Genomic DNA, 144,179 nt, shown 5'->3' with positions numbered 1-144,179 from the left:
CGAAAATTATTTAATATACTCTTTTCAGGTGACACTGACATCTTTTAAACCAGAGGATGGATATTATACAGATTTATGTGATGGAAATTTGCAGAACAAGGGAGCAGTAATATTATACAGCAAAGAATATAATCTTCTTAGAAAAGAAGACAGAAGACAGTTGGTACAAACATTCTTAGACATGGGCAAATTACTAGAATATTTCTAGGTAAAATAATTGAATTGATTGCTTTTGACCACATTTAGTTGTTAAAAAAAACTTGATACTAAAATAAGAAGAAAGGATACAGTAGGTCATTTTCATCAAATCCAGTCTGAAAACAAAAAAGTTTTATGCCACATTTACTCATAAAAAAAAACCTTGATTCTCAATTGATAAACAATCATACATTTCTCTGTTTACCAACTCAGAACTGAGCTTACAGTAAGAACAAAAATATGATTCATGCTTTCCATCTTTTGTTGAAGTGATCAATTAGGATCTAATTTTAAGTAATATAAACATAGGGAGACTTATAGATCTATAGACATGAAATTAATAGATTTATGGCATCTTGTTATCTGGTTCATGACAAATTGATTGAGATTTAAATCCAGCATTTTAATCTGCATCTACACCCTATTTAAAAATGTCCAGATGAGACAGTAAATGAGATACAAGTTAAATTGAACAATTGGAGTTATCTCGCTTTGTACTGATTTTTTCCTTTAATGTAACAAGTCCTTTGTTTTTTGGAGGGAAAAGGGGGGGGTGAGTTCCAATGTTTTTTCTTTATTTATGTCATTCATAACCAGACTTGCTTAAAAAATGCTTTAGATGCAGCAAAATTTGATCATTGTATTTTTTTTTCTTTCAATTCATTCAGACCACAAGGCAAAGTAATAAACATTTTAAGATTTGAAAATACTAAAAGACTAACCATCCCCAAATGATTAATGATTCAGACAATGCATATACTGTTAAAAAGTCAAAATGACCATTTAGTCTAAGATTCACTATCTTGTGATGTTACAGAATCTTTATGCTGCAATAATATCCGTAACATATTGTGTCATAATTGTGAAAATTTTATTTGATGAAATAATCAAATAGATATATTATATATTTGGTTTTTAAGTGTGCATGTACATATATGAAGCTTACTGAAGATTCATTAGGCAAAAACTGTAATGCACTTCTTGATAGGGGCATATAAAAGTTGATAACACAGTTATATTATTTTCTGTACTAACACAGTTACAGCATGAAGAGGTAAATAATTTATATAATTAGAAATAAAACATTGAACCAAGTTTTTATAAACGATTGGATAATACAAAATTGTAAAATATCAATGTGATGACCTGAGAATAATAATAAATTCTTGCTGTTTTATTGCAGAAAAATAATCCTGTCAATCATTGAACATTCAACATGTTTACTGGCAAATATCTAGCAGTTTTATTTGTGGATTTCTTCAATGGAAAGCTTGAACCATTTGCTGGAGTAGCTTTTGTAAGAAAAGGAAAAAAATGGTCTTCAATAAATGCATCAACTATGATGGGGTAGAAGAGAACCCTGATTCAAGCATTGGACAAATCATCCAGTAGATACAGATAATATAGCAGTTTAAGATCCAGAATCAGGCAACAGTGGCAATGACAATATAAATGAGACTAATAGCAGCAAAGAAATGTCAGGAAGATGCTTCTGTTGCAAGAGAACAACATGATTAGGAAAATTCCTCCCAACCTTTAGATTTTATCAACTCTGAAAATCATCTTTATGATGATACACAACTATTAACTACATGATCAATATTTTTTTTACTAAGAACACCTATGCTAATACTGTATTGTAAAACCATATTGCAGATAAAATTTAAAATTTAGCAAATATGTGGTTTTGGAAAAATATATTTTGTTTTTGAGAAAAATTGAAAAAAATAATTTGTTCAGAGAAAACAAATGTTCAAAGCAGAAGATAAGTGATTTGTTGTTAAATGAGTCAAAATGTTGGTTTTCATTTAAAGATAGTTCTTTGTATTTATATATTTACATTATTTCCTTTTTAGTTTCTATTTAGTAATTTAGAATTATATTTAAGGCAATAACGGGCTAAAAAGTTATAAAGATTTTTTTTATTGTTGAAAATAGTAAATAAAAGCTTTAAGGGCATACGATACAGTAGAGATCCCTCGTTGATTTTTTCTTAAAATTTTGATAGAAGGTAAATTTCAATGTGTACTTTGCAAATATGCCAAGAAAAAAGTACCTTCATGACTTACTTTTTGAGATAATTTGGTTCGAAATTTGCATATTTGGAGAAAATCCCTGTAATGTCATAAATTATGACTTTTAAAGAAAGTAACAATACTTTTGAACGAAAAGTCATAACCTAACCGGGTTTTCTGTAAAATATTCCCTTGATCCATGGCATCAACATACTGAAACAAGTTTAAGGTTATATCAAATCATCATGTTCCGGATTTAGATGCTATATCCGAAATAAAGAAATTTACCATATTTTTGCGTCTTTTCGGAAGTGCATAAAAAATTTGATCGTTGATTTTTTCCTGAAATTTTGGCGGAGTGTTCTTGAAACAGTACTTAATTGATTGCAAAAGAAAAAAATTGGGGTCCATGTGCTTGTTTTTTAAATAAAAGCCATTTACCTTATTTTTTTATGACCTCTGTCAGTATGGCGCTAAATTACGTTAAATTAAGTTTTAATCGCAATAACGTCGTTAAATCATTCCCGCCATACACGAGTTCGCTGTCAAGTATATATGCAGGTGTTTTTCAAAGCGTTGATACTTATCATAAAAATTTATAAGATGGTTACTCATAAAATGGAAAAATATTTGTGCTAAACATTTACGAAACGAAATTTGAACAGGAACCTTTTCATAATAAAAAAAAAAAAGATTATAAAAAAGGATTCTAGCAGATTGCTTTGTCAGATGTACTGCAAAAAAGAAAATCTGATAGAAGTATAAAGATGCATCTCCGTCCGACATTAGTTCTGAATTGCTTCATGTACTGTAAGAGGATAGACAACATTATTGACATGACAAAATGTGAACCAACTATAAATTAAGTGAGGCGATACCATAAATTGACAACAGTATAACCTTCAACAATGACAAAACCGATACCGTATCGTCAACTTTAAAAGTCCCAACGTACTTTGATTTTTTTTTTACATTCAAAAGATAATCATCTTTCAAATTTAAAATATAAACAGTAATTCTTGTTTTATAATTAGAGCTGTTTTGTGCAATTTAACTCATGCCATTATTGCCTCAATCGACCGAAATTGAAGTTATAATATAATATTTCAGAGGAAGTACAGCAGCTGGTATAAGAGAATAATATTGAACGATGTCTTTATCAATAGATAAGTTACATAACCTTTTTTACGGCGTAGACGTATGAATATTGACGTACTTGTTTGTCTGGAAGTACAGCTATATTTAAAACACTTTGTTCGTCTATCCGATCGTCTAACTATACGACGAGTTTAAACGTGTGTACACTTTCTGATCTGTCTGTATGCAATTGGTGTACATTTGCCGATACTTCAATTTTTATCTCTCAATACATTGAAGTGCAATAGGGACATGCTTATACAAATAAGAAGACGTGGTATGATTACCAATGAGGCAAATCTCAATCAGAGACCAAATGGCTAAACGACTATAGGACATCGGACGGACTTCAACAATGAGTAAAACCCATACCGCATAGTAAGCTATGAAAGGCCCCTACATGACAAATGCAAAACAACTCAAACCGGAAACTTACGGCCTGATTTAAGTACAAAACAATGAACAAACTACAAATATGATGAACAATACCGAAAGACACCATTTAATTACAAGCCCTTTTAACAGCATGTGAACGGGCGTTTTCTCGTTTTGGTCTATTACATCCAGTTTCATATACAAGAACATTACAACCAATTAAACAAACTAACGTGTGACAATTCTGCATCTATTCATAATATTTTGCTTAAACTCAAACCAAAAAAGACACCAATAAATTTTTATGCCCCACCTACGATAGTAGAGGAGCATTATGTTTTCTGGTCTGTTTGTCCGTCCGTTTGTCCGTCCGACTGTCCCGCTTCGGGTTAAAGTTTTTGGTCAAGGTAATTTTTGATGAAGTTGAAATCCAATCAACTTTAAACTTAGTACACATGTCCCCTATGATATTATCTTTCTAATTTCAATGCCAAATTAGAGTTTTTATCCCAATTTCAAGGTCCACTGAACATAGAAAATGATAGTGCGAGTGGGGCATTCGTGTACTGAGGACACATTCTTGTTTTGAAATCTTTTTAAAGGACTTTTATTGACAGTTTTTCTACATACACATACAATATTATATGTTTTTAAAATATCAATTAAAATCGGCAATTTTTTTATGTACCAATTTCAAGTCCAGAAGAGGATGAGACACCCTCTTTATTTATTATTTTATTTACGAATAGGGGATTATACGACCTTGTCCACCTATGAGGGTCTCGCACATGCAGTCGGCTTTGCTATTTCATTGATAATCTGTTAAATTTGGCCTTACAATGACAATTCTCCATAAAATTTGGAGGCTGCCAAATGCTAAACAAGAAAGGAAAAAAAAAAAGACACAAACTTAACTATTTTGATTCTAATGTTTTTCAATTCAAGATAGTATTTTTTACTTCAAATTCATTATCAATAAATGAAAATAACTGTTCTCGTCATGAAAAATATTGCACAGCTGTACAACACGCCGTAGTAATGACTTTTGGGTATGGATTTCAACACCAAACCCGATTCGGCCACCCTACGCGCCATAGATTTTGTTAAATTTTTATCATTAATCACGGGTTCATAAGTTTTCTCATTTCTTTAAGGTTCATTAAAATTACATTTGGATGTCATACATGTGCAATTAAATATTTGCCGCTGGACGTTAAGCAGCTACCAATACTCATAATTAGCTATTGCAGGTCGTTTTGTTCCGAATTGTGTTATTGTTAAAATGTTTTTCAGCATGTTACAGTTTAAGCAACGAATAGTAAGATAGACCCCAATCCTTGCAATTTTTCTTTCTCTACGTTGAGCAGATTCCTCTGGGTCGTGCAGTTTTGAAAGTTATATAGTGCCAGACTAAAAAGCTCCACAATTCTTCTTCCGTCTTTCCATGTTATACTGTCAGTACTCTCTTCTGTGTCTATCACCATTTCTTCAATTTCGTTATGCAAAATTGTACTTGATGATCTTTGATTTAATTTTGTACATCTCAAGTATTTCCTTTAATCTCACTGCTTTTCGGCGTATTTTCCCGTCTTTTAGAAACGGCATGGCCACTTTTTTAGCAGGTACTTTTAAGAAATTTGTGCAACCAAAATTAATGACGTCAGTGAATATTCCGCGAAATATGACTTCTTTTTTAAAGCAACGTCGCGAAATGTTAACGATCTTATTAGAAACATCGCGAAATTACAACGTTCTGGCTACCAACGTCGCGAAAACAACACGAACAGTTTTGAAAACGTTATTATCTGACCCTGCGGGTCTCACTAATTAGCGACAACAAGCGTCAAGAAGCGACAACAAGCGTCAAGAAGCGACAACAAGCGTCAAGAAGCGACAACAAGCGTCAACAAGCGACAAGAAGCGACAACAATAATTATTTTAGCGACAACAAGCGACAACAAGACTATTTAGCGACAATAAAACATTTTTTTTTTATTGAATATTAGATATAAGATATAAAGAAATTTGTATGTAATGTTTTTTTTTAAATTTACGAGCAGATATGTCTAATTAAAATGTTTTATTATATAGATAGACGACGAAATGAAACATTTGTGAGGAAGAAAGAGATTGTGAAGTTTATATTAGTATATTGGTAGATGAAGAAATTAAACATTTGTGAAGAAGAAAGAGATTGGGCTTATTTTTTTATTTCTAAATATGAAGAATATGTATAAGATAATGTTTTCATCAAAGTCAAAGTATGAATAAATGAATGGAGATATGGAGATATATATGGAGTGGGCATATGGAATATAATATTTTGATTCAATTGCTTAATACTATGCTCTAAGTGTACTCTTGTTATGTCAATTCAATGCTTTATTTGTAGAACTCTCAGCCACGCTTTGTCATCTTTATTATTTTAATTTAAAAAAAATATGTTTTATTGTCGCTAAATAGTTTCTTGTCGCTTGTTGTCGCTAAAATAATTCTTGTTGTCGCTTCTTGTCGCTTGTTGACGCTTGTTGTCGCTAAAATTCTTGTTGTCGCTAATTAGTGAGACCGGCCCCTGCTACTGTATCGTATTCCCTTAAATTGTGTTTCTGTTTTGTTAGCATGTCATTGTAACATAAAATTTGCTTTTTTTCTCTGATACATTTATGTCAGTTAAGGGCATACGATACAGTTTTGATCCTCTATTTACAAGTTCGTGATAATTTGCATATAGGCTATTTTTTAACTGATTAAATCAAATATGTAATAAAAAATATACCTTCATGTGCTATACTTTTTGAGGAAAATGAGGTAGAAATTTTATATATTTGCTCAAAATTCAGATTTGTGGCCGTAATTTCTTTTTTGAAAGAAAGACATAACTTTTTTGTTATAAAAGATAAACACAAATTGTTTTTTGTTAAATAATCGGTAATTTTTGTATTTTATAAGTATCTCAAAAAATTATGCATTTTCTTATTCAGAAATAACTCATATTTATCAAATGATCATGAATTGAGGAAAATACGTAATTTTTTGCTGCATGTTTATCAAAATTTAAAAAAATCCTCTATTTACAGGTTTATAAATTTTGGGTTACATAATCATCCTGCAAAATGAAACAAATTGCTGTTTTGAAAAATAGAGGTCCATGAACTCGTTTTCAAATTAAATCAGTTTGAATGATAAAAATCAGTAGAAAAATACATCTTTTCCCGATATGTTACAGTTTGATGTCGCGAAAATAACATTTTACGTTAGCAATGTCATTACCTCCCCTGTAACTGTATCGTATGCCCTTAAGACTCGTTGACCTTAATATATCACCAAATTGAGACAATGTCCTAAAAACATTGAAGAATTTCACCAATTTCATGTTTCCTTCGGAATGAGTGTATACAGACTGTTTTTTTTATTTGACGTACTATACATTTTTGTATGTCAATTTAAGTACAGCTTGATCATAGGCTCTTGAAACGAAGGCTATAATTTAGAGTGCATATTCAGTTTTTAGGTTAACTACACTTTTTCCAAATAAGTCTCCTAATTTTAGTAAAGCATATTCAAGGTCAATTGAATTAATTCTTAAAATATAAGAATGATTACAAGAATCATAAAACATTCAAGATGAAACAAAACTAGATGCGAGAAAACAATTCTTTCTGAATTTATAAACAGACAATTTACAACATGTAACTTTTTTTCAGCATTGCCATATAAGGATTAGGCTTGACTAGCCTCAAAACCAGGTTCTACGGACCATTTGATCTTAAAATGTCCGGTATCAAGTCAGAAATATGGCTGATAGTTTGTTTCTATGTATGTTGGCATTTGCTTTTGTTGCACTTCAGGGTTCCTGTTGTTCCTTTGTTTTCCTCTTAAAGTTGATAACCTGATGTATATATATATATGCTTCCCTCGGTTTTCGTTTATAAGCCACATTTGTTTCTCCTCAATTAATTTATGACTTTAGAAGCAGCATACTACTATTGCCTTCATTTACACGTCATTGTTCTACCTCAGCATTGCCTTATGATACCCTTAGCAACTGGCATCGATCCGGTTCTACCCATCAATAAAAGCTTCAAGTGCATAATGTAAAAACTTTCATTTGAAGACAACTGCCATAATATACGGATATGTATTCAAATATTGACATTTACCATATTCATCATAAATTACTTATAAAATCATTGTTCTGCATATTGGCTTTTTAGCTGATGTTAAATTAAGAATTTGATAAGGGTCAATGATTTCAAATGAAATAGTGCTAGTTTACCTTAAGGACTGGATTATAAGGGTTGTTTTTACCAGGTGTTCTGATATTTATTGTTGTTACTTGCACACCAGCCTCTAGAAACCAGCTAAATAAAATATTTTGTTTGTCTTTAATAATCTATTATAGACAATATATGTATGTCTGGTCTACCTAAAAAGTCCCAGTATGCGAGACATAGATATTACATGTACTATCCATAAACTATATGATAAAGCTTTATAAGTAAGTAAATTATTTATTATACTAGTGATATGTGTAAATACATGTATGTGCAAATTATAAACATATATATACTATATGATAAATATTAATACACCCGGCCCAATGAAATGAAATTAAATAATTATATTTCAAATAGAAGTAGACATGAATACCTAATATCTTGCATGCAGATACTTTATGTGATGAATATTACAAAAGAAGATGTGGTATGTTTGCCAAGAAGACAACTCTCCACAAAAGACCAAATGACACAGAAATTAACAACTATAGATCACCATACAGCTTCAACAATAAGCAAAACCCATATTGCATGGTCAGCTATAAAAGGCCCATAAATGACAATTGTAAATCAATTTAAAGGGGAAAACTAACAGCTTAATTTTAAAATGTACAAAAAATGAATTAAAAACAAATATATAACATCAATACAACCACTAAATTGAAGGCTCCTGACTTAGGACAGGCACATACATACAGAATGTGGCGGGGTTAAACAAATAAGTGGAATCCCAACTCTCCCCTAACTTGAAACAGTGGTGTAACATTAAAACATAAGATTGAACTATAAAAAGTAGTTGAACAAGTCTTTACTCGTCAGATGGATATAAAAAGAAATACATCTAACAAAAGCACAGAGTGAAAGTGGCCGTGGCAGCTAGTTTAAAGCCACATACAACTAAAACAAATCATGCATCTAAGACTAAATTATCAATCAGTACCAATCCAACATAAATTATCAATCAGTACCAATCCAACATCCAATGCATTTAGTATAAAGAAGTCATAAACAGTCAGAGAAAAACATGACATTGTGCAATAACAAGATACAAGTATCTACAGATTGAAGATCCATGGATGTGTACATCTATATAACAATACTATTGAGTGATAACAAAATCAATATAAATACCAATAAAAACAATATTCAATGATATAATTACAGTACGTGTTGAATTGGTAACCTTTAAGAATAAGTTTACTTCAAGTATCGATAAATTTACCAGAAAACATCACATACAACTGTTCTAATCTATTTCACACTAATTTCCTGTAAAAAAAACCATGACACGAACAGGTAAACCCATTTACCTTGTATGTGAGCCTTCCTCCGTTCTTGCAAGTTTCCTTCTGGCATGTGTCCATTGCCCTCGACCACATTTTCATGGTTCAGCGACAGGATGAAAAACATTTGAGTTTTTTGTTATGTGAATTTATCACTCTTTATGAGTAATATATATTTGATATTTGCCTATTTGGGTTCCTTGCAATGTCGATATTTCCGTCATCACCGGACATCAATCTCATTTCATGGATCAGTCATCAAGGTCAAAATTACATGATAAGATTCATTTTTCAAATACTATAAGCTATAGGTTAACTTTATGTGGTCTATGGAATGATTGTATTGGGTATATTGATGGGTATCATCTGACCTTGAACTCATTTCAATGGTTCATTGGTCAAAGTTAGGATTTTGTTATTTGGTCTGTACTTAAAATAATAGGTCAACTATATTTGGTGTATGGAATGACTAGTAGGTGTACATGCCTGTCTGGCAGTAATCAATACGATAAAAATACTAAAGTGGTCAAAGTCATCTAATTACTTTTCTTAAAGATTTATCTCTCTTCCTTTGAAATTGAATATATGTGGTCTTTAATTGCACCATAGTTGCGTTTCTAATTTCTGAAATTTATAAAAGACTTTTTGCACTCCTACTTGAGTTGGGTTAAACAAAATACAAAAATCTTATTCACAGATTTAATTATTTTTATTTTATAAGTTAAAATAGGACAAATAGAAAAATGAAATTATTTTAATTGATTTGGTAAACGATAAAGTTTAATGTTTTATTTGATTGAACTCAGAATCTTTTCCTGATATTTCCTTGTGCAATTAATAAGCATGCACTCATGTCGTACTCTGTAATTTAAAAGAGCGTTCTTTACATGACACAATGCTTTCTAGTTTTTTGAAAAGACAGTCCGTTATATTTTTACTTCTGAGTTCAAATTGTTTTCGAACTAGCTATATGGTGTGCAATGTACACAAATAAAAAGCTCAAAACTTCTTGTTCAAAACATTTAGACTCCCTCCTTTTCTGTATTATATATTATGTGCTGTGTTATAAAATACAGAAAGGAAAGATGTTCGATTCCATGTAATAGCTTAATCATGTTTTTGTGACTACTTTTAATCAATCGGTATTTGGTAGAATAAAACAGCAAGATTACAAATTGCCATACTTAAAACCAAGAAGTTATTGTCAATAGCATACATAATGCATGTGAATCATAAGATAGGGATAATGATTGTGTGAAACAAAACCCCGAATATTGATTTAAAGAGACGACCTGAAAGCTCAAATAAGTGTAAGTAATAATGGTTAGTAACATGCATTCCTTTAACATGATATGGATATTTTGGTGTTGAAGCTACGGGGCGCCGAATGGGACTCTTGTGGTTTTGTACAAAATTCAATTCTGTCATAACAAAATCATTTTTGTCTTACAAAACTATGTGATACAGACTTCTTTTATGAGGACTTCAATTTTGTGATGACAAAATTCATTTTTGTAGACAAAATTCGAGTTTGTTTTTATCATGACAAAATTCGTTTTTGAAGACAAAATTCGAGTTTGTTTTTGTCATGACAAAATTCATTTTTGTAGAAAAAATTCGAGTTGTTTTTGTCATGACAAAATTTCATTTTTGTAAACAAAATTCATTGTTGTCACGACAAAAGTCAATTTTGTCGAATATATAACTTATATAAACTTATTTGCATACAAAATTGATCTTTTTACCTGATATGGAAATTAAAACACAAAAGTCAATTGCGTAAGACAAAAATGAGTTTTGTGAGACAAAATTGACTTATGTGAGACAAAATTGACCTTTGTTAGACAAAATTCATTTTTTTTGCGACAAAATTCATTAGTGTGACAACAAAATTCACATTTGTGAGACAAAATTTTGTTCTGAGACAAAATCCCGTCAATGTGTTTGTTTTATCTTTCATATTTGTTGGTGTGTTTTGTAAGTGTGACTATAATTTGTTGGTAAAGATGACATGGCTCTGTACTTTAACCCACCATTATGTTATTGTTCTATTATAATTGTGAAAATACTATGAACGACAAAATTATTTTACTCGTTTAGTGGTATTAACCATAATTCGTGGATTCTTAAAAAATCTAAAGAACTTCTGAATAATTCTAAATCTCGTACTTTTTCTGAAATTAGTTCTAACAAAACTTTTTTTTATTTTTAATCCTGTATACCACCATTCTCCATGTGAAATTATAATTTGTTTTGGAAAATACTTCGAACAACTTGTTTTCATATTTCGTCCTGTGTGACGTTTTATGACGTCAAACACCCTAAGCAATGAATGTGGATGTTAAATTTGATAGATTCATTTTGTGCTTTGATAAATGTGTGTTTGTTTTGAGATTGTGACTGCTGTACCCATAGTTTGACAACTTTACCCATTACATAAAAAGAAGATGTAGTATGATTGCCAATGAGACAACTCTCCACAAGAGACCAAAATGACACAGAAATTAACAACTATAAGTCAACGAACGGTTTAACAGAACAAAGACAAATAAATGAACATTATAACACGTTATTAAGACAATAAACAAAGTCATGACACAGAATCTATACATCAAGACCATCATGTATTGTTTGTGAAGTTGGTAATTATCAACAAGGACTTGGTACCTTTCGATGATTTTTTTTTAGAAAAAAGGACGAGACGTTCTTTGACCACCAATACCCCTGGTCCATCAACTTTCTACTCAGACACTGGTGACCTTTTACAAAGTCTGAGTATGAGCTGCAAGCTCTTGAATAACGAAAAAGTTGGGAAATGTATATCCCATAGGCAGGTGAAGCTGGTATAATGCTACTAAGGTTGGGGAAATTGATAATTTCAAAATTAAAATCGTCTCATTTGTCATAGATTCTGGTGCTCAGTTCACTGCATATGTATGTCAAATTCGAGGTATAAGTCTTTATATGAGGCGGAGGAAGCTGTGTCTGTTGTTTCTTTAATTTCTAGTTCTGGGGATATATTTATTAAACCCAATCAGAAAAGTTGTTAATGGAAAGAAAATCATCAAAATAGATCTGAAAGTGATATTAAATAATCTGCCTTCTTTAGTCAAAAACTAAAAATGCTATTCCATGTAAAAAAAACATATTGTTGATACCTCTCCATTTTCTGCTTTAATACGTGCAGAACATACATGTGCTGCTGACAAAGAATTACAAAAACCAAAAAATACTCAGAAAAGTATGTTCACGAAATAGCTTATGTAGCTATAACCCTTGAAATATCTTGTGTTCACAACCCCGTCATATTTTGCGACTGCTACGTACACTATCGAAAATGGCTTATGACCGGCTTTTAACTTGAATTAAGCAACACGACGGGAGCACTTGACCTTCAACACGTAAGTGGTTGTTTTTCTTAAGGGCGTCAGTATTGTAACTCAAAAACTAAAAAGGCCATTCTATGTAAAAAAAAAATTAATAGAAGCATACCTCTCCTTTTCCTGTTTCAACATGTTTAATGCGTGCAGAACATACATGTACTTACTGCTCTATATTTGAACTATAAATCATTATTTCTGAGCTAGGTCATCGTGCTCATCATATTTCCTGTCTGAATATTTACAATTACATGACGGTTTCCGCGACAATTCCACATATTAAATATTTACTGTGCATATTAAACAAATGAAACTCGTTTATATATATATATATATATATATAACGGAAATTGTTTAAACTATTTGAAATAACGTTTGAATTCTTATACCAGGAAATAGATAAATAGTGAATGCATTGAGAATAACTGATCTCCCATTTTAGACAACAGAAGAATGAATAAAAACCCAGACATTTAGCTGTTAAAGATATGGTTTGAGTGCTATCGGAAGCTAATTTCGAGACATATAGGTAAAGTATGTATTAAAAAAACATAGACAAAATGGAATAAATACACATTTTACTAACGGCCTATCGTAAAAAAGATATTTCATATCCTTTGATAAACCAATCCTAATTTTAAAAACATTTTCATTGATTTAATATCTCTGTCTCTCTCTCTTTCTTTTTGGGTTTGGTAATTTGGTTGATACAAGAACATTTTACAGAACGAAATAAACAGATTTGTGGTGTGCAACAATCAATTAGAAATATAACCACATGTTTGCAAAAATAAAGCAAATTAATAATATTGTATGAATAACACCTCCGCGCAATGTAAATATAAAATATGTATCTCTTATCATTGAGAAAGTATGTTGGTTTTTTTTTTGGTTTTTTTGTTTGTTTGTTTGTTTGTTTTTGTATTTGTATTTTATAAATGTCGGCTGGTATCATTCTGTATAGGAATTTACACCAATAAAATTATTTGATTTGATTTGATTTGTTTGTATAGACAGAATATAATGCTTATCGTAAATGTTGTGCTTTTGTAGTTTATGAATCATCAGTTCTAATACTAAATGCAGTTGTTCCGTAATTTGTTGGCAGTCCTTATTCTTGTGTATGCAGGTACTAAATAATAAGTTTATGTTTGAGTTTTAATTAGTTTAACATCATTAAAAAAGAAATTGAAACAACAGCAGCCTCCTTCAACAAAATATATTAAACTAAGTAGCATTTTTTTTTAATATTACGTGGCACGAAACAAACTGAAACCAAGATAAACACCTAAAAGATTCGCAGTCCTTGTTTGATTATGACACACGTTATACTATGATATACAGATAGTCGAGTGAAATGCTAGCTTCTTTTATTGATGTAAATCATTATTACACTATGCATTAGTTACATAAATCATATAACATGCAGAAATGTACTCACATACATTGCGGTAGCAGTAAATCAGAATCTGTTTCTCATGCTATTCTTTTGTTCTTAATATTTTTAACTTGGCCTTTGTTATGCAATTATATTATTGTCTGAAGATTCCTTAAAAAAAGAGATAATATCTAATATCTCAAATACATTTTTTATAAACTAGTTTTAAAATTGGCTTTATTTCGTTTCATTTAGATGACTTTTAATTTCAAATCCGTTGATCTATAAAACAACATCGACAACATCGACCTATCTCTACTTCTATTGATACTGACGAATTATACAATTGAACAAACTTTCATCCATAACAATATCGTTAATTAACATTTAAGAATCGAACATCCTTAATGATTATTATCTTACCAGTTTTAGTAAGGTTTGGCAGTAATTTTATTTTCTCTAATAAAACAAAATATTGATGAGTTGCCAATGAAATTGATTAAATTGTATTGGAATCAGTAAAAAATGACATATATATAACAGGTTATCTACTGTTTGCCTGAATTTAATTGTCTACTTTACATTTGATATTAGTGTCAAAACATTTGACTTTTGTTGTACCTTGTTTTCCTTGCTACTGATTTGGACAATACAACGCCTTTATAGGTTGAATTTCTATTTATATCGACAATGCAATTTCACATAGGAAATCCTTTTACGGCTAACACACTATTACTATGAAGTTTTGAGGGAAAAAAACAATATATCCGAGAATGAAAAGTACATATGCAGTCCTTTTTTTCAAATGTAAAACTATGGGGCTGTGCGGCATATTTTCAACTTTTATATGCCCCGAATATGTAAGAGTTTAAAATAAAACTCTGAACTACCCATATCTTGAATTAGGTTTTTCACAGATTTCAATTTGACGGATATGTATATATGTATATTTACTAATAACATTTAATAAGTTGCGTCTATACGAGATGAACTATAGAGATCATATCTGAGAACCAGTGCGTAAACATAACTAGTTATCTATGAATATATATCTCCCCAAAAAGACGTTGTTTGAGAAACAGCCGTATTTACAAAGTGCAACCAAAATGCAAATCACATTTATAAGTTTTTGTTTTGAACGCGCTTTCCTGACTTTATCTTCATCACGGACGCACACGTTCAAAACTGGTTTGAGAGATTTTAAAAAATGTCTTTTCAAACAAAACAAAATATTAATCATGTAAATGATTAAAACGGATAAAATGCTGAATAAATCAACACGATACCAAATTAAGGCGTGTTCGTCTTTTATCGAACCGTCATTTGAACTGATGACGTTCTTTATAATTTTCTCTTAAACGATTTTGTTATGTTTGTACATTTTAGTATTCATAATCCAGGGTTATCTTCAAATTGTCATTCAACTGCTGGTTGGGTATGTGCATGTATTGCCTTGAACAAAATGTCCTTTACTAAATTGAAAAGGTTTTGTTTTTAAGTAATGGTGTTTGAAAATATTTGACGCTGTGCCTAGGAAAAGGTGACAAAATTTAAAAAAAGGTTTAAAACGAAACATCATATATTCAAGGAAGTTAGCTGAAATAATGTGAATTAAGTTTATTCATAGTGTTGACAGATAAAAAGGCATGGATACATGGAAGCAACATGATTAAAATCGTCTTCGTTCAAATTTTATCTGACATGCAACAAATCTAGATAATTTAATAAAATATTATCTTTATAACGATAATTTCAAATACTTTTGTTTTGAAATTAAACAGAGTTCACCAGAGCAAATAAAATTGTTTACGTTGAAGAAGGCGATTCAGTCACCTTATTCTGCAATTTTACTCCATGCTTTTGGCCTGGATGGGAAGGACGAAGAGTAAATGAAGACAGTTTTAGAATATACTCTGAAGGAGTTTCAATCAACTCACGACTTCCGAATGCATTAAAGCTGAAAATCGTTAGAAACATCAGTTTAGGAAAGTATGATTTACAAATATCGAACGTATCTTTCAACGAAGAAGGTCTCTACAGATGTTTTTGCTATACCAAATCGATAACAATAATAGAAAACATTGAGCTGAAGATCATAGGTAATTAAAACAACTTCTAAAAACCGATTTTGAAAATAAAAGCAACATAAGGTAAATACCTGGATTTAACTTCATTAGAATATGGGAAAAAAAGTATTAAAAAAAGGGTGGCGAAAGATACCAGAGGAACATTCAAACGCATAAGTCTAAAATAAAATGACAACGCCATGGCTAAAACAGAAAAGGAACAACAGAAAACCAATAGTACACAACACACAACATAGAAAACTAAAGACTAAAAAACACGAATCCCATCAAAAACTTGGGGTGATCTCCGGTGATCCAGAAGGGAAGGCAGATCCTGCTTCACATTTTGACACCTATCGTGTTGCTCATGTTAGTACATACCCGGTAATAAGTTTAATTCGGTAGGTCACATTCAAGATAAGAGGACGGGATTGTAGTTACGACATTAGAAACATATCCGCAATAATGGAAGTAGAACTCAGTCTATTACTTTTTAAGTGCAGTTTTAACTGATTTATTTTCATTTCATAGCAATTACAAGCATGTTAAACCCCGTCATAATATAAAAGTGTTATGCTTATTCAGTGATTGTCGTTAGTTTATGTATATCATGTAAGATTCTCGAATTTTTTTCTATTAGTTAAAAAAAACTAGGCCGTTAGTTTTCCCGTTTAAATTGTTTACTATTTGTTATGTCGAGATCTTTTAAAGGCGAACAAACGGCAATACTTTTTTTCTTGTAGAAGTTTGTTTGGTTATATATATATATATATAACAACCTTCGTCTTCATTTTGTACTCTGATTGATAGTTGTCTCATTTGCGATTCTACAACAACACCTTATATTTGTGTATCATAGTAATATATTTTAGACGGACTACGTGTTATTACTCGAAGTGGTTGTAAAGTATACTGATCTATACCAGCTAGGTAGCCAAACTTTTTCCAACGATATTTTGAATTGCTTTTAACAAGAAGAGGAAAGAAATGTTGTATGACCGCAACGGAGACAATAATCTACCAGAGACCATATGACGAGGATGTAAAGAACTTTGTCAAATATTTAGTATTTACAGCAATATTGAATATCTAATAAAGGGTTTTTTTTCAGTCTGTATCACCTACCCTGTGTTACATACCCCGTATTGCATAGCTAATCCGTATCGCATACCCCGTATCCGCACAGCAAAACCCGTATCGCATACCTGGCATGATGTCATAATTTGAATGACGTCAACGTTTGACCTGTGACGTCCAGTTGCTGTATTTACTTGTAGTGCATGATAGGAATAAAATGAGTTCCAACTTAAAAATGTCCTTTCATTTCGAATAAAATCGATATTTTTCCAAAAATTATTACCCAGTAACTTTACGAGTGATTTACATATATTTAAAAAAAAAAGACAAAATAAGATGTAGTTATATCTTAAGTTTTATTGTTTATTTTGAAATAATTTTCGTGAAGTTTGTTTTTATTACCTGATAGATTAAACACAGATGCAATTTTTTACGATTTTTCTTTGGTAAGAATAGATAGCAAACTTCCCAAGACACAATTTCTTGCTGTTAACCTCGTCAGAAAATTGAAATGATCATGAATAATATAATCACTAAATAATCAAATAAACTTTACACATTTTTACATCTTATGATATTTATTTGATAAATGTTAATTGTGGTTAAAATCATAGGACAGTATCGTAAGTGGATGCATTTTAATACATGGTCTTTAACGTATATTGAGAATGTGATAAGGTTATAGGGGACATTACGATGTTAATGTTAAGCCTTCTATAAAAAAAAATGTGCTGGAAAAATACAGGAAAATCATTATGTTCTTTTCTAGCTTATAATTTTGGACGATCAAAAAGCAATGGATATCCCATGAATCTGATCTATTAAAATGTATGATAAACATATTAATACATGGCAAAATCCGTATTGCATACTGCATCACCACTTGACCAATATCAGCCCTCGGGACTGATATTGGTTTCTCGTGGTGATACAGCATCATATACGAATTTTGCCATGTATTATTCCATATGTATACAACCTTACTATTTTATCAATGAGCAGTATCAATGCCGTATCATAAGAAATGTGTGGTCCCTCGATGATAAAAGATGAAACAATTTAAAAGAAAAAACCGACAGTCCCGAGTGGTTATTGACTCTCATCTCGGGTATAACTGTGCTGACAGCACTTTTCAAATCATACCCTGTTCTAACCAGAAAACATTAAAAAACAAATACTAATTCAAAATTAAAAAACAGAAATATTGAAAAAAAATACCCTGCTCAGAAAGTGTATACCCTGTTCTAGACATATTTTCAGCGGGAAAGATCCTGTTCTAGACCGTTAAAATAGATGCTGTTATAGACCTTGTTTCTAGTCTTATATAAAACAGTTAAATAAGCGATCATGTTCTAGACAAAAACTTTATTTGAAAAAAAGACCATGTTCTCACCAGCAGAGCATTAAAAAGCAACCCTGTTCGTACCATCAGAGCATAAAAAAGCGACCATGTTTTGAGGCACACTTGTACCACTAAATAGGTGCATCCACCCAGACAGTCTAGTTATGATGAAAACAATAAACGAAAATCAAATATGTCAGAGAGTAACCAATAACAAATACAGGAACTGTACTAAATTTAAAACAACTGACTTTGTGTAGACACATAATCAGATAATAAATTAGCGAGGTTTAAACTTACGGATCATTTTTTCTTTAAGTAATGAAATACAAACAACACTTTATAAATTGCATGTGTCTAAGTCTCTATTCTTAATTTAACTTCATCAGGAATGCTCAGAGCTGAATATAAGGCCAATTTTGAAAAATGAAGTTGACACCTTTGTTTCTCACTAATTCTGTACTTGATCAAAACATAATTTTAGAATGGCTTGTTATAAATCATATCAGTTCCGAAGTGACAACTGACTACTACACTGATGGTGCCAATAGTGACTGATAGTGGAAGAGCAGCTATTTCGACCCAGTGCTGTGAAAAACGAACAACATTTCATAAATTTCACGCATTCTAATTTCATGAACGGTACAAACTTTTTTGCACCAGAAGCGCATTTCGACAATAAATGCCTCTTCGGTGATGCTCGAGGAAAAACTATTTGAAAACCCTCAGTAAATAAGCGATGTTCTGGATTTGCCTTCTTCAGGTATGCTCAAAAAAGAAAATTTGAAAGGTAAATCAAATTTCTAGCTTAAAGCCATAAAATTCTAAGAAGCTAAATATCGCTTCAGCTACAAGTTTGTATGCATACAGGCAAAAAACTGACTTCTCTACTGAGCTAATACCTTTGGGGACAAAACATAAACAAACAGTCGTATCCTCTTGATATGTTTCAGTGCGGCCAAGGAATATAACAATTCATGATGACAACACAGGAGTTCTTCATGGGACTGAAAACCATACCTTAGTTTTAAGTTGTAGTGTAAATAGCGGTGAACCAAAAGAAACTATTATGTGGTTTAATGATTCGTTGTTGCTTGGAATAGGAGGACCAGGAACATATGAACTGAACATTTTCCCACAGAAACATGACCATGGAAGAATATACACCTGCATTGTAAACAGTAGTTCGTTAGAGATTTCTCTTAAGAAAAATGTCCGACTTGACATTACGTGTAAGTCAATACTAGTAATATAATTTATAACATGCATAATGCACTACAGTTCTACCTATACGCACTTATATTTATTAACTGATTCGTCATTTAGAGTCGTATCAAAATACGAAATAAAAATGATGTTATTATTTCTAGATTCAACTGTAAAGATGTCTTGTACATAAACATTTTACTAGTTCCTAGATAATAATATAACATATTATAACATAACTTGATAAAGTTTAGTCTTAAGTGGTTTTTGTTTTGTTGTATACTGTCGTTTGTATTTTGGTATGTTTATTTTTCATTTGCCATGAAGTTGTCAGTTTATTTTTGACTGATGAGTTTGACTGTCCCTTTGGTATCATCCGCCTCTCTTTTGCATGAACTTAAACGTTTAAATAAGATTTATTCTAGTAATTATACTACGCGACTTACGACGTGTCTCGGTATTTAATGCATCCAACATTCATATAATTATTTTTGGTGTTGCTTTTAGAACTAGAATAAGTACCTGTATATTTTTTTCTACAGATAAACCTTATATAATGTTCAATATATTATGTAATATATGTTGTTAATTTTGCCATTGCATGTCTATGCTTTGCAATAAAGATTCATTCATGCATTCATTCAATAAAGGGAAACGGCTTATTATAGTTAATGAGACACAAAGTTTGACTGTAACCTGCACAGTTGATAGTAATCCTGTTGCTACTATAATATTCTTAGAGAAAAATTCAAAATAATATCATTTGAGTAGACGTAAACTCAACTTGGATCTGTTTAATATAAGTCGGCATGACTCAGGGATATTTGTATGCAGAGCAGCAAATATCATTGGAGAAAGCTACGGCAGTATTGAAATTATTGTTCAATTTATGTATGCATGTTTTAGATCATCTTTCTGGATTTAAAGTCAAAATAACAGTTTGAAAAAAATATATATCAACCAAGTTTTATTCGTTTGTTGCACAATATAAATAAATGACGTTCACCAGTTTGATAAAGGGAATGAATTTACTTGGTTGATCTAAGGTCCATTTATAGCATGCGTCAGCCAAATGGAATTGAAAATTGGAACATTATACATTTTTGACCAGTTACTAAATGGATGGTTTAAATATTTTCACGAAAAAGTTGAAAGTATTGTATCCACTCTTTTCAGAATTCTTAGTACTACACAATTGCTATTTATTTTAGACAAACCTGTATTTGAGTCACAAAACGAACATATACAGAATGGAATATCTGGTACGGAAATTGATATCAGAGTCTTCGTGTACAGTTATCCAAAGTTCAACAAAGTGAAAGTGAAAACTCGTGAATTTTCTTCAATTGAACACGAATATATAGATATTGAAAATGCGACTGATATTGATGGAAAATATTCAAAATACTTTCCAGTAAATACATTCAAAATAACACTTCACGGATTCATCATTGAAGAAAACGACTTTACATCATACACATTCTTGATAGCAAACTCCTTAGGTGATGCTAACTATACTGTTAAACTAGTAGATGGTGGTAAGTGACAAGCAAATTAATATATCTATACAGCTTTCTGAAAGAATATCTGCTTTAATTATTAAAAAGATAGGCCAATAATCATTTTGATTACAATTAACTCATCATAGATACCAGGATTAAATTTTGTATTTACGCCAGACGCGCGTTTCGTCTACAAAAAACTCGTCAGTGACAAAAACAGCTTAAAAGGCTAAATAAAATACAAAGTTGAAGATCATTGAGGATAAAAATTCCTAAATTTTTTGCCAAATACAGCTTAGGGCATCTATTCCTAATGTAGAAAAGCCTTTGTATTTTACATACCTGCTGCTTTCTATATTGGTCAAATACAATGACAGAATATAAGTATTGATTAGTAATGAGATCAGCCAATTTAAAAATTTGAAAGAAATATACACTTACCTGATGCATGAGACACTCTATGTTGGTAAATTAAAATGACTAATTTTAAGTGTATGGATGCTGAGTATGTTAAACGTTGAACTGTATTTTAAATGTGTTACAGACACTTTAAATCTAACATTCAAGAAAAAGTATACGAAAAACATAAAACTTCTCAAATAAATGTAGTAAAGTAAAAAAAAAACATATATTAATAATCTTTAGTTTTCCTATGTTTAATCCATTCATCTTTCTGCATTTCGTAATATCAAATTACTCTGTTGGTTTTCAGAAAAACAAACCAGTCGATCGTTGAATATTTACTGGCAAATACCTAGCAGCTTTTTTGGTGGACTACTGTTAGGAATTAGTTGCTCCTTATTCTGGGGATTCTATCAAAATAAAAGTAGAAAAAATGGTATACAACAAGTCCATCAAGAAATACATTATGATGAAATAGAAATAGCAGACAACAACCCTAGTTCTCCCACACATCGTAATTACCGTCCAGTAGATGCAGAAATTGTGATAGCTCAACCAGCAGAATCAGAAAACAACGGCAGTGAGAATCCAACTGAAGCTAATAGCAGCGATGAAATTTCAAGCAGAAGTGTATCTGTTCCGAGAGAACTGCATGATTACGAAAATTCCTATCAACCTTTAGAATTAGACAACTCTGAAAAGCATCTGTATGACGAAACACAGGTGTTGTGCAGTACGAACATTGTGTCTACTGAAAATACCTATATAAATACCGTTCTGTAAAACCACACAAAGAGCTGATTGGTGCAAATTGTGTTTGAATACCCAATGCATATCTGCCTATAAATATAAGAACATTTACAGAAGTTTTGCCCTGAAATAGCCCTCAACAAAATGGCTTATTGAGGTGTGTACAGATGTTTCAAATATTAAAGATATCCAAACTTTCGACATAAGTCATTCTTTTTTACATAAAACAGACGAATAAAAAATTTGATAATCTTCCATTAAATGAAGGATATCAGATAAAATAGAACTCAAAAGTCAATCACAACCGTTTAATAGCACATATTCGATTGTACAATATTTATTCAATATAGGAATGTTCGGACGGCTCTTTTTTGTTGTTACTTAACTTCATGTACACAATTTACATGTTTTTATAATAATGCAAATGTGACTTCCAAAAATGCACATTCAAATATGGTATTCTAGTGTGGTGCACCCTAAATGACGCAGTAATCTGAAAGATAGTGATTGTTACATGTATGATAAAATAGAATAAAATAATACGACCGTGAACAACCAAAAGTATTACTGCTTGTCTTTATTGTTTGTTTCCTCATCGATTTTTATGCGTTTATGTTCAATTGTGTTTATAGCTTGCTGTTTGTTGTAAACAAAAGGCTCCGTATTGAAGATCGTACTTTGATCTATAATTGTTTACTTTTACAATATGTCTTTTAATTGAGTCAATCTATTTCAATTGATCTTTTATAGTGTGTCTTTCTATTGTTTCACATAAGGGTGATGGTTGGTACATATTAAAACGTTTAAACCCTGTCCTTGGTCAGGAATCTCATCTCCAGTAGGTGTCGTTTGTTAATGTGGTTCATTAGGGGTTTTCGTTTCTCGTTTTCTATATGGATTAGACCGTAGGTTGTCCTGTTTGAATGTTGTTCCATGAGTCATTTTTGGAGCCCTTTATGGCTTGTTGTTCGGTGTGAATTAAGACTGCATATTAAAGACCGTACTTTGACATATAATGGTTTACTTTCACAAATTGTGACTTGTATGGAGAGTTGTCTCTACACTTATAACTGAGTTTTTTTAGAGAAACAAAATGATTGAGCTCAATCTTCAACTGCATTTATCAATTTAAAGGATTATGTCAAAACTAACATGAATATATGGTTACCTCTCAAAATTAATCACTTAATTTTTCAAATGAAATTCACAAACTGATATCTTTTGTTTCAAGTCCCGGAAAGTATTGAATGAAAGCTTTTGTTATTGAAAACAATATCGAAGAAATATTTTGTTTAAAAAAATATGCCCTATACAAAAGATCATAATTCGATTATGTAAAAATTACGTTGATATCATTTCGAGGTTAGTTTGTTGCATCTATAAACTACATATTCTAATGCAATTTGGATGTAACAATTTTTTTCATTGGCTAAAAGTTGCCGTCAAATCCGCAGTTGACCAGGCGTAACCAAGGAAGGACCACCAATTTGAATTAATTGAATCAACAAATCTTCGATTACTACTATATAATCGAAAATAAAACAATAGATATAGGAAGATGTGGTGTGAGAGCCAATGAGACAACCCTCCATACAAATAACAATATAAAAAAAGTAAACCATTATAAGTCAATGTACGGCCTTCAACACGGAGCCTTAGCTCACACCGAACAACAAGCTATAAAGGGCCCCAAAATTACTAGTGTAAAACCATTCAAACGGGAAAACCAACGGTCTAATCTATATAAAAAAACGAGAAACGAGAAACACGTATAAATTACATAAACAAACGACAACTACTGCACATCAGATTCCTGACTTAGGACAGGTGCAAACATTTGCAGCGGGATTAAACGTTTTAATGGTACCAAAGCTTCTCCCTTTTTCTGAAACACTAGCATTACATCACAACATAGAAAAACCTACCTCGAATCGCCGTTTTAATGTAATTTTATCCGAATTTGAAGCGTACAGGTAACGTAATAACCTCCAGTTTGTAAGTTTTCATTTGTATGACGTCACGTTTAGCCACGACGTCTTTGTGACAAAATCATTCATGAAGTTTTTTCTATTTGTCAAGTTTAGACATTTTTTTCAAGTTTTATCGTATTGTTTCTTTTTGTAATGCATTAGAATCGGAATAACAATACTGTAGTTGAAGAGTTGTCACCGTCAATTTTGATTTGACGGTCGCAAATCTCCGTTTTACTGTCTCCGCTACGCGTCACCGGTAAAACTGCATTTGCGACCATCAAATGTACAATTTACGGTGGCAACTCTTCAACTACAGTACTGTTATTCCTTAACTGTGCCTTAATTTTATAAGATTTGTTGAAAAATTCAGAACAGCTTTTTTTATGTATAAACATTTTGTAAATTAATTGTTATATTGTACAATAGTAAATAAAGCTGTAAATCTAGTTTTTGTGTTGATAAAGTGTCGTTGTATATTCTTATCTCTTATCAATAAAATAAAATTGCCATTTTTATCCGAATTGTGAGTTAAAACACAATGACTTTGTCTTGACACACAAGTTTCAATTCTGCGCTAAAAAGTTACAGCTTTAACGTCTCTTGCATTTACATAAAAAAATAATAATTTCACCAATTGTTATTTTCTCGCAAAAGAAGTATACATGCATAGCCTTCTATTCATTCGTTATATTCTATGTTTTGTATGACGGTTTAGATATCGCTTGGTCATACGCGTTTGAAACAATACCATAACATAAAGTTCACGTTCTAGCAAGCTACTAATAAAATAAACTTAAGTTATCAATTTTCTTTCATATTGAAGATTTGTGGTTTATAGTCTTAGAAAACACAATAATTATTTTACTTTGATTTTGAAACATTATGTAAGTTGACAGAATTAAAAAGTAGCAAATAAAAGTCATTATCATTCCCCCATTGTAAGGCATGCAAAATTACCGTTTAAAGAGAAGACTGAATACTTTAAGAAAGTGCTATAAAAAAAAGGTGTTCTGAGTTACAAAATTACATAAATGAACTTAGTCTATGAACTTAATATAGCATGTTGTTGGTTTCCACTTATCTGTCATAGGCATTTGATTTTCAGGAGAGTTTTTTCATGTTGAAACATCTAAGAATAAAAAAAGAATGTGTCAATGTGACAAAAATGGCTAAGCGTGAAGGATGCTTGTAAATGTAAAGTAATTAACTTGAACTGAAAATGATGGTAGTAAGCATTTGGTAACATTTGGTTTAGGCAAAATGAGTAAGAGTGCGCAAACGGAAAATAAAGGAGTTTTTTTTCAGTTATGACATTATATAACTCGAGAACCGTGAAAGCGGCTACACATTCGACCTTGATTTGTGTTTAACGGTAATAAGTAATGTGGATACGTTTATTAACATTTGGTTAAGTTATACCAATGTTAGACAGTGAAAACCAATTATAGGACGGACGAATAGATGGACAAAGCTCAGCCGTAATGCCCCCGTCGTCCGAGATCATAAAAAAAAGTTTTTCTGGTTTGTTTTTACTTTCCTTAAAGAGTATCTCAAACTCCGAAACAGCGGTAACGTCCTTTTTGGTACGCTACCTTGACTTTACCTGTTACAGTTTAGCGAAGCAACGTCATCACTGTTTCGGAGTTTGAGAATATCTTGAACTAGTACCATGGTGTTACTTTTAGTAATAATCACCCTTTTCGATGATTTTTTTTTTACTTTTAAATTTTATTGTTGCGCCCTATAATGGTTTCGCAAGATGTTAAATATGGGAGATATTCTTTCCTTTTTTCTTTCTAGAAAAATCTGTATTTTCGTGCATACAATAACGTACTAATAAAGCTACATTTGATTTTCTGCCTATTTTTTGGAACTAGAATGTAAGGCATAGATTGAGAGGGTTTGGGTGGGTTATTATTCACCACATGTTTGTGCATCTCCAATCAAGAAAGAATTATGGATCCTCTGCCTTATCTAGGAATACAAAAGGTATTATCATTTTATTGTAACAAAATTCGTTTTTAGTAACTATAACCAAGGAGGTTCTATTTTTGCGGAATTATCGTTGTAGTATGACTATTAGTAAGAGGTGGGTTATCTTTGTCAACTCCGTTTTACATATTGTTCAATTATTAAATGCACGTTCATAATATGAAAATAAGAAAATTTGATATGATTGCCAGTGAAAAACTGACCGCGACTAAATAACGGAGAAGGTTAGCAGCTTGAGGTCACCGTAAAGCCTTCACTATAATTTTATTTTCAGCTTTTTTATGTAAAGATGATCATTATTGGAATAGACTTAAGAAAAATGTCTGATTTCGTTTATATACAGAATAGTTGTACGGTGTCTCTCTCAATGGTTCATGCTATCTCATTAGTGTAGATAGAAGCTTATCATTTTCTGTAATTGGTATATTTTATGTAATCTAAAAAGTGTGGTTGTAAGGTGAACTTGTTACTCTTATAGGCATCTGAACCGTTGCACGCCTCAAGTCATGGTTCATTAATCATAGGTTTTAACTCTTTTTAGATCAAATGCATAATAAGTATACAAGAGAGTCGAAGGATACAAAAGGGACACTCAATGAGTGGAAAATAAACCTACAACGCCATTACACTGAAAAAAACGAACCCCACTAAAACCTCGGAGTGATCTCATGTATTCCAGGATGGTAAGCGGATCCTGCTCCACATGGAGCACTAGTCTAATTTCTCATTTAATACAAACCCAGTAGTAAGTCAAATTCGGTTGGTCATGTTCAGGAAAAAGGGACGGAATTTTTGCTAGGACATAAGGAATATGCCAGCTATCGTCTGTGAAAGCGATATTCCATGTGAGCAGCAACTCTGTTTACGAAAATGTTAACCGTGCCCGGAAATTTAGAAATGATACATGTAAACTTGTCTCTCCTTTAAATAAACTAATTTTAAAAGGTTACCTATTCAACACTGTAATAAGATCATTGAATATTGTTTTATTGGTATACATATTGATTTTGTTATCATTTAATTAAAAGCTAACTTAATATTACTAGTATGTTATATGCATATACATATTCATGGATCTACAATCTGTCGATACCTATAACTTGGCATTGCACAAGGTCATGTTTTTCCCTGGCTGTTTATGACGACTTTACTCTAAATCCATTGGATGTTGGATGTGTACGGATTGATAGTTTAGTCTTAGATGCATGATATTTTATTTGTTGTTAGTGGCTTTGAACTAGCTGTCAGATTACTGCGAGTACTCTCAGATCTGTTCATTGTGTCTTTTTGTGTCGGGATGTGTAAGTACCGGGCCACGTCCACTTGTATTTTTGTCCATCTTTTTCAACTGATTTTTATAGTTCGTTCTTATGTTGTACTGTTATACCACTGTCCCAGGTTAGGGGGAGGGTTGGGATCCCGCTAACATGTTAAACCCCGCCACATTATTTATGTATGTGCCTTTCCCAAGTCAGGAGCCTGTAATTCAGTGGTTGTCGTTTGTTTATAAGTTACATATTTGTTTTTCGTTCATTTTTTTTTACATAAATAAGGCCGTTAGTTTTCTCGTTTGAATTGTTTTACAGTGTCTTATCGGGGCCTTTTATAGCTGACTATGCGGTATGGGCTTTGTAAATTGTAGAAGACCGTACGGTGACCTATAGTTGTTTTAAAATGTCTGTGTCATTTTGGTCTTTTGCGTAAAAAAATCAATGTGAACATATTGAACATATCATATGATTGCACTTCCGGAACAACTTATAATTGGTGACAGATTTTGTCAGATATTCCAATCGACCTCCACCGAGGATGTTTTTACACTTCAATCATATACGGCTTCTTTCTTTCTTCGAATATCTCATCGCTGTGGCAACATGGCAGATAACACATTTAGAAAAAACGTAAGTACTACTCATAAATAAATATCTGCCATCATGGTTAAATAGTATGATGTCGATCCATAAAGTGTGAAATGAAGTTAGTACTTATATTCTTTTGTATGGTATATGCTTTGTGTAGTACTGTTATATTGTAGAGTGTAGTGGAATTTTGACCGAACACTCGATCTTATCTGTACTGTTTGTAAGTAAAATAATTAAGAGAACAATAAAGATTAAAAATGATGCTGTTGATAGAGAAAATCGGATAATAACCACCCAAATAGATTTACAGTTTCTTTTTTATCATTTGTATGATGTCTAATTGGTGTTTACTCACATCTCTTTTTATTCATCTAAATTGAAGTCAAAATCTATTTCTATTATGAAATATTTGCCATTTGTACATGCGTATATTTGATCTTTAGTAGAAATTTCATAAATCATAAAAATAATTTCTAATCCATGGTTTTAAATATTCAAATGACGCGGTAGAGCCTTGCAGTCCCTGAGGTACATGTTACAAGTAATGCACTGCTGTTTTTGTCAAAGAAGACACCTTCAAGAAAAGTTTCCTTATGCGGATCATGTAGATCTAGAAGTTTTTTGGTTTTTTTACCGTCGTCTGATACTATTTGCAATGTACTATCAGAGGAATTTGAAGCGAAAAAATTTCCATAGTTATCAGCTGTGACACCAGAATCAGCAACGTTCAACTTCCAGATTTCTTTACCATTATCATCGCAGCATGCTATGAAACTTTCGTCGAAATCTTGGTAACAAGTGTAACAAAATGTATCCTTGTAAAAACATAAATAGCCTTCATTAGATAGAACATCTACTGGTATTGTTCTGATGAGATTTCCTGCTAAATCAAACTCTAGTATTCCTGTGTGTTTTGCAAGGACATAAAGTTTGTCAGCGTGGTAAGATAAACCACAGCAAGGTTTTCCAACTTTTATTTTCTGTTTGACGACGCAATCATCAATATTTACAATGTTTATTGTTTTATGTTTACAACATGTTACGGCTACGGTAATGGAACTTATCACAGCCAATCCATAAGGAGACATGTCGACATTTATTGATTTCAATAACTGTCCCTCTGGATTATGCACTAAAACCTCATCGTTATTATAATCTGCAAAAACCATTCTTCCATCATTGACAATTGCACAATCTTTAATACTTTTACCGACTCCAAAAGAAATCTCGCGTATTAGCTTTAGTTTTGTCTGGTCAATATCTTTGCCTGCGGTCATAGGTACATTCAACTGTGCTCTTTGGTGCTCCCATGCGTCGGTCTTAATCTGACACGGATTTTGGACAACATGTATCATACCAAAACCTTTTAAGTCAGATACCAATTGTTTCAGTTGCGGATCAGTGGATAGTTCTAGAACAGACTCTTTTGCTTCATTTTGGGTACATACAGTTGCAACCCATTCTTGTTCTTCTCGCAATTTCTCACCGAAACCCTTTGTTGCTAAAAAGACTTGAACGTCGGATAATGATTCTTTTAATTGATGTATTGTTTTTCCGAGACTCTTTATTTTTTCTCCCTTTTCCTTCAATTTTGCTAGAAACAAGTTTATTTCGGCTTTATTTTGGTCGCTTTTATCTTCTAATTCCTTTAACAAATTTGATTCTAGATTATCCAGATGCTCATTTATCTGTTTTCGAAAAGATTTAATTTCCCTTAAAATATTTTTTTGCTGGTATTTAATTGTAGCAATGTTTCGTTGGCTGTGATTTTTAAGTTCATCTACAGTATTATAGAGCTCCTTGATTCCCCTTTCAACGTTAAATAGTTCTGCCGACGTTTTAGCATTACTGGCAAGTTCTTCAATAGGTTTTATTCTGCTGCATTGTTTATGTTTTTCCGGTACACAAAGGGCACAAGCTGTGACGCAATGATCAAGACAATAAAAAGTTAGTCTCTGGTCATGCTCTTCACATTCCTGCTTAATAAGTGAAGAAACTGATTCTACTTCTACGTACTGGCTTACTGGTATGGTCTGGTGTTTCTTACTTGCTTTGTTGACTTTGTGGTCCTCTAAACACGAGGAACATAGTCCATCATCACAGTCCATACACCAACTAACAGCAGTCGTAGTGTTATATCTTACTTCACATGGACCACATAGCTTACCAGTAGATGATGCCATCCTGAAAATAATTATTTGTTTTGATTAAAGATGTCAAAAGATCTGAAATTTAATACTCTGATACTTGGTCTTGATACTCGCGAGTACTCGAGTATTCGGATGAGTATTTACCGTCTATTGAAGAACTAAGATTGTAGGTGGGATGCGGTGTGATTGTTATTACGGTCATAAAAATAGTCATGAAAGCCAAACGTACTACAAAAATAGCTTGATCCTCTTCCATGTTTATCGGTCCTCCTTTTTGATCAATTAAACAATGAATTACCGACCGCTGTTTCTACATATAACCTATCATAATAGTAGTTAACAATATGTATCATTTGTTTCTGTTGAGTTGGTATTTTTCTATATCATGACTTGTCCATTAATTTGTCCACAATAATATTGGACTTCAAATTACAAGTGCTTGCATTTGTTCGTGTTGCTCAGTCTTAAATATTCTGTTTTTTATCGATTTTTTTTTTTTTTTTTTTTGGCACTATCGTTTGTCTTATTGTGTTTTCCCTTATTTTGTAGCCATGGCGTTGTCATTTAATTTTCGAATTTTAAGTTTGAAATTCGCTCACGTATCAGTCGCTTTTCTTTAAATTGTAAATTAAACAATAATTAAGTTTCAAATAAAGAGTTATTAAAATTGATTTAAACGTACATCTGTTTACTCCTTGGTTTTGATTATTATTGTCTCATACCAATAACGTGGGTGTTGCTAAACGGCGGAAACGGAAAACGGAACGGAAATGGAAACGGAAAGAAATATATATTTGGGCCGAATTTAGGGGGGATGGAAGGAATTACGAAAATCAATAACGACTGAAATAACGAAATGACACAATAATTGTGTTGACAATAGGATAGTAGCTAGATATCAAAGAAAATACTAAACAGTTTTTAAAAACAAAACAGCTATAAAAAAAAGAAAACCAAGAGCCTTTAGAAACACGTGCCAATAATCTATAGGTCTATCTGCATCTTAAACAATAGGACCTCTCCAACATTATAAACATGAATTTTTCATGAAATAAATCTCTCGATCTTTAGTTTAAAAACACAAGAAAGGATAAAAACAAATGCGTTCTTTGAGGGCAATCGTTACTTTAAAAAGTCTACTTACTATGACTTGTTTGTAGATTTTGTCTTGATGATCATTTATGTTTTAAAAGTGTCTAATTATCGTTTATAGTTTTCGAGATAATTGGCAAAAATACCAAGTAGCGAAAACTCCATTAACGCGTCGACTAACGAGTTCGGCGGACATGTTGACCATGTTGTTCTGGTAATTTTTGCTTTTAAAAATTTTGATCGATTCATTATATATTTCAATATAATAGGCAAATATGGAAAGTGGTAAAATTCTTCTTATTAGGGCGAAAACTACTACAAGAAATCATTTGACTGTTTTGACGTAAATCGAAATAAGGTAGAGCTCAACATTTTAAACATGTTTTATACATCAAGTTTTCGCTATTCATAGCGGTTTGCAATAGAAGTCACTTGCATTTTATCCTTATGCTTTAATTTTAACCAAGTTAACCAACACACTTGCTTAACTAGAAACATCAATGATATATTGTTGCCAAGTTTAACAAAAACTGTCAAACGACTTTCTAAAGGACATGTGTTCGATAACATTAGGCCCAGTAGTTACAGAGAAGATTTTCGGAAAGGTTAACAAAGACGAAAACGGACGACGGACGCCAAGTGACGAGAAAAGCTCAAATAATATGGCTAGGTCATATATAGAAGAACTCTCAAAGTATACCACCACTAAAGACTATAGCTGGTATACTAGCAGAAAACGACCATGGCAGAGCAAATACATTGAATGAACAATTCACTTTTAATTTCTTTCAACTAAGAAGTCTTTAGACACCAACTAAATGTGTACTGTTCTATCCAAAATGGAAAGACATATTAACTTAAGTATGGCAGAGAAAAAAATAGAATATTGACTCAATACATCAAAAATATAAAGGCCAACATTAATAATCAATAGAATGTCTAATATATATATATTTATTTATAAATATAATAAATTAGCGGCAATCATATCATTATTCACCATTTTTTTTTAAATCATCAATGCCAGTTTCATACCTTGTTAAAGTAAAACAGCAGACATTTGTGCATTTGCGCTAAGTATCTGAAATATACATTCTCTACAAGATGACCTAACATATAGTATGCTCCAACATAATGCGTAACCGGCTAGATTATTGTAATATCTTTAATGCTTTACGTAAATATCGCATTTGCAACTATATGCTGATATCAATGATTGCGCTAAAAATATCGATAAGGACACATGGACACGTTACAGATATATAAATATATATGTTTGTTAAATTTTGAAAAAGACCCATACAAACTACTAAAATCGACATATAATAGTTACAGAAACCTGGTAATACACAATGTTGTGTTTACTCATTCCTATGCTTCCCGTAAGCAGAGAGTCGTGGTGAATTGGACAACATCAACAAGCTAATGTCCAACAGGCCGTTGAATCTGTAGTATCTCAAGGAACCGATCTAGTTCAGGTGTTATTTAGTAAATGATATCAATGATATCTTGGATAATCGAGTGTTTGCAAATTGGCCGGTAGACACATCTAAACGATCAGATGCGCAGAGTAAAATAAAGTATCATTTTCGTCATAAAAAAAGTACAGAGAAAAATTACTTGTCAGTTGTCTTGACATAGCATCAAATTTTTTTAATATACCAATATGAATAAAACTTACTTTTAATTTTCAACATTCCTGTAGTGCGAATGAATAAAAAATCATTTCTATGTTAACGAGTGTCAGATATGAAGCTGGATCTGTTTACTCTTCCTGAGCAATTGAGATCACCCACAGTTTTTGAAAGCGGTTCGAGTTGCTCAGCTTTAATTTATATGTTGTGTTTTGCGTACTATTGTTTGTCTGATGTCTGTTTGTCTGATGTCTGTTTGTCTTATGGTATTTTTTTCTTTTTAGTAAAGGTGTTGTCAGTTTATTTTAGACTTGTGATCAGTTTGGATGTCACTTTTGTATCTTTCGCCTATCTTTTAATGTTTTCAACTATAGTATAACAGCATACTAAATGAGGGACACTATTTTCAATTGTAATATTATGAAATTAAATCCACGGCTACTTGAGAATGTATGAATTTTCAGAGAAGACTTAAGGAAAGCGGCATGATATTTTAAGCAGCGTGGACAAATAAATTAAGAAAACCCTACACTAGGATATGACTACGACTACACTGTGCAAATCGTACATCCATATAGACTTCTATTGATACTAAACAGTTTACTTCGGTACAGTAATCGAGTGAGATTGGGTTTGTATAGGGAGGGATTTGTATCATTTTTTTACACAAAAACAAAGTGAATTCATGCGTCTAATTTTTTTGTATATAAGAACATATCTATCCGTTAAATAACCATAATTTAAAAAAAAACACACAAAAAACACATATATTCTCTATTTATCTAGTAAGTGAATTTGTCCACGTTTTCTTTTTAGAATTACAAAAAAATGATGACCCCTACTTTTTTCTTTCATATTCCGTTGTAACCCGATTGACAGTACTACTACCAGTGTGCTAAATTATTTAGAAATTGGGAGATGTGCAATTCAATTTCGTGTTAGTACCGAAATAATAATCAGCGTACTTCAGTATTGTATCGGGTAAGAAAAACTTTGTATAGTGAGTGATTTTCTTAATTGAAATAAAGTGTATGCAAGTTTCTATTCTAACTCCCGGGTTCACTTATCGGTGTGTTGTCCATACCTCATTGTCCCATTAGATTTCTTTTACGTTTTCTTTCCATTATACAAGAAATATATATACAACGAAATATCCAACGCAGAACAACGCAACAAGATACACCACATCACTTATCTTGATTCAAGGCAAGTAAAAAAGAATCAAAGAAAGAACAATGAAAAGCATTTCCTCAAAAGTTTATTACTTAACTTAACTCTATCTATAGAATCAAGACCAATGCCCAGACTATACTGAATCGACTGAACGACAAAAGCATGAGCATGACCTTATCAAATTTATCAAAAACATAGTCTCATCATGTCACAGTACTGCTAATTATTTCAATTATTTAGGGGGAGGGTTGGGGTCTCGCTAACATGTTTATCCCGACCACATCATGTATGTATGTGCCTGTCCCTAGTCAAGAGCCTGTCATTTGGTGGTTGTCTTTGTTGATGTGTTACTTATTTGTTTTTCGTTCATTTTTTTCGGGACATACATTAGGCCGTTAGATTTCTCGTTTGAATTGTTTTACATTTGTCATTTCGAGGTCTTTTATAGCTGACTATGCGATATGTGCTTTGCTCATTGTTGAAGGCCGTACGATGATCTATAGTTGTAAATGTTTGTGTTATTTGGTCTCCTGTTAAGAAGTGTGTCATCGGCAATCATACCACATCTTCTATTTTTATATTTATGCTTTAAATTCTTTTATTTCAAATTTGTTTGTTTATCTTTCATGTAAACAAGTGTTATGCTTTATTAACAAGCCTATGAGATAGAATAACCAAAAATAAAAAAAATGTTAACTCTTTCAGTTTCCGTTTTCCGTTTCCGCCGTTTAGCAAAACCCCAATAACGTTTACATAGAAGTCTGATTAACAAACAAAGGTAAGTTGATGTATTATTAATCCATTAAGTGTTGATCCGTGTACAAACACCATTAAAAATGTCTGTTATCAGTAGGGTTCATCGGAGGACACTTTGATGTTGTCCTCGTTAAGACATATGATCTGGTCAACAACTTCAGATGAAAGACTGTTTGCCTTTCCATTTTTTGTTACCAGTAGTGAACATGAAAACATTCCCACGGAAGGAACTGCTACTATTTACTAGTACCAACTAGAATTCTCAGGGTAAATTTATGAAAGTTGTAAATGAATTTGAATAAGTATTACGAAGGGAATAATACCGATATTTCAACAGAACTAAAGTGAGCCGAAATGTGAGGAGAATTATCTCAAGATTTATAATAGGCAAACGAGTACCCGCATACTAAAATTGTACTCGAGTATCCTGCCTTCGGTAGAGTACTCGATTACTCGTTGTAATCCCTCGTTTCGATAGATAATTTGTTTTTATAACCACGATCCCATCCTTCATTTTACCAAATATGACCTACACATTAGTTAGACTTATCCCCTTGATTTGTACTTAAATGAGCAACACGACATATGTGGAGCTGGATCTGCTTATCCTTCAAGAGCACCAAAAATCAACCCCAGCTTTTTTTCGGATTTGTGTTGCTCAGTCTTTTGTTTTATTTGTTTTATTTTGTATACTGTTGTTTTTTTACTTTCTTTTTTGCAATGGCATTATCAGTTTACAATCGACATATACGTTTAAATTTCCCTTTGGAATCCTGGGCCTCACTTTTATATGTACAGTATATGAATAATGTCAAACAACTAATTCCAAATATGACATAAAAAAAAAGATGACAACCACTTAAAATGACACCGAAATCTCTCATGGGGTCTCAACATGTATGTGTGGCTGGGATTAAAAAGAAACTCATTCATCTATTGGAGTCTTGAGATAATAACTACCCATAAAAATATAGGTAAATTATTACACAACCATATTGTGTCATATATTTCGCAGTCATCACATATTTTATGTTTACATCTGAATTTCATTAAAAGAATATAACATCATTATAGTCCAGTCGAAATGTGAAACAATTGCTCAGATTGTGGTAAAAGCATCAAACTTTGCAGAGTGTTAGTTGAGGTTATAACTAACATTTATAGCTATAGACCCAATTCAGAAAATCAAAATGGCGGCTCTGGGCGGCCATTTTTAAATCATGTCCGAAAAGTCAATAAAAATTATTAGAAAAAATATGAAAAATATGTTACTTAACTAGTTTTGATAAACTTTCGTATTTCTTATCACAAAGAATATAAACTGAGGACTATTGAAGTATTTAGTGGCCATATTGAATGGTGGCCATTTTGGAAACGTAAATTTGCAATATATTATTATTCGCTATTCTTAATTGATTTGTGAATTAATACAAAGTTTTATATGCATTTACAACTAGTTTTGCTAATCATTTATTTATGACTGTTGCTTTTCATATAAGATATATTCACCAAGTGCTCAAATAAGGTATGCATATGTTAACAAATAAATGTATTTAAATAAATACGTAAATTCTTTTAATCGCAGTTGAGCTTGTAGGGCTTAGGTACCTTTTTACCATAAAAAAAAATGCGTATATACAATATGAGCACTCGTCTGTATGTTGAACAGGAAAAATACGTAGGTATCAAAATCACTAGAGCTGAAAAAAATCTAATAAATAAATAGACTGGAAAGAATTCCGTAACGGGAAGAGAGGACACATGATGATTTACAATGCCAAGCAAATACAAAAAGAGCAGACATAACCATTTGAGCTGGTAATTAGTCATTCTTTGTAGCATACAACTGTTCCACGTTGATGAAGGTCATGCAATGGGAAAACCACAAGGCAAAAGGTACTAATCCTGTCAAAGCAAATCTTTATATATCTTTGTATATATAGTCAGGAAAAACAAAATGAGTCACGGATTGAAAAAAAACAGTAGAATAACCAGATACAGTTGTGATGAATCAACAAGAACGATGATTGCAGATATTTCTTTCTTTCTTTATGATGAGGTATTTGACTATCATCATAAAGCATCAACAAATGTGATCGACAATAGAGTATGTGACTGTCACTTGAACTATTAACCATGGTTCTTTTAGTCAGACTCAGTTTAAGGAGCCGATCTCATGCTAAATGTTTGTTAAAACTGCACGACAAGGCAACTAGACAGAATTCGAGACACATAAAGAAAGTCAAGAATCTGTTATCCATTGCAATGGGGCTTGCCAAAATAATAGAAAACAGTGACGGCTCACAGTCTGGAACAGATATTGTTTTAATATTTAAAATTGATGATTTGGAAAAAATATACAGTAAACGTCCTTAGTAAATATTAGTTGTCATGGAAGGAATGATTAATACAACATTTATGAAAAATTGAATACTATCTACCATAGATGATATGCAAGCACACATGAAAGGTTGCGTCTTTCTCTGGATTCTGAATGAATATGTTGGGGAAATTCTGAAACATGCTATGTCTTTTACAAAATGTTTAAGTCGTGATGGGGAAGGCCTCTTCATAGTCAAAGCAACTAGAATAGTTTGAAGAATTAGGCTTGCTACTATAGAAAGGTTTACAGGGGCATTCATCGAAGGCTTTCAAAATTAATCCACAATCTTTTAGACATCTTACTCTCTATCAGAGGACTGACAAGTTGCAGTTGTATCCTTCCGATGACGAGTTGCACAATTGAACTATTATAGCTGAGAAATGGTGAGTGTTGTCTCTTCCACCTATCGATATTACTGGATTGTGTCTCGATGTTTGGCCATCCTGTACCATTCGTACTAAGGAAACTTATGTCTGGTGAACTGATTCGTGTTAAAAACTGTTTTTGAGTGTCCCTGTAAAACTTTTCTAATTATCAAGCATATATAGTTTGCCTGATATAGCTATGGTGATACCCTTCAATTATGAGATCTGTTTCAGCTTCAAGAATACCTTTGTTGAAAATCAAGAGAACTAATTTATCTTGCTTGTATGCTTGCAGATATCCTTTGTTAGCTACATTCCTATGTAGTTAGATGTGTTGTATCAGTCCTTCCTTCCATGATAACTACAAGTAGTTCCAGGCGTTTATTGTACAATTTAGCGTGATCTGCAAGCTTGGAGATTGGTACAATACCTCTGCAAGACCGTGTGTCGTCAATCTATTTAATTATTTTGGAAAGCACAACTCCAAGGATAAAAGATTCTTGGCTTTCTTTCTGTGTCTTTTATTCTGCCTCTTTGCTATTTTGTCAAGTTTTATCAATCATCAAGCAGGATACTGGTGGTTTGACATCGCCAGCTCTTTCTTTGGCTAAGGAAATATGTCTTGTAGTACAGGTGCACATTCATGTCCCATTTTTGTCGATTTTTAAATTTCGAAGTATCACGGTGATCTTCAGGTACATCACAACAGAAAAAAAAATACATTGTAGTCATTGTTTGTGTTGATTCAGTATCACTTTACAGTGTCTTGTTACTTCTTGTTTTCTTTCAACTGGCAATTTATCTTCAACATCAGAAGTATGTTTTCCCTTTTACTGATGAAATATTTTGAGGTCGGAAAATTTGTTTGACAGGATTTGTGCCGTCTGGAGTGCTTCTGCAGTTCCATAACCCTCATTCAACTGTTTCCAATTGAGCAAAATGAACCAATTCAAGACCCAACATCGTTATATGCCTGCATCAAAAAGAGTGATTGCCAGCTCAGATGTCTATGTCCGTTCTGTTTGGATCTGCTTGGCTCTGCATGCATACCCTCACATGTCCTCTCTTGCCGTTTCACACATTCCTTCTAGTCTAAACGCCTATTTTGTTCTTCTGATATCTAGCTCCAGTGTTTTAGAAATCTACAATTTTGACAACAACAACGTTCGGTCATAAATTATATCATATATACGTAATTTCTGTTTTAAAAAGTTACTTAGGCAAACGTGTAAGTAACAGTTAGAAATTCTTATACTGATATCTTTATTTTGTAAACATGTACATGCCTTATCTGACCATTTTATAAATATCCAATGCATATTAGTAAAAAAAAGTGAATGCAAACAGTGAATAAATAAGATTAGCGAATAATGTTATATAGGAAATTCATGTTTTCAAAATGGCCATCATTCAAAATGGCTACCAAAAAATCAATACATATGAAGTCCTTTTCATCTGTGATGAATATACTATATGACTTTAAAATAACTTCCTGCAGCAAGCGCTTAACTGATCAGTAAAAGTGAACACGGTTACTAAGGAAATGTAAATGTGTAAAGGCAGTATTAAGTTGTACTACTCTATGTAAAAATGGAGGACAAGGTGATAAAACATGATAGACAGAGTGAGGTTTGATAAATCATATACATTTCATTTGTGGTAGATATTGTTAACGTCAATTGAGAACATTTGAGAAGTTGATGTTCCTATAACATTAATTACTTGTATAATATGAAATTGATTATGTCTGCAATCAAGGTTTTTGAAAGTTGTTTTAAATGAACAATATCAACAAAACGAATTATCCTGTATTCAGCCAACTATTATAAATGACAGGTGTACAAATATTTTCTTGCTTTATTCATACTTGTAAAATAAAATTCTCCTGTTATTCTAGGTTGAACAAGCGGTGGCACGAACATTGCTTTTAGAGTAATAGTTCATTTTATGATCTTCTTCGTGGTCGCATTTTAACTATGTCGATTACTTTTGAACATTAGAGACATGAACATTGTCGGAAAATATGAAGTAATTTATACCCTCTACGGGGGGGGGGGGGGTCATATGCTCGCCTTTCGTCCTGTTAACATAGCTCAAACAAATACATTTGTATATCTTCGATATTGTTTTTTTTCTAAATTTTCAACGAATAATGACTACTTTTTTTGGCTTTAAAGATTTTTCAAGATGGCCGCCATTCAATATTCAACATGGGTAATATTTCCAAAAACTTTGTTCAACAAGACAATTTGAATCAGCACTGTTATTCTATTACCCAGGTTTCATGTCAATATCTTCTCTAATATTATTTTCATAATTTTTTTATTAATCTATAGAGATCAAACGGCCGCCATTTTAAAATGGCCGCCACTTCCACAAATTTCGACTTTCAGAGTGGGTCCATAGCCTAAAATGTTGTCCATGACGTATACTACCACTATTCCAAATTTCATGCTTTTACCACAATTTGAGCAATTTTGTCAAAAATCTGCACAAATCGACTGGACTATTAAAACAGACATGTATCTAATAGAAAATCATTGACGTTTTGCTTTTGTAAAACTGCAACCCATTGATTCATTTGACATACCAAACAGATACCCATTCCGATGGCACGTATAAGTTAACCTTCATGTTATGTCTGAATTAGGAAGATTTTTTGTATATTTTTCAATTTTATTGGCAATGATAATATATGCTCATATGTTATAGAGAACACAGAGAATGGCTTATTATATGATGCATATATTTGTAATAAAAAGTTACATGCAAACAATATCACTACATGGTTTTCTAGTATTGATTATTTAATGACAGAACTAGACTTGTCAAACTTAAATGTAAGTGCTGGCCAGTTAATGTACTATAGTTAAGAATATATTATGTACAAGTTTTCGGAATCATTTGAAAGAATTTAGAGAAAGTACTGCTGAATCGGGTAAAGGTAAACTCATGACTTAATTTTCAATTAAACATTTGTTTGGTTCAGAAAAATATCTGTCATTAAAAGAATTTAAAGATAGACCAGCACTGTGAAAGATAAGATTAAGTGCACACACTCTAAAAGTAGAGACGGATAGTATGCAAACAACTATATAGATAAATCCCATAAATCACAAGATTATGAAAAAATGCACCTTGTGTAAAGTTGAAGACGGAGAACATTTTATATGTCAATGTCTCCATTATAATCACTTAGGAAAAGAATTTTTATGATAATATTTAGATAAGTAGTAAAACATGTAAAAATTTCGAAAAATTTAATCATGTTACTTAGCTCTTTATTCAAGAAAACCTAAAGGTATTGAAAATTATTGCAATTTATAATAATAAATGTTTTGCAATGAGAAAGCTATCAATATAGTTTTCGTTTGACTCTTTGAGAATATTTGCCTGTTACTATTAGATATAATTGTTATGCTTTTATGTTTAATATGTGTGGCTCGGATCTGGCTGTGGCTTAATAACATCTTAGAATTGAGATGATTATGTTCATATTTATACATGATTTGTATCAGCATTATTGCGTTAATTATCAAAATCATTGTTACAGTACTAAATTACTTTGCTCATCATGGGCCCTTGCATTGGAATTAACATAGCTTCCCTTATCTTATATTATCCCTTCCTGTGGCCTCTTATTCGTTTAGATGTTACATTTGGTGGTCAAAATTAGGACCTTAGATAAAACCTCAAAAGCAAGACTTACACCATTTTCTACATCACAAAATGCCTGTACCAGGGGCGGATCCAGCCATTTAGAAAAAGGGGGGTCTATTGATGTGTTTGAGTTTTTGATTTTGCAATTTCATATAAGGGAGTTTCCAATTTGAATTTTTCAATGAATTCGGTATTTTTATAAAAAAAAAATTGTACGTTACATGGTAAAAATACGTTAAGTAGAATTGACTGTTGTACTATGCATGTGATAGCTACGCTTATATAAGTCATTGATTTATTCATGTAATAATAAAGTTAGTTTATAAAGGAACAGTAATAATTGCTTCTATTCACAGCGAAATTGCAATTAACATACCTTGGAAAGGTTAACGTTTGACAGAAATACCATATACCAAAACTGAAATGAATATTCAACCAACAGGGAAGTATATTTGCTACAAATCTACTGACACAGAAACGAATTTTAAATAATGGTGCAGTTATCTCCCATTTAGCATTAAAACATTTATTTGAGAATCAACTGGAGCAATTCAAATTGATCTGTAATAAAAGTGATAATAAAATTCTTTATTTAACGAATTTAACACATTTAACAATTACATGTTTATCGTCCATCAGGCCTTCAAAAACTATTACTACAAATAGAAAAGGGACAAAAAATACAAAGAAAAAAAAAATACATAATACAGATGACTAAAGCAGCTTAAATATTGAATAAATACAAGTCATATGCATTCAATAGAAGAAGAAAAATACATAAGTTTCGTGCATCTTTATTCTGTTCAGTTCGAAAATAGTTTGAACAGTTGGTCTTAAATGCATCTAATTTGTCGTTTTCTTTAATATTATTTGGTAAATTATTCAAGGTAATGTCGATCGCATTTTAACCAAACCAAAGCAGTAACATGTGCATATAGAGTAAAAGTAGTTTCAAACATATATTGGGTATTAAAATTATCAACAAATAAAATATTTCGCCTGGTGTTAGAAAGGATAGAAACTATATTAATTTCCAGTCTTTATCAGATTGTAAAACTGTAAAATTTTGAGAAAAAAAAGTTTTCTGTCTGTTATTTTAAATTCGATGAATTTTGTTTCATATAGTTCTATATAAGAATTATTTTCCCCTGCAAATGTTATTTAGTATTTACTTTATAGGTTATTGTTGTAATTACTAGTAGGTTATATCCTAGTGGGTCTTAAGAGTCCCTTGAGAAGTAAAAGTTTAAAGTTTTAATTTCAAGTTGAGACTACGGTTAGTCTACCTGCTAAAGAAAATAATTACAGGGATATAGATTCAGATTAAATATTTTATTAAAGTCTCATCACTTGTATAACATTATACATATCTATAGATATATGTAAGGAGGGGTTGTGCTTGATTTTCATATGATGAAGACAATAAGTTTAATTGAGGTCTGGAGCTGATGTCAGTAACTGTTACAGTGTTAGTAATCCTTTATATGTTTTGTATCATTGTCGTTTTGCTTGGTTTCTATTGTTGCCTACTCTGTCATCAGACTCGATATTCTTTTAAACTTAGATTCATTTTTACTGTGTATTCTTTTTTGCCTAAAACGGTTAGGGTTTAGGATAGGGTTTGAGATATCGCAGAACATGTTTCATCCCGCCGCATTTTTTCTCCTGTCCCAATTCAGGAGCCGTTGGTCTCTGTTAGTTTTGTCAGATTTTTAATTTTAGTTCATTTTTCGAGTTTAGTATTACGGTAATTAAGAGATAACTGTATTGTATTTGAAGCTTTAAGAACGTCCATCGGTATTTTTACTGTCGCAAATTTAGTTTACCTGGCGACGCGTAGCGGAGACAGGTAAACGGGTATTTGCGACAGTAAAACTACCGATGGACGTCAGCAAAGATTCAAATACAATACAGTTATCTCTATTCTAATACAAAACAAGTTCATCATTAAATTTCAATCAGTATTTCAGTGTAAAATCTTCATTAAAGAAAATTTCGCGAAATGATGTTATCTTCTTTGGTCCCCACACCAGGCGACATCATAGGTATGCTTCCGGCGTCAAACATAAACACCAGGCGTTTTCTGGCTTCTGTGCCGCTTCAGAATATAATAAATATTTTATAAGTAGATTTTTAGGTGCAACATGTGAGATTTTTCGGGCTTATTATAGTAAAAATTACATGTAAATATATTCAGCAATTCAAAATTTCGGCTTCTTTTGTTACAGACAAGGAGATAGAGAATTTTACGCTAACTATTATCCAATCAGAACCATTCATACAAAATAATTGCATTAGAATCATCATTTAACTGTTACACATTTGTGTTTTGGATCCGCTGAAACTAGTATGTTTCCCGGCTGTTATTGAAATTCTTGACAATACTTATATTTGATATTTGTATATTCCGAAGGCATACTGAATGTTTTGAGGAGGGCACCAACCTACGCTGAAGCCTTATGGTGCGGGATTCTTTCACTGTGTTGAAGACCCATTGATCGCCTTCAGCTGTTTTATTTTCGGATGTTGCATGTGCAAAATCTATATTCCATGTATTCCTGGTATAATGAATTCTATAAAAAATAATATCTACAAAGATACAGTTGTGTCTCTTCATCCAGGTCACAATTTATAAATGTTAACCATTATAGGTCAAAGTACAGTAGTCAACACGGAGGCTTGGCTCATACCGAACTGCAAGCTATAATGGGCCTCAAAAATTAATAGTGTAAAACTGTTGAAACCAGAAAACCAACGGTGTCGATGGTCGCTTTTTTTTTTTAATGTACCAGCATCATCAGACAATAACAACTATCCGTTAGTATAGCATATCAGCTGGAATTTGCATTGGACAACACATAAACATAAAACAAAATATCGGTGTCTGTACTGCATCACTCACATACATTATCTGGGACAGCCTTTATTACTTATACATCGTGTGATGCATTAACTGTGAACGTTATAAAATACAAGTTCAATCAGGTTAATAGGTAAATCACCAAATTATCATTTTCCGAAGCGCTTTCTTAATTAACCTTCGATAGGAACCTTTCAACCAAAATGTTTTAAAATCAAAAGATGTAACACACAAAAGGCTTCATGACTCAAAGGGACCTCAAAACAGCCAAATATAAAAAGGTCAACTTTTAAATTGTTAAACTACAATAACTTTTTGTCGGCCTCTTTGTTAGATTTTTTTTTATGTTTGTTTGAATTTTTTTCAGTTGTTTTTGAATGCCTGATTATGTATCTTTTCACAGTTTTGGCTAATTGGCCCAATTAACCTGTTATGTCTTTTTAGATAACTTACCCAACTTTGTCAATATAACAGATATATATATTAAGCCTATGTCTGCAATACTTGTTCAGTTTTAATATTTGTGTACTTTCTATACCGCATTGATAGTGTACAATACACTTTTGCATTATTAATTCCGTCAAACTCTGACATATTTAACGGTGTAATTTTGAAGTTGGACGATAAAGTTAAAAAGATAATGATTGGCATATCTTAAATGTATTTCCTTAAATTTGTGATATCTACTGAACTCTTGCATATTTATAGACTTCATCAAATGCATGATGTAGTACTACCTTATGTCGGCGAACTTTAATTTGGCGACCATATAAGATATCGTTTTTCGTGGCTTCATATCTGAATTTTGTTTATATCTCTAAATCGAAAATTTTGTCAAGTTTCATGCTTTTACCATTAAGTGATCAATTATTCTTATACCCGCTGTTGTTGATTTCAATAGCTTTCGTTTTTTTCCAAAGTACTGCATGAAAATTAATGTCAATCCAAAAAATTATTCAATGTCAACTTTGGAGTTGAAACGAAACAACTCAAGTTAAGGTGGTACCCAACACTTTCACTAAAATTAATTTGGCTCGTTTAATTTTCATAAAATTTGGACAATGTATTTACTTTGACCCTTAAACAAAACTATTAAAATTTCAAAAATTTTGAACCAACCGTTTTGTCAGAAAAATTACACAGGTTATATAGAAATTTGACAAACACAAATTTTGATCATTGAGAAGCTTAATATTCCCTTTACAACACAACGTAATTAAAACGTTTAGCTGACTTTACAGAGTTATCTCCCTGTAGTGTTAGGTACCACCTTAAATCCACTCACACAATGGAACGGTAGAATTGATCAATTCAATGTGAGTTATAATTGTACTGTGAAGTTTCATGTATATTGTACAGAAAGCATTTGTTATTGTATAGTCAATAATATCAAATAGAGATCATTTAACATAACCATGATTCGTATATAGTCTTACTAGAAGGTGAGTGTGACCAGTCGATAACCGAACTGATATTCACTAATTTTTCTACCAGAATGTGGTCACATAAAAGGTAAGCTTGCGTGGATTGCAAGAAAGGATAACACAAGCACTGAGCACCAAGGAAAATCCCGAACAAATATACCTAGAAAAAATCAAATCATATCAATCAATCAACAAATCGGTACTGCCATATTCCTTACCTGGTACAGGCATTTTCTTAAGACAATGGTGGGCATAATTCTAATGCTAGCTATACCTGCTAACTGCATGACAGCTACTTACGGTTCCTTTATATTAATAGCAACTTATTTGATTGAGCAAACCGCACAGACAAAATAATAAAATGACAATAATTTGGATCCAACAGCCAAGATTTTGTAAACAATTTAAAGTGAACATATTATTATACATATCATATGATGGCCCGTCTTGAACAACTTGTTTTGTCAGATCTTCTATTTGACCTCAACAGAGGATTTTCAAACACTTCAATCATGATCTCTCCGGCTTTTTTTCTCCATATATATTATCGATGCCCCCACTTTCTAATGATTCAGCAATTAAGATAAAATTGAGAAAGGAAATGGTGAATATGTCAAAGCGACAACCACCCGACCATAGAGCAGACAACAGCCGAAGGCAACCAATGGGTTTTCAATGTAGCGAGAATTCCCGCACTCGTAGGTGTCCTTCAGCTGGCCCCTAAAATATGCATAATAGTACAGTGACAATGGACGTAATACTAAACTCTGAATTAGACACAAGAAACTAAAATTTAAAATCATACAAGACTAACAAAGGCCAGAGGCTCCTGACTTGGGACAGGCGCAACATTGCGGCGGGGTTAAACATGTTTATGAGATCTCAATAGGAACGAACAAAAAGCAAACATGTATTATATGAAATAATGCAGAAATAATACTCAATAACAAATATCTTCTGACCTGTCAGTATGCTGTTGATCCGTATTATGTGAAATCAGGTAAGTATTACTATTCTTTGGTGTGATTTAGTTTATGATATTTGTAGTATTATTCAATTACTGTAAATTATATTTTGGAGTGTTGTTAATTTTTTTATTACCAATGTTGTGTATACTATTAAATAGTAAAGATGAAAAATTACGTTGTTGAGAGAGAAAATCGGATGTTGGCATTAATATGTGTAGTTTCTTAATCGTTTGTGTGATATCTAATTGATGTTAACTCATATCTTCTTTATTCATCTAAATTGAAATTGTATCAAAATTCTAATTCTATTATGAAATAATTAAAAAGATTTGTACATGCATATAAGAAGTTTGGTACCATTAAAATGTTCAATCCTGCTGCAAATGATTGCACCTGTCCTAAGTCAGGAATCTGATGTACAGTAGTTGTCGTTTGTTTTTTGTAATTTATACATGTTTCTCGTTTCTTGTTTTTTATATAGATTAGACCGTTGGTTTTTCCAGTTGAGTGGTTTTACACTAGTAATTTTGGGGCTCTTTATAGCTTGCTGTTCGGTGTGAGCCAAGGTTCCGTGTTGAAGGCCTCACATTGACCTATAATGGTTTACTTTTATAGATTGTGATTTGGATGGAGAGTTGTCTCATTGGCACTCACACCACATCTTCCTATATCTATATAAATAATCTTTAGAAATTACATAAATCATACAAATAATTCTTAATTCATTGTTTCAAGTTTAACATGTTCAAATGATTTGGTAGAGTCTTGCATAACCTGAATATGATACAAGTAATGTACTGCTGTTCTTGTCAAAGAAGACACCTTCATAACAAGTTCCTATATCCAGATCATCTGGCAGATTTAAAAATTGTTTTGTTTTTTTACCGTCGGCTGATACTATTTGAAATGTCCTATCAGAAGAATTTGAAGCGAAAAAATGTCCATAGTTATCAGCTGTGACACCAGAATCAGCAACGTTCAACTTCCAGATTTCTGTACCATTATCATCGCAGCATGCTATGAAACTTTCGTCAAAATCTTGTAACAAATTGTATCCTTGTAAAAACATAAATAGCCTTCACTAGATAGAAAATCTACTGGTATTGTTCTGATGAGCTTTCCTGTTAAATCAAACTCTAGTATTCCTGTGTGTTTTGCAAGGACATAAAGGTTGTCAGCGTGGTAAGATAAACCACAGCAAGGCTTTCCTACTTTTATTTTCTGTTTGACGACGCAATCATCAATATTTACAATGTTTATTGTTTTATGTTTACAACATGTTACGGCTACGGTAATTGAACTTATCACAGCCAATCCATAAGGAGACATGTCGACATTTATTGATTTCAATAACTGTTCCTCTGGATTATGCACTAAAATCTCATCGTTATTATAATCTGCAAAAACCAGTCTTCCATCATTGATAATTGCACAATCTTTAATATTTTTACCGACTCCAAAAGAAATCTCGCGTATTAACTTCAGTTCTGTCTGGACAATATATCTGACTGCGGTCATCGGTACATTCAACTGTGCTCTTTGGTGCTCCCAAGCGTCGGTCGTAAGCTGACACGGATTTCGGACAACATCTATCATACCAAAACCTTTTAAGTCGGATACCATTTGTGTAAGTTGCGGATCAGTAGATAGTTCTAGAACGACCTCCTAATTAGCTACGTCTTGGTGACAAATCATTGAAACCCATTCGTGTTCTTCTGGCAACTTTTCACTGAGACTTTTTGTTGCTAAAAAGACTTGAACATCGGATAATGATTCTTTTAATTGATGGATTGTTTTTCCAAGTTTTTTTATGTTTGCTCCTCTTTCTTTCAATTTTGCCAGAAGTGTGTTTATTTCGGATATATTTTGTTCGCTTTTAAATTCCAACTCCTTTAACAAATCCGATTCAATATTATCAAGATGCTTGTTTATCTGTTTTCTTAAAGATTTAATTTCTCTTAAAATGTTTTTTTGTTGGTCTCTAATTGTATCAATGTTTCGCTGTCGATGATTTTTAAGTTCATCAATAGTATTGTCTAGCTCCTTGGTCCCCTTTTCAATGTCAAACAGTTCTGTCGATGTCTTAGCATTACGGGCAAGTTCCTCGATAGATTTTAGGTTTGTGCATTGTTTATGTTTTCCCGGTACACATAGAGCACAAGCTGTGACGCAATGGTCAAGACAATAAAACGTTAGTCTCTGATCATGTTCTTCACATTCTTGCTTAATTAATGATGAAACCGATTCTATCCCTACGTACTGACTTACTGGTAAGGTCTGATGTTTCTTACTTGCTTTGTTGACTTTGTGGTCTTCTAAGCACGAGGAACATAGTCCATCATCATAGTCCATACACCAGCTAACAGCAGTCGTAGTTTTATATCTTGCTTCACATGGACCACATAGCTTACCAGTAGAAGATGCCATCCTGAAAATAAATAATTGTCTTGATTGATGGGTTTGTTCATATCGTCGTAACCATGAGCCAGTCCTTCCATCCCTGAATGTGACTTACAGAATTAGATTTATTACCAGGTATATACTTCATAAGCAACACGACAGGTTTCATGTGTGGAGTAGGATCTTCTTATCCTTCCGGTGCACATGATATTAACCCCGGCTTTTGTAGAGGTTCGTGTTGCTCAGTCTATAGTTTTCTGTGTTGTGTTTTGTAAACTGTTGTTTGTAATTTTGTCTTTTGCCATGGTGTTTAAAGTTATCAGTTAGTTATTGAATTATATGTTTAAATGTCTCTTTGGTATCCTACGCATCCCTTTTACTTGTACTGTATATGTAATACAAGTAACTAATACCTGTCGTTGAATTTTGTTCGACAACACTTACACTCACGTCATTTTTGTCTCTGATTTAATACATCTCATTGGCAATCATACCACATCGTCTCATTATTTTTAATTGTGTTGGAGGATATTCACCGACCGGGTTTGTGTCAATGCAATAAAAGGGAAATATGAAATGAAACAAAAATTAGCAACAACTTCAGTAAAATGAAACTGAAAAATACAAAACGCAAATTCTCCCCATGGATCTCAATATGGAAGTTTGGATTTGATTTTAAAACACCCCTATTCATGCATCGAAGTCTTGTGAAAATCAAGACCCATATAATATAGGCCACCAATTAAACCCCATTCATATCTTTCTCAGTTATCATGGTTATCACATATACAGTTTTTGCATCTTAATTTGACCTAAAAGGGTAATATATACAGACATGCATCTAATAGAAATACGAAAATTACTAATCCATTGACGTTAAATAGGTTGGTGAAATTGCAACCAATTGATTCATTCGACAAAACGGGACCCATTCTGATGGCACATTTGTGTTAACCTTCATATAGGAATAGATCCCTCCCCATGGCCCTCTTTTTTAATTTAGATGTTAAATTTAGTGGTTAACATTAGGACCTTAGATTAAACCTCAAAAAGCAAGACTTACACCATGCATTTTCTACATAACAAAATGCCTGCGTCAAGACAGGAATATGACAGTTGTTATCAATTGTTTGATGGGTTTTATTTTTTTATTTTGCCATTTCATAAGGGACTTCAATTTTCCTTGGATTTTGCCGTTTCACGAATTTCCTATTTGAATGCCTCTTGAATTTTCCTTGGATCGAGTTCGATAATTTCGTTATTTTACTTTCTATGTTACATGAGGTGACATTCAATTCTTACGATAAATGAGGCCCCTCATGGGGGGGGGGGGGTCCTAGTAATCACATAATCACCATTTTTTTGCCAATATAATCACATAATCATTAAATATTTGCTTATCTTTAGTAATCAAATAATCATAAACTAAAAATACAGTCCTAGGTAATCAAATAATCATGAAATATTTGGCTTAATAATCAAATAATCATTAAAAAAACGGCCAAGTAATCACATAATCAAAAACCCCATGAGGGCCCTCATAAATTAGTTTAGTAAATTGGCAATTTTGATGTTGTACCATGTTTGTCATAGCTAAGCTTATTTAAGGTCTATTAAATGTTATAATGTTCGTATATATGTTACAGTAAATAGGTGAAATTAGGAATTACACGTAATTACTAAACATTTCAGTAAATGCCTGTAATTACTAGCCAATTTAGTAAAATTACATGTATTTACTAGTTGTTTCAGTGATTACTGGTATTCACTGACTTTCTTTGTCATTTTTACAGAACGAGAAAAAAGAAAGTGTAATTTATGTAAGCTAGATATTGGAGATGAATTTCATTACATTATAAATTGTTCACATTTTACAGAAGAGAGAAATAAATTTATTAATCGAAATGTTAGTATAAGGCCAAATATTATAGTATTTACTGAAATTATGTCGTCTACAAATAGGACAGATCTCATTAATTTATGTAAGTTTATACGAATTATAAACAAGCGAGTGTGTCCTCCTGAATAAGTTCTTTTTGTCTTTGTTGTATATATTGTATATTTATGTTTATGTACTTAATATATTGTATTATACATGCATGTCTTCTCTGTACCTATGTATTTGGTGATGAGAATAAAGATATATATATACAGCTATTTACTAACTTGATATTTTTGTTTTAAAATTAAAGATATAATCCAAGATATAAAATAAGAAAGTAAAAGGGGAGGTATTTTAGGGCTGACTTAATTAAGGATTAATGAATATAAAGCACATCTTTAGTGGTTGTGAATCGAAACTGAAAAATGGTTGTTTTAAAAGTATTGAAACTCACTAAATACCATTTGCAGCATGCAAGACATTGATATCAATCCAAAATTGAGATAAACATTTGTGAGAAGTTTATAGGCAACTTTGTCAGCTCTTTTTGATGATAAACATTTCATAATGCCAAATTTGGTTGATTAATTCTTAAAATCTCAAAAACTCTTTATATTGCAATCTCCATCAAGCATACTCTGCTTTCTTCATTTGCTTTAATATTTTAGTATTAATCAATTTAATCAAAATCAATCATATTATGTCCTTTTTAACCTATTTTTAAATTACTTTACATTATGTTTGAAAATTACATTTTAATTGCTCTGCTCATTTTGGGCGCCGTGATTGGCAAATAAAATATCTGTTGTTTGATGTTGTTGTTGCATATAAACTTGCCCAATGACATAAGTCAAATTCCTTTTACAAAATAGTAAAACGTGAACAGAAGCTTGACTATAATAATGAGATTATTTTCAAGAAGTATATTTTGTGAAAATAAAATCAAGTTTTCCCGTATTTTACTTATACATGGACTTATATGCCAGTTAACATTACATTCACATTGTGGTTAAAGTTTTTAAAATTTTGATAACTTTCTCAGAATATCCTGGATTTCTACCAAACTTGGACAGAAGCTTGTTTATGATCATAAAATAATATCCAGAAGTAAAATGTGTAAAAAAAAATCCCTTTTCGTATATTCGTATATTCCTTATAAATGGACTTTGTTTTTTCCCAGTTAACATTACATACACTCTGCGGTTAATTTTTTTTTTAAAACATTTATTAGATTTCATAAACCATCCTGGATTTTAACCAAATTTGGACAGAAGCTTCTTACAATACTAGTCAAAAGATTTGATATTTCCCCCCATTTTTGTTGAGCCTGCGACTAACAGCTAAAGTAGGCGAGATACTGGGTTCTGCGAAACCCTTACAATTTTAAATCTGAATACATCGGTAACATATCTCCAGCTAGGAGTGGAATTGAAGGTCACATGAATACGCATTCAATGAGGTTCAATTATTCACTTGCAAGTGCAAAAATCATCAACCATGTTTCTCTGCTTATTTTAGTAAAATAGAACCAGATTGACTGCTAAAAGTGAATTATAATTTCACTATATAATTTCCATTAATGATTTAACAAACAAAAAAAATCATATTTAATTTATTTTATATCTCGTAGCTAATGCTCTTATAACAAAAAAAAAGGTACATTTTAGGCTGATCACTTTTTAAGAGTACTCACTGATCTTCTATATCTAGAATTACCATAACTTTTGACCCTTTTACCATATTACAACATTGTTTTTAACAGTTAGTAATTAGGTGTCAAAATTCATTTTAAAGTTAGTAGTTACTGGTAATAACTGGGCCGTTTCAGGAATTACTTGTATTTACTAAGTACACGGTGGGTATGGTTGTCCTGCGAGAGAACGTACTGTGATGGTGATACGGTCCTGACGGGTGCTGGTGGATCCTGATTCTGTGCTGGTGGGTTTGTTTACATTGTATCAGAACGGCAATAAAACGACTGTTTTGTTGCTTAATTTTTCTCTGATGCGTCATAAGTACCATGCAAAGTATATTACAACAATATTATATTGCAAAAGTCGTGCAAGTACGTTAAACGGAATTGTCCTGACGCGGTGCTGGTGATAAGAAAAACGGTCCTGGTTCTGTGCTCCTATGTCCTGGTTCTGTGCCTTTATATTTTAGTTAAAAGTGGCATATATTCAATATCATTGATGCTGTACTGTATATTGAATAATTAATTATTGCCTTCTTTTTTGAAATTTACATTGTTGTGAATCTGTTTACTGTTATTATGAAAGAAAAAATACCCCTATTTTTTTTTTTATTATTTTTTAATTAACTGTAATCTTATTCATTGGCCTGTTAATGGAACCCTTCTTGTCCCCTTTAAGATAAAGAAAATATGTTAACGATTTTCGGGATTACGATTATTTTGCAAGATCACCAAAATACTTATATAAAGTAGATGATGTGGTATGTTTGTTGTCAATGGACAAATTTCCATAACAAACCCCAAAGGAAGTATGTGTTAATAACCATACGCCATCGTAACACCTTCAACAATAACCCATTACATAAAAATGTAAGAAAAAGCAAGGTTACAGTGAAAGTTTTAAGCTTGGAATGGTTTCCCGTAAGATTAAAAAGTTGTATTTTAAAAGAAAAATTAATCTTATAGCTATCAAGAATCACTTGCTGTATCTGTAAGATTTTTTTCAACATAACTTTTTTGTCTGAACGGTTATCAGTTTTTTTTTCGAAAGTTAGATAGAACACTAAAAAAAATCACTATTTTATGAAAGGGCAGACTAGAATATGTCAGAGAATGAAGACGAGATAACCTAGAGAACACTAACAAAACTAAGATTTCTTAGCTTTTTCATTTCAAAATTCCAAAATAAATAAAGAATTACGGGGGAGGAAGTGAACAATGTGTCCTACTTTACTATATTTAAATATTTTTATGAATAAAAATTCAATGTGCCTTAATTATAATTGAAAATGAGTAAATGGAAAAAATACCTAACTAAAATACACTTTTATTTTAATATTGGTAATATCACTTTAAGCTTTTAAGTTTTGTTTGTCAAACACACCATCTCTGTAGTAATGACTCCTTACTAAGATATTTCACTTCATCCATTTTTTCTGCATTTTTTTATATTGTAAATTCTTAGTATTATTATATAAAAATGTAGCCTTAATTTATATTTAAAAAAAACTGAATCTAAAGCCAAATATATCAAACATTTTTGTTTCCCTCTATCCGTTTTCAGGGACAGTAACAATCAACGTAAACACGCCTGGAAAGTAAAATGCTTACTCGGCTGTCTGTAATCGACCATTTTTAGACACCCTCCTAAAAAACAAACCGGGGTGGGGGTTCAGAGATGCAAATTAACTACTTAGCTCAATATTTTATCTTTTCGTGTATGGTTTATGACCCCTTCTGTGGCCTGTCAATTACGAAATGTGCAAACTGCAAAAGTATCAAAACAGCACAGACAATGAATAATAGAGACATAATTTTGTACATATATCAAGGGGAAACTTCTTACAAAGCATTATTATTTATAGTTCATTATTGTATTTAGTAGAAAAAGAGAATTTGGTGAAAATAAAAGCACTATTTTTGAAGAAAATTCACAAACCTTTGTACAAAGATTTTTGTTATGTTTAGCATGGGATCAACGCAAGGGTACATTATCCTTAAAAATCTATTTAAAAGTATTTAAAACTAACGTTTGCTTTGTTAATTGTGCATTTCAAAATTCCCCAAGAGTTACTGGGAAATAGAAATATAGTCACTTGGTCTTCTCCAGACCGGCAGTAAAACGCTTGCCGAAGTGGGGCGTCCGATTGGCTGTGCGGGATGTATCAAGTTCGCAGTCGCGTCCGGTCAGAATGGAGACGTTAAATCACACGTTAAGAACCCTTTCAACAACTCTTTGAGGGGTCCGTAGGTGGCCTGCTGCAAGGCAAAATTTCTGTTTCTATCCAATACATCCTCATTTTCCAGTGACAGTCCAAAATTCCACGACCATTGGCCTCTTTTATTACAAGACCTACCTATTTTATTTATTGTGAACTTGCTCTCGTCCTGAATATGCATGAAATATTTGCCACTGGACGTAAAGCAACCAACTATCAATCAATCAATAGCTTCATACTACCAATTGAGTTTAAAACAAGTATATAAGTTAAAAAAAGAAATTCTTAGATTAAACACCTACATTTAACTTTAAAATGTCATAACAGTTTAAAACAATACAAATCTACACACACACACAAACTGGCTTAATTTCAAATGGTTATCAACCTGAATCGCTATAAGATCATATAAGCTCACCTGTGTAGAGGGGTCGTGTGAGGTTCATGTGTTGTTTTGGTGTCCGCAATTACAAAACGATCTTTTCTGAAATTATACTTGACCAAATGTTACCACATGATTTTTCAAGAGTGAATCTAGAAAAAACAATATCCACAACAAACATGACCACTGTCTGTCAAAATGTATTCGAGTTTTTAGTTACAGCCGATTCCATTGAGTATGTAGGCAAACATAATATCTTTGGTAAGCTTGCTTGTTAGCTAAACCGTACCCTCCTTTCGAAGTAGCCTGGTCCTACAGATAGAAAGATGTGTCATTTGTCGGACTAGTATACTCTTAAAGTAGGGTAGATTACATAACCTAACAATGACTTTTCTGTTCATCAAGCAATATAACCAAAGATATTCCCTTTGTTTTAACACTCATTGAAATTGGCTTTAATATTGCAAAAGTTCAAGCAATTAGGGCAAAACTTTCCGAGTAAAAAAAATCAAAATGTCTTTCCGAGTAAAAAAAAATCAAACTGTCTATCTACCTTGCACATTTCAGAACCTTCAGATCAGATAACGAAACTGGGTCCAGCAACATTTATAAGCAATTTAAGATTTTGACCCTCACAGTTTCCATTCACCTTCCATTCATGATCATTAAATTGAACTGTAAAACATTTCTTGGTACCTTCTTTATTCCTTTATAAGTCTTATGTAAACATAATTATGACAATATAAACTGAGCACAAGATGCACTGCACACTTTTAATGTTCTGCTTCATTTAACATTAAAATGTGAACTTAAGTTTTGAGACTTTTTTAATCGACGCGATTGAGATTTTTTTTTATATGAGAACATAGTTTATCTATTAGTTGAAAATGCGGCTTTGAAATAGCTTTCAGTACCTGCGAGCATTCGTTGTTCAATAATGTGTGTCTTTGTGTTATTATTTAATGTGATAATTTGTTGTGTTGGTACAGCACTGTAACAACGAAGGAGGAAATGAGGATCGAGGGTTGGTTGGGTGGAAGTGGGGAGGGGTATGCGGAGCGCTGACAAACATGTCTATGCGGCATGGGCTTTGATCATTGTTGAGGCATCAATGTAAGGGGCATTTAATATCTTAATAAAACTATTCTTATTTTCAGATACTAAACTATATTGTTCTCTGATATTGGACGAAAGATGTTGCCCTTTTATGTAATTATGTTATACAAGTTACGATCATTTGAAAACACATATTAAACGGCCAAATGGATGCACAAGAGCTAATATAGGAGTAATAGATCCTATTGACAACAATTATCTGCCCAATTTTATTGATTTTGTAACATTTGTTTCAAATATGACCAACTTCTTATCCAAAATCACCAGCACCGTATCAGGACCCACCAGCACAATGACAGGACCCACCAGCACAGTATCAGGACATGAGTAAATTGAAAAAATGCTAAATTTTAATAAATTGCAATGTTTTTTTACAAAATAGTTTTGTCGTGTGGATTGCGGTATAGAAAGTGGACTCTATGAGCATTTTTGTTTTATTTTTTCAGTTCGAGATTTTCTGAAAATGAGCATTTTTGTGTTACGCTTACTGAAACAGTTTAGAGGGTCAACTTTTCAATGGTTTACATATGAACCCATAAGAAACAAAATTGAAAAATCTCAACTGTTTTCTTCCCTTTTTTATGAGTGAAAACGTCAAAAATCATCATTTTCGTCTTTGTTTACATTCTTTCGTTGATCACCAGCACCCGTCAGGACCAAATCACCAGCACAGTACGTTCTCTCGCAGGACAACCATACCCACCGTGAAGTACATCGGGAAAAACATGTAATTCCTAAATTTTAGTAATTACATGTAATTCCTAAATTTTAGTAATTACATGTAATTCCTAAATTTTAGTAATTACATGTCATTCCTAATTTCACCTATTTACTGTAACATATATAAGACCAGTGTCAGAGGGAACAATATATTATTATATATTTAATTGATCCAACTTTTTGTGTACTATACATATGTGGATATCTATTTTTCTTTTTTTCTTTTTGGGCTGCTTGTTTGTTATCTATATCAACCACACTTGCAATAAAATGCATTAGTATTAAAAAAAACAACATACTATAGATTCTTTATCTACGTATTCTTTAAGAACTTAAATAGTTCTCGTTTAACTTTTTTTTTTTTTTATCTCATTGTTTGTATTGTATTATGAAAAAATTATTGATGTTGTAATGTTTATGCCCTTTGGGGCCCATAATTGGAAATAAAATATCTTATCTTATCTTATACTGGGAAATAATTTCTTCTTCTCACAGTGAAATGGAAATGTGTGTACTTACCTTTGGCAGGTTTACGTTTGAGAGAAATACCCGAAACCAAAACTGAAATGAAGTCAGTCGACAGGGAAGTATATTTGATATAAATCTGCCGACACAGGTATTGTTTGGTTGAATGAATTTTAAATCGTGGTGCAGTTATCTCCCGTTTAGCATTAAAACTCAACTGGATGCATATGACCAGCCGCAAAATATCTAAACGGTACCAAAGCAGTAAGAAGTGTATATAGAGTAAAAGTTTCAAATGCATATTTGGTATTAAAATTACCAACAAATTAAACATTTCACCTGACATTTGAAAGGATATAATAAACAATTTAGTATCCAGTCTTTAGCATAGTTGGCTTGATTGCCAAACTTGTCAAATTTTGAAAAAATGTTATGTCTGTATTTTAAATTATATATATTTTGTCTGATATAAATTAGAATTGCCTTCCACTGCTATTTTCATTAAGTATTTATTTTATACAACTATATATGTAACCATGACATTCCATTCATCTCGTTGTTCTTGTATATATGTTATTGTTGTAATTACTAGTTGGTTATATCCTGATGGGGTCTTGAGAAGTAAAAGTTTTAAGTTTTAATTTTCAAGTTTAGACTACATGAACCTGCTAAAGAGAGTAAGCCCCTATAATTACAAAGATATATGTACGGAGGAGTTGTGCTTGATTTTTGGATGATGAGGACATAATCTTTCAATCTGTTTAATTGATTTTACTGATGGTGTCAGAAACTGTTACATTGTTAGTCTAGTCCTTTGTTAGCTTTTGTATCATGACATCAGACTCGGAATTCTTTTAAACTTAGTAGACTGTTTATTGGGACTGTACTTCCACGCAGTTGTTTAACATCTCAACTGTCACCGTGCACCTTTGTGAATTTAGAGTTGTGCAAATTCACATCCTAAATAACTATTTTTATTTTGGCATATCTTTGGAGTATTTGCGCCGTGTTTGGAAATTTTAAGATTAATCCAGCATTCGCTAAATTGTATAAATTTCAAGATTTTGATAGAGTCTTAATTTGAATTCACATGATTCATTTATCATCGTGCAATTACCGAGGAAGATATCTGTTATCCGAAATATCTAACATATTGTTCGTTTTATTGTGTTTTTGGTGATGTTGTACCCTTTTAGACTTGTTATATATTATATTTTGTAGTGTACTGCATCATGTTTAAATGATCCAGCGCCTCGTAAGATTTATCGTTGACTATTTATATAATTGAGCTGATCTGTAACAATAACATCTACATGCCTTATATATCATGTACTGTAGTACCACACGACCACCTGGGCTTCAAAATAAAGCTTTCAGTGGCCGTGTGTTACCTTTCACTGTGCTTAAACGGCCGTGGGTAACTTAAGTTACCCACAGCCCAATATGGCGGACTCCAAACTCTTTGAGATGATAGTTGATACGAAATCTACTTTTTGCAACGTTTTTCATGGTCTATGAAAATATTGATAGGATTTTTGAATAAAGAAATCACTTACCATCACTACAAATTTGTTAAATTCGACCTCACTTTAGCGCAAGGCCAACTTTTAAAAAGTGCATAAGATGTCCGTAACTTAAAAGTAAAAAATAATCAGACTGTCCGTAACTTTATTTTTGGATGTGGGTAACTTTTTTTCAAAATTATAAGATTAACAATTTCAACACTTAAAGGACAATAAACACTATCAAACCCCTTAATTATAACATAGATTTATACAACAACGATATGCTTCAAACTAAACAAGAGAAAAAAGCAAACCAGAGTGTCACGGATTTTCCGTTAAATTTTTAAAAATTATTCCCTGGATAAACGTGATCTGACGGTACGGAGAAATTTCTCTAACATTCTTCTATCTTTATAGATTGTTCACTGATGAGTCCTTGGCCTGTATAGCTGCGGAAAAAATTATATCCGTTTCTTTGAATAATTTCTGAATTGTTAGCCAAAAAAGTATGGTACCTTCACTATATCTAGTGTGATGTGAACAAGTGTCAGTTTATAATAGCAATAAAGGTAGATTTAAAATCTCCTAAAAGTTTCATTGGCCTCAGGGATTCAATAAGATCGGGTATCAAATCATACATATCTTCTTTAGAGGTTTGGACTGATTCATCTATGTATTTCTGCTAAGAATTGACCTCCGAACTTGTTCTCCTAAGGTGATTTTCATATGTTCACTATTAATGTAAATTTTACAGTTAGAAATGGTGAGATTTATAACCTGCATGTCATGATTTATCATCTAAAACTTTAACAGTTAACAATCTATAAAGCCAGTAGAATGTAAGATACATTATTTTGCCGTACAATTTTCTACATAAGAAAATGCCTGTACCCAGTCAGGAAAATGGCAGTTGTTATCCATTCGGTTGAGTTTTGGATTTTTCAATTTGATAAGGGACTTTCCATTTTGAATTTTCTTCCGAGTTCAGTATTTTTGTAATTTTACTTTTTAATGCCTGTACCGAGGTAGGAATATGACCGTTGTTTTCCATTCGTTTGGTGTGTTAATTTATACTTTTGGCTTTGCCATTCCATAAAGGGCTTCCTGTTTGAATATTCATAGGAGTTCGGTATTTTTGTTTCCCTAAAAGATTTATATAACTTTTTAATTAATGAACATTTCTTTTGTATTCATGGTATTGTAATTATATAGGAGCAAACTTCCTAACCGAAGCCAGGCGGCTCCATCTTGGGCTGTGGGTAAGTTACCCACGGCCGTTTAAGCACAGTGAAAATGCCACAGCGTCGCTTATTTGACGTTTTTGACATTCACCATTACATGTAACCGTTTTTTGCATTATTGCGTTTTTGAAACGTATTTATTTTGTTATAAAAACATCTAAAACTTAAATTCGGAATATACTTTTTCTTTCAAATGTTTTTTTTCTTTTTAAATGTTTTTTTTCTTTCATGTCATTTTTTGTTAAAGCGAATGACAGAAACCCAACAACAACAAAATTATACATGTATATACAAAATTAATATCTTCAGACAATGGAGAACATTATTATTGTCCTTTCATAATATGTTTTTACTTTTTGGATTCTCGGAGGTCGAGCCTTAAAATTCAGACAAATAAGACAACCCATTGTTGTGTTGCTGCCCCTGAATTGGTATTTTTGTTGTTGCCATTTTTGATTATTATCTTGTTTATTATTATAGATAGAGATAAACCGTAAACAGCAATAATGTTCAGTAAAGTAAGATCTACAAATAAGTCAACATGACAAAAGTTGCCCTTTAACAGGGGCGGATTTAGGCGGGGGCGTGGCGGGTGTGCGCCCCCTAAAATTTGCAAAGTATGGGTTGTCTTTAACTTGTTTCAGTATCAGAAGAGATCATTCCTTCTTAACACTCAAAGTATATAAAACAGTCAGTTTAACCAGGGACTTTCTATAATAAGTATCTTAGTAACAGAATCAACGTGTTTTCTTATCAACTGACCTACGATTTATTCAAGTTCTATAAATATTATATACTTCAAAGGAAGGTGTCTGACTGAAAAATAACAAAAATCAATAGCAGTTAAAGTACAAAAAAATGTTACAATGTATTTGGCGTTTTTATAATCAATTTCTTTGATAATCGAAGTGCCGAATTCTGTATACCGTATTACATGCATGGCCACAAAATAAAAATAACTTCGTAAATGCAACTCATTCTGATTTTAGTGGTTTGTGGCGAACACAGTATTTCTGAGACTACTATAACACATGTGTTATAGTAGTCTCAGAGTATATATATAAAGTCTGGCACGACCTCCGAGAATCCAAAAAGTAAAAACATATTATGAAAGGACAATTGAAAATCACGGCGAAAAGTAGAAATTTTCGTTGGCAAAATCTAATGCTAGTCTCTAGTATTGGTCATGTGAGCTAATGTGATCTGTCTTGTCTCACTTTGTTTCCGTCGATCCGCCCGTCTATCTCAACTCTTTAACTTTCAACCGTCCTAACCAAGTTTGTCGAGGATGGTGTTATGGAGTTTGTAAATAAAACGAAGTCTTGTTATTTCTTATTAGAGATGAAAAATCTGTAAGAAATATTTCATATTTCAATAAATAGAATAAAGATAAATATTATACATTCATAACAAATATTTCATTTCTGAATCTGCATTGAATTAGCCCAAGCACAATTTTAGATTATATATTTTATCATCTTAAGATTTACAGCTTATCGGTGTAATAAAGAAAAAACAAATTATAATTGCAGCAAAACATGTAGACAGAGCATGTTAACTATTTTGTAAATTGCTGTCCCTGACTATCCTAAGACCATCATAAGACACCTCTTGTGCAGTCCTAACTTTATGACCAACTTTAAGTCATTCTAAGTAAGGACCACTTTGAGAAACCCACTAAGCCTATGAACCCCCTAAGATATGTTGTAAGACCATTCTTAGACATGTCTTAGTCCTAAAATTTATTTCCCTATTTTTCAGCTTGTTATGTCAGCCCTCTAAGTGATTGTTTGTCCTCGTTCTTGTGATGGTTCCATGCAGGTTGGTTGTGGGTATATGCCTTCTATCCATGTCATAATTGCACGTTAATTTGGTGCAGGCATCTCTCTATGGTGCGCTTTCCAGGGCATGAATTTTAGTCTAGTATTTGGTATTTGTGGGACAGTTTTTGTCTGTTATGTAGAGTGTTTATCTCTTGCTTTCGAATGAAGGCATTTTTTTTTGGTGTAGTCTCATTAAGGGTAAGCCATGGTAACTTTAATTGGTAATTTGGGCCATTCTTGGAGAAGTCAAGACATTGTATACTTATATCATGGATTTTCCTTATTGTATATAATCAGCATAATTTTAAATGTAAATTGCATAAAATTTCTCAAATTGCAACTTTTATTATTAAAATGAAACAAACAATATTTCAAGAGAAGCAACTTTGCTGACAATTGTTTTTATTGTAGATTTTTTCTGATTTCACAACTGTATATCATAAAAATTGTCATTTTTAATTAAGGAATATAATGTTAATGTTTTATAATAGATGCATTCTTTGTATAATTTTTAATGTTATAGTTTCATGTAATTCTGTACAGAATGGCTCTCTTTTTATATTTATATATTTTTACATTTAATGTAATGTTGTATTATATATTAATGAGAGATGAGACTTCAATAAAATATTGAATTGAATTAAAAATATTAAAATAAAAATTCAACACTTCCCTAATTACATGTTATTTACATTGTTATAAAAACACTTTAAAATTTTTATCTAAATTCACATTTCGCCTTAGTTCAATTCCCATATCACCTTAGTATTTTTTTTACCTTTTTTACCTGGAATTCACAACTATTCTTATCATTTAGAAAAAAATAATAGGTCATTATCTCACCAATTTGTATAAAAAGTTGTTCATGAATTATCCATGTTATAAATCATGATTATGGAATTTGAAAAAAAAAGGTAGTTTAAAAAAAATGTATACAACTCAATCTACAAGTCAAAGACCGAGTTTGTTCACTTTATTTGTATGAATAATGGTGGGTCGAGTTTGTTTTATGCCAACTTTACCAGCAGCGTGGCCGTCTTCTAGTCTTGCTCGGTCGGCTTTGGGCCGAAAAGACTGGGACGAATTCATATTTCAGTTATCTCCCCTTAGTTGTGTTGCCTCAAAAATGGCGATTGTCAGTAAAACAATAACACTGGAAATATTACAAATGAAAACTGTTGTCCTCTGACCATAGAAAGCATCAAAGGTTAAAACGTAATTCTGAGCTCATTGTTTAACCATTCAAATGATTTTATTGTTCTAATGCATCACGTGAAATCAAGTATGAGACTGTCTCTCCCGTTTCCTGACGAATTTTAACTTTGCGTGCTTAAAACAGTAACATAGTAAATAGATAGTGCTTTAAAAACGCCCTCCCACAACTCTCCAATCAGTTCAATGAAAACAACTTACGGTGCCTGCACTGTGTAACAATACAGATACATTTTCCCCACGGCATAGGTTCACACACACCACAAAAATGGCACAATTTCCCACAAACCTTTTTGAGATAAATTATTTCTGTCACACTTTGTGTCTGCAGGATTTTACTTATTTTGCTGCTGGCTGTATTTGAAATCAGCTCATCATGCCATTCAAGAGGAGGCGGTATCTGATATACTGTTAACCAACTTACAAATTTATGTATTTACATGACCGATGTCTTTAGTCTTTAGAAGTGTCAACTTGACACTATAATCTCTCTGTAATTTGGATCACACTGGTAAATTTACATCACTTTTGTATAAAACTCATTGGTACATTTGTATTTATGATGTGGCACTGCAGAAAAAAATATATTTATAACTAAATAAATAATTAAATAATTAATTACCCAAAAAAAATTAAATTAAAATTGAATAAATAATTAACCCTTATAAAACCTTAACTATCTATTTTGTGAACCTTCCAGTATCTTTAATAAAGACCCCTAACAAATGTTGAATATCTTCTATGTGATGTTTGTAATTATCATTTTCTGTTGTTGCTAACAATACTTCAGATTCAAGTGTTAGTTTTGCGGTGATGAAGTACAAATGTAGAGTGCTGAGCGGAGTTTTTCTCTAGCCTCCTCATAATTTTCACAATCCAGTAGGTAATGGTCAACTGTTTCTACTTGTCCACAGCTGCATTTGTTGATGAGTGCTGGGCATATTGTTGATTTGTAAAAGTTTAAATTGCAATATCCTGTTCTTAGACTAGTAATTATTCTATATATTTCAGTTGACGGCTTGTCTTTTGGAAGTGTATTTTTTTTTGTATATCTTGCTTTGTAAATATTGGAATGCTTTGTACAAAATGTATTTTTTCTGCCTCCTGTGCTGCTTTTTTAGCTAGTTGGTCTGCTAGTTCATTACCTTGTATGTCAGGGTGTCCAGGGGTCCATTCAATGGAAACAATGATTCCTTCAGATTTAAGTGCCAATATACCAATTTTAATATCATGAATAGTTTTGCCATAATTATCTGATTTCCAATTTAAAGTTAAAATTCCAATTGCTGATTGGCTGTCTGAGAAAATTTGGATGGATTCAGTGTTTTTTCTGTTGTTTGGAATTATAAGAAAATCTATTACTAGCTTGATAGCTACTAATTCCCCTAATAAAATAGATCCTCTATTGGAAACTGGCTGGGTTAACTCCACATGTTCTGTGCTGTTTGATATTAAAATAGCTGCCCCAGCACCACATGGACCTGGATTTCCTTTGCAGGAGCCATCAGTGAAAGCTAATGTTGTATTATTTTTAAGTTGATGTATTTTTTCCAAAATATTTTTTTTTCCCTGAAATGCTTGTTCCTCTGATCTAGACTTTGAACTTCCGAGATTTTTCCAATACTCTGGTGGTGATTTTGAGGCTGCTAACCCTCTGAATTCAAATTGAGACTCTATACAGTCAGAATCAATCTCTGTTGACCTTTTCATGTCTTCAGCCTGTAATACCATTCTTCCAATTGGTGAGATTATTTTTTCAGGTTCATTTATATTTTTCCAATCTTCAAAAATTTGTTTAATAGGGATAGTTATTTTATATGATTTTATTTTTATACGACCGCAAATTTTGAAAAAAATTTCGTCGTATATTGCTATCACGTTGGCGTCGTCGTCGTCGTCCGAATACTTTTAGTTTTCGCACTCTAACTTTAGTAAAAGTGAATAGAAATCTATGAAATTTTAACACAAGGTTTATGACCATAAAAGGAAGGCTGGTATTGATTTTGGGAGTTTTGGTCCTAACATTTTAGGAATTAGGGGCCAAAAAGGGCCCAAATAAGCATTTTCTTGGTTTTCGCACTATAACTGTAGTTTAAGTTAATAGAAATCTATGAAATTTTGACACAAGGTTTATGACCACAAAAGAAAGGTTGGGATTGATTTTGGGAGTTTTGGTTTCAACAGTTTAGGAATTAGGGGCCAAAAAAGGGCCCAAATAAGCATTATTTTTGGTTTTCGCACAATAACTTTAGTTAAAGTAAATAGAAATCAATGAAATTTAAACACAATGTTTATGACCACAAAAGGAAGGTTGGTATTGATTTTGGGAGTTTAGGTCCCAACAGTTTTGGAATTAGGGGCCAAAAAGGGACCCAAATAAGCATTTTTCTTGGTTTTCGCACCATAGCGTTAGTATAAGTAAATAGAAATCTATGAAATTTAAACACAAGGTTTATGACTATAAAAGGAAGGTTGGTATTGATTTTGGGAGTTTTGGTCCCAACAGTTAAGGAAAAAGGGGCCCAAAGGGTCCAATATTAAACTTTGTTTGATTTCATCAAAATTGAATAATTGGGGTTCTTTAATATGCCGAATCTAACTGTGTATGTAGATTCTTAATTTTTGGTCCCGTTTTCAAATTGGTCTACATTAAGGTCCAAAGGGTCCAAAATTAAACTTAGTTTGATTTTAACAAAAATTGAAACCTTGGGGTTCTTTGATATGCTGAATCTAAAAATGTACTTAGATTTTTGATTATGGGCCCAGTTTTCAAGTTGGCCCAAATCGGGGTCCAAAATTAAACATTGTTTGATTTCATCAAAAATTGAATAATTGGGGTTCTTTGATATGCCAAATCTAACTGTGTATGTAGATTCTTAATTTTTGGTCCAGTTTTAAAATTGGTCTAAATTAAAGTGCAAAGGGTCCAAAATTAAACTAAGTTTGATTTTAACAAAAATTAAATTATTGGGCCTCTTTGATATGCTGAATCTAAACATGTACTTAGATTTTTGATTATGGGCCCAGTTTTCAAGTTGGTCCAAATCAGGATCTAAAATTATTATATTAAGTATTGTGCAATAGCAAGTCTTTTCAATTGCACAGTATTGTGCAATGGCAAGAAATATCTAATTTCACAATATTGTGAAATAGCAATTTTTTTTTTAATTAAGTGTTATCTTTCTTTGTCCAGTATAGTAAGCAAGAAATATCTGCAAGAATTTTTTTTTAATTGGAGTTATCTTTCTTTGTCCAGAATCAACTTAAATCTTTGTTATATACAATATACCATGTATATTCACTTTTTACTACCAACTGATAAATTTAAATAATCTTTACCATTCAGTGATAACAAGCAGTTTTTTTTACATCTTAATATTTTATGATGTATTTAAATGAGTAGTAATTGTTGCAAACTCCATTAGAATATTTTAATTGAAATTAGTTTTGGAATAAGGGAAAGGGGGATGTGATTAAAAAATTGGGTGCAATTTTTCTCATTTGAAATTTCATAAATAAAAAGAAAATTTCTTCAAACATTTTTTTGAAAGGATTAATATTCAACAATAGTGAATTGCTCTAAGAGAAAACAAAAATTTTAAGTTCATTTGAATACATTCATTCTGTGTCAGAAACCTATGCTGTGTCAACTATTTAATCACAATCCAAATTTAGAGCGGAATCCAGCTTGAATGTTGTGTCCATACTTGCCCCAACCGTTCAGGTTTCAACCTCTGCGGTCGTATAAAGCTACGCCCTGCGGAGCATCTGGTTGCAATTTGTCTGATACCGGCTTCTTCTCTTTTGAGGTCCAGTGGTAGTATTCCTGCTACTACTTCTAAGGCTTCTATACTAGCTGTTGTTGGTTGGTTGAGACATAAGGCTAGTCCTTTCCTTTGAATAGCATTTAATTTATTTATATGGGTGTTGTTGTTGATTTGCCATACACTGCTAGCATATAACATTGTAGATAGCACTATACTTTGATATATATTTGTATTAAGATTTTTGTAGATACCTTTGCTATTCCCTTGATGTTTCTGATTATCCCTAAGGATTTTTGTGCTTTTTGCTCAACAGTGTCTATGTGTTTGTTGAAATTACATTTTTCATCTAAAGTAAGGCCCAAAATTTTGGGGTTTGGATTGTGTTTTAATTCCTTTCCTTGTAACATTATCTTGATGTTTTCTTTTGTCATACCATTTCTGGAAAATACACAAAATTCTGTTTTTTCTATACTAAGGTTTATTCTCCATTTTGTTGACCATTCATGGATAGAGTCAATATCTTTTTGTAACTCCTTTACTAGTTCATGTTTGTCTTTGCCTGTTTTCCAGATTGTCCCATCATCGGAAGACGAATACGAACCTAAAACATATGAAATTTGTAATCGGATGCGGAGAAAAAGAAACAAACCAAAACAAAAATTGGATTGAATGTGATACTTGTCAAGCGTGGTGGCATTCAAAATGTGCTTGTATTAGTGAAAAAGACGCTATTAAATATACAAAATACAATATAAAATTCGTATGTGCTTTCTGTGTTATTACTCAACAAAAAGAAACATGATATATTGCAAAATGTATGGGTTTCTGTTGACAAGATTGACAATTTTCAATGATGCTTTTTAAAATTGTCTGATAATTTCTTTAATTTGTGTCAACTTTGCTTTATTTTTATTCATTTACCACATGTGCCACAATATGTAGAGAATGTAAAACCAAAAAATCACTGTCAGATTAACAATAACATATACATGTATCTACACATAGAGTGAAATAAAAAAAAATAGTAAGATAAAATAAAAATTTGTCCTGCCTGCCTACATGGCCTAGGCCTTTTTATTTTTGCGTATAGGGAAACTGATATCAATTTTTGTAAATCATTTAAATGAGGCTTTTCTAAAATTTGAAGATAAAACTATGATAGAAACTCCAAAGACATCATGGTCATGAAGGTTGGATTTGTAAATGAGAAACTGATCTTTGATACAGGAATTACCTTGTGAACAGTCACTGAACATGGTGAACTACAATGTAAACATGATGAACAAAATTGAGAATGGAAATGGGGAATGTGTCAAAGAGACAACAACCCGACCAAATTAAAAAACAACAGCAGAAGGTCATCAACAGGTCTTCAATGTAGCGAGAAATCCCTCACCCGGAGGTGTCCTTCAGCTGGCCCCTAAACAAATATATACTAGTTCAGTGATAATGAATGCCATACTAATTTCCAAATTGTTCACAAGAAACTCAAATTAAAATAATACAAGACTAACAAACGCCAGAGGCTTCTGACTTGGGACAGGCGCAAAAATGCGGCAGGGTTAAACATGTTTGTGAGATCTCAACCCTCCCCCTATACCACTAACCAATGTAGAAAAGTAAACGCATAACAATGATGAAGCTTGTTTAAGATCTGCATGATCTGGCTCAGCATGCTCAGTCTGTTGGTCTAGTACAAAGCAGCATTAACACAAATGTATTTAGATTGCATTCGAAGATGGATGAAAGATAACAGAGAGACAGTCAAATTCATAAATTAAAAATAAACTGACGCCATGGCTGAAATTTAAAAAGACAAACAGACAAATAATAGTACACATGACACACCATGGAAAACTAAAGCAAAGCAACACGAACCCCATTAATATTCTCGTCATGAATATGCATACTTATGTGCTGCTGGCCATGGACATTTATAAGCAGCCAGCCATCATCAGATCATTATTATATATGTTAAACTTATTCTTTTCAGATGAAGCCTAGTTCATCAGAATATATTGGCCATTATGTCAGAGCAGTTTATGACTTTGAAACTCAACACCCAAAGGAAATAAACTTAAAGAAAGGGGACATAATCAAAGTTACGAAAATCATTGACGGTAACTGGTTACATGGAATAAATAGAAATGTAGAGGGGAATTTCCCCAGTAGTTTTGTAGAGAAGATCTCCATGCCTGTTGTGACTCCAGGACAAATGGTATTTGGTGCTATTGAGAATTTCCCAGCTCAACAAGATGGGGATTTGGAATTCAGAAAAGGTAAGGGCTGTTCCAGAAAATACTATGTCCCCCCCAGGGACGACACTTTTTTTTAACCCCCACCACCCACAGAAATAAAATTTAATTAGAACAGCACTCCCTTTGCATTTTGGTTTTTCAAATACAACCACCCACATAATATTTAAAAAAATTGCCTTCCCTGGGGGGGACATAGTTTTTTCTGGAACAGCCCTAAATGTATATACTGTAACATGTGTAAATTCCGAAATTATTGCATGCATTTATTAATATTGCGATTTTTTTCATTTTAGACTACAATCATGACAATGCGATTTTAATTTTTGTGATATTGAGAAAAATCCTGTTTTATTCACATACAGAATTTCAAAATGAGAATTTCAATTATTGTGATTATAACATTATGTCACATTTTTCGCAATAATAAAAACATCACAATAATTTCTGAATTTACATGTACAATAGTTCATGCTTAAACAAGATTTCTTTAAGTTTTTTGGAGATTTATATTTTAATTTTAGAACAGTTATTAATAATAAAAATTAAAGATCTTTATTCTTAGTACTATCATGACTAGCATGACTATAATAATTATTGTTGAAATGTTTAAAATCATGAACTCAAATTTTCTTATCTACCATGTCTACCTTTAAAGTTTAGTGATTATGCTATATTGTGATGTAATACCGAAAGAAGAAAACAATTATTTTATGGATAATTTGGAAAAAAGAAGAATGCTATGTATATATTTTCTAAAAAAAAAATACATTAGAGAAACAGTTTCCATCACCATTTAATATTTAACTGTTTACAGCAGTGCAACAAGACTGGTGTAAGGCAATTTGAGAACTCAGTCAAATTATTGAGTTTTAGCATTGTTTAGAGTTTTAGCCAAGGCTTTTTACAATTGGATGTTTAGAATATCTGGTATCAATGTAAAAGAGAGGCAATACCAGAGGGACATTCAAATTGATAAATCTAAAATAAACTGACAACCCGATGGCTAAAAAAGAAAAAGAAAAACAGACAAACAGGTGTACACAAAACATGTGAAAACACAAAAAAATTAAGACTTAGCAACACGAACCTCACCAAAAACTGTGAGAATATAAAAACATGCATAATTCATTATACTGTAAATTTAGAAATTATTGTGTGCATTTATTTTTGCAATATTGTCATTTTAGACTAAAATGGAATTTTAATTTTTGCAATACTTAGAAATATCTTGTTTAATTCATAAAAAAATGATTCAAAATGTGAGTTTAATTTATTGTGAGTATACCCCTGTTGCATTCATGGCATTTTTGCAATAATAAAAACATCCTAATAATTTCTGAATTTACAATAAGCAATTTCTAGCATTTAAAGACAGATAATGGATCATTATAATGAACATTAATCCAAAACTTTCTTGTCATGCTTATAGGAATGGTTATAGAGGGTACAGAAAGAATTGATGATAACTGGTGGAGGGGTAAAATTGGAACACAGTCTGGAATTTTTCCAACCACCCATGTCATAGAACTTGAAGTTCCCCAAGCTTTAAGAGATAGAGCTGCAAGTGTGCATTCTTCAGAGCCTATGTTTGCCCAAGCTCTGTGTGACTCGGCAGCTCAATTAGATGAAGAATTAGGCTTTCATGCAGGGGATATTGTCACGGTTACGGAAATTATTGATGACGACTGGTATTATGGAGAGCTTGGTGATAAAAAGGGCATTTTTTTGTCGTCTTGTGTTGAACTTATGCAAGATACATATGCATTGGCTGAGCATGCTGAGCACAACCAATCAAAAGAATCTTTACAAAATACTATAGACAATTCAAAACTATTAACAAGACAAACTGCTGTTGATCAGCCAGTTTCTTTAAGTAACCCTGACAAAGTACAAAAGATTGACATAAAGGGAGGTAATGTTGCTGATGTGAATGCAAACATTAGTAACCAAACTGAAAGTTATTCTGACTTTACCTCTGGACTTGATGAATCTTCTGAATATAACACACAATTTTCCTATACCAATGAGAATACAAGGAGTTTGGAATCTTCTATCTCACCATATGGAATGACACTTTTTTCTTTTGTCGGAGAGTCACCAAATGAATTATCCTTTAATGAAAATGAAATTGTTTATCTAATACAACATGTGGATGGGCAGTGGATCGAAGGACAAATTGATGATAAAATAGGAATATTTCCTGCAAATTTTGTATCCATTGTCGTGGATTGCCCGTATGCTTATGACATTGATCAAGATATAAATGAAACAGAAGAAATTGAAAGTATCGCAATGGGTATTGAAAATGAAAGCTCTCCTCAAAATTCTGTTACCATTGGTGATGGTTTTAGCCAAAGACTTAAAACTGAGATTGAATTGTCTCCCCTTGAACAATATGGTCTAGTTTTATATGACTTCACAGCAGAAGTTGATGGCGATTTATCAGTGTTTGCTGGAGAAACATTAGAAATTGTGAACAATGTGGATAGTAATTGGGTTCAAGCTAAAAATGACCATGGGAAAATTGGCATGATTCCAAAACAATTTTTAGACATTGTTGATGAGCCTCAAAATCTACCGCCATGTGATACCAAAATTATTTCAAGTAGTGATAGTGATTTTAGTTCAAAGAAATGTGATTCAAATATCTGTGATAAATCGGAACCAAAAAGTGTAGAAATTGATGCACAATTAAGTAAACCTAAAAAAAATGATGTAGGTCCAAAAAAAGAACCTTTACCTTCAGAGATTTACAAAATACCAACTTACACTCCATGCTCAAAAACTGGATCTTTTAGAAAGCCTTCTCTTCCCACGAAACCTAAACCAAGTCTTGCCCCAAAGCCTATTCTTAAACCAAAACCATTGAGTCCAAAACCTGTAAGTGTTTTAAAAAATAAATCTGGTCCGAGCAAAACAGTCAATAGTGCAACTACAATAACAACAACAACAGCAAAGGATGACCAGAGTCTAAATAAGTCTTCAGTAGAAAGATTCGTGACAGAAAATGAAGCTGCTAGTCAAATTCCAAAATCTAAGTCATCGACTGATGTATCTATTTTGAAAAATGGAACAAAAAATGAGGAAAATCGCATTTCTATTGACTGTTCAGCAGCTTTTGGCGAAATTGATTCAATCGTGAATACAGAAATGGAAAAAGAGATTAAAAAATCTTCCAACATTGATTTCAATGAATCTGGGGAAAACAGAATTGCCGAAATAAAAAACAAAAGAACTGTGTCTTTCAGCAAACCAAATCATATTGAAAATAAGAAGAGGCATTCTGTTAATTTTCCGTTATCTAATTTTCGTACCATGGATTGTGGTATGAATAAAAGAAGTAATAGACAATCATTGGCTATTCCACTAAAGCCGCAAATTGAACAAAAAAGTACCAAAGTTGGGTATTCAACATTTTTCACTGATTTTTCTTCAGAGGAAATTTCACCAGTGAAAGCTGTTCCAATGAGAAAACCACCCCCTCCTCCACAAAAAACAGAATCATTTGATTTCACTAGGAAACCGTCATTGCGGAAGCCACCACCTCCACGACCTTCAGTCCCTAAAGATAGACCTCTGTCTCCACCGAGACCTGAAGAAGGGCCTGTACCAACACAGAAATCTAAAAAGGCAGAGAAAACAAAGAAAAATCAAGAAAAGAGACCTAGACCACATATAACACCAACAAGGCCAGCACCACAGCGCCCAGTGCCTGGACAACCTGCCCGACGACCACCACCCAAACCACCTGTGTCTGATAATTTGATGTCGTTTAGTCCAACAAAAGAAGAGCCTGGTAAGTTGAATTTGTTTTGTAGTCCCTGCCCAGTGGAGGGTGTATTAAGTTGTATCCTTGTCCGTCTGTCAGTAAGTCCCAAAATAAGTCACTCTTTAGTTTGCCTCAACCAAATGTTGTGAAACTTATACATGAGAAACATGAATATGGATAGCCTCAGGTTGACGGAACATGCATAAATTTTAACATAAGTATCATAAAGTGGACTTCTAAAAGTATGGAACACCATTGGAGCCAAATAACGGTGTTTTGGGTACGCCCGTCATATGACGTTCACCGCATGGTAAGGGTTAACATGGTTAATAAACAAAAAATTATAAAATAATTTTTTGAGTGTTTTTCGGCTAATACGTGTATCTGGAGGCCTTACTAACCCATTCTGACCCAAAATCAGATGAAAAAACATTCAAATTTGAGCTAAAACTGGAAAAAAATGGGTTTCTACCATCAAGAGCCTTAACCCTTACCACAATGTACAATGTACTGTACCATGCTGAATTGTTTTCAGAAAATGTCTAATTTTCATTTATTTGCAAAAATATGCAAATTATATGCAAATGAGCTGAAGCCCTGTTGCTGTAGCATATATTGATTCCTTTAAATCTAATATAGGTGATCAAGGGGTGGGGTGGTCAGGGTGAGGAGGCGGGTTGGGTGGGCAAGAATTTGCCCCAAAGTTGGTCATCAGGTGCAAAAAGCCTCAATTTTGACGATTTTTCGTCCTTTCTCTTGACCCAGAAGACCCAGGGATGCTGGTAAAGGTATCCAGCTGTAGCCTGCATGTAGAGTGGACCCTAGATAACGAATTGACCCCAACAGTTGTTAGGTGAGTGTGAATCTGATCTTGTTTCAGCAGTCTACAGAAGGCCATTTAATAGACCAAAAATACGGAATTTCACAATTTTTTTCCGATTTTTGACCTCAAATGGACCTGAAACTGGAAGTAGTCGTTTCCTATGGGTATTTCAATAATAATAACGATCAGTAGTTATATGGCCGTGAGTTTGCACTATTTTTGCAAGTTTTATGCCTCTGAATTTCCTGTGTAAGTTACAGATGTGAAGCCCACCCCTCCAGAAAACTGAGTTTCAGCCAATTTCAATTTTCCAAGTCCGTATTTGTGCTAAAAATGCAACTTATACATGAGAAACATGAATATGGATAGCCTCAGGTTGACGGAACATGCATAAAGGAGTAGGTCCGGTAAGAGCCCTTTTTGGCCCCAAAATATAGCAGTTTTACAAAATTGTTAAAATGTAAACTTTTAGTTATTTATTGGATAGTAGAATGGTTCTGCTACATAAATATTGGCTGTTTTTAGGCATTACAATGCACATATGTTGAGTACTAGCACCATTAAGTCATGCTAAATTACTGAAATCATCGAAATTCAAGCATTTTAGTTAAGTTTTAGACGGTTTCCGTGAAAAACGAAAGTGGCCGCATTCGTGTTCATCCAAAATATTAAAACAGAAGTTGTATTTGGTGATAATACATAACATATATAAAGAATAAGGATGAACACGGATGCGGCCACTTTCATTTTTGACAAAAACCATCTGAAAAGTGACATTTTTTCGCATATTTGGTAGATTTTTCATATTTTAGCTTGAATCGGATCGTTTTTTATGACTAAATGAGTTAAAATCTTTCACAAAAAACAATTGAATCAAATGAAATAGACACTTAACTGTCTAAAAAGTGGTCAAAATCTTTCGTCAGATGAAACTGAAATTTGAGGCCAAAATCGGTCCTTACCGGACCTATACTCCTTTTAACATAAGTATCATAAAGTGGACTTCTAAAAGTATGGAATGCCATTGGAGCCAAATAACGGTGTTTTGGGTACGCCCGTCATATGACGGTCACCACATTGTAAGGGTTAAATATCTTCTATGGATCATATACATGACAATGCATGATATAAATGTACATGTACACTAATCATATGCCAACAAAAAAGGTTATAATGGATTTGTGAAATGTTCATGGTTTTAAAAAGAAGTTATTTCTATCTGTAAGTACAATTTTAAAGAAGAATAAAGCTAAGGGGATATAATTTCTTGTAAAAACTATTTTTAATTTTATAGTGTATAAAAATTAGCTATATATAGGCCTACAGCTGGCAATGCTGACTCTTTGAGTTATGAGGAAAGATACAATTTCCATCATGATGGTTCAATATGTTCATTCAACATAGTTCTAAATGTCTCTTTTTGTGGCCCAATCTTACAGGATCATATACAAATGATATATATCTGTTAATGGGGAGAATACTGGTTTATTTTTAAAAATATATATTATAACAGTAAATACTGATCTATATTGAAAAGGTGATAGAATAAACATGATAAAAGGTTTATGTTTCAAACTAAATTTGATCATGCATTAATGATACAATTATAATATGGGGTAGACAAAAAAAGTACAATGTACAAAATGTACATACATGTATGTCAACATGTAAACATGGGAAATGCATCTGTTATTGAGACAAATGTTGATTAAAAACAAAGATGAAGTGAGCAATATACATGAATCTTTAATGTCCAAGCTGTTATTCTTAAAAGATTCCTGGGTTTCATGAAAACGTTTTTTAGTAAGAAAGTATCAGATACTTTATTGTACTACATGTATTATTTGTCTGTTTGTCTTTTTCATTTTTAGCCATGGCGTTGTCAGTTTATTTTCGATTTATGAGTTTGACTGTCCCTCTGGTATCTTTCGTCCCTCTTTTGTACATTGTAGGTTGGAAAAGGGTAAACGTACATGTTTCAGAGACTCCAGCTTAAACTTCATGTCCATGAAATACAAATAAAACATAAAATAACAAACAAACACTCAAAAGAAAAGTTAAAATGGAAAGTCCTTTATCAAATTAATGCACATGATATACATGATATATGGAAAATCAAAAGCTCTTACAAATCAAACCAATGGAAAAACAACTATTAGATGTCTGACTTGCTACAATCGTTTCTTAATGTGTAAAAAGGGGGGGGGGGGGGGGGGGGGTTCAGAGGGGTGCTTGATCCCAAAATCCCGGGCTTAAAAACAGGAAATCCTGAAGTTCCTGAATTCAAATGAATTTAAATCCCGACATCCCGAAATTCAAAAAAAGAATTCCCAGATCCCGAAAGGGTCAATCCCGAAATCCCGAGCTTAAAAACACCGAGCCTGGTAAAGGTCCTATTCCCACCTCAAAAAGGGTGGATTAAACCTGGTTTTACAGCTAGCTATACATCTCGCAAAACAAATTTGTAATACAGCAACAAACTGAATAACAGGTTCCTGACATGGGACAGGCACAAACATAATGTGGCGGGGTTAAACAAGTTTGAAGACCCAAACCTCCCTCAAATATGGGACAGTGGTGTAACGGTGAAACATAAGAACAAACTATTAACATCAGTTGAAAAGGGCTTAACTCAGCAGATGCTTACAATCAAAAATACATCTAACAAAAGCACGAAAGTAGATGTGGATTTGTACTCCTATATATAGCTACATCCAAACAACAAAAAGACACTTAATATAAAAAAGAAGATGTTGTATGATTGCTAATGAGAAAACAAGACATCAAAATGTCACAGAAATTAACAACTATTGGTCACCGTACGGCCTTTAACAATGAGCATAGAATTCCATTAAATTGACAACAGTGAGTGAGCAAAACAAACAGACATAATAGGTAAAAATGTTATAAAATGTGATACAGTGCTGCAGTCAACATTGTGTTATCATGGTTATAATCTTAATCACCTTAAATTTGTCTAGAGATATCAAATATGCAACTGTAACAGACATACATGTAGTAAAATCTATCTTGACCTTAAATCATTTTATAAATGTTATAATTTAATCATAATATCATACATTCATAGTTATTCTCAGGACCAACAACATCAGTCATGTTGACCTGTCAGTTGTCACATTTTGTCATCATGGTCATCTGTTATTTGTGTCAGCATCTAAATTAACCTTATCAGATATCTTAAAGGTTACTGGACAACCACAGTTCCTGGTATATTTTTAATCATTGATTGTTAATTCGTCTTCTTTGTTGATATGTTACATGTGTTATGTTTTTTTTCTTATTAATCTTTATTTATTTATTTTTCCTGGAAGAAAAAAAAGGGGGGGGACAAAAGCATGTGTACTTTTTATGTAACAAAAACAAGTAAGAACCAATACATGCAATATCTATAGGAATCAGGTGATCATTACTGTCCTAATAATACTTCTGATTGATTGGTTGATTGCTTAATTAATTTTTCGATTGATGTCCAGTGACAACTATTTAATGCATATTCAGGACAGGGTTGTTCTTTTAGTCCCTCAGTATATTTTCATTGAAATTTGTTGTACTTTTCTTCAAAGTAAAAACTTGATAAATGATAAATTCAGCCTGAGGTGACATTAAACAGTTTATGTATTTAGTCCAAATATAAGTACATGTATAACATGTATAAAGTATTTATACCTTTAAACCAATTTACAATGTAGGTGTATTTTGCAAGGACGTACCTATGTTTGTAAATATATCTACATATAAGTAAAATCACATTTTATGCTATCATTTATCAAAAGGATTTATCAATCAAGGTAAAAGAAAATAGAGATATTAAAATACTATCAAGATTTTAAATACAAATGAACTATTTGTGTAATTTAAATCTATTTCTTTTTAATTGTGAATTAAACTGTTTGAATTTTATTTATAAATGTTGGACTAAGGATTTTAAATATTTTAACTATTTTAATTGCACCTGCTTACATTTTGTACTTGCATATGATTATATACATGTACACTTTAAAGTGAGATAAATTTGTCAATTTTATCTTTTATTTGATTTAAGTCAAGTTATGTTAAAACATAGATTCAGATGTATGTACTTATATCTATGTAAATATTGGTGAATTCTTCCTGCTTCGGTGACAAAATAACAATATTTGGAAATTTTTAATCAAGATTTCGAAAAAGTTTAATGACCATGATGAGGTACTTCAAATTTAACAATATAAAGGTTCCTCATTACTTTGACCTAGCAAGTTGACAGAGGGTTAAAAGTCTGTGGTTATAGATACACTTTAATACAGCTGGATGTTCACATATATATATTGGACTTATTTAGATATTTAGATAATAGAAAAAGAATTATTAATTGTTCTCTCAGCTTATGTGGTAGGTTATAGTTATATTTAGAAAATTACATGTTATTAAAATTCTATAAATAGAAGTCATTTTGGTATTCTGTTTTTGCTTTGACATTTTGAAATTGAAGAATTTGGTATCTGTACATCGATGTGTCCAGTGGGTCTGATCTTTATAATAACAGTTAACTGTCTGTTAAAGGATTAAGTTTGATAAGGTCCTATTTGGCACAGAATGTAAAGTTTAATGGTTAAAAATAAAAAGTGTTTCATGTTGAAGGATAATCTTAGATATTTTCTGAAAAACCTTATAACATGTTTAAAGAGTGATGATTTCTCGCTTCTCTACGAAAATGCCTGTACCAAGTCATGAATACGACAGTCTGATCTATTTGTCCTATTGGTTGATATAGTTTATTATGATTTTGATTTTGTCAAGTTTTTATAGACTCTCCCCCTCTTTTGCCCTCCCCCCTTTGTATGCCCCACCTACGATAGTAGAGGGGCATTATGTTTTCTGGTCTGTGCCTCCGTTCGTTCATCCGTTCATTCGTCCTGCTCCAGGTTAAAGTTTTTGGTCAAGGTAGTTTTTGATGAAGCTGAAGTCCAATCAAATAGAAACTTAGTACACTTGTTGCTTATGATATGATCTTTCTAATTTTAAAGCCAAATTAGGCATTTGACCCCAATTTCACGGTCCACTGAACATAGAAAATGAAAGTGGGAGTTTCAGGTTTAAGTTTTTGGTCAAGGTAGTTTTTGATGAAGCTGAAGTCCAATCAGATAGAAATTTAGTACACTTGTTGCTTATGATATGATCTTTCTAATTTTAAAGCCAAATTAGACATTTGATCCCAATTTCACGGTCCACTGAACATAGAAAATGAAAGTGCGAGTTTCAGGTTAAAGTTTTTGGTCAAGGTAGTTTTTGATGAAGCTGAAGTCCAATCAACTTGACACTTAGTACACTTGTTGCTTATGATATGATCTTTCTAATTTTAAAGCCAAATAAGACTTTTGACCCCAATTTCACGGTCCACTGAACATAGAAAATGAAAGTGGGAGTTTCAGGTTAAAGTTTTTGGTCAAGGTAGTTTTTGATGAAGCTGAAGTCCAATCAACTAGAAACTTAGTACACTTGTTGCTTATGATATGATCTTTCTAATTTTAAAGCCAAATAAGACTTTTGACCCCAATTTCACGGTCCACTGAACATAGAAAATGAAAGTGGGAGTTTCAGGTTAAAGTTTTTGGTCAAGGTAGTTTTTGATGAAGCTGAAGTCCAATCAACTAGAAACTTAGTACACTTGTTGCTTATGATATGATCTTTCTAATTTAAAGCCAAATTAGACATTTGACCCCAATTTCAAGGTCCACTGAACATAGAAAATGAAAGTGCGAGTTTCATGTTAAAGTTTTTGGTCAAGGTAGTTTTTGATGAAGTTGAAGACCTAACAACTTGAAACTTAGTACACATGTTCCATATGGTATGATCTTTCTAACTTTAATGCCAAATTAGATTTTTTACCCAATTTCACGGTAACATGGAAAATGATAGTGGGAGTGTGGCATCTGTGTACTTAGGACACATTCTTGTTTTTAATTAACCTTGGATTTTGATTTATTTGTTCATTCCTTAATGCACTGAAGTAGGCCAACAGTAAAGTTTATGGAGAAAGTTGACAAAAAAGAAAATAGTCTGGATTTTAACAGATGTGTTTAAATTAGTGTTTAAAGTGATGTTAAACACCAATAAATCTGTAAATCAATCCTTGAAAAAAAAATCTAACAAGTTAACTTACCAGTACAGGTATACAAATAAATATTACTTGAATCTTCAAGAAAATAAAAAATGACTTTATATAAGTATTACCCCTGGTTGAATTATTGTGCTTGACACACTACTTTGAATGTTTGATTTGCTTCAACTTGATTTTTCAAAAGGTTTGGAAAAAAATAAACAATTTCAAAATATACCCCAAATGTGATTCAGCAATGAATTATGCATGGTGATGTTAAGTGAATCACTGTAAAACATACAAATGACAGGGTAAACTGTTGAAAAAGTGTTTTAGCCATACGATATACTACTCTGTCATACATACATACATATATATATACATGTTAACAAACCTTTTTTTCTGTGACGTATTAAATTTATATTAAGATCCATTTTGTTACATCTTGTGATCAATTTTATTTGGCAATCACCAATGGCAGTCAGCAGGGTTAAAGAACATCAGTTGTTCGACCTGTTAGTCAAATGCGTTTTGTTTAAATATACTTTTTCACTTTTTTTGGTCTTTTGGAAAATGTTGTTTGTGCTGTTTTTAGACCCTTCTACAACGAAATTTGTTTGACATGCACACGTATAAAAATTGCAGTTTTTATCCAACGCAATCATAGGTTTGAACGTAGTTTTCAATTTAGACTCGTTTATATATTTTTTGTTTGGGCATGTATCATATTTTCCTCCGGTTCATATGATCCGTTCATCCTATATTGACTCTTAAATTCAAGAGTCAATCTTAAATTGAGAGTAAATTATATGGCCTTCCAAATACTGTTTCGATCCCTAACATCACTGAAGAGACATATATTGTTGAAATCTAGATCTGGTGTACTAAAGAAATATTGACACTGAATGTTTGTGGCACAACATTTTGGCCACAAGTTAACAAAACTTTTTTTCTGTGACGTATTAAATTTATATTAAGATCCATTTTGTTACATCTTGTGATCAATTTTATTTGGCAATCGCCAATGGCAGTCAGCAGGGTTAAAGAACATTAGTTGTTCGACCTGTTAGTCAAATGCGTTATGTTTAAATATACTTTTTCACTTTTTTTGGTCTTTTGAAAAATGTTGTTTGTGCTGTTTTTAGACCCTTCTACAACGAAATTTGTTTGACATGCACACATATAAAAATTGCGGTTTTTATCCAACGCAATCATAGGTTTGAACGTAGTTTTCAATTTAGACTGGTTTATATATGAGTATTACATGTACCTATGGAATGTACCTACAGTTTATATACTTGATTATGTAAGTAATATTTTCTGTCTCTAATTCGTAGCTGATTTTTAATTATGTAGCTCATGTCCACGATGTCCAAGAATGGATCCTGCAATATTTTGTTGTAGCTTATCCTGTTGTTCTCTACAATCATGTTAACCATGACAACCAGATGGGAAATTTTGTAGAGCACTTAGATATTAGATTTGCTATTTTTTACACTTATATGATAATTATATTAAGTTTTTACATTTTTATTGTTTCAGATGATACAAACTTTGAAATTATAGAAGATTTGAAACAAAGAATAAAAGAAGTGGAAACAGACCTAGAGGTAGAATTAAGATATAATTATCTCCCTTTGAGAGAAAGACTTAAGATAATTACCTCCCTTTGAGAAAAAGACTTAAGATAATTATCCCCCCTTCACATTTTTTTTGTTAAAGATCCATAGTGTCTGTTTGAACCTCCTGTTATTTATTTGTATATCTGAATATAAATATATAATTGTTGGCCATAGTATTCTATGATTTAAACTACAAAATGTGTATTGCTGAATTTTTAGATATTCATGGACAAAAAGAAAAAACATGCAAATCAAAATGTCACAGTGTCTGTGGTGAGGGATTTGGAACACAAATAACCTGTAGCATGTTTCTTTAATATTTTATTAATAGCACGTTTTAAAAATAAATATTTTCTTTGGCAATATTCTGTCCTTAATTTCATCATTTTTGGCTTGTCTGCATCAAAAGTCATGTGGTAGACAAGATGTATATACATGTAGTATATATTTGTTTAGGGGCCAGCTGAAGGACGCCTCTGGGTACGGGAATTTCTTGCTACATTGAAGACCTGTTGGTGACCTTCTGCTGTTGTTTTTTTCTTTGGTCGGGTTGTTGTCTCTTTGACACATTCCCCATTTCCATTCTCAATTTTAAGTGCTTAATAAATATTATTGTTTGCAACCTAAGCATTTCCAGTTGCAACTATAACAATTGACAAATAACATGAAAATCTTATCCCTAATAGCAGTCTGCTCAATATAAATTAATATTAATAGTGTAATTGCCAAAAGATGAGATCAAAGGACAACTTCAGGTCATTTTAGGCCTTCAATAATGGGCAACATTTATACAGTATTAGTAAGTTAGAAATGTGCTAGGCCGTACTTTGACCTATAATGGTTTACTTTTTTTTTAAATTGTTATTTGGATGTAGAGTTGTCTGATTGGCACTCACACCACATCTTCCTATATCTAGGATCACCAAATGTGAAACAATTTGAAGAGAAAACAAACAATCAAGTTAAATTTTCAGAATTGGGGATGTTTTTAAGTATTTGAATTGTTTGCAAGGATGGCAGGCCTTGAACTTATTCTGTAGCTGTCATGCTCCTACTAAATAATACAAATCAGGAGTTGTGGATTAAAAAAAATAGGACACTATTATCCTTCTCAAATTCAACCAATCAAAAAACATTATTTGGATTTCAAGGCTTAGCACAAATTTTGAAATCTCAGATACTGATACCCTACAACATGTAAAATAAACCTTCAGGATGAAATAAAATCATCAGTAAATACATTTTACTTGATTTTTCTTTTTTTTTTATGCCCCTCTACTTATGCCCCACCTACGATAGTAGAGGGGCATTATGTTTTCTGGTCTGTGTGTCCGTAGAAGATAGAAAATGATTATGCGAGTGGGGCATTCATGTATTGAGGACACATGCTTGTTTACTTATATATATGTATGATCTTCATTGTAAACTAATTGTATAACTTGTGAAAAATGGAATGAATAGGAATTCCATGAAAAGATCTCTTGACTTTTAGTAAGCATAGAACTCTCATGCAAAAAGCTGGAATAATGACCTAACATCATGCAAAAAAGTATAATAGCATGTAACTGTCTCAATCTCTTTCAAATGTTTATTTGTTCTATATTTATCCCTTCTTTCACCCTCAATTTGAACATGAGACGTTGAACTTTTGTTGTCTATTTTCTACATATTTATTTTTGTAAAGCAGTTTAATGTTTTAGCTTTGTCAATTTTTTTTTTCAAACACTATTCCTAATTCAATGCATGACTCATTTTGAATGTTTATTTTTTCAAATTCAGTATTACAAGACATTTTCCCTTAAATTTTTCATTTTTGATATCGTTTCTTATCACTAAAGACAATATTTTTTTTATATATAACTACACTCAGTTAACTATTAAAGATTATCATTGGCAAAAACTTTGCATTTAACATTGTGGTAGGCATATATGCATAGAAAACATGTAAGGTGATGAAAGAAAACCAATTTTATTAGCTATAGGTTAGTGTTTAAATAATGTATATTATCCATATTTATATAGTCAGGAAGATCTCAACCAATAAAAGTTACTTCCTGACAACCATATGCAGTCAAAACATTAATTGTGTATCTTTTCTGTTTTATATAGCGATACAAGAAGAATAAAGAAGAGTTAGAAATTCAGCACACAGAAGATGGAAACAGTTCAGAAGTTCATGACAATATAGAATTTTACATTGCTAACATTGAGGGGCTAACAAATGAGTTAGACAGTCTTAAAGGTATGAATAAAACAACGATATAGTTCATTTACTATTTATATTTTTCTATTTGCATAAAGAGAAAATAAATTTTATGAAGGTGAAGATGGAAATCAGTCCAATTTGGTGGCTCTTTGAATATTTCAAGTCAAATGTAAATGGTTAAATAAACCTACTGTTAATTACAGTCAAAATTACTGACAAAAAATAGGATAATTTTAACTTTTTCAAAAGACTTCTCTGAACTCAAAGGATTAATTACAACAAACTTAAATAAAAATGATGTCTTGCATAAAAAAAAAGAATTCAGGTAAAAATCCATAATATCTTGAAATCCGTAATGGAATGAGAACACCTGATGGCCAAAATGTCCAGAATGTCTTGTGCCTATATTTCATTTTTATCTATCAAAATTATTGATAAGTTTTAGGAGAAATTGTTTCGAAAAGAAAAAAAAATCACCATTTTTCACTGTTACCTAGCCAACTTTGTTAGGGTCAACAGGCAGGGTAAAAATTAAAGATAGTCAGCAATACATTAATTTTTGAAGAAAAAAACAATGAACTTTTTATTATTCCTTTATTTCCACAGAAAATCTTCACAAAGTTTTACCAAGCTCAGAACTGGATGAAGTAGCCAGAAAAATGGCTGAGGAAGAAAAAAAGAAAGAAGAAGAACAGAGAAAAGAAGAAGACAGAAAGAAAGCAGAGGAACAAAAGATAAAGAGAAGAGAAAAAAGAGAGAAGGTTATAGACGAGCTGATACAAACAGAAAGAGATTTCCTTCATGGACTACATCTGTGTATTGAGACTTTTGTTAGTCCAACAGCAGACAAGGTAAATTATTAATACACGAGGAAGTTCTGTTGCAATTAAGAGATAACTGTATTGTATTTGAAGCTTTAAGGACGTCCATCGGTGGTTTTACTGTCGCAGATTTAGTTTACCTGGCGACGCATAGCGGAGACAGGTAAATGGGTATTTGCGACAGTAAAACTACTGATGGACGTCCGCAAAGTTTCAAATACAATACAGTAATCTCTATTCTAATGCAAAACAAGTTCATAGTTAAAGGAGTATGTTCGATAAGGTCCTAAAATGGCCCCACTTTTTAGCGTAAATTTCAAATTCTGATTTATTTACCAATATCACGATAAATTATACCTAATACATTGACTAGATAGGATATAAGCCATCTATAATACTAAAATTACGAGGTCCAATTTGTCAGCCGTCATCGGGTAAAAACGACAAATCAAAGAATTCAACTCTATATATAACTAATATAGGACAATGGTGTAGATTAAAAATTACACCACTCCAGACCCTTTTGTTTTCCACATAATTTATATTGCCAATAATTAACAAGTTCCGGGTCTAATCCGATACCGATACCAATAGTATATTCACCTGTTAGCTATTACCTTATCTGTACGTTCCGCATTTGACAGGCGCACCACCAAACGATGTATTTAGGATTTTGCTATATACACGGGTCATAATCAAAGGGCTGACACTACTAGATTCAATCATTGTCAAATTGTTCCCTATTGTAGCTTTATTCAGCAATCAGCAAGACTTTCTAAGATAACTAATATAGGACAATGCTGTTGATTAAAAAATACCCCATTCCTGGATAGCCTGGACCTTTTGTTTTCCAAATAATTAATATTTCCAATAATTAATAAGTTTCAGGTCGACAGTTTCAAACAGAAAGATTTGAAAGCAGAGAAAACTGTGTATCTTATAATCGACATGACTTTATCAGATGACAATACCAATTACTAAAATAAGGCTTAGGCATAGTTATATACTTTAATTCAGTCACGGACCCGCGATATCACGGGTGTGTACTTGTTTTATTGAAAATTTCACATTTCTGCGTTTCATTATGACGTCACAAGTTGTACTCATATTGATTTTTCACGAAAAATCAATGAAAATGGGTAAATTTCCAGGAATTATTGGACAGGAAACACAGAGCGCATACGTCGACAACAAAGATCTTTTAAAATACTGTTTGTGAAGACATTTCACATGTCTTATTTGAATATTTAGCTTGTCGACGCCTGCGCTCTATGTTTCCTGGTCCTTTATTTGGTTGAAATCCAGCTGATTTTGTCAAATTTCACAAAAATCCCTTATCTTGACCTTTTTGGGATGTAAAAATCAACATGTTAGAATTAAACTTTGACAAAAACAGTTCTGTTTAACTTTCTCACATGTCTTTAAGGCAACTTAAAGCATTTATTATCTCGTAACTATGAACTTTATAATTGGGGCCAAATATGGCCCTTACCGAACTTACTCCTTTCCATCATTATTTCAGTGTAAAATCTTCATTAAAGAAATTACGTGAAAAGATGTTATCTTCTTTGGTCCCTACACTAGGTGACGTCATAGGTATGCTTCTGATGTCAAACATAAACACCGGGCATTTTCTGTGTTGCTTCAGAATGTAATGAAATTTGATAAAAAGAAGATATTAGGTGCAACATGTGAGTTTTTTGGCTTATTACTGTAAAAATTACATGTCAATACATTCAGCAATTCAAAATGTCAGCTTCCTTAGTTACAGACAAGGAGATAGAGAATTTTATGCTAACTGTCATCCAATCAGAAGCATTGATACAAAACAATTGCATTAGAACCTTAATTTTTTAGACCATTGAAATAGTAGGAGGGCATTATGCTTGGAATCTGTGTCTGTTTGTCTGTCTGTTTCGGGTTGGTTTTAGGTAGTGTATCTTGAAGTTTTATACGCTTTAACCTGATACATAGTACACATGTTCTTTTTAATGTAAAACATGTTAAAAATATACTGTATATTCAGAAATTGTTACGATGTTTTTATTTTTGCGAAATATGCGACAGGGTTTTAAAAGCAATAATTCAAACTCGCATTTTAAAAATTTTGATGAATCAAACAGGATTTTATTTTGATATCGCATAAATTAATTGAAATTGCATTTTAGTTCAATATGACAAAATCACAATAATGAATGCACACAATAATATCTGAATTTACAAATAAGGTTTTAACCAAATTATAAGGTTCACTGTGCGTTTTACTCAGCACAAAAATATTAAAATATCATTAAAGATGCCAAGCTTGTAATTAAATACTCAAGAACTGAGTTTCACCTGCTTAAAACTTATTAGTGGCATGCAAAACAAAATAATTTGAAAAACCAAATGAATTATGTTGTTGAAAGACCATAAACTTGAAAAAAGTTGGAAGATAACAAGCAAGTAACTATATAGTTGACATTCAAAATAAAAAACTGACTAAGCCATGGCAAAATAAAAATATCCACAAAACCGTACATAAAAGCCTAAACACTGAGCAACATTAACCACACCAAAAACAAGGGTTAAACTCAGATGGCCAAGAAGGGAAATATATGGCACCCATTGTGTAAATCAGATACAGATCCAATATATAAAGTCTCATTTATTCATTGATGCCACAATCATTGAAACCTAATAAGATGACAAGGTTTATACAGCATTGAACAGATGAAGATATGTGAGGACACAAACATGAAAGACAAGAGAAGAAAATAAAAGTATTTTATATGTTGATATTGTGATATTTCAGTGCCCTGATGTAGATGTAGAAGCAGTATTTGGTAACATAGAAGATGTGGCTGACGTCTCACAAAGACTCCTCACTTTGTTAGAGGATGCTGTTAATGGAAAGGATTTTGAAGATCAGTTATTAGGTATGGCGTTATGAGATTGTATGGGAATGCTGTTTGGATTTTTATACTAGATACCAGATACAAGACATATATACCAATACAGTTAAAGCATAGAGATACTTAAATTGGAGTAAAAAAATCGGCAGTATGATATTTTGTGTCAAAGAAAGTCACCCAATAATGATTATGTATGTATATCTTACAAATGATCTGGTGATCATGACTGTTAAGTTTGACACATGCTGAAACGAAAGTCTTTGCAAAAAGTAAAATCACAAAAATACTGAACACAGAGGAAAAATCAAAACGGAAAGTCCCCAACTAAATGACAAAACACATCAAGATTCTAATTAATGTCACCCATATTTTTGTTTTCATTTCAGATGGCCATATTTTAGTTTTTACAAGGAAACCAATATCTAACAATTATTTTATGATTATTTCACATACCAATGATACAGTTTTCAAGATGATTCAAATCTTGTCCATCTATGGACACCCATATTGTGACCTGTAGATGTAAAGTAAAAAGAAGTTTGGCCCAAACATTTCAGGTCCTTTAGACCGTTGGTTTTTCCGTTTGAATGGTTTTACACTAGTAATTTTGTGGCCTTTTATAGCTTGTTGTTCAATGTGAGCCAAGGCTCTGTGTTGAAGACTAATAATGGTTTACTTTTATGACTTGTTATTTGGATGCAGAGTTGTCTCATTGGCACCCACACGAAATCTTCCTATATCTATTTAGTTATAAATTATTATTCCGGAATTTGTGTTTTGTTGGCAGTAACATTAAACCAACACATATTTTTTTTTATACATATTGATACAATGCAATTTTTAACAATGTTTATTTCAGGATCTTGTTTTATCAAACTTAGTGAAGATATGAAGAATGCTTATGCCCCCTATTGTAGAAATCATGATGAAGTTATATCTATTCTTGAAAAGGTATGTTAAAAAAAATCTTTTGTTTTGTGAACATCATTTCTATATTCTCAATTTTGTCAAAGGCTGCTGCACAATTCTATGAAATTTTATTTTGTCTTTTCTTTATTTAGGTAACCAATTGGTGTTTTTGTCATTTTATTTTAGCTTGATACAGTTGAAATAGTCAATAAAGAAGTGAATAACAAACTGCTGAAGCAACAATTCCTAAATTTCATGTTGGTTGTATGATATTAATAAAATAATAATTATTACAATATTATGTTACAGTTTACAACATTGATGCCTCAAGACCAAAAAAACACAAAAAATGTATAAAATCATCATAAAACAATGCCAAAATTATGTTTATTATATCTTTATACCAAAACACAGAATTTTTATCATGCCTTTTTTTTTTTATTAAAGTACAGAGATGAGCCTTCAATCAAGCAGTATTTTACTGGAAAGTTGAATGAATTACGAGAACAAATTGTTGTATTTGACCTTGAAGCTTTACTAATCAAACCTGTACAGAGAATTCTCAAATACCCTCTGTTGCTCAATGAGCTGATTAAGGTATTTATAAATAGAGAAAGAAAGTGAGGATAGTATTCAAACAGAAACAAATTATCTCCCTTACACCACATTTAAATATGCCATTGGAAAATTTATTTGTATGGTTGAACGAGTTACAATAAAAAAAGTTTCAACAGATTGACAAGATATGAATTGAATTTGATTTTATATTAGAATGCATTTAAGAAAAAAGTATATTTGATTTATTGACAGTTCATTGCTTGAGAGTTAGTGTAAACCAACCAAATTTCTTGAATGATTTTTTTTCTACTTAAATATATAAAAGAAGATGTGGTGTGATTGCCAATGAGACAGCTATCCACAAAAGACCAAAATGACACAGACATTAACAACTATAGGTCACCCTACGGCCTTCAACAATGAGCAAAGCCCATACCGCATTGTCGGCTATAAAAGGCCCTGATAAGACAATGTAAAACAATTCAAACGAGAAAACTAACGGCCTTATTTATTAAAAAAATGAACGAAAAACAAATCAGGCTCCTGACTTAGGACAGGCACATACATAAATAATGTGGCAGGTTTAAACATGTTAGCGGTATCCCAACCCTCCCCTAACCTGGGACAGTGGTATAACAGTACATCATAAGAACAAAATATAAAAATCAGTTGAAAACCATGTTTAACCATATTTCCTCATTTTAATAACTACTTGACACATAAATTTGAAATTCATGACATTAAACACCATGAAGTAGGCAAGAAAGGGCTAACATGAAACATAGTTTTCACCAATACAAGTTAGTTTTCAGTATTTGTAGACTATACTAGCTAGTTACTCTTGAAAGTTTAAATTTATTCATAAAAATAACCTCATTTATTGGAAAATAGATATTAATTTTGATATATCCTTGGTGGATCCAAGGGGGGGAGGGGATTGGAATCCCCCCTTTTTTTGACCGATCAATGCATTTGAATGGGGACATTTCATTTTGTCTAAATAAATATTTTTATAGAGTACAGAAGACAGCCATGAAGACAAGTTGGAGGTTTTGAACGGTATTAACGCCATGACAGATGTGGCTGCCGCCATTAATGAATACAAACGTAGAAAAGATCTGGGTAAGATATTCGGGAATGAAATAGTTGTCCAAATATAAAAATAAGAAGCTGCCGTATGAATTCCATTTCAACAATTTTCTACGGATTTATTTATTTTTATGAGTAGCAAATTTTATGGATTGAGGAAAACTAACATTTTGATGGATGTTTGATTTTTAGACTTTGCCAAAATCTATTTTAAAAAATTAAAAAAAAAAGATCATGATAAAGATTCTATGTATTGGTATAAAGATATAATATAAATTTGCCTTTCATACAAGCAGATAGAATTTTTTAATTTTTTTAATATATTTAAATTTATGGTTCACCTGTATGCTCAATTTCCATGAGAAATAAAAATAAATCCATTGTATCCATCACAGACCAAATGAAGTAGATGTAAGCACTATATTATCGTGAATTGCATTTGGAAATCAACCAACCCTGCACTGTAAAACAAGCCATAAGAACTCTTGACATGACAGTACTGTAAATTCAGAAATTATTGCTAGGCTTTTATTATTGCGAATAATGCGACAGAGTTGTAAACGCAATAATTAAAACTCGCATTATGTTATATTTTAACTGAATTATGCATGACTTTTCTCAAAATCGTAAAAATTACAATCGCATTTAAAGATAGAAATGACAAAATCGCAATAATAAATGCACACCATAATTTCTGAATTTACAGTATACAAAACAATTCAAATGATTAAATCAGGCCTGATGTATGAAAATAACACAATAAGCAAAAAGGAAATATGATGTACAGCAACCTTCAATATGCCAAATCTCCTTATTTGGGAAAGGCACATATATAATTTATGATAGTTACTTTTCTCCTTATGTTTGCATTTATGTGTAATTTGTATATAATTATTTACTTTTGTTTTTGTTTCTAAAATAGTTTTCAAATATAAGAGGGAAACAGACCAATCACTTGGTGATATGTTGGGCAAGCTTACTTTACACACTTTGAAAAAGAAAGGAAGTCGGTTTAAAGGGAGACTATCCACTAATCTTGGAATTTCTCCACAGGTGAATAATTTCTCCTTAACAAATATGAAAAAGTTATTTTTTTATGATGTGTCACACATTGCTTGCATTGAAAGTATGGTATAGTTATATAAAATGTAGGGGGAAAGTACATAAGAGAGAATCAAATTTAAAAAATCAGAAAGAAAAAAACAGATAAACTGAAAGAATCATAGAAAAGGACAAAACAAAGAAGTCAAAAACATAATTGTATGAATGTTTTCTTTACTTGAAATAATGCTCATGAATTTTGACTTAATAAAAAAAAAATCTTTTGAAAAAACAGGGATGATAAGTGTACTTTTGTTTTCGATGATGTTGATTGAAAAAGAGATATCTTTAAAATGTCAAATACAAAATTGATTTTTTGTCACATCTCTTGAATTTCAGGTAGGAGTTTTGGGGCAGATCCATTTTATTCCTTGTTTTTATTTATATTTTGTTCATATTTTAGACCAAAGATGAAGATTTTGACAAGGAGGAAATAAAGTTTAGAGAAATGGAGAAAACTGTCAAAATATTTACAAAGGACGTACAGACTTACATGGATAGTTTACAGGTATGTTTACCTTTGATGTCAAAATTGTTTATGGACAAAAAAATATAAGCACCTTCATTTTAAAAAAAAAATTACACAATGCAGACCAACAAAATATTTTATTTTAAAGGGGCACTAGCTGTCAAATTCATGGTCACCGATTTGACTCAAATTCTCATATTTGATTTATAACAATGTAAAACATTTATCCAAACTATCAAAAGTCTAAAATAAACAATTTACAGAGCATGGGGTAGATAATATATAGGTTCGTTTCGTGTGTATTTTAGTCCAGATACCATCTAATTAACTATCGATTTGAACTCAGATGACCATATAAGCGATGTCAACATAAAAAAAGATATGAATAGATTAAATATGTTAAACCAACATGTGGAATTGGATTTTTATAGGTCTGTTTGATTTTATTTTATAGATTCAACATATATGTTTCTCATTGTTTTCAACTGTATAAGAATGATTTCATATGGATCGATTAAGAAATCAAATGGTTTACCGTAGTTTCACTTTCATTGTTGACATTCTTTTTCTTTAAAAATAACCAGTACATGTACAATGCATGCGTTGTCAATCTCTAGCTAGGGGTTAAACTGAAGTTCACATGAATACGGATTTAATGAGGTCGACTGATTTACTTGCAAGTGAATTAGCAAATATCAATGTTTCTTTGCTTGATTTGACAAAATTGAACTATTTTGGCTGCTAAAAGCGAATTATTATTTCACTATTTCACTTTCATTATTGATTTAACAAAAAAAATCTTACTTTAGATTTTTTATATATCTCGTAGCTAGTACCCCTTTAAGAACAATGCAATATTTTTACACTTATTTAAACCAATTGAATGTGCCATTTTGACTTAGAGATCAAAATAAAAACAAGAAGATTGCCAATGAGACAGCTCTCTACAGGAGACAAAATGACACAGAAATTAACAACTATATGTCACAATATGGCCTTCAACAATAAGAAAAAACCTTACGCCATGGTCAGCTATCATAACCTAATGTTGACCCACATATATATTATAAATTTTGTTTTAATTCTCTGAACTTATGAAATTTCTAAAAAGTTATGAAGAAATCAAAAAGTTCAACAGTTGTTTTGAAATTTTCTTGTGAATGTACACAAAATTTGGTAAAAATACAATCACAAGAAGGTTTAAATTTTTTTTATTATTTATTAAATTTATTGAAAGATGTAAAAATAAATGCATTTCAGGAATCATATAGCAGTCATGAAGGGTTAGTGATAGACTTGGTAGATTTCTATGACGAGAAACCCTGTCCTGATGTCACAAAATACCAGAGGCTCTTCAAAATTATTCAGGATAAATACCTTCCAGAGTTTGTACGTACATTTTTCTAAATATTGATTTGACAAAAAAATCCTTAACCAGATTAGGTATAATGTAGCAAATGATATGAAACCTTTAAATAATTATTAATTGCTTTGGCATTTCAAAGGCAATGAAAGGCAGCTTTCCCTTGTCAGATTACAAAATTTTGACTTGTTTAAAAAAATTGTTTAAAAATCTTTTGTAAAAATAAATTGCAAAATACAGTTGTTTAACATATGTATTCTTTAATCTGTAACTTGATTTTTTTTTTCAGACTTGCACAGTAGCTGAAATTGTTGTTGTACCCCTCAGCAAACTAATGGTATTCTTTAATGGTCCAAATAAAGTGATACAAAAAAGATATGATAAACTTTTAGATTACGATTCTATGCAGAGGAAAGAGGAAAAGGTCTGTACATTTATAGATATCATTTGTAAAAGCAGTAGAAATGTCCAAATAACAGGAATTAAACAATTAAAGATTAAACTGTACAACCTTCGATAGTGAGCAAAACTTGTACAGTATAGTTATATGATGTACAATTCCTGCCTTGATACAATTTAAAAAACAATAAAAAAAAAAAAAAAGGATTATGGCAAAACAATAAACCAAAAAATAGGTATAACAGACAGCAACCAACAACAACCCCTTAATTAAGGGCCACTGTTCTTGGACAGGCACATATAGAATTTTGCTGGGTTCAATACGTTCCTGATCAATAAGCACTCAATCCTCCACCAAACCTTGGATAATGATGCAGCAGAACAACATAAGAGCAAACTAAAAATCAATTGACTCACCAGATCAGCTTATGCATGAAGCACAAAACTAAAGACAGAAAGTACAGATCTTAGAGTTCTGGCAGTTATTTGGCTTTGGATAAACTTTTGTATGCATTTATGTAGACATCAGACATGGGGTAATTGTAATCAGTAATCGTAATCAGCTGTAATTGATTACTACTAGACATCAAACATTTTCTTTGCCTTGAGAAAGCTCTTCTTGGAACTTTTTTGTAAACATTTGTTTCAATATTTATATTTTTGTGTAGGGATCTGAGAAATCTCTGCAGGCAGCCAAGATTACCTATGAAGCTTTAAATGCACAGCTCCTGGATGAACTGCCAAAGATGTACAGTCTGTCATTTAAACTGCTGAAGGATTGTATCAGTACATTTATCAGGGCTCAGAGACAATTTAATACCAGTATAATGGACAGTATGACAGAAATCATAGATGTAAGGTTCTGTAGATGAATTTCAAATACAGATTCAGAAATTATTGCGTGCATTTATTATTGCGATTTTGTCAATTTTAATTTTTTTAATTTTTATGATTTTGGGAAAAGTCATGCTTTATTCAGTTAAAATATTACAAAATGCGAGTTTACAACTCTGTCGCATTATTCGCAATAATATAAACATCACAATAATTTCTGAATTTACAGTAGATTAAGCTGGGAAAATTTGGAGCATCTGCATAACACATTAATTGTATAGACACATAACCTTTGTTGAAGATTTTGTTTTGGTTCTTTTATTTAGAATTAGGATAATAAAAGTTTGGTGATGACAGAAATGACAGAATAATCCTGCATATGATTAAAAGAAAAGTTGGTTATTCTATACTGTGAAAGTGACACAAAGACACATAAAAAAAGACATATTTCTGTTAATTTTCACAGATTTTAAAATTGATGTGCTGTTCAAAACAGCTTTAAATACTGTTATAGCATGTAAAGGTTATAGTTTTATTTCAGTCAATTTATACAAACAATACATAACCAAAATTCACAGTTCCAATTGGTTGATTGTGAGCACATGGCAATTCAACAATAGTTCTGATTGGGTTAAAACAGTATTCAGATTGAATCAAAGTTAAAATATTATTCATTTATATTTATTCAATTTTCATTTTAGTATAAAGCAAAGGTAAAACCTAGAGCTAGACCTTCTGAGTTCCTATCTGTAGCACTCTCTACATTTTCATAATTCACTGTCATAAATACATATGTTTTTGATTTCATATCTTCGTTATGATTTCATCTGCAGCTACACTTTCTTCTTTTTATTCAGCAATTACCATTTTATTTTTGGAATTGCATATTTCATTTGAAACTAAATCACAAATTTTCACCCATAAAACCTTAAGGTGGTACCCAACACTTACCCTAAAATTAATTTGGCTCGTTTAATTTTCATAAAATTTTTACAAAGTATTTACTTTGACTAATTAACAAAGATATAAAAATTTCAAAAATTTTGAACCAACCTTTTTGTCAGAAAAAATGCACTGGTTATATAGCAATTTTACAAACACCAATTTTGATCATTGAGAAGCTTAATATTTCCTTTACAACACAACATAATTAAAACATTTAGCTGATTTTACAGAGTTATCTCCCTGTAGTGTTAGGTCCAACCTTAAATATAAATTTTAGGAGTTTCTCTGGTAAATTTTCAAGTCATTTGCTAATTATATGTATCTGAACCCTTTTTCCTGTTTGTCAAGACTTTAATTTTCTCTATTTGTTGAAAGACTTTCTTTGAAAATTTTGGCCACACTTTCTCGAATAAAGAATGACTTCATATCTAAATAGCAGCTTTCAGTTATGAGTTGCTTTTTCTGATGTCTTAGTTTCACATTTCCTGTTTTCTGATATATTGAATTGTTTGTTAGGGGTAAGACTAACATGATACACATCTTTTCTTTGCTGTTTCTAATTTTTTTTCATTGTGCATATATGTACCATGTACTTATGTATAAAGTACATTTACAGCACAAACACGACCCTTAACTTCAAATCAAACTTTTAAGAGAAACACAAAAATTAATCAGTTTTTCAAAATACAGGGCTATATTAATTTTATCACATCAGAAGTAATTTACAATTAATATAAAGTTTATTTAGTGTACATAAAATACCCAACATAGACTGCACATCCTAATGATTAATAAGACTTAAATACAGATTCTTGTTTGCCTGTGATAGCTATCATGGTTATAGTTAACAGTTTTGATTGGTCATTTGGCAAATATTACTGTTTTGATTGGTCAATTGGCAAATATAACTTCAATGTATATGTCGTGTACAAGTTGCGATTTTGTACAGGTTATAACATGTACAAAAATAGTGTACATGTTATAACTTGTATGATGCAAAAATACAAGTTATAACATGTACAAAAGTACCCCATACATGTTATAACCTGTACAAAATACTGCTTAAAAATGGTTTTAACTTGTACAAAATTTAAAATAAATCTTAAAGAAGTAAAATATACATTTAAATTCACCAATGCATAAAGAACAACAATAATGTGCCAGAACATGTCTTTTTCTGTTAAGGACAATGATCACAAAGTTTCAGAAATATATGTTTCATGAATAATGTTGGCAAAATGTGTTTTCATGTAATTGTATGTTTTATGCAGTCCATCATGGTTGAAATAAGTGTGAAATTATTTATTAAAAGCTTGCATTCCTCAATGCCAATTACATTAGATACTAGTTTCTAAATCCTTCCAACAAATTTTAAGAGCGATTCTTTATAATTTTGGGAAATACTCCCCCCTCTCATGTTTATAACATGCAAAGACTAAAACAATGTTGTATATGCTTACTCTGTAAAAGCAAGAGAGAGCTGAAATAGTTTTCATTGCACCAGGCTTCATTATCAATATCTTTGGATCTATTCTTCAACATTGTTGGCCTTCAGCATGACTTATGTAAATTTATAACTCACTTTTTGTTTATAAAGTATAATATCATTGCTTTGAAAGCATTTATTTGTAGTCACTTTAAAAGTCAATAAAACCGCATATTTACCTCATCAACAGACAGTAATTCTATATCATTCTTAAAGATTACTTTGTACTTTTGAGATCAACACTGACTGATTCAATATTCATAGGGAGAATAATTTAACGGCTGATTTAAGTAGTGGTAACAGGAAAGACATGAACCTTCTGTACGCAGATTCGATTTAGTTTGTAGATAATATGTTACATACAATGATATAGAAGCTACGATTTTTCGTTAAAGTAATATTTAACGTTCTTAAAACGTACCTTTTGCAGATATCAAGCCGATCAGAAAATCGCAAAAAAATCATTTGAATTGTGATTTTCTGACACTGTACGCAGACAAATACCCCCAAAATGGGTCTTAAATGCAGTTTAATCTTATCAAAATAGATGTAAGGTGTGTTTATTATTAATGTTCTGAATCACAAATCGACAAGCTTTCATTTAAAACATTACAACTGAAATTTCCATTAGAAATAAAAAAAGTTAGCATGGGTGTACTGAAAATTGGACATATTTTGAAAACGACCCATATATCTAAGGACATGTCTTATGATCCTCTTATGCCTATCTATGGACTTATCTTTATTTGATGAATTATAATTGTGAGTGTCCACTTTGAAGGCAATTAAAATATTGTCATTCTAGTTGACACTAAAAGACATAAGAGGATATCCAGGATAGATGTGTCTACAAATTAAATTGAAAATTGAAATTGGGTATGTGTCTAACGACCACAACCCGCAAATGTTGCAGACAACATCCAAAGACTACAAATAAATGCTTTCAAAGTAAATGATATATATTTAAAACATCAAAATGACATTCGCCTCATGCAATGATATTATAGTTTAAAAACAAAAAGTGAGTTATAAATTTACATAAGTCATGCTGAAGGCCAACAATGTTGAAGAATAGATCCAAAGATATTGATATAAAGATAGATTAGCCTATTTATTGTTGTTCTTTATGCATTGGTGAATTTAAATGTATATTTTACTTCTTTAAGATTTATTTTAAATTTTGTACAAGTTGAAACCATTTTTAAGCAATATTTTGTACATGTTATAACATGTATGGGGTACTTTTGTACATGTTATAACTTGTATTTTTGCATCATACAAGTTATAACATGTACAATATTTTTGTACATGTTATAACCTGTACAAAATTGCAACTTATACACGACATATATATTCTTGGCAAAAACAAGTTGATAATTTTACAGTAGAAATATAGGTTTTACAAGCTTAAGGTTTACTGAGATAAAATAATGTGAGAAATTGGAGTCCAACCAGGAAATATATTAAGTCTCAAGTAATTGTTAAAAGGTAAATCAGTTTGACCTTACAATATGCTAGCTACATACTCTTCAAAGAATCGTTGCAAGGGATCTTTAACGTGATGAGGGCTTTTGTATGTAAAATAAGATAATTAGTTAATTTGTACAATTTCTTCTTTTTAGATGCCGCTGCTATTACAAACAGAAGGTACTGTTGTTGACAGCTTTAACATCCACCATGTGGCCATGATAGACAAAATGTCTTTACTACGCATAATACCAAAAGGCTTTAATCCTAAGATGGAAACATTAGGGAAACCAGTGGTAGGAAAAGCGACAGACAAGAAATCCAAACGGATGTCAATGGACACTTCTTCTCTACTGCCTTCACCTGTAAGCTTGCTAGTAATCCCCAGTGTCTAAAATTGAGTACTGTGGTTTCATTTTAGTTGTATACCAATTTTCATGGATTTCATGAGTACAGGCCTAGGTGATCCATTGATTCTAATGGTCAACGAATAACATGTTTTCAATAGGCTTTGTATGCAGAGATTGGCAGATGCAAGTTTCCAGTAATCCACAAAAATTGAAACCCACAAAAATAATTGAATCCACAGTATTATCTTTATGTCATCAAATTTAATTGGCTCATGTTCAGCATTTTCAGAGAACAATGCAGCTCTTAGTTGTTCAATTTTGATTTTTTTCTAGTATTTTCTAAATACCATTGAATCCTTCACTCAATATCTATGTTATAATGATTAAGTTGCAAGATAAGCCATCTTAATTTTTTTTAAGAAAGACCTAGTGGCTTCAGGACAAAAAAAGATGGCTAATAACATGTACTGTGGATTTGTTATTATTTGTTGCATACCAATTTTCGTGGATTTCGTTGTTACCCATGAACCACAAATTCTACTGTCCAATGAGTAACACATTTTCTATAGGAATGTATGCAGATTTTGGAAAAAAACAGGAAATAAAATATCCACAAAAATGCAAGTTTTCATCAATCCATGAAAATTGGTACCCATGAAAATAAATTAATTCACAGTGTACACATTGCTTGATTAGAAGTAACAGAAGTGAAAAAAACCAACATTTTATTAAAAATTACCAAATAAATTTATTTACATCAAAAGAATATGTCTGTTACCTAAAAAGAAAGTTCAAGTTCAACTAAGAGTATAAGCAAAGAAAGATAACTCCATTCAAATAATTTTAAAGTGTGCTATGTTGCAATTCAATGTTTTATTTAAATTTTATGTTCACAAGTATTTTGATTAAATATTCTGAATACTTTTCAAGGTTCCAAGTACTGCACAAAGTGATAGTCAACGAGTGTTTGTACAACAGAAGTACCCAGCAGACAAACTGTACCATGTGACTTCCACCTACACAGCCACTGACTTAATGGATCTTTCTGTAGCGGAGGGAGATTCTGTGGGCTTGATCATGGATAAAGATCCAATGGGAAATAAAGATCGATGGTTTATTGATAATGGTGGTCTGTATTTTCTATATATATATATGAATTACTGTGTACTGTTAATTCAGAATGGGGTTTTACAGAATAGAGAATAGTTAAACAAAATTTAGAAGGAGGCGGAAAAAAACCCAGATAAATAGGCCATATGATATTACTGCGTCCTTTAAATTCAGAAAAGTGTTTCAAGAATAGAAAACCATAAAACAATACAGAATAAAAGGGTAAAAAAAAAGATAAATAGTCCAAAAAATAGAGGTTATAGAATAGAGATCTATCAATAAAGATTAGAGAAAAATGGTTGAATTAAGAAATACAGAATGAAGGACCTCCCATTCTCTTGAATACTTGGAAGTGAAAAGTTGAATGTTTGAGTGCTCACATCTACCATTTTAATCTTTATCAGGGAAATGTTAAAGGTACAGTAAACAACAGGAACCAACTCAGAAAGGTTAAGATATGCCTTTTATTTGGTGTAATGAATATAGTCCCTAGTGTAAACAGTGTATTACTTGCATGTTTTGATTGATAAACTTTCCCAATCTATTTCTTGATATTAAATGCATGAAATATTAAGTAGGGGGATGTAATTACATGTTAAAAATATTTGGGTGCTGAATTTTTATGTTAAGTAGTGATTTGGTCTAGTTCAAAAAGGTCAAATTTTATGATGTCTGTAGTTGTCAAACTGAATTTTACACCCCCTTAACACAGAATTGTCAATATTTTGAGATAAAGCAGGTAGAAGTTTCTATAATTTTGATATAATTTGTCTCACTGGTAGTACACTACACTGTAAAAATCTTTTTGAGAAAGAGCAGGTGCAATTTTTTTAATTTGAATTTATTGTCTAAAAGAAATGCACTATGAAATAATTGTGTTCTCGGGCCAATAGATGATGATTATGATAGACATTGTGAAACATACATATATCACCTTGTTCCTTTGATTACAAAATTCATATTATTTTATTATTGAGCTATTTTATTTTATTTTTATTTTCAGCTGCAAAAGGTTTTGTTCCTAAAACATTATTAAAACTTCATAGCCAGGCAACCACATCTTCATCTCAGAGCTTATACCCATCCATGGATCAGACTCCTGTGTTGGCAGCAGATGAAACAAGCAATGTGATTGATCAGAAATCTGAATTGTCTTCTCCACATGTTTCTGTATCAGACTATTCCATTGAACAAAATTTATCCAATCAAAATGAAGAGGATGATGAGTTAGATTTTGCTTTAGATGAAGATATGAGTCCAAATATATCATCAGAAGAGGTATTGAAAGTGTAGCTTTATAACTTTGGGTTTTGTAAGGTCTATTATGATTTTAAATGATAAAATGGTTTCTTAACCAATATTAGAGTCAAGCCAAAAAAAAAAGATAGATGGACGGTTGTTTAACTTCCAATGGCAAACCAATGCGTTTTAATGATGACTGGACCAACAAGGCATTAACAACACACAATATATTACAATCACATTAACATATAAATATTTGAAGTTTGAAACCAAACTTGAGGTCATTGAATCAATTAAAACTATTACACATCTTCTTTCCTTCTTGTCTGTGTATGCAACTTAAAAGCAAACAAAAAGTTGACAAAAAAACCCAAGTAAAAACAGAATTTACCTATTCATATTAAAAAAAATAGTCACATATTACACCTCTTAAAAATTGAAGTTAAAATGAATAAAGAATGGAGAAAAAGACTGCATTGATAATTTAAAGAACTTGCTGTTTAGAACTGGTTTCCATTTTCAGTTTTACTATGCAGCATTCCCGTTTGAAGCTAGAAATGGCAATGAAATATCTATGTTTGAAGGCCAGGTGGTTACAGTATTGATTAAACATGACCAAGAAAATAATATTGAATGGTGGTATGTGGATGCTGATGGAGTCAAAGGTTATGCACCTGCCAATTATCTTCAGCCAATGAAATGAAAGAATAAATCACATTTTGTATAGCAGAATGTAATCTCTACCCAATGAAATGATAGCAGATTTCAGATTTAGCCAATGGAAAGACAGAAGATTGAAGACTTAGCCAAAGAATGCCAGAAAATTTAAAAATTTAGCCAATGAAATGCCAGAGAAAATAAGATTAAGCCAATGAACTTCAGTCGAAATGAGGCTAAGTAGCATCATCTCATTTGATGTCATTCAAATGTTGCAAATACTTTAAATTCATACAAACATAGCAAATAAGTAAATGTGATATCTATGTTGTTGTCACGTGTCAGAGAAAAGAGAGTGAAGTTGAAAAAAACATTTGTGTTCACTGTTAAAATAGTAAAAGTAATGTTTGTTATGTGTTTGTGTCTTCCAAATATATGTATTGATAAATGGCTGTGATTGTTTGAATTTTTATTGTATATGAAAAGGAATATAACTTTGACTAGCTTAAAAAACCAATACAGAACAACTAGTGCTTTAAAGTCATATAATACTTGCAAATTTTAATAGCAGCTTTCTTCTGTACATTTTTTGTGTGTATATTTTGAATTTGCATTTATAAATTTTTTTTGATACTGGTATAAACATTAATTAAGGAAAGGGCTTGTTTGTTAAGACATTGTTGTCTCATGCCGAATTTGAAAAAGTCCCAATTTTGTTGTTTATTGTAGCATATTTTGGCATATTGTTTTTATGCCTTTGCATTGAAAACATTTACAGGAAATTGAAAGTACTTATTCTAAACCCCAATAATGCAAATTGATAAAATCAGGACATATATGTATTCTGCTTAGCTGTCACACCATTAAAAAGAATCCTTTCTTGCCTTGTAATATTTTTTCGTTAATGATGCTGCTTTCATAAGCTTCCCATGACATTTTGCCTTTCAATGAGATTACTTATAAACTGTGATGTTCATGCAATTAGCAACTTATAAATACATCTCCCATTGTGCCATGCGTCACATAGGGCGTGAAGTGTAGTTTAGTAAGTTATTTTTCTATGTAGGGTTTTGTTTTGCATAATATTTGAAATGGATTTTTGTTCACTGGTATATGATGAGTCCAAATATAAGATTTAAATTATTTGTTTATCAACTAATACAAAAAATATGTATTATTTACGGATCGTTAAGGTTTATATGTATATATATTATATATATCAGACCTTCATAACTTGAATGTTAATGTATGTGCCCATTTTATACCCTTATCAATCATGTAATTTATTGTTTTACTCCAAGTCTAACTGATGTGAAAAAATGTATGATTGTGAAAGATCTTCATCAAAAGTTTTTTTCTTCTTTTTTTATGTAAATTGTTGTTAAAATTTGAAAATTGTGTGCGTATTATGATGGGGTTGATGGCAAAGCTTAAAAAGTCATGCCAGAACCTAATGGGTATTCAAGGCTGTAAAACACCCCATAGAAGTGGTACTTAGGCAACATTTCTGCCTTCTTGCATCACAATTGTTCTTGGCCATGTTGAACTTCCACCTGTTTAAAAGTCTTGACATAAGTTGCCTAACCTTGCCCAAATTCTTTAACATGTTTAACCAGGGATTAGTTTTGTACCTGCTATTTAGATTTTTTATCAGAGTGATTTTTTGTGGGTTTCCCCACACTTTAAAGTTTTATGTAGCTGGTTCTGCTTTTATTATTTGCAGCTGGGAGGTGACACACAAGTACATCTTCAATGAAAAGACATTTTTGTTGATTGCTTTTTTTTAACCAAAAATACCATATTAATGCAACTCCCACACATGTTAAACATAGAATATCTTTTGCAAGATAATGTAATTGTAGATTTAATACTTTCACAGTTTATTACATTAATCGAACATCAATGTAGTGCATCTATTTATCTATTTATATTAAAATTTGTATTTGTAGTATTTATCCCATGTACTTTGTTTTCAAGATTATCATTCCATTCCCTATTGTTTAATTATATTAACTGATATAAATTTGATTTTCTTATAAACATTCCAAAAAACATTTAAGTTTTACTGATTTTTGTTTCACCTTGACTGAGTCAAAAAGCTATATACATTAAGGTTTGCTGTTTCAGATTTAAACGGCATTGAATTCAAGAATGTATTAGTTTGGGATTAGGTCAGTTTATTTGAAATAAATAGTTATATCAATGATTAATGCACTTATATTAGCATCTAATTTTAATGGAGATTATTTGGCCCTGCGCTCAGCCATGGTCTATTGACTTTTAAACTTTTGCTTACTTTTTATGTATTAGTTTGTAATAAGGTTCAGTCAAAGAGAACATTTGTAGTAGGTCAATGATATTTGGTATGCAGAGATTTTATATCACCAGCCCAGTAGTCAGCACTTTTTGTGCTGACATGAATTATCATTGATATGGTTATATTTATAAATTAACTGTTTACAAAATTTTGAATTTTTCAAATACTAAGGCTTTTCTACCTCAGGCATAGATTACCTTAGCTGGATTTGGCAAAACTTTTAGGAATTACGGTCCTCAATGCTCTTCAACTTCGTACTTTATTTGGCCTTTTTAACTTTTTTTGGATTCGGGCGTCACTGATGAGTCTTTTGTAGACCAAACGCGCGTCTGGCGTATATAAAAAAATTAGTCCTGGTATCTATGATGAGTTTATGCATAAGCATTGACATACCTCATAGATAATTGAACCCTCAGTCAATGGTCTGATGACTTTGAATGCTCTGCATAGTTTACATGTTAAAGTTTGTATTAGAACAGGGTAAATTGGATAAGATCAGAATTTCAATGAATAAAAAAAGATGTCTGCTGTTGAAATAAATCATGTTTCTTATATTGATTCATATACCTAACTCTATTATTTTATCATTAAAGTTTAACATGGTGAGTTAATATACATAATAAGAGGAAAAGTGCAATATCCATGTTTCATGTAGCTTTGTTTAAGTATAGGTAATGTCTTTGTTTTTATTTGTTATATTATTGCACATAATTGAATATTTTTATGATTTGTATTTTGTGTTTTGAGCATTTACTATGTTTTTAAGAATACACCGTCATTAGAATAACACTGGAAAAGGCCATGAGTATAGGGTTTTTCATTTTCTTCTTCCGTAAATGTTTATCATTTTTTAAAGATCAGTTAAATATAACATCTTTTGGACCCAGTTGGATAATGTCTCACCTTCAATCATACCATATATTTATTTATATTGAAACCAATGTTAACTTGGTCCACCGAGGACTGTGATAAAATTGTGAAAATATCTCCTCTAGTTAATTTGATCTTAAATGAAAATCAGAGAAAAAACATGAAAATTAATCACATGGTAGGGTTTGTCCTAGAAATGAGGAAACAAAAACTCACTGAATAAAAATAAACACGTTTGCAGTCAAGTATTTTTTACTTTACACAGGTTTTACATAAATCTCCTGTGATTAAATTTACATGTACATTAACTGATATTCCTTGGAAAAGTAGTATTTAAAACCATTTTCTGGAAAATTAGCCTTCGATGTTTAATGTGCCAGAATTGTTCTTATTTATTCAGGATTATTTGATTTGTTAAACTAATGGTAGAAAAGATTGATTTATGTTATTTATTTTTGGAATTTCTATTTAAATGTCACATGACAAAATTTGTTTACAAGATTTGAATTTGGGAGAAGTAAAAATTATTCTAATAAAATCCCACATAAATAGCTTTAAATTTTCTTTTAAATTAGAAATCTGTAAAAATTTATCTCTGCTGAAATAACTACGTTACATTTATGAAGTAGACCATTAAAGAAACTGTAAAGGTGTTAGTCAACAAGATGAGTACAATCTCAAATTAAGGTTGTTCATAATGAAATATTTACCATCTCGACTAATTCAACATTATGATGATTATTGTGTAACTTCCTAACTTATAAACATAAATATATACCTCCCAAAACTTATTTATAAATGGCTATACTTATATCTAGATATATCACTATTTTTGTATTATTTATCTTATATCCACCTACAGTACTGAAGTTCAAGCTGTCTAAGTATACTACACATTTTCTGTTGAAAGGAAAGTTATCTCCTATTTTAAGTAAGTGATACATTCTTAAATTGATATGAAGCAGCTTTTAACATTATTGTTTTTAAAAAAGAAAAACAATATCTGGGCTTTATATAGTTTACAGTAGTACCAAATATTTTAAATATGTAACAGTGCTTTACATTTCCTTTATTTCTTCTTCAAATAATAAGTTGCAAAATCTATAGCAAAATAGATTAAGAATTAAAATTTTGGGGTGCTTATGTAAAATGTAAAAAATAGAGAAAATGACACAAAAAGTTCAAGAATATAGAAAGGATTGGCCCCTGAACTTAATGTGGTGAACATGCTGCCTAGAGACCATGGAGTTGGTTATGAATCAGAATAATGCATCCTTGTGTGCAGAGTGTAACTGTGTGACAAAAAACATACAACTGTGGTAGAGGCATTTTGTATAGAGGGCTGATTGCCCCCAAAAATAAGAACATAATTATGATTTTAAACAGAAAATTGTCCAATAAAGTGTTTGCATCGCTCCCTTTGGATGTATGTATTCAGTTGTGTGTATTTTCAACCTGCTTTAAAAATCCTGTATTCACCACTGTAATCTTGACATAGTTGATTCTGGGTAAAATAAATATAACATTACTGGTAATTTGTTAAACTCTTTCATCTGTTTGTAAAATTGGATGCTGTACTATTGCAAGAGGCCCTGAAAGAGTTCATGTAAATGTAGCAACAACAAGCTAGTTTCACTGCCTTTGTGAGTTTTATAACATGGTTAATAGGGTTGTCATATTTGTATAATTTACTCTAATAATGTATTATCAATATAATCATAGGAATTATAAATTTATTGCATTGAAAAATCTGAAATCCCACAAAGCAGGTCCTAAAAAATTTTGCAGTATTGTATAAAGTATTACAATTAATATATTACTTAAAGAGCTACATGTTTCTTATTTAAAACATTGCAATTGTCATCTGTTTAAATGTTATTTGTGTGCACAAAACATGTGATGTCATCAATTTATGCTGGTTTGTGATTTTCATGGTAATAGTTTATTCATATGATGTTAAATGTAAAGGCTTCATTTTATTTTACTTTTGAAATTTAGTAATCTCATATTTTTTAATTTTTAATTATTTTTTTAATATTAAGCTAGGTTTGCTGAAAGTGGTGTTTAAAATAAACTATCAGTCATTTAATTATTTTGTTTGGTTAAAAGGAAATAAATAAAACAATTTTTTTTTTAGCTTTTGTATTGGTCAGACCTGGAAAAATGTTTCAATCACATATGAAGAAGTCAGGTACATGTACTTCTAAATTTGAAAATCTTCCAGTAATTCCATTAACAATGGTAATTTTTTAATTTTTAAATGTTATTTTAAAATTAATTGTTGTCCATCACACCCTAGTTGTACTGAACTAAAAAAAAATATTAACCACAGCTGAAATAAAAAATTATTTAACCTGTTTTAAGTCAACCCCTCTTAAATTTGTTAACGGTTTTGATGAATTCTATACAGTTTTCACATGCACCTCTCCATACAGGTGAATGATTAACAAGTCAATTTTGAAGTAATATGATGGTACAGTGGCAGATCCAGCCATTTAAAAAAGGGGGGTTCCCAACCCAGGACAAAGGGGGGTTCCAACTATATGTCCCCATTCGAATGCATTGATTGTCCAAAAAAAGGGGGGGTTCCAACCCCTTGACCCCTCAACCCTAAACCCCCAGATCCGCCAATGTGGTATGAATTTCAAAATAATCAATGATATCCTAATTTTCGGAATTATCATAAATTAGCTTTTTTATAAATTTTGCATGTTTACTGTAGGTGGTATACCACACTAACACACGAATGTAGATGTTACTCCACACTTATTGTGTGTTTATTATTTCTGTTATTTAATAAGAATCATGTTATTATTGAAAACATCTTAAAATGCTCAAATTAAAGTATTTTACTTAAACATAGATAGCATTGTTATTTATTATGATTGCATATGTTACAGTATTTGCAGTGTACTTTTCTTGTTCATTTACTTTATCTGAACTGGTTGAAAAAGTCATGCGAGCTTTTCACATCCTTTGGTGTCTGCCATTATCTGAATAAAATTGAGAATGGAAATGGGGAATGTGTCAAAGAGACAACAACCCGACCATAGAAAAAAAACAACAGCAGAAGGTCACCAACAGGTCTTCAATGTAGCGAGAAATTCCCGCACCCGGAGGCGTCCTTCAGCTGGCCCCTAAACAAATATATACTAGTTCAGTGATAATGAACACCATACTAATTTCCAAATTGTACACAAGAAACTAAAATTAAAATAATACAAGACTAACAAAGGCCAGAGGCTCCTGACTTGGGACAGGCGCAAAAATACGGCGGAAGATTATATTGCAAACTACAATTCTGTTAAAATAGCATATTTTGGCAGAAACAGCATGCTTGTAATTCGAAAAAACTATCAAAATATTTCTTACATGTGAAGCACATTTCTAGATTAACCTTCAACAGGAACGCTCAATTACCTTTGAAAGTATGGGATGTATAGATACGTATCAAAGTTGGGAGCTACATGTATATGACCAAAACTTACCTGAAATAAAAACAAATATGACTAGATTTGCCATTGCAAGCAATAGCGGATGGCACCCTATCCCCATTGCTAGGAGAGCGGCAGACATTTTGAAAATTCCAAAGTCAAAGAGCACATCTACAGATGTCTATTAACATTCTTGTAACGTTTCATCAATTTTGAAGCATTTTTAAAAATTTTTAAATGGTAACGGGAACCATTTCCAAAGTTCCAAAGACAGGTGCCACTTAGGGACATGCAATGTTAAATATCCATTAAGTTGAAGAACGTATGATCTAATATTCTTGCAGGAAATGCAGCTTGCATGTGTTTTCCCATAGGGCCAATGTTAAACTTTCGCCCTGTTTCCTTGACAATGGCGGCCATTTTTGAATTTCCTAATATTGTCACAAAATCTAGGCATACCAAGGAACATTACCATAAAGTTTCACCCAGCTAGGTCTTATAATGAAAGATTTAGAATTTGCATTTTTTTCACATTTTATCAGTTTCCATGGCAATGGCAGCCATCTTGATGATGCCATACCCCGATTGCACAATTTCATATAGTGGTCCTAATTATGGTATAGTTCTATCAATATTGTTCAAGCCAATTCTGAGAAATAGCATGGACAAAAAAGTGTGGAAGAATAAATATAAGAAAAAAGAAAAAAAACGAACAATAACAATATGTCACCCAAACTCCGTTGACGGTGCCATAAATAGAAAAGCAAAGCCTAACAACGTTAGAAAAAGGAATGAAGATACCCTATCCATACCATCTAATAAAACATCCACAAAGAGAGGATGCCAAGCATTGACTACGATCACTGATCTATATTCTGAATCATTTGTCATGTTTGTGTTCAGTATAAAATGCTTCATATATCAACCTTAGAAAAAAAACCAGTTTGACAAGAGTAGTAGTTGTTTTGAAGACAACTACACCCATGATTTAGAAAGACAGATTGAGAGGCAACCTAGACACTCCTTTTTAGAAGTTAATACTTATATCTTCGTGTGATAATTAAGAAGTAATTGATGGAAGCCATAGATTTGTTGTTAATTTACACATTACACATTCGTAACGGAAAACCTTCAGCCTGAGATTTTTCATTCGAATTTCCCCCTGAGAGTTAGCGAGGGATAAAATTAACGAATATCACGGCCCAGGCCATGTGTAAATTTCCAACAAATCTATGGCTTCCATGAATTATTTCGATTCTAATGGGACAAATACGGTAATTTAAAAACTGAGGCGAGAGTGGGTTTTCCGTGTGAGTGGCTGTTCTTTTTTACCCCCTGTTAGATAAAGCTAAAATTTTCCAATAATTCTAAAGCTTGAATCAATTATTTCTTAAATTACCGCTAGAAAAAATGTTTTTATTTCTCAATTCCTACATATGCCATTTTTGAATTCACATTTTTTTTTTCTCGTAAGCTACCGTCAAATCCACAGTCATTTCGTAACTAAGAAGCCGCCATGTTGACTTGCCGAAATCAGTAAATGTGTGAATAATGCAATAGAATAGAAAATAAAACAAAACCTACCCCCCAAACTTCATTTTAATGCAATATTATTCGACTTTTGATGGTTCACGAAACGAACATACCTTCAGCTTTAGCGCGTTTATTCGTAGACGTCATGTTTTGAAATGACTTTAATGCGCCAAAAGCATTAATAGACTTCGGCGGATTTTGTTTTAATCTTAATTTCGGACATTTTTTCGAGCTCTTATGCATTAATTCTAGCACGGTGTTGTTTTCAAAGCGAAAGAAGCACGTCATATTATAAGCGAATTTTATCCTGAGCGTTGTCTATTCTATTGCATTATTCGGACACCGAATGTGCGAATAATGCAATAGAATAGACATTGAAATAACACCTACCTCAACACTCCATTTTAATGCGATATCATCCGAAGTTAGGGCGTATTCTGTTTTCATTCGTATGACGTCATGTTATGAGATGACGTTAATGCGCAAAGATCATTCATGAAATTTCGTCGAATTTTATATTATTTTTTATTTTTAAGCTCTTATGCATAATTCTTTTTGTTATGCATTATAATAGGAATAACGGTTCTGTAGTTTCTTTTTCAATTTCAATTTGAACACAGCGAAATCGACATTGTGTTTGCACATAGGTTACAATACATGTGGATTTACGTGGGAGGAAATTAGTAACAGCCATCAATTTGTACATTAATGAGTCTGCGCTAAGTATTGATATATCGAAAATTTTATCACGCTGTTGATTACAAAGCGAAAGAAGCACGTCATATTATAATTAAATTTATATTTTTCTACATGTTTACAACATCTGCCATCTTCCTTTCGAAAATCTTTAAAATCGTCACGATTAAAGTCATATGAAACGAAGTTATTTTAATTTTAATGTTATCGAAATTATTTAACCAATGTATGCATATATGGGTCATTATAAAAAAAAATGCAAATTTCGAGGAAGGAATATTTTGGAAAATGATGTCATTGTTTAAAAGATTTAAATGTGTCCCACTATTCTAAAGTATGGTAGCAACTATATTCAGATATATGCAATGGGGAAAATGAAGAGTTCCTTCAATTTTAACAATTTTAGGTCATCCTTTGATAGAAAAAGACAACAGTAGTATACCGCTGTTCGAAACTCATAAATCGATAGAAAAAAACAAATCCGGGTTACAAACTAAAACTGAGGGAAACGCATTAAATATAAGAGGAGAACAACGACACAACATTAAAATGTAACACACACAGAAACGAACTAAGCATTAGACAAAATCCGATGAGAATAACAAATATAACATCCAAAACTAAATACATGAATTTGGGATAGAAAAGTTCCGTGACACGTCTTATAATAATGTGAATTCACACTCAAATATAAGAGGAAACAAACGACACAACAGAAACACAACGTTAAAATGTAAAACATAGATAAACGAACTATAATATAACAATGGCCATATTCCTGACTTGGTACAGGACATTTTTTAAAGAAAACAATGGTGGGTTGAACCTGGTTTTGTGGCATGCTAAACCTCCCGCTTTAATGGCATTGTTAAATATAACATTAAAATGACAACATAACATTACAGGACTACAATACAAATAAATAGGAGAACATAGTGGACAAAGAAACACACGAATAATAGCTTACAAAAGGCACCAGGTTTACAATTTAATACACCAGAAGTGCGTTTCATCCACACAAGACTTACTGGTGACGCCCTGATACAAAAGTTCGAATAAAGAATTTAGAAAACCAAATTAGTTATCCATGATTTAACTCATATATATTGTTTCATAATTTCGTTTGAAACTTGCTAACCAAGATTTATGTAGGAATATTCGTTGTAAATATTAAAAAATTGAACGATGTCTAAAAAGAAAAAAAAAATTGTGTTGTTATATTCCAAATATTGTTATAAGACTAAAAACAACTATTGTCCTATATTTTCAATACACGAAATTTAACAGCAGAAACCTGCCGGACTTTGGAAATGTGCTGGTACCAGATTTTAAGTATTTGCTTGCAACAATTAATTAATTTGAAATTTTGAGAAAGCATTCGATTTCGAATTCTATATATCAATTAAAGTTAAAAAACGGAGGAGTTTTTAAATTTTTACTGACTTTATTGTAAAATAGATTTTGACTATAAAAATTCTAATATGACGTGCTTCTTTCGCGTTGTAAACAACACCGTGATAAAATTCTCGATATATCTATACTTAGCGCAGACTCAAAGATGTGCATATTGTTGGCTGTTACTTTTTACCTCCCATATAATCCACATGTATCGTAAACTATGTGCGAACACTATGTCGATTCCGTTGTGTTCAAATTGAAATTGAAAAGGAAACTACAAAGCCGTATTTCTATAAAATAATTAAAATTCATCAATGGGAGAGTAGCTGCGGTATCGTAGCTCTTTAGGTCCTTTTGTTATTTTTTGACTATTTGCGGACCATAGAGCTACGGATTTTTCCTATTTCAAAACGTTCGGAATTGCGACCCAGGTTCAGGTCGCACTTATTTCCCCAAAAAATATTCTTTATAATGTTTGCAAAGCTTGTCAATATATCTAGTTCGTTTCGTTAGATATTTTTCTAGGATATGACGTACCTATTTATGTTTGAATATTCATTTCCTTAACACTATTATCTAATTATTTCCATTTGTATACATTCTCCGCCTATTTTGTTCGGCCATATTGAATCTCGTAGTGACGTCACGAAAATCAAGAAAAGATAACTCTCATAGGAAAACACGTGTTGGTTTGTTTACGTTGTCTTTTATTATATTTTCATGACTTTTTGAATGAAAGTACGTTTAATTAAAATTATATACTTACGCAAATAATTATTCTTTCAGTCTATTCAAATATTTCGTATGAATTAATGTTGTAAAGATTTAAAAACACTTGATTCTTGCTTATGAATAAGTAAACAAACCAACACAGTGTTTTTCTAAAAGAGTTATCTGTTCTTGTTTTTCGTAGGCGTTCCTCACCTCCAACATAGGAGATCGAAGGTATTTGAGTTATCTTTTCTTGATTTTCGTGACGTCACTACGAGATTCAATATGGCCGAACAAAATAGGCGGAGAATGTATACAAATGGAAATAATTAGATAATAGTGTTAAGGAAATGAATATTCAAACATAAATAGGTACGTCATATCCTAGAAAAATATATAACGAAACGAACTAGATATATTGACAAGCTTTGCAAACATTATAAAGAATATTTTTTGGGGAAATAAGTGCGACCTGAACCTGGGTCGCAATTCCGAACGTTTTGAAATAGGAAAAATCCGTAGCTCTATGGTCCGCAAATAGTCAAAAAATAACAAAAGGACCTAAAGAGCTACGATACCGCAGCTAATGGGAGAGGTGACAACTCATGTATATTCATTCGTTTTTAAAATTATCCCTGGAGCTTCGGACAAGGACCCCATGCTTTTGTGTTTTCCTTTTTATATTGGTGTTCAATTTTTTATGGATGACATTTCTTTATGAAAGCAAGAATATAAGTACAACATAAAATTCAGAAAGGAAACAAGGAATGTATATATATTTAAAAAATCTAAAATAAAAAAAGCAGAAAAAATAAATAAAAGACTGGTTTACTTTCCAAGTGCCTGTGACTATTTTTCTTTTTTACTTTCAGAAATGCAATCAAAAGATAAGACATTAACCCATGTGCAGTTTTTAAGTTTATATTTAAGCTTCTTATTTCAATGATTATTCTCAGCATTTCCTTCATTCCTCTGATTCGTTTTTTTTTATCAAGTAAGTACAATTATTTCTGCACAAGCTCAATAAATCATAAATCAGCATAGGTAAATCATAAATCAGCATAGGTAAATCATAAATCAGCATAGGTTAATTATAATGTGAGTACTTCTGACCTTGATTCTGGGCCATAGTTATATACTAGTGATACGATGAGGTGTCATGGCTTATGGTATTTTTACAGCAATGGTTGAAAAAATAAATGAAGTATGGCACCGCCCTTTACAATGCTTCATAGGAAGAACACAATGTTATTACACAGATGAAAGTGTTGTTTCTAAATATAGACGCGTTATATGTTATTCCTAAAATACCTAGCGTCACTGATGAGCTCTTTTTGCAAGTCTGGCATACTAAATATTAAACCCGGTATCTATGATGAGGTTATTGACACGAGATCACATGTTTAAAACGTCTAGGACTGTTAGATGTACCTTTAACGCTGTTTGTCTATCTCCTTATGGGATTTATATTTAAACCAAAGGCTACAATTGCTATATTATTAATCAACAACTATTGCAGGAACAATGCGAAATTAGGGATTTCTAGAATGTATTTTCAGTAACATGCTGTATTACCTGTGCAATATGCTGTTTTTGACCTACAAAAAGCTTACCACAACAGTATTGGGGTGCAAACTGAAAAATGTGCATGTGATCAAGTTTTACTGAAACATAAATCCTTAAAAATATTTGATTAATAATATTACATTATATTGTGAGTCGATATGATATACTGCAAGGAACAATGTTTCTTAATATTTGTGTAATAATTATTTTTATAGATAGTTTAGGCCAAAAGGGTCCAAAATTAAACTTTGTTGATTTCATCAAAAATTGAATTAATGGGGTTCTTTGATATGCCGAACCTAACCGTGTATTTAGATTCTTTAATATTTTGGTCCCGTTTTCAAATTGGTCTACATTATGGTCTAGTTTGATTTGAACAAAAATTGAATTCTTGGGGTTCTTTGATATGCTAAATCTAAACATGTACTTAGATTTTTGATAATGGGCCCAGTTTTTAAGTTGGTCCAAATCGGGGTCCAAAATTAAACTTTGTTTGATTTCAACAAACATTTAGTATATGGGGTTCATGATATGCTGAATCTAACAATGTATTTAGATTCTTTAATATTTTTGTCCCGTTTTCAAATTGGTCTACATTAAGGTCTAAAGGGTCCAAAATTAAACTTAGTTTGATTTGAACAAAAATGGAATTCTTGGGGTTCTTTGATATGCTGAATCTAAACATAGCTTAAGTAGCTTTTTCACATTTTGCATGCCTTGCTGAATCTAAACATAGCTAAAGTAGCTTTTTCACATTTTGCATGCCTAACTTAGGTTGTATACCATTAATATTGGAAACATCTTAAAAATGCTCAAATTAAAGTATTTTACCTTATTATTGCACTGTTATTTATTATGATTCATTATATCTCAGTATTTGCAGGATACATGTACTATATATTCTCGTTCCATTTTTAAGCTCACCTGTCTAACAGGGCCCCTGTTCTCAATTATGATTATATATCACAGTATTTGTAGGATACTATATATTCTTGTTACATTTTTTTAGCTCACCTGTCTAACAGGGCCCCTGTTCTCAATTATGATTATATATCTCAGTATTTGCAGTATACTGTATAGTCTTGTTCCATTTTTAGCTCACCTGTCCAACAGGGCCCCTGTGAGATTTTCTCATCCTTTGTTGTCTGTCATCATCTGTAAAATTTTACAAAAATCTTTTCCACCGAAACCACTGACCAAATGAAACCAAACTTAATCATAATCATACTAGGGGTATCTAGTTTTTCTTTAGATATGTCTTATAATTCCGTCTGCCTACTGAAATAAACGCTAAACAAAATACATAGGGTTAAAATGCGAGTGTTGTATATTCGCTTGTGAACCATTATGAATAAAGATAATCTTACTGTGTCAGACATGTACAGAGTATCAAGATCTACCTGCTACCTATTTTATATAACAATTATGACTATTATCTTGTAATCTATAGTAGAAACACAGAAACTGGATACAGCACAAATGATCAGCAGGACAAGAAAATAAAGTAAGAATAACAAAAACGGTACTTTTAACAGTAGCTGCCTTTTAATTAGAATTTACTTCCATTTTGTGGGTTGTTTTTGCAGAAACTATAAAAGAAAGAAATCGTTAACAATAAAAAAAAGGTCAGCAAAAGATCAACAAATAAGTCAACAAAAAGTCATCGGTTAACTTCTTTAGGAATGATAGCCTTAAAGCTTTGAATGATGATATTTACCCATTTATTGCTATTTGCAAGACATTACCGGAATATTTTGATAACAGACCTATATGATATTTCAATAGATCATACGGCCATTAGGGGCCTCGGTGGCCGAGTGGTATAAGTAGTTACTACTGTAATCACTAGCCAGTCAGCACTGAGGTTGTGAGTTTGAACCCGCTCGTGCGGGTGCACTCGACTCTAAGCTTGATTAACTAGGATTGTCAGTTTTCCTATCGAAGGTCGGTGTTTTTCTCCGGACACTCCGGCTTCTTCCACCAATAAAAACTGGCCGCCACGAAATAGCCCAAATGCGGTGCTAAAAAGTGGCGTTAAAACACTTAAAGTCTAACCATAAGGCCATTATTGCCAATCTCTTGTCTTATATGTCTATGTTAAGACTCGGAGGGGGGATTTAGAACTTGAAATATTGACGCTTTACTTTTGTTGAACTTATGTTGACCTCTAAATGTCTATTGTAATTTGTGCCGTTGAATTGAGTCTTAGAGACAATAATATTCTAAGCTTTCATATAATGAGCCTCAAAATAGAAAATTATAATCTTTTATCCTTTAGGACAGAATTAAAGATAAATTGATTTTCATATCCTAGTTGAAGCTTTTATTTTTAATATTAAATAAAAAAAATATCGTTATATACATGCAATTGCATTTAGAATGAAATTAATCCTAGGATATGCATGTTCACAGCGACGTCCAAAACCAAGGTCTAATTTGAGCTCTAAAAGGGGATGTTCAAGATAATATGTTGTGTTGAGGATATAATCCCCTTTCCAATCTTCATAAAAAGGAACTGATCTCTGATCTCCAGATGTTGTTTGTCGTTTTGTACTTGAACATATATTACGATAAATTTTGTTTTAGCATCGTGTACCAAACATTTATATATCAATTTCAAATTGTATCAATAATAAATCAATTTTCATTAAAGCACAGTTTTGATCCTACAGTGATATTTGACAAAAAAATGCATATTTGATGATAGTCCAAATTTCATTAAAAATTACTAAAAGTACTTACTTATTTAATACAAGCTCTTTTTCACCTAGTCGATTCAAATATGTAATAAAAATATACTTTCACATGATACGTTTAGAGGTTAATAGGGTAGAAGTTTAAGACATTTAGTTAAATTTCAGTTTCTTCTACATTTCTGTCCTTTGAGCAGAAAATATCCCTTATAAATGTTAATCCCTGGTATACCTTTTGACCTTTCAGTTAAACGAATTATATAGGAGGTTAATAGGCTGTGAGTTAGTGGTTTTATAACAGGTTTGTGTAAACTGTAGAGGACTTTGGAATAGCAAGTACACTATAGTTGGAAGTTTAAAGTCAATCGATGTGTGAGTATGCCCTTGCACTCACCAACCTTGCCCTAACTATGACAAAAGATGTATGCATCTAGGAAAGATACAGGCCGTCAGCCTTAGTTTGGAACCAATTAATAGGAAAGAAACTTTTAAGCTAAAATTATATGACTCTCTATGCTGCAAAATGCGCGACAGGCCCTTATCTGTCCTATTTAACAAATTTTTATAGCAACTCGCCCACCCAATGCGACATAACGCTTACGGGATATAACAGTTGTAATTGGCCGTTTCAGAATCTAAAGCACTATGGGTAATTACATTGTTTGTACCCCAAAATGAAAATAAAGTCACGTCATTGGTTGAATTTCAATTGTTTAGGACGTTTTAACCAATCACGACGCTTTGGTGTACACTTATGAAAATATTACCCAGAATGCATTAGATTCTGAAACGGCGAATAAGGTAAGAAACAGCAATACTTTACCGATGTCCAGTTTGGTAAAAAAAAACAAGACCAATATTAAAATGAGAAACTGTGGTATACAAACAAGACCAATATTAAGCATGTTCGATACTCTGTTTAAAAAAAAACAAGCTTTTTAAAAGACTGTTATAAATTGATAGTATATCAATAAAGAAAGTAAAAAAGCAGAAAAAATGAATGGTCCGTGTGCTTGTTTTCGAGATATAAGCCAATGAAAATTTGGCGGGAAATAAATCTCTTTAGATATATCATACATTTAACATTGGCACCTTTTTTCTTTCTAAAAAGTTAAAAAAATAACAAGGATTTTATAAGATTTTCAAAGATAACATTTTAAACTATATGTTATCAAATTCTGGAAGAAAAGTAGGGGTTAATGGGCAAACATTTTCAATGGCACTACTTGGATAAAACCAGAGGATTCCGAATGTCTGGCAAAAATTCTTATACAAGAGGAGCGAACATCCTTAAACTGAGGAACCGTGGTAATCATCGACAGGGTGAGCGTCTCTTGATTTGCAGGGCTCACATGTTACGCTTATCCAAAGTAAGTAAAATGTCACGATAAGGAATTTGGGACACAATCCGACCACTTCTCTGTTATCTTAAGGAGACTCCTGACTTGGCACAGGCGCAAAAACGCGGCGGGGTTAAACATGTTTTGTGAGATCTCGAACCTCCCCCTATACCTTTAGCCAATGTAGAATAAAGAAACACATAGCAATACTGTTTGCACAGTAAAACTCAGTTCAAAAGAAGTCCGAGTCCGATGTCAGAATAGGTAATAAAAGAAACTAAGCAAAATGACAATGATACATAAATGAACAAAGGACTACTAGCAGATACTGACATGCCAGCTTCAGACCTCAATTAAACTGATTGAAAGATTATGTCTTCATCATATGAAAATCAAGTACAATCCATCCCGTAAGGGGTTTAGTATCATACACTCATAAGAAGAACATAACCCGTATCATGCCAATAACTGGTTTTAGAATAAATGTGTTTATTTCCGATGCAAAGACCCTATGAGTGAATCAATATTAATACCAAAATATGCAATCCTTAATGACTTGACAACAGTATCGTAACTATATCCTTTATATCCTTATAGAAGCATATCTGTTATATTTACACCCAACTATTTGATCAGAACAAAATCTTTCCGTTTTTTGACATGGACATAAGACAGCTTTTTGATAGACAGAATAGCCAAAGTATAATTTACCAAGTAAATTTATTTCTTTTTGCCCGAAATAATTTCTTGCTCATTCAATTGCAGCATATACCGTAATTTCTGGAGCAATGCTTGATGATCTAGCTGAATTTATTTGACCTAAGTTTTAATGTTTTGCCTTAAAAATCCACATGAATAAATGTTCTGTAAAGTTCTTTCTGACATTTCAAACAAAAAAACACGCACAATTTTAGGATAATTTTTTTTTCTTAATTTGAGGGGGAAAGGGGAGGGTGATAGTGATCACAGTTCTCGTTTTATCTGTATTAGAATTGGATTGAAATGAATCATTTTAAAAGAGGTCAAATGATTTACAAATAGTTATCATATATATTGTATTGGGAATACATATCATTATATTACAATTGTTATTGACGTTACTTATTCTAGAAGTATATTTGTAGCGTCTGAACCATAAAAAACGTCCGAATTTAGCGATTACGTCTGTTACGCTTATAGGCACGAACATCCCGAGTAACGTCAAACCATTTTTTTGTGGAAAAATTCTTAACTTAATTTTACGAGTATATTTTTTTTATAAATTTTTTACTGGTAACAAAAATGAATAAGAGTATCTGAACTGAATTGCGCTATGTTTAGATGTCGTTAAAGAAATTGAATTATTCAACATTGTTTCCGAAATTATTATATTAGTTATTGTATCCTGGTAAAAGTGTCCTTAGTGGATTAAATTGTAAGAAGAAGATTTAAATTATGACACTATAAAAAGAAGTGTATTGTGCTAGTGGGTGAATTACGGATTTGTTTCACATAGACCATAGATTTAGTTTACAGATCTGGTATAGTAAAAGAGGTATGTATTGTTTTAGTTTAAAAAGAAAATGATTAAATATGATATTTGAATATATTGTTTCCTCATATCATAAAAAAATATTTGGTCATGAACAAATCAATACTATAACTATTAGATAAAATGAACAATAGTTTAAAAATTATTACTTTGTTTTGAGCGGGAAAACATACCATATAGTCGGCTATAAAAAGCCCCTGACATGAAAAATATGAAACAATTCAATTGAGAAAACTAATGGCCTAATTTATAACAAAACAATTTATCTTATGTTTACTAGTCGGGAAGAATTTACAGTACATTATTTCAATCCTTTAAATGAACTTATTATCAGATAACTGCGAGTACTCTCAGATCTGTTTTTGTGTCTTTTTGTGTCGGGATGTATAGGGGTAAATTAAGTAAAAAAAATCTTCCATTGACTTTAATGCTAATCTATGTGTGGAAATAAATTTATACCTGATTTACCTTTAGAATTTAAAATCTTTCATATATCATTCATGAAAGTACAAATGTAGCCCTATCTTTTGCAACAATAAAAACATAGGGTCATGCGGCATTTTTTGGCATTCACATGGCGTTGTTCAAAAACAATGTAGATTCGCACTGAATTCCCATACTGACTCCCAATACTTTTCAACCCTGAAGGGAAAAAAAATAGTACATTCAGTATTTATTTTTAATTTTTTTTCAACTCTAGTTTTGATCCATCTACCAAAAAATATTTATTACAAACATTATCTGCCAATCAGAAGACCATATAACTTCATTGTTATACAGAAAGCTCTCCCCTAAATGGGCGGTCCCTGATGACGTATATTAATTTACTGAATTTACCCCTATAAGAGACTTCTTTACTTCTTTTCCATCTTTTTTTTGTAATAAACATGTAATGTATCCAATTTTCAAGTTCCAGTTTCAATACAACCTTCAAAAATGCTGAATTTGTAAAGATAGAGCAAAATTTATACTATAGCCCATACTGTGGCCAATGTATATTTGGAATATACAGTTGGGCATTGACTGTTTTTAAAAGAATGGTGTAAAACACTATGTTTAATAAATATGAATTGTTTTCTGTGTTTGCTTTGAGTAGCATTGCAAGTACATCCAGAAACTAAAGTCTTGGTGTACTCTTAGTTAGTTTTTTTCCTTATATGGAAGTGTTTGGTTAAATACCATGAAAAGACCACAAAAAGACTTTTCAAAGGCTTTTTTAAGCAGTTTCATACCAAATAAAACAACAACTATGTTTCATTATACTAAATCTGTGTTTTAATTACTTGTAAATTTCACAAAATGTTATTGACAATCACTCTGCAGAAATTCCTGTTACCAGGATATCAGTATGGGTTCTTCGCCAAAAATAGACAGCTAGAACTGAAGTAGAAAAAAGTGTCAAATATGAAAAAATAAGATTAGGTGTGACCAAAATTTACATTTGGGAGATTGAAGTAACAATTTAGAGTATTTAAAAGCAATAATTTAACTTAAAAATCCAATAACAAACATTTTAACACTTGTTTCATAGATGAAGGACCTGTAATCATGAAAACTTGTCTAGTATATTCTTTAAATAAAGAAACGTAAAGCGTTATGTAAAAATAAATGAATACCTTCATGCGGTCAGATTATTCGAGTATTAAAATACTAGAAAAGTGCTTATTTACCACTTGTTCTACAACTTAACATGGGGAACACAGCTAAAAAAACACTCCGTCAAAGGGAGGTAATCCATTTTTTTCATATGATTTCATACATTATTAGAAGAAATATGTGTAAAATGTGATGTAAATGGGGAGAATATTCATGCCTTTCATTTGTATCATAACTCTAAAGTGTAATTTATATTGTTTCTTTCAATCTGGACACAAAACTGATTTTTAAAATATACTTCATGCTTTTCTCACTGTACACTGAGTGCATCCTGGATAGCCGCAGTTAAAGATAGAAATTTGTGTAAAAAACAGCTTTAAATGGTTCCAAAATCATTCCTTTACATGAACATTTACAGGAAATGAGTTTTGTGATTATTGTGTGGCCTTGGACAAGTACAGTGAAAAAGTGCATATTTTCCTATAGGGGTAAATTCAGTAAAAAATCTCCCATTGACATTAATGCTAATCTATGTGTGGAAATAAATTTATACCTGATTTACCTTTAGAAATTAAAATCTTTCATATATCATTCATGAAAGTACAAATGTAACCCTATCTTTTGCAACAATAAAAACATAGGGTCATGCGGCATTTTTGGGCATTCACATGGCCTTGTTCAAAAACAATGTAGATTCGCACTGAATTCCCATACTGACTCCTAATACTTTTCAACCCTGAAGGGAAAAAAATTAGTACATTCAGCATTTATTTTTTTATTTTTTTCAACTCTAATTTTGATCCATCTACCAAAAAATATTTATTACAAACATTATCTGCCAATCAGAAGACCATATAACTTCAATGTTATACAGAAAGCTCTCCCCTAAATGGGCGGTCCCTGATGACGTATATTTATTTACTGAATTTACCCCTATAAGTTCCCGGCCACGTCCACTTGTATTTCTGTCCATCTGATGAGTTAAGGCTTTTTAAACTGATTTTTAAAGTTCATTCTTATGTTGTATTGTTACACCATTTTCCCAGGTTAGTGAGAGGGTTAGGATCCCGCTAACATGTTTAACCTTTCTATAATCTGTAGGAATGTGCCTGTCCTAAGTCAGGAGCCTGTAATTCAGTGGGTGTCGTTTATTGCTGGGTTACATATTTGTTCTTCGTTCATTTTTTTTAGTACATTAATTTACTCGTTAGTTTTCTCGTTTGAACTGTTTTACATTGTGATTTCGATGCCTTTTATAGCTGACTATGCAGTATAGACTTTGCTCATTGTTATAAGCCGAACGTTGACCTATAGCTGTTAATTTCTGTGTAATTTGGTCTCTTGTAAAGCGTTGTCTCATTGGCATTCATACCACATATTCTTTTCATCATTATCTGGACATTAACTATTCAAAAAATGTAAAAAGCATTTTGACTTCTAAAGGTATCTTCCCTAGGCAGATATATCATTTATCAGATTTGTCACAACTTTGGGACTTTAAGGCTTACAGTGCTTACGTTCTTTGTAATTGCTTTGATGTTTTAACTGTTTTGAAGCGAGCGTCAATGTTGATACCTATACAAATTTAAGGATTTCGCTACTCTGTTTCAAAATAATAAGTTTTTTAAAATACTATTATAAGTTGATCGACTATAGATAACAGAACTGAAAGAGAGGGAAAAATTCAAAGATTTGTCCTTGTTTTCGAGATATAAGCCATTAAAAATTGGATGGAAATGATTCTCCCTATATTTTTCATATTTTTTTCATTGGCTCCTTTTCAAATATGACTTCTTAAACTATATGTAATAAAGTTATGAAAAGAAATGTACGGTTTAACGGCCAAACTTCTTTAATGGCACTACATGGATAGAACCAGAAAATTCCGAATATCTGACAAAATGTCAAAAACAAGAGGAGCGAAAGTCCTTGATACCTCTTTGTTGTTTTAGACTTAAAATATGGCATCGTGAATGAGTTTTTTCTTATACATTTTGTATTTGTTCTATATCTATTTTTAGCTATTATCACATGACAAAATGACAACGTTCCTTATCAAAGTGTCTGCTTATGACCAGTTTATTCACCCAAGAGGGGGACAAGCAAATCCTGCGAACAACACAGATCTAGTACGACATAAAGATATACACGAAAGGATGCATTGGAAATTTGAACGCGTCGACGGTGAATGGGGATACATAGTACATGCAACAAGTAACAAGTGTATCCACCCTAAAGGCGGAAGTGAAAACCCTGAGAAAAGAGCACACTTGGTACTAACCGATGACCGACGTAATGCTGCGCTTTTCAAATTTGATCTAAACGATAATGAAATTGTACACAAGGGTGGAAAGATAGCAACAACGTTTATAGATCCCGTTTCCGATTTCCTTGATCTCACCACGAAGCCGCCATTTCCATATGAACTTATAAAGTTTGAGTGTGTTTCACCCACCAACATAAGGCAAAGAATTAACCCATACGAGTAACAACTTTTTCTGATACAGAAACCATTGTAGTCTTTATACATGTACCTTTCCTATAACAGACGTATTACTCATTACATACCACATACGCACAAGGATAATAGTTCCGCTAAACGGTTACCAGACACCACATACATGAAGTCAAAATTTATCAAATAACTATACTGCTGCCTCTTAATTATTCAATTTCACATACAAATATATTAGGTGTATCAGATACCATATACTGAAGAAAATTGCTTTATCACAAAACGCAAACTGCTGGCTGACCTTTATAATCAATATGTAAGCAGCAAGTTAAGTCAAAAGTCATATTACACACCGAATGCTGATTTTCGTCAATGTTATCACATAGCTCAAAAGCCACAATTGATACAAGACACAAAAGTAAAAGAGTTAGAGAAACGATTGAACGAACGAACGTCTGCTTAGAAAACTGCAATATTCAACAAATCAACTAATGTAAAGTTCATAAAGTTCATGCAGGTGATGGAAATAATTTGTTTTTCATGCCATTTTATATTTTCCCGTAATATTGTATGTTTAACATTGAATAGCATGTACATTCACTTCGGGTTTGTTTACTTATATATCTGAATAAAATTTCAAGGAATCCATGCACTGTTATATTTGAAACCTATTTTTGAATTTTAAAACAAAACTGTAACTGAATAATCAAATGAAAGCTCGATTGTGTTGCAGGTTGCGCGTGATTCAGTTTAAAAAAAAGCGCGTTTTTGTACTATGGATAAAAAGTTCTAAAATTTGTTTTCGTGCATAAAATTAAAATGTCAGAAATGAGATTGTATCCTTTCTCAAACAATACAGCTTGTTTGTGCTAGATGTGAATCAATTCTTTAATGGTGTAGATCAAACGTGCAATCCTGAAAATCACAATCTATTACCATTCCCAATATTATTTTCTCTTCGCTCTGTGTTGTTTTCAAAAACAAACGGATTAAATACATTTAAATAGCTAAAAATCGACATTTTGTACATCGAAGATTATATTGCAAACTACAATTCTGTTAAAAAAACAATCCTTTTGGCAGAAACAGCATGCTTGTCAGTAATTCGAAATAACAATCGAAATATTTCGTACATCTGAAGCACATTTCTAGATTAACCTTCAACAGGAACGCTCAATTACCTTTAAAAGTACGGGATGTATAGATACGTATCAAAGTTGGGAACTACATGTATATGACCAAAACTTACCTGAAATTACAACAAATATGACTAGATTTGCCATTGCAAGCAATAGCGGATGGCACCCTATTCCCATTGCCAGGAGGAGCAGCCATTTTGAAAATTCCAAAGTCAAAGAGCACATCTACAGATGTCTATTAAGATTGTCACAACATCTAGGCATACCAAGGATAATTACCATAAAGTTTCATCCAGCTAGGTCTTATAATGAGAGATTTAGAATTTGCATTTTTTTTCACATTTATCAGTTTCCATGGCAACGGCAGCCATCTTGATGATGCCATACCCCGATTGCACAATTTCATATAGTGGTCCTCACTATGGTATAGTTCTATCAATATTGTTCAAGTCAATTCTGAGAAATAGCATGGACAAAAAAGTGTGGAAGAATAAATATAAGAAAGAAAAAAAGAAACGAACAATAACAATATGTCACCCAAACTCCGTTGAGGGTGCCATAAATAGAAAAGCAAAACTTAAAAACTTAAGAAAAAACAGAATGAAGATACCCTATCCATACCATCTAATAAAACATTCAGAAAGAGAGGATGCCAAGCATTGACTACGATCACTGAATTTTATATACTGGATCATTTGTCATTTTTGTGTTCAGTATAAAATGCTTCATATATCATCCTTAGAAAAAAAACAGTTTGACAAGAGTAGTAGTTGTTTTGAAGAAAACTATACCCATGGTTTAGAAAGACATATTGAGAGGCAACCTAGACACTCCTTTTTAGATCTTAATACTTATATCTTCGTGTGATAATTAAGAAGTAATTCATGGAAGCCATAGATTTGTTGCAAATTTAGTACACATTACACATTCGTAACGGAAAACCTTCAGCCTGAGATTTTTCATTCGAATTTCACCCTGAGAGTTAGAGAGGGATAAAATTAACGAATATCACGGCCCAGGCCATGTGTAAATTCCATGAATTATTTCGATTCTAATGGAACAAATACGGTAATTTAAAAACTGAGGCGAGGGTGGGGTTTCCGTGTGAGTGGCTGTTCTTTTTTACCCCCTGTTAGATAAATCTAAAAATTGTCCAATAATTCTAAAGCTTGGATCAATTATTTCTTAAATTACCGCTAGAAAAAATGTTTTTATTTCTCAATCCCAACATATGCCATTTTTGAATTCACATTTTTTTTCTCGTAAGCTACCGTCAAATCCACAGTTGTTATTTCGTAACTAAGAAGCCTCCATGTTGACTTGCCGAAATCAGTAAATGTGCGAATAATGCAATAGAATAGAAAATAAAACAAAACCTACCTCAAACTTCATTTGAATGCAATATTATTCGACTTTGGATGGTTTACGTAACGAAAATACCTTCAGCTTTAGCGCGTTTATTCGTAGACGTCATGTTTTGAAATGACTTTAATGCGCCAAAAGCATTAATGGACTTTGGCGGATTTTATTTTAATTTTAATTTCGGACATTTTTTTTCGAGCTCTTATGCATTAATTCTAGCACGGTGTTGTTTTCAAAGCGAAAGAAGCATGTCATATTATAATCGAATTTTATTCTGAGCGTTGTCTATTCTATTGCATTATTCGCACACCGAATGTGCGAATATTGCAATAGAATTGACATTGAAACAACACCTACCTCAACACTTCATTTTAATGCGATATCATCCGAACTGAGGGCGTATTCCGTTTTCATTCGTATGATGTCATGTTATGAGATGACGTTAATGCGCAAAGATTATTCATGAAATTTCGTCGAATTTTATATTATTTTTATTTTATACATTTTTTAAGCTCTTGTGCATAATTCTTTATGCATTATAATAGGAATAACGGTTCTGTAGTTTCTATTTCAATTTCAATATGAACACAGCGAAATCGACATTGTGTTTGCACATAGGTTGCAATACATCTGGATTTACGTGGGAGGTAATCAGTAACAGCCATCTAAATGTACATTTATGAGTCTGCGCTAAGTATTGATATATCGAAAATTTTATCACGCTGTTGATTACAAAGCGAAAGAAGCACGTCATATTCGAATTGAATTTATATTTTTCTACATGTTTACAACATCTGTCATCTTCCTTTCGAAAATCGTAAAATAGTCACGATTAAAGACATATGAAACGAAGTTATTTTAATTTTAATGTTATCGAAATTATTTAACCAATGGTTGCATATATGGGTCATTTTAAAAAAAACATGCAAATTTCGAGGAAGGAATATTTTGAAAAATGATGTCATTGTTTAAAAGATTTAAATATGTCCCACTGTTCTAAAGTATGGTAGCAACTATATTCAGAAACATGCAATGGGAAAAATGAAGAGTTCCTTCAATTTAACAATTTTTGGTCATCCTTTGATAGAAAAAGGCAACAGTAGTATACCGCTGTTCGAAACTCATAAATCGATAGAAAATAACAAATCCGGGTTACAAACTAAAACTGAGGAAAACGCATTAAATATAAAAGGAGAACAACAACACAATATTCAAATGTCACACACACAGAAACGAACTAAGCATTAGACAAAATCCGATGAGAATAGCAAATATAACATCAAAACTAAATACATGAATTTGGGATAGAAAAGTTCCGTGACACGTACGTCTTATAATAATGTGAACTCACACTCAAATATAAGAGGAAACAAACGACACAACAGAAACACAACGTTAAAATGTAAAACACAGATAAACGAACTATTATATAACAATGGCCATATTCCTGACTTGGTACAGGACATTTTTTAAAGAAAAAAATGGTGGGTTGAACCTAGTTTTGTGACATGCCAAACCCCCCGCTATAATGGCAATGTTAAATATAACATTAAATTGACAACATAACATTAAAGGACTACAATACAAATAAAAAGGAGAACATATTGGACAAAGAAACACACGAATAATAGCTAACAAAAGGCACCATAAGTGCGTTTTGTCCACACAAGACTTACTACTAGTGACGCCCTGATACAAAAGTTCGAAAGCCAAAACAAGTACAAAGTGTGTACAAAAGAATCGTGTCAATGGTGGTACCAATTTAAAACATGCATTTAGGTAGTAAATATTATTGTTAAAAATCAACAACTGTTCCAATTTGTTGTTAAGGTTTAAATTACTACTTATTGACATTATTCATATAGCTATGCATTCTGTTTAAACATAAATTTCAGAATAAATTGTTGAATGAAAGTTAGCTGTCCTACTTATTGCCGTTTATTTATATAAAGAAATACCCTTAAACTGAATATATGTAAAACGTTGAAGACTGAATGATTAGATCATACCTAGCCTCCGTATACGACCTTTTAAAAAACACTTTCATTTGTTAATAAAAAATAAAAATGATTGCATTTTTATATAGTAACACCACTGACCCTTTAATAACTCAAAAGTATCACCATTGACAACAAATTTCAAATTTTACTTTTATTAAGTACTGAACACAAAACAAAGAACACAGAGAAAAAGAAAAGGAAGTAAAAATAGTTCATAGGCTAAAATAAAATCAATAACTAAAAATGTCAATAGTGTTACTAAATAGTGTCATTGGTGTTACCAGCATACACCAGTTTTTGAAAACTTTGCACATGTAATACATGATATTGTAAAACATTGTTAAATAAGTAATATTATTTTTCATAAATAATATGATGTTTCGCTTATTAAACATGAGAGAAACACAAAAAAATGCTGATTGTCATAATATATTCAGTGGTGTTACTAAACTTGTCAATGGTGTTATTTTATCAAAGTGGTCTTACCATTGACAGTATCACCGATGATTTACAGGTGAATTTTAAGATTTAGTTACAAAATAAGTGCTCCATTCCCCTATTTTATATGTTGTTCCTGGTGCTTGTTTCTACAATCAATATATTTCATAATTCAAAGTTCAGGAAATGTTTAAAAAAAAAATGATTTTTTATAAGGGTACACCATGGACACTATTTTCATTTACGATATAGCTTTTTCTTAATTTTAAGATTTTTTCACTAAATCACTAAAAGTTTGCATAACATGCTAACAGGTAACATTGCTAAGGGAGAAACTATAGTAAATGTCAAAATCTTACGAAAGATAACTCTTACCCTACCAATTTGTCTTTGGTTACACCATTGACTTAAAAAAATGAGTCTGTTCTTTTTGGTGAAATTTTTTATTATAAAACCAATGTCTTTGACTTAAAAAAAAATAAATATAATAGTTTTGAATGTTTTTTTTTTTATTATGACCTATATGCTTAACTAAGTCCTGTATGCACGTTATGTTAACATATATTACGAATCTATAAGGTATCATCGACAGATAATATTTCATTCAGTGATTGTTGGTCGCAAGCCAGTATATATAAAACATAATTCGTTTGTTTTTAATTTAAAGTTTCATATGACTTTAAAGAATTTAGAAAACCAAATTAGTTATCCATGATTTAACTCATATATATTGTTTCATAATTTCGTTTGAAACTTGCTAACCAAGATTAATGTAGGAATATTCGTTGTAAATATAACAAAATGAAACGATGTCTAAAAAGAAAAAAAAAATTGTGTTGTTATAAGACTAAAAAAACTATTGCCATATATTTTCAATACACGAAATTTAACAGCAGAAACCTGCCGGACTTTGAAAATGTGCTGGGACGAGATTTTAAGTATTTGCTTGCAACAATTAATTAATTTGAAATTTTGAAAAAGGATTCGATTTCGAATTCTATATATCAATTAAAGTTAAAAAATGGAGGAGTTTTTTTAATTTATACTGACTTTATTGTAAAATAGATTTTGACTATAAAATATAAATTCTAATATGACGTGCTTCTTTCGCTCTGTAAACAACACCGTGATAAAATTCTCGATATATCTATACTTAGCGCAGACTCAAAGATGTGCATATTGTTGGCTGTTACTTTTTACCTCCCATATAAATCCACATGTATCGTAAACAATGTGCGAACACTATGTCGATTTCGTTGTGTTCAAATTGAAATTGAAAAAGAAACTACAAAGCCGTATTCCTATAAAATAATTAAAATTCATCAATCATGTATATTCATTCGTTTTTAAAATTATCCCTGGAGCTTAGGACATGGACCACATGCTTTTGTGTTTTCCTTTTTATATTGGTGTTCAATTTTTTATGGATGACATTTCTTTAATATCTTGACTTATTTTCACTTATGTTTTTTTCACTCTATACAATAACAAAAGGTTATGTATTTTGTTCCGCTATTCTTATGAAAGCAAGAATAGAAGTACAACATAAAATTCAGAAAGGAAACAGGGAATGTTTATATATTCAAAAAATCTAAGATAGAAAAAAATAAGAAAAAAATAAATAAAAGAGTGGTTTACTTTGCAGTGCCTGTGTCTAATTATTTTTACTTTTAGAAATGCAATCAAAAGATAAGACATTAACCCACGCGCGGTTTTTAAGTTTATATTAAAGCTTCTTATTTGAATGATAATTGTCAGCATTTCCTTCATTCCTCTGATTCGTTTTTTAACAAGTAAGTACAATTATTTCTGCATAAGCTCAATAAATCATAAATCAGCATAGGTTAATTATAATGTGAGTACTTATGACCTTGGTTCCGGGCCATAGTTATATACTAGTGTTACGATGAGGTGTCATGGCTTATGGTATTTTTACAGCAATGGTTGAAAAAATAAATGAAGTATGGCACCGCCCTTTACAATGCTTAATAGGAAGAACACAATGTTATTACACAGATGAAAGTGTTGTTTCTAAATATAGACGCGTAATATGTTATTCCTAAAATACCTAGCGTCACTGATGAGGTCTTTTTGCACGTCTGGCATACTAAATATTAAACCCGGTATCTATGATGAGGTTATTGATACGAGATCACATGTTTAAAACGTCTAGGACTGTTAGATGTACCTTTAACGCTGTTTGTCTATCTCCTTATGGGATTTATATTTATATATAATTTTTATATGTTTCTTTATATTACTATTTGATAAATTATTAACATCCACCCATTAGACGTTCATAATATATTGATACAGTTAATACGTCTAATGGATAAACTATACAAACCATTAGATAAATACAGAAATATGAAAATGTTATCAATTTTCTGCGTCTGAAGCGATATTCTAGATTTACCTTCATCCGGAACGATCAAAGCCATAGGTCAAATAAAAGTTTTTAAGAACATTTGTATTGAGAAATGATGAGTCGTTTTGCACGTCTTAAGTAGTAAATATTAAACCTGGTATCTATGTTGAGGTTATTGACACAATATCACATGTTTAAAACGTCTACGACTGTTAGATGTACCTTTAACGCTGTTGACAAGATTGTTAATCTCCATTTGGGATTTATATTTATATATACTTCTTTCGATATTTATCTTTATATTACTATTTGATAAATAATTAATATACACACAATAGGCGTTCATTCGTTGATAATATTTTGCTACAGTTAATACGCCTAAGGAATAAACTATACAAACCATAATATGACAACACTTTATCAATGTTTCTGCGTCTGAAGCGATATTCTGGATTTACCTTCATCTGGAACGATCAAAGTCATAATTAAAACGAAAGTTTTTAGTAATTTTGTATTGAGAATTTTCAGCCTACTTTTACTTCTAGTATATTCCTAAGATAATTTGCATACATACACATATTAAAACAAGCTATCTTTGAAAAAATTCTACAAATTTTACAATACAATGGAATATGTATTATAAAGGTTACCTTCCTTGTAATTCTCCTTCTGTAATGTGGTTTACTATACATGGTAATACACTTTAAATATGTGTTTTTGAAGCACCTATACAGTAATACTTTGAATTGGTAAGGCAGTTGACTTTATTTAATTATTTCTTACATTTTTATTTTACCTAGCAAAACAAAATTCAATGTTTTATCTAAAAAATCACAAAATTGCAAAATGAAAGCAATCTTCACCCTTTAGTGCTCACAAGCACTTTGATTTTTATAGTGATGTCGGATAACATTTTTTTTTTGCATAGTTCGTCATATTTTTTTTATCACTCACAAGTATAAAAGATTGAAAAGGGGCTAAAAATGAATTTCATTTCACATTTTGCTTGATGCATCAATAAAACACAAACAGATTAAAAGAGTTTTATCTCAAATTAAGGTGGTTTATTATAAAATGTTTACCATCTTGATTGATTAAATATTATTGTGTAGTTATAAAAAAAATAATGAATAATTGTAAAACTTTCAAACTTATAAACATAAATATATGCCAACTTACCTCCCAAAACTTATCTTATAAATGGCTTTACATATATCCAGAGAAAATCATATTTTATGCATTATTTATAGTATATCCATGTACAGTAGTTCACACTGTCTAGATAAATTAGACATTTTCTAATGAAAGACATTTTGTCTTCTATTTTAGGTAAGTACATTCTTCAATTGATATGAAGCATCTTTACGCACATGTACTTTACACATTATTGATTATAAGAAAAATTATCTAGGGCTTTAATGGACTTATGGTTAGAATGATTGTCCCAAGCATTATACAATAATAGCCTTTGTATGAGGTTGATACGAGGTTATATCGACCTAAGAGAAGCATATTGACTGAGAATGAAGTTCAATGTTGATATGCTTCTCGAGGTCGATATAACATGGTATTGACCCCAACCAAAGGCTACAATTGGTATATTATTAATCAACAACTATTGCATGAACAATGAGAAATTAGGGATTTCTAGAATGTATTTTCAGTAACAGGCTGTATTACCTGTGCAATATGCTGTTTTTGACCTACAAAAAGCTTACCACAACAGTATCGGGGTGCAAACTGAAAAAATGTGCTTGTGATCAAGTTTTACTGAAACACAAATCCTTAAAAATATTTGATTAATAATATTACATTATATTGTGAGTCGATATGATATACTACAAGGCACAATGTTTCTTAATATTTGTGTAATAACTATTTTATAGTAGACATGTAATACCAAATATGTTAATACAGTGCTTTACACCTTCAATTATTTTTTTAGAAATAATAAGTGCAAATATACAGAAAATGGACCTTTTATAGCCAACTATACGGTCTGTGTTTTTATACGACCGTATATTGATATAACGTCGTCGTCCGAAGACATTTGGTTTTCGCACAATAACTTTAGTATGAGTAATTAGAAATCTATGAAATTTAAACACAAGGTTTATGACCACAAAAAGAAGGTTGGGATTGATGTTGGGAGTTTTGGTCCCAACAGTTTAGAAATTTGGAGCCAAAAGGGTCCGAAATTAAACTTTGTTGATTTCATCAAAAATTGAATTAATGGGTTTTTTTGATAAGCCGAATCTAACCGTGTATTAAGATTCTTTAATATTTTAGTCTCGTTTTCAAATTGGTCTACATTAAGGTCTAAAGGGTCCAAAATTAAACTTAGTTTGACTTTAACAAAAATTGAATTATTGGGGTTCTTTGATATGCTGAAACTAAACATGAACTTAGATTTTTGATTATTGGCCCAGTTTTCAAGTTGGTCCAAATCGGGGTCCAAAATTAAACTTAGTTGGATTTCATCAAAAATTGAATTATTGGAGTTCTTTGATATGCAGAATCTAACCGTACATTTAGATTCTTAATTTTTGGTCCCGTTTTCAAATTGGTCTACTGTAAGGTCCAAAGGTTTTAAAACTAAACTAAGTTTGATTTGAACAAAAATTAAATTCTTGGGCCTCTTTGATATGCTGAATCTAAACATGTACTTATATTTTTGATAATGGGCCCAGTTTTCAAGTTGGTCCAAATCGGGGTCCACAATTAAACTTTGTTTGATTTCAACAAAAATTGAGTATATGGGATTCATGATATACTGAATCTAACCATGTAATAAGATTTTTGATATTTGGGCCCCGTTATCAAATTGGTCCACATTGAGGTCTAAAGGGTCCAACATTGAACTGTATTTGATTTCATAAAAAAATGAATTCTTGGGGTATTTGATATGCTGAATCAAACCATGTATTTAGATTTTGGATATTGGACCATAATAGGTAAATGTCCAATTTAACATTTTTAAGTTCTTAGACCACATTCATTCTGTGTCAGAAACCTATGCTGTGTCAACTATTTAATCACAATCCAAATTCAGAGCTGTATCAAGCTTGAATGTTGTGTCCATACTTGCCCCAACTGTTCAGGGTTCGACCTCTGCGGTTGTATCAAGCTGCGCCCTGCGGAGCATTTTATTCTCATTGGTTAAGGCTGTACAGTGGCCTATAATAGCTTACGACTACTTCATTTTTACTCGGATGGATATATGTCTCTTTGGCAATCATACCAAATCTGCTTGTAAAAAAAATTCTTTTACTGTTGTATGGCAAGCGACCCTCAATGAATTGATGATAAGCTAGTTTCACTGCCTTTGTGAGTATCGAAACAGAATTGTTATATTTGTTAAATTTATTTCAAAATGTATTATCAATATTATCATAGAATCGCATTAAGAAATCAGAAATCCAAAGAATAAAATTGAGAATGGAAATGGGGAATGTGTCAAAGAGACAACAACCCGACCAAATAAAAAAACAACAGCAGAAGGTCACCAACAGGTCTTCAATGTAGCGAGAAATTCCCGCACCCGGAGGCGTCCTTCAGCTGGCCCCTAAACAAATATATACTAGTTCAGTGATAATGAACGCCATACTAATTTCCAAATTGTACACAAGAAACTAAAATTAAAATAATACAAGACTAACAAAGGCCAGAGGCTCCTGACTTGGGACAGGCGCAAAAATGCGGCGGGGTTAAACATGTTTGTGAGATCTCAACCCTCCCCCTATACCTCTAACCAATGTGGAAAAATAAACGCATAACAATACGCACATTAAAATTCAGTTCAAGAGAAGTCCGAGTCCGATGTCAGGTCTTAAACAAAATCTGCAGTATTGTATGAAGTATTTCCATTAATTTATTACATCGAAGAAGCAAAATGTTTCTTATTAAACATTGCAACTGTCATCTGTTAAATGTTATCTGTGTGCGCAAAACATATGATGTCATCAATTTGTGCTGGATTGTGATTTTCATGGTATTAGTTTATTCATATGAAGTTTTGAGAGAAGGCTTCCTTTAATTTTACTTTTGAAATTTAGTAGCAATAAAGTAGCTTTTTCACATTTTGCATGCCTAACTTAGGTTGTATACCACATTCAGACGACAAACTAATTATACATTACATATATGCATGTATGAAGATGTCATTACACATTAATTTTGTTTAATATTTCTGTTATTTAATGAGAATCCTGTTAATATTGGATACATCTTAAAAATGCTTAAATTAAAGTATTTTACCTAATTATTGCACTGTTATTTATTATGATTATATATCACAATATTTGGAGGATACTATATATTCTTGTTCCATTTTTAGCTTTTTTGAAACCAAATTAATCACAATCATACTAGGGGTATCTAGTTTTTTTATATGTCTTATGATTCCGTCTGCCAACTGAAATGGACGCCAAAGCTAAAAAAAAAATACATAGGGATAAAATGTAAGTGTTGTATATTTGCTTGTGAACCAGTCCATTATGAATAAAGAAAATCTGACAGTGTCAGACATGTACAGAATATCAAGATCTACCTGCTATATATAACAATTATGGCTATTATCCAGTAATCTATAGTAGAAACATAGTAAATGGATACAGCACAAATGATCAGAAAGACAAGAAAAAAAAGTAAAAATAACAAAAACGGTCAGTGAACCCCTTTTATGAGTAGCTGCTCTTTAATTAGAATTTACTCCAATTTTTGTGGGTTTTATTTTGCAGAAACTATTAAAGAGAGAAGGAAATCGTTAACAATAGAAAATGATCAGCAAAAGATAAAAAAATAAGTCAACATAAAGTCATCAGTTAACTTCTTTAGGAATGATAGCTTCAAATTTTGGAATGATGATGTTTACCCATTTCGCTATTTGCCAGACATTACCGGAATATTTTGATAACATAGCTATATGATATTTCAAAAGATCATACGGCCTTTGGGGGCCTCGGTGGTTGAGTGGTATAAGTAGTTACTACTGTTATCACTAGCCAGTCATAACTGAGTTTGTGAGTTCGAAACAGCTCGTGCGGGTGCACTCGACTCCAATCTTAATTGACTAGGATTGTCAGTTTTACTTTCAAAGGTCGGTGGTTTTCTCCGGGGACTCCGGCTTACTTCACCAATAAAAGCTGGCCGCCACGAAATAGCCCAAATGCGGTGCTTTAAAGTGGCGTTAAAACACAATTAATTTCAAATCATAAGGCCATTGTTGTCAATGTCTTGTCTTATATGTCTCTGTTAAGACTAAGGGTGAGGGGGGATTTAGAACTTGAAATATTGCCGCTTTACTTTTGTTGAACTTTTATTGACCTCTATATGTCTATTGTCATATGTGTCGTTGAACTGAGTCTCCGAGACGATAATATTCCAAGCTTTGATATAATGAGACTCAAAATAGAAAATTATTATCTTTTATCCTTTAGGATTAAATTAAAGATAAATTGATTTTTCCTATCCTAGCTGAAGCTTTTATTTTTAATATTAAATACAAAATTTATCGTTATGTAAATGCAATTGCATTTGTTATGTAATTAATCCTACGATATGCATTTTCACAGTGACGTCCAAAACCAAGGTCTAATTTGAGTTCTAAAACGAGATGTTCATAATAATATGTTACGTTGAGGATATAATCCCCTTTCCAAATCTTCATAAAAAAGAAGTGATCTCTGATCTCCAGATGATGTTTGTCGTTTTGTACTTGAACATATATAACGATAAATTTTGTAGTTAACATCATGTACCAAACATTTATATATCAATTCCAAATTGTATCAATAATAAATCAATTTTCATTAAGGCACAGTCTTGATCCTAGAGTGATTTTTGTCAAAAAAATGCATATTTGATGATACTCCAATGTCTTGACTTCATTTCAATAAAAATTACTAAAAGTACTTACTTACTTAAAACAAGCTCTTTTTCACCTAGTCGATTTAAAAATGTAATAAAAATATACCTTCACATGATACCTTTAGAGGTTAATAGGGTAGAAGTTTTAGTTTCAGTTTCTTCTACATTTCTGTCCTTTGGGCAGAAACTATCCCTTATAAATGTTCATCCCTGGTATACCTTTGGACCTTTCAGTTTAACGAATTAAATTGGAGGTTAATAAGAGGCTGTGAGTTAGTGGTTTTATAACAGGTTTGTGTAAACTGTAGAGAACTTCAGAATTGCAAGTACCATAAACTTGGAAGTATAAGGACAATCGATGTAAGAGTATGCCCTTGCACTCACCAACATTGTCCTAGCTATGACAAAAGATGTATGCATTTAGGAGATATACAGGCCGTCAGCCTTTTCTTGGAACCAATTAATAGGAAAGAAACTTTTAAGCCAAAAATATATGACTCTCAATGCTGCAAAATGCGCGTCAGGCCCCTTATCTGTCATATTTAACAATGTTTATAGCAACTCGCACACCCAGTCCAGTCCAAGTTCAGTTTGGAAAAAAAACCAAGACCAATATTAAACTGAGGAACTGTGGTATACAAACAAGACCAATATTAAGGATGTTCGCTACTCTGTTTCAAAATAACAAGCTTTTTAAAAGACTGTTATGAATTGATAGTATATCAATAGAGAAAGTAAAAAAAAACAGAAAAAAATGAATGGTCCGTGTGCTTGTTTTCGAGATATAAGCCAATGAAAATTTGGCGGGAAATAATTCTCTTTAGATTTATCATACATTTGACATTGGCACCTTTTTTCTTTCAAAAAAGTTCAAAGTAACAAGGATTTTATAAGATTTTCAAAGATAACATTTTAAACTATATGTAATCAAATTCTGGGAAGAAAAGTAGGGATTAATGGGCAAACATGTTTAATGGCACTAGTTGGATAAAACAAGAGGATTCCGAATATTTGTCAAAAATTCTAATACAAGAGGAGCGAACATCATTAAACTGAGGAACCGTGGTAAACATCGACAGGGTGAGCGTCTCCTGATTTGCTCACATGTTACGCTTATCCAAACTAAGTCAAAATGTCACGGTAAGGAATAGGGGACACAATTCGACCACTTCTCTGTTATCTTAAGATCTAAGACAGTAAAGTTATGTCTTTCGTGAGTTGACATACTTATATGTTGTATCGATCAACAGTTTGTGATATATACCATAACTAAACTAATCAAAGATACCAGAATTTTAAATTTTGTACGTCGGGCAGACGCGCGTTTCGTTTACAAAAGACTTATCAGTGACGGCCGAATAAAAAAAAAATTAACTTGAAGGCCAAAAAAAGAAGAAAATTGAAGAGCATTGCGGACAACAAATTCAGAAAGGTTTTGCCAAACACAGCTTATGAAGTTAATCTTGGGGTAGTAAATCCTTAGTATTTCGAAACATTCCAAGTTTTGTATACTGTAAATTTATAATAATGATCATATCAATGATATTTCATGCTAACACAAAAGTGCTGACTACTGGACTGGTGATACCCTCGGAAAATTTGCATAGTGCCAATGTCAGTAATTTCTTCGATTAAAAGAACTCCCCTGTAATGTATGTATAATGTGAACAAAACCTCGAGAAACGTTCCAATTGAAATAAGTCATTGGCTTGCGATGGGATAAAGGGTATGTTACTTCTTTTAAATTCGAAGCTGTCAATTGGAAAACTGATATTGTCACACTTGTTACAGGTCCCAGTTTAAAGTCGTTCGTCTGTGAAAATATCAAGAAAAAGATTTAAAATATGATGCAAAACAAGTCGGTCCGTAGCGGTGCAAAATTAGTACTCATTGAAATACCAACTGTTTGTTGAAATATAAATTTAAGTCTGCTACTCATATAGTATGTAAAAGGTCTAGAGAAAATGTAGCTGGAGATAATTGCAGTTTTGAAATAGAATTTACAAATATGAAAAAAATTCGAATAAAATTGAGAATGGAAATGGGGAATATGTCAAAGAGACAACAACCCGACCAACCAGCAGACAACAGCTGAAGGCCACCAATGGGTCTTCGACGCAGCGAGAAAACCCCGCACCCGGGGCTGGTCCTCAGATGGCCCCTAAAAAAAATGTGTACTAGTTCAGTGAAAATGGACGTCACACTAAACTCAAAAACATATAAATGAACTAAAATTAAAAAAAACAACATACTAGACTAACAAAGACCAGAGGCTCCTGACTTGGCACAGGTGCAAAAATGTGGCGGGGTTAAACATGTTTTGTGACCCTCCCCCTATACCTCTAGCCAATGTAGAATATTAGAAACACATATCAATACTGTTTGAACAGTAAAACTCAGTTCAAAAGAAGTCTGAGTCCGATGTCTGAATAGGTAACAAAAGAAACTAAGCAAAATGACAATGATACATAAATGAGCAAAGGACTATACTAGCAGATACTGACATGCCAGCTCCAGACCTCAATTAAACTGATTGAAAGATTATGTCTTCATCATATGAAAATCAAGTACAATCCCTCCCGTAAGTGGTTTAGTATCATACCATCAAAAAATATACGAGAAGAACATAACCCGTATCATGCCAATAACTGGTTTTAGAATAAATGTGTTTATTTCCGATGCAAAGACCCTATGAGTGAATCAATATTTATACCAAAATATGCAATCCTTAATGACTTGACAACAGTATCGTAACTATATCTTTTATATTCTTATAGAAGTATATCTGTTATATTTACACCCAATTATTTGATTAGAACAAAATCTTGCCGTTTTTGGACATGGACATACGACAGCTTTTTGATAGACAGAACAGCCGAAGTATTTATCAAGTAAAATTGTTTCTTTTTGCCCGAGATAATTTCCTGCTCATTCAATTGCAGCACGTACCGTAATTTCTGGAGCAATGCTTCATGATCTAGCTGAATTTATTTGACCTAAAGTTTTAATGTTTTGTCTTATAAATCCACATGAATAGATATACTGTATACTTCTTTTAGAAAACGTAGCAAACACAAAAACACACAAAATTTTAGGATAAAAAAAATAAAACTATTTTTTTTTTTGGAAATATTTCTGACTTAATTTTACGAGTATATTTTTATTTAAATTTTTTACTGGTAACAAAAATGATTAAGAACATCTGGACTGAATTGCGCTATGTTTAGATGTCGTTAAAAAAATTAAATTATTCAACATTGTTTCCGAAATTATTATATTAGTTATTGTATCCTGGTAAAAGTGTCCTTAGTGGATTAATGTTTAGAAGAAGATTTAAATTATGACAATATAAAAAGAAGTGTATTGTGCTAGTGGTTGAATAACGGATTTGTTTCACATAAACCATAGATTTAATTTACAGATCTGGTATAGTAAAGGAGGTATGTATTTATCTTTTCATTTGTTTTAGTTTAACAAGAAAATGATTAAATATGATATTTGAATATATTGTTTCCTCATATCATAAAACATATATTTTGTCACGAACAAATTAATACTATAACTATTAGATAAAATGAACAATAGTTTAAAAATTATTACTTAGTTTTGAGGGGGAAAACATACCATATAGTCGGCTATAAAAAGGCCCCGACATGGAAAATATGACACAATTCAATTGAGAAAACTAATGGCCCAATTTATAACAAAACAATTTATCTTATGATTACTAGTCAGGAAGAATTTACAGTACATTATTTCAACTTTTAAATGAACTTATTCTAAATGGTTACCAATTCAACACTGTAATTAAATATTTGAATATTGTATTTATTTGTATAAATATTGATTTTTTTATCAGTAGATTAAAACTAAACTAAATATTACATATGTACTTTCTCGGTTCTATCGATACCTATATTTGGCATTACATGAGGCCATGGTTTTCTCTGACTGTTAATGACGTCTTTACACTAAATCCATTGGATGTTGGATGTATACTGATTGATTTTTTAGTCTTAGATACAAGATTCATTTTATAAGTTGTTTTAGACTTTGAACTAGCTGTCAGTAACTGCGAGTACTATCAGATCTATACTAAGTGTCTTTCTTTGTTGTAAGTGATGAGGGATATATATATATTCTCTGCCATGTCCTATCTGTAGTTTTGTTTGATGTTTTTCTTTGTGTCGATCTGAAGAATTTTTTCAAATGATTATTATAGTTTGTTCTTATGTTGTGCTGTTACATCACTGTCCCAGGTTATGGGGAGGGTTCAGCGCTCACAAACAAGTTTAACACTGCATTCTTTATGTGCCTGTCCCAAGTCAGGAGCCTGTAGTTCAGTGGTTGTCGTTGATTCATGTCTGTCATATTTGTTTTTCTTAAAAAAAAATTGTTATAAATTAAACCGTTAGTTTTCACAATTAAATTGTTTCATATTTTTCATGTCGGGGCCTTTTATAGCCGACTATACGGTATGTAATTTTCTCATTGTTGAAGGCCGAACGATTGCATATAATTGCTTATATCCACTTCATTTGAACTTCGGTGGATTGTTGTCTCATTGGCAATCATACCACATCTCCTTATTTTTATAATAACGATAAACATAACCGATATAATAACGATAAACATAACCGATATAATAACGATAAACATAACCGATATAATAACGATAAACATAACCGATATAATAACGATAATCATAACCGATATAATAAAGATTAAACCAATTACATCAATCGTCAGAACTCGACCGATTCCGTTTATCCGAGATTTGCAGATTCGTCCGATGATTGCCGATTGCCTTTTTCATATCTGCCATTAAAAGATAGTACTCGATATAAAGAAAACAAAAGTTTTAAAGGATCGTACATAAATGGGATAGCAACACAAAGTCACAAAAACATGAAAACCAAGACTGAAGAGAACAAGCTAACGTCTTCAACATCGGACAAAATTCTATACATAATAGGGACTAGAACATTGACGTTGCCAATTTTACTGGTCAAATGCGTATTTCGACAATTATTGTATCTTCAGTGATATTTGATGAAAACGTATTTAAAAATTCAAATCATTTTACAAACATTGTAGAGTTGATCAAACCAAAAATACATAAAGTATAGCCAAATCTTAACAGAGAACTATTTTCATTCCCTGCATCGACTTATTATCTATAATTTATATCGATATTTTTGGGTTATTCAACGTCAATAAAAAATGAATGACAATACATTATATCTTGTTAAAACGTTACATCTGGTAATTGCAAACATTTTAATTTCATTCTTTTTATTTTTTTTCGTTCCAATCAGCATCACTTGTCAAAGTGTATTAATAGTGAGCAATCAGCATCAATTATCAAAGTGTATTAATAGTGACCACTCAGCATCAACTGCTAAGGTGTATTATTGTTGACTGTATTTCACTTTAATGCATTCCTTTTTATGTAGTGCAAACCTACAACTTGGGGACCTTGCGGCTGCAAAAGATATATTAGTACCAAACCACGTCCGGTTTGATTGAGGACGTTAATTTGAATGCATTTGTTGTAGTATGGTAGACCTTTTAGACACAGAAGATCCCTTACCACCACCACCGCTCTTGCTGAGAATCACTAGTTTCGTTATGGGGGTATATTGATACGCAGTGAGATACGTGACCTACTAAGTACTGTAATTACTGTCACAAATGTTGAAGGAGTAGGGCACTTCTAAAAATTTTTCTCAAACGTAAATCTTTCATTCCAAAGTGCAAGTCATAAATATGATAGTAAATCGTTATTACGACGATCATGAAACTTTGAATTCATTTCAACCAATGACGTATTTCTTATTGTGCATTCTCCATGAGGGTATAACCATCTTAGTTTAATCACTGTCCTCCGGATCCTGTGTTGACATAAACTATAATTGATATGGTCATTGACAAGTACCCGGGGATGTATAATACCCTGCCACTACCACTCAGTGTTTTTGTTAGATTTATTTCTTTTTGTATCCCTCTGATGAGTTAAGCCTTTTTTCAACTGATGTTTATAGGTCCTTCTTATGTTGTACTGTCACACCACTGTCCCAGGTTATGGAGAGGGTTGGGATCCCGCTAACATGTGTAACTCCGCTACAATCTGTATAAATGTGTCTGTCCCAAGTCAGGAGTCTGTAATTCAGTGGGTGTCGTTTATTGGTGTGTTACATATTTGTTTTTCGGTTATTTTTTGTGTACATTAATTTGGCCGTTAGTTTTCTCGTTTGAACTGTTTTACATTGTGATTTCGAGGCCTTTTATAGCTGACTATGCAGTATGGGCTTTGCTCATTGTTATAAGCCGAACGGTGACCTATAGCTGTTAATTTCTGTGTCATTTGGTCTGTTGTGAAGAGTTGTCTCATTGGCAATCATACCAAGGATTTTCTTATCCCAGGCATAGATTACCTTAGCCGTATTTGGCACAACTTTTTGGGATTTTGGATCCTCAATGCTCTTCAACTTTGTACTTGTTTGGCTTTATAAATTTTTTGATATGAACGTCATTGATGAGTCTTATGTAGACGAAACACGCGTCTGGCGTACTAAATTATAATCCTGGTACCTTTGATAACTATTTACAACACTGGGTCGACGCCACTGCTGGTAGACGTTTCGTCCCCGAGGGTATCACCAGCCCAGTAGTCAACACTTCGGTGTTGACATGAAAATCAATAATGTGGTCATTTTTATACAGTTCCTGTTTACAAAATTTAGAATTTTTCGAAAAACCAAGGATTTTCTTATCCCAGGCATAGATTACCTTAGCCGTATTTGGCACAACTTTTTGGAATTTTGGATCCTCAATGCTGTTCAATTTTGTACTTGTTTGGCTTTATAATTATTTTGATATGAGCGTCACTGATGAGTCTTATGTAGACGAAAAAATGTTAGACTTAAAATATGGCATCGTGAATGAGTTTTGTCTTATACATTTTGTATTTGTTCTATATCTATTTTTAGCTATTATCACATGACAACATGACAACGTTCCTTATCAAAGTGTGTGCTTATGACCAGTTTATTCACCCAAGAGGCGGGAAAGCAAATCCTGCGAATAACACAGATCTAGTACGACATAAAGATATACACGAAAGGATGCATTGGAAATTTCAACGCGTCGACGGAGAATGGGGATACATAGTACATGCAACAAGTAACAAGTGTATCCACCCAAAAGGTGGAAGTGAAAACCCTACGAACCCACACTTGGTACTAACCGATGACCGTAGTAATGCAGCGCTTTTCAAATTTGATCTCA

General features: G+C 31.9%; 4 protein-coding genes across 4 annotated transcripts in view; 2 read left to right on the top strand and 2 right to left on the bottom strand.

Moving 5' to 3' along the window:
• LOC134683245 (uncharacterized) overlaps positions 1–1,798 on the top strand; it is an 11,357-nt gene extending 9,559 nt beyond the window's left edge. The window contains exons 5-6 of the mRNA XM_063542419.1: positions 29–208; positions 1,382–1,798. Coding sequence (XP_063398489.1) covers positions 29–208 — 180 coding nt within the window. The 3' untranslated portion in view covers positions 1,382–1,798. The remainder of the gene's footprint in view (positions 1–28; positions 209–1,381) is intronic.
• A 26,282-nt stretch (positions 1,799–28,080) lies between these two features.
• Positions 28,081–41,889, bottom strand: LOC134683243 (uncharacterized). Its single transcript, XM_063542418.1, has 2 exons — positions 41,805–41,889; positions 28,081–30,399 (listed from the first exon to the last, which is right to left on the bottom strand). Exon 2 carries the CDS (start codon positions 30,396–30,398, stop codon positions 28,710–28,712), a length of 1,689 nt encoding a protein of 562 aa, XP_063398488.1. The 5' UTR covers position 30,399; positions 41,805–41,889; the 3' UTR covers positions 28,081–28,709.
• A 5,857-nt stretch (positions 41,890–47,746) lies between these two features.
• LOC134684135 (E3 ubiquitin-protein ligase TRIM63-like) lies at positions 47,747–57,719 on the bottom strand. The gene is made up of 2 exons (XM_063543416.1): positions 57,612–57,719; positions 47,747–49,108 (listed from the first exon to the last, which is right to left on the bottom strand). The coding sequence occupies exon 2, from the start codon at positions 49,105–49,107 to the stop codon at positions 48,346–48,348; it is 762 nt and encodes a 253-aa protein (XP_063399486.1). The 5' UTR covers position 49,108; positions 57,612–57,719; the 3' UTR covers positions 47,747–48,345.
• Positions 57,720–63,226: 5,507 nt separating this feature from the next.
• On the top strand, positions 63,227–104,977 carry LOC134684854 (dynamin-binding protein-like). The gene is made up of 19 exons (XM_063544165.1): positions 63,227–63,333; positions 69,099–69,384; positions 70,793–73,159; positions 81,595–81,662; positions 83,784–83,916; positions 84,487–84,731; positions 87,496–87,619; positions 88,455–88,546; positions 88,952–89,101; positions 90,079–90,184; positions 91,074–91,204; positions 91,656–91,760; positions 92,982–93,110; positions 93,374–93,508; positions 94,152–94,337; positions 98,371–98,580; positions 99,496–99,694; positions 100,679–100,953; positions 101,441–104,977. Exons 2-19 carry the CDS (start codon positions 69,099–69,101, stop codon positions 101,618–101,620), a joined length of 5,121 nt encoding a protein of 1,706 aa, XP_063400235.1. The 5' UTR covers positions 63,227–63,333; the 3' UTR covers positions 101,621–104,977.
• Positions 104,978–144,179: the final 39,202 nt, after the last annotated feature.

The sequence above is a fragment of the Mytilus trossulus genome, chromosome 9 (assembly GCF_036588685.1).
Source record: "Mytilus trossulus isolate FHL-02 chromosome 9, PNRI_Mtr1.1.1.hap1, whole genome shotgun sequence".
Taxonomy (NCBI): Eukaryota; Metazoa; Mollusca; class Bivalvia; order Mytilida; family Mytilidae; genus Mytilus; species Mytilus trossulus.
Note: the sequence above shows the minus strand (reverse complement) of the source record. Positions and strands in the feature narration are given on the sequence as shown.

Coding starts and splice junctions, on each gene's coding strand:
- LOC134683243 (XM_063542418.1), bottom strand. CDS start 30,398: ATGGCATCATCTACTGGTAAGCTATGTGGTCCATGTGAAGTAAGATAT.
- LOC134684135 (XM_063543416.1), bottom strand. CDS start 49,107: ATGGCATCTTCTACTGGTAAGCTATGTGGTCCATGTGAAGCAAGATAT.
- LOC134684854 (XM_063544165.1), top strand. CDS start 69,099: ATGAAGCCTAGTTCATCAGAATATATTGGCCATTATGTCAGAGCAGTT. Junction 83,917..84,486: donor TGAGTTAGACAGTCTTAAAG/GTATGAATAAAA, acceptor TTATTTCCACAG/AAAATCTTCACAAAGTTTTA. Junction 88,547..88,951: donor TTATATCTATTCTTGAAAAG/GTATGTTAAAAA, acceptor TTTTTATTAAAG/TACAGAGATGAGCCTTCAAT.